Genomic DNA, 121,837 nt, shown 5'->3' on the forward strand with positions numbered 1-121,837 from the left:
ATGGTGGTGGGAAAGCTAGGTAACCACATGCAGAGAAATGAAATTGGACCCCTATCTTACACCACTCACAAAAATTAACTCAAAATGGATTAAAGGCTTAAATATAAGACCTGGTACTATAAAACTCCTAGAAAAAACCCCACATAGGCATTAAGCTCCTTTATATTAGCCTTAGCAATGATTTTTTAAATTTGATTCCAAAAGCAAAGGCAACAAAAGCAAAAATAAACCAGTGGGACTACATCAAATTTAAAAGGTGCACAGCAAAGGAAACCATTAAAAAAAAAGAAAGAAAAGGCAACCTATGGAATGGGAGAAAATATTAGCAAACCATACAATGGATAAGGGGTTAATATATAAAATACATAAAGAACTCATATAACAAAACCCCAAATAACCCAATTTAAAAATGGCATAGGATGCCCTGGCCAGGTAGCTCAGTTGGTTAGAGTGTTGTCATGATACACCAACATTGTGGGTTTGATCCCCAGTCAGGGCACATAATGAATTAACCAATAAATGCATAAATAAGTAGAACAACAAGTTGATGTTTCTGTCTCTCTTGCTCCTTTCCTCTCTCTAAAACCAATAAAAAAATGGCATAGGAACTGAATAGAAATATTTCCAAAGAAGATATCCAGATGCCCAATAGGTACACGAAAAGGTGCTCAGTATTATTAATCACCAGGGAAATGCAGATCAAAACCACAGTTAGAATGGCTATCATCAAAACGACAAGAGATAAATGTTGACAAGGATAAGAAAATCCTTGTACACTGTTGGTGCAGCCACTGTAAAAAACAGTATGGAAGTTCCTTGATGAACTACCATATGGTCCAGCAATTCCACCTCTGGGTATATGGACAAAGGAAATGAAAACAATATATCGAAGAGATATGCACTCCTATGTTTACTGTAGCATTATTCACAACAAACAAGACAGGGAAACAACCCATCAACAGGTAAGTGAATAAAGAAGTTGTGGTATATATGTACAAATGGACTATTATTCAACCATGAGAAAGAAGGAAACCGTGCCATTTGTGACAACATGGATGGACCTTGAGGGCATATATGCTAAGTGAGATAAGTCAGACAGAGAAAGACAAATACTGTATGGTATCATGTGGAACTCAAAAAAGCCAAACTCTTAAGTACATTAGTGTTTACCAGAGGCTGGGGTGTGTGTGTGTTGGGGATATGTCATTTAAGGGTACTAACTTGAATAAATAAATCCTAGAGGTCTAATGCACAGCATAGTGATTATAGACAATACTGTTGCTAATACACTACATCTTACTTCAAAGTTGCTAATATACTACATCTTAATTGTTTCTACCACAAAAAAGGAAATGATAAATACGTGACATGATAGAGGTACCTCTATCATGTTATACATATGTATATACTGCAATATATAAATGTATCAAATCAACAGGTTGTACAGTTTAAACTTACACAATGTTATATGGTCAGTTTTACCTCAACAAAATTTTAAAAAATTAACTTTAGGAGAAAAGGCCCAGCACTGCTTTTAGCTGCCACATTTTAGAGAGCCCCTTAAGTCAAGAATTCTATGCCTAGGCCCTCCTGTAGCTGTGCCCCTTTCCAAGAGGTACCGAGTCTATAGGACCAACAGGATATGCCCACCTGGAGCCCATTTTGTTCCGTCCTAGATCATAGTCAAGGTACCTGGACTCAAATTTCCAGCCTAAACAGCTCAGCTTCCAGGGCCTTCATAAGCCTCCTTCAACCAGATCCATCTTCCCCCAAACACATCCCTAAATCTAAAGGGAGGCCAAAAGGTGGTTATTTGCAGGGGCATAAAACCTAGGCATGTAGGCTCAAGAATCCATAATTGTTCCTTTGAGGCCTATCACAGAGCAGATGGAGGTGGTGGAACAGAAGGTGAGGAATGGGCTGTGAGCTGGTTCTCCCCTGCCTGCCACCTTCTGACATGGAATTCTGAGAAGTCTTAAAGTTCTCAAATCTAAGCTATACATACATGGATGTTGTAAACATAATGTAATAGCTTGTTAGTTTGATTTTTTTAACATTGAAATATTTTGACCTGTTGCCTCAAGGCCTAGGAGGGAGAAAGGTAGTGAATGCTAATTGGGTTTCAGGGAGAGTCCTTGCTAACAGAGATGCCACAAGGGAGCCCTGCTCAGTTGTAGGTCCTGTAATCCTACTCACTTAGAGCTACTGCCATCTTCTTCAGCCAGCAGTCTGAGTCAACCAGATAAATAGAAAGTTCTAGAATCACTTTGTAGGTTCCTAGAAGCCAGAAGACAAGTCCTAATTCCTCTTTCTTACATAATTGCTCTTTTAAGCACGTGACACTATGTAGGCTTATCTGAATAAAATCTGACTTGTAGGTAGACTAAGATCATAAAGGCAGTGTGTGTAGTGGTTAAGATCACAACTCTAAAATCACGCTGCCTGGGTTTAGTTCCTAAATTGTAAGTCATGTTGCTAAGCCCAGTGATATGCTGGACCCGGCTTGCACCAGCTCAATGAGAGCCAATTATATGTGGATCTCCCCAACTCCATGTTCAGTGACATCACAAGGCCAAGGTGGGAGCATTTACACCATGGAAATTGACTGCAAATCAGTCTCACAGAAAGCCTTTCAAATTAGTTTGTTTCTGTAAATTATATTTTCCATATTATAGGGATAAATGAGAATGTGTGTTTATGCATATGTATCACTTAGCAAATGCTCAATAAATGCTACCAGTTATTAATACTACATGATTAGAATGTACAAAACCCAGTTCTTTATAAGGAGAGGAAATGATAACATTGGAAACAAGAGACAAACATTTCCACTAAGTGTAAAGTGTTGGTGTAAGATCTTCAAATATATCTTCGAATATTTCTTTGAAACTTAGTTCACACTAGTTTTGTGGTCTCTCCAAATAAAGGAAGGAAAAAAAAAAAGAAGGTAAAATGAAAGGGAATCCTAACTGGCCAAGCCACAAAGCCTTGTGTGGTAAAACAGAAATCTCTGAATTTGTAAGAGCTTGTCTTCAACCTTTAACAGCTGAGAGACAGAGCCTATAAACTTGTAGGAGGCGCTGAAGAGAAGTTACTGAACCTGTTGCAGGTTTTTACTCCTCACCTCCCGTAACAGCAATGGCTCATATTTGTATAGTGCTTCATTTTTATATATGTTCTGGATTAACTCTGTAACAACCCTGTGAGGTGGTATATGAGAAATTAAGCTTACAGGGGTGAAGCCATTTGCTCAAAGGTATGGTTAAGCTTCAACACAAGTTGCCTCTAAGTCCAAGACTTTCTGAACTAGAAATACAATCTCAGGACCACCACATTTTGAAGGGGTTTATCTACCAACAAAACACAAGGCTTTAGTAGTCAACTGTTTCCTCTCAGTTGTTATAATTCCAACTAAAGTACAAAACCTTGATATTCAAACATTCAATTAGCCTTTTAGGGCTACTGATCTACGTGGATGTATTACTCCCGTTACTCCCCTGTAACACTGATATTACTGCAGCATTTATTTTACAAGAGAGAGGGTGAGGGTCTAGAAAGATGAAGGATTCACCAAAGATGGGGAGCAGAAACACCCAGAGGAAGGCTCCTATGAATTACATTGTACTCCTTACCTGATTTTCAACACAACATACAAAAGTCTTATTTCTCAATTGATACAAATCCTACTTAAGTAGCTCCTGAGTTTCAGGAAGGCCTCTGGAAGATGAAGCATCCTCCAAATCTATGTAACGGCCCTCACTGTACTGACAGATTCAGGACTGTTTCAAACATTATTGGAAATGAGGCCCATAGGGAGGGCCGAGTCATTTTACCAAGTTTCTTGCTCAATTGGTATTCATTAACAAGTCTGGACTTGTTTCTGGAAATCATATTTTAGATACAATGAGACAGCAGAGACCTGCCAATCCAAATGTGAGTCAGATAAAAGTTATTCCCGCAGGACTAAATTTAGGGCTTCCCCTAAGCCCGACAGCCACACACAGGTCCCTAAGGATCGAAGCTCCTCCTTCTAGTGATCATCTTCCTACAGTAAACATGTTATTTCCAAGGGGACTGGCCCCAAGGAAGGAGGAAGGGTATGAAGTTGTAGCAGTTGAATAGCTGCTGTTCCCCAGATTTTTGTAGAAGTGACTGATTCCAGTTGTGCTACTATGTAGCTGGGTTAGTCTGGAATCAAAATTGTTTTCTCATTGTTTTGAAAAAGGGGTTCCACCTTCTCTTTTCTAAGACTCCAGATATCACAACCCATGTTCTATATGTAACTAACACAAGAGCAGTTGCTTAATGTAGGCTGGAAATTCAGAGTGGGTCATTTTTTTTCTACTAGCATAATTTGTATTTAGACCACAGAATAAGAGAAAACATTCCTAGGAAAATATTCTGGGCTAAGGGCAATTAATATTTCCCCCTCAGTTTATTGCTACTCCTAAATATCTGAGGGTTCAAATTGTGATTTCTTAGAATTAAAAATTTTTTTTTTCCTTGAATACCAAGCCTTAGATGAGATCTTGTTACACTGTACATATGGCTACACAAAATAGTCTCCATTCTAGTATTTTAAAAATTATGAAGAAGTAAAAGCCCTTATTTATGTGGTACTTCATAATTTACAAACATCTTCACATACATAATATCCCATGTAATCTTCACAGAAAGTAAATATTTTCCTCACTTAACAGATGACAATACTAATCCGTGTCCTCGGTGACTTTACTGGTAATGAGGGTATCAGGAAAATACAACTTGGGTCTTTTGAGCCCAGTGTTCTTTTCCTCATATACCAGGCTGCCCTAAGTTATAAGGGATTCTGTTCCAAAGCACTTCCATTACTTTGTTCAGAAAAAAAGTTTTAAAAGAAAATCTAGTACAAAAGTTCACAAAAGATAAAATTACTTGCCATCAAAGCCTTACCGGTGGTATACTGATTTCCGGAGTCACAGAGCCAGGTCTCTGCATGTTCAGCAACACGTAGGCGTGTTCTACACCCCACACAATCACTGCCCCACAGCTTTCTGACCAAATCAAGTACATTAAAAGAGAAGCAGGATAATACATTGCCAGAGACCTGAATAAATGACCTCAAAGTGAAACAGACCTTTCTAAAAGCTCACCTGAGTGCAAGCTGTTCCATCCTCTGACTGGAGCTGGTAATGGAATATTAAGAAGCCGAAACTGAGGTTCCTGCTATGAAACTAACAACACAAAATACTGTAATTTTAGAAAAGTTTGTAAAAGATTGCTGATTGGCTCTGCTGAAACTATCAGTGTCTAAGAAGCTACATACTGAAAACTTAAATACCTGAAATTCATTTGAACTTTAGGAAGTTGGGGAATTGTGACTAGGAAATTGTGGCAGGCAGAAAGAATCTATAAACCTAAAGTCCAACAAAAGGCCTGAGAGCATTGGCCTATTGAGAAAAGCATTACAATTATATGACGGGTACCCAAAGTTTTCCCGTTGGCATTCTGGTTAAGATTGTTGTATCTTTTTTCTAAAATGTATTTCTTATATATGAAAAGGATTTAAAAAACATAATAAACTAAGTATGAACAAATAAAAAGAAAATACACTAGGTACAAGCAAATTATTACCTTTTGGGGGCAGTACCATTAAAGAAATTGGTTAAAAGAAATGTTCTTAATTGTAACCCTCTACTGCAAAAGAAATAATGAATGTGGGTGTTCTTTTCTTCTTGCCTTTGGGCAACTTCCTCTGGTAGTACTAGAAGCCCCCAGAATCTGTAAACCAGATCTGTAAGTAAATAATTTTCCAGCACTTTTTAGTAAGTCAAAAGTGATTTCCAGGTACTTCTTCCAAATCTGTAAGGTCCCTAGTTGCCTAGCAATCAGCAAGATGATAGCAGAAAAGCAAATTCTGTTCCTGCCTCTATGTAGCTTGGGGAAAAATCTCAACGGGAATCTCATCACTAACTCAAACAAGGCAAAGCCCATGGCTTTGCCCTAGACTGATGCCCAAGATTCAGGCATGGCTCCACCACTTCGGATGCCATGTCATGTTTTAAACAACTGAAGCTCCATTCTCTCTGATGGAGAGCTGTACCTAACTGTACAGCTTTTTTTTATTTAGAAAATTTCACAATGACAGTGTTGAAATACAGGGATTATGGAAAAGACATTTAAAAATGCACTGCCCAATAGAATGGAAATGAAAAATCATAGGTTTCACACCAGATTTTCATTAATTCAAGCCTTCCTTTCCATGCTTCAAGCGGTAGAGCTTACAGTCTATCAGAACTAGTACAAAACAGAATGAATAAACATTCTTACAATATTAAAAGAGTAGGGTCATCTCTAACACTACTTTCTTGTAGTTTCTCCTAAATTTTAAGCCACCCATTCTTTCAAGATGCAGTATTTCAGCATTATTCCAACAAGATTTTATATCTGGATTTTCTAAACTTTGTAAGGAACTGGATTTATAAAAAGGAAGGAAGCTTCTACCAATACATTTTTTTGTGTGTGTTTAAATAACAAAAAATGATTGTTTCTGAGATGTACTGCAAGTTTACTACTATCTGCAAAACTGAGTATTCTTCTTCAACACAAACAAGGGTAACCAATAATCTTTTTCTCATTCAAAAAGAGAAACAATAAAAACAAAAACAAAAATTAGCTAGAAAGCTATGGCTTGTTTCCCACTCAGAAAAAAAATAAAAAATAAGGTATATTCCCATAACTGAATATTCTTTAAAATTAAAAAGGTTTTCATTTTTTAAAGTGTAAAGGAGATGTGCTACACTTTTCTAGTCAGCTTAATGTGTCAGAAGATTTTATATCAATATTGACAGTCTCAGTGTTTTCTATTTTGCTATTATGTAGTCAACCTTAAAAAGCAATTCCTCACATTAAATTAATATGATCCTAAAAATGTAGACTTAAGTTAAATGGGTAAAGGTCCACAGTGGACTTTTGGGAGGGAAGAAGAACTTATCCTCAAAAGCAAAAACTCTTTGGTGGTAAGTATTTACCAATTTTACTCTTTGACAAATTGAACACATCAACTTGAGTCCAGTGTGCATCTGATTTGCTGTATCTCTTGATTTCCAACCTCAGTCATAATTGTTTTCCCCTTTTCTACTTACTTTATAAACCAAGGGCAAAAATACAGTAACTATTATAGTGATTATATGAATTTCCTTATACAAAGACTGTGTGACCCTGCTGAAATCAAACTTCTGACTCAGGCATTGCTGACCTGAGATGTTTGCCTGCAGATACAAAAAACTTATCTTTGGTATATAATAGGCAATTCAAGGTATAAACTGATAAAAACTAGATATAAAAAAATGGAGAATTGCCTGAAGTAATTATAATTAATAATTTTAGAGCTGGAAAGCAATTTAGAAAGCACCTAATCCAAACTTAATTCCCAGATAAAAATAATGAGACACAGACGGCTGGAAAGACTTGGCTAAAATCACACTTCTCATAAGTGCCAGAGCGAGAACCAGAGTCAGGTTTAATATTCCTGGTCAGTTATTTCCTTACATTATACAATATTCATAGTTTGAAAGTTTTATTATTTGGAAATTTATCTCCCAAAAGAGCTTTGTTAGAATTATTTTTTAAAAAAAATCAAACCATAGAAATATTCTATATCTTGGTGGCAGTGTATGCAACTGTATACATTGGTCAAAACTCATAGAACTATGCACCTAAAAAGTGTGAATATTACTGTTTGTAAATTATACCTCAACAAACCTGCCTTTAAAAAAGAATAAAATAGCAAATATCCTACTTGCTATACAGTTTATGAATAAAATATTCCTTTGCCTTTGGGGGAAAAAAAATCAAACCACAGAAATGTTCCAAGTCTGATGGCTGTCCCTCCTCTTTCATCTTGTTGAATAAATGAGTGTTAAGCTTTAGGAGAACAAGAGGTCAAGATCAAGGAAATGGGACATTTAACATGGACAAAGTCAAGATCTGATCGTAATCCTTTCTTCTAGTCCTGAAACAGGTTGATTTCAACACTAATTCTTAGGTATTTGTCACTTACCTTTCAGACCTGTAGACGGTTATGGTGACAGGCCTCAAGGTGTAAAGTTGATTCAATGACAAAGTTCACTTGAACATGTGTCCTCATGGCTACTGCAACCATGACATCAATTTCTCCCAAAGGAGGTTTTAGTCTTAGAGAGCTCAATACACAGCTCTCTCAGTCAGTGAAAGTAACAGGCAGCTTTCTGTTTATTCTTGGAACTAAACATATCTTAAATGGAAGAAAACAGTGAGTAAAGCAAACGCTGAGGTAAGGAGAAAGGTTTTTCACTGACATTATCTACATATCAGTTCCTAATGAACTGGGAGATCTATAGTATACTGTATGGTATATTTAAGGCAAAAAGCTTTATGACATTTGAAGTGGCTGCTTACAACAGGAATTTAAAGAAAGATGTGAAAAAAAACCTTTATAACAGAGAAGGAAAAATTAAAACTGTGAGAAGTAAATCAAAATGAAAATTTGAAAAGTTAAACCATATTTGTTTTTATTTATAGCTATCACATGAATTATAAAGAAGAAAAATACTAGAATGTAACTTGGGTAGATGTACGCATGCTATGGCTAAGACACACCAGTGCTTCTACATATTATGGTTAGTAGAACATTGTCAGTATAACAGGGAATTATGATTATTTAAAAATATGCAGAACTTATTTAATCTGTGCTTTAGAAATAACTGTATACAGTGTTTTAAGTTGAAAAGAACTCAAACAATAACTAATACCAAATATACACCTGTGTATAAGAATTAAAAAAGGCTGCATTCAGTAAAGTCAATCAGCTGTATTAAAAATGACACAAATCCAAAACAAGATGCATGTTATATAAAAAGGGACATTGTAAGATTTGCTTACTGCATTAATAATATCCATGGTTTAACCCACGAAATTTCCTTTTAATTATCATTCTGACAGAAGCATGCAAATAGTCTTAGGATCTACTTAGAGTCTTCTCCAAATCCACTAAGGCTACCTATCCTCTTTTCTGGAGCTAAGCAGGTATTCGGGTAGCGGCTTCCTCTTCTGCATCAGCCCGGTTTGCATTAATTTCTGCAAGTGTTCGCCCGAACCGTGCCCATTCATCATTTCGGGGGACAGCAACCTGCTGTTAAAAGAAAGACAATATTCATGTATAGTGGAAAAAAAGATCAATTTACTCACTATTATTCAGTTTGTTTTCAAATAATTTTTCCATTAAAAAGTAATAATTGACCTGAATGGCCTTTCCATAATTACAGGGACTATAACAATGATTTACAACATTTTGGAACAAAAGACAGTGTTTGTGAAGTGTGTTGTGACAGCCTCAGAAAGGATTTTGCTATTATCACCAACAGCATGAAAGAAAGTAAAAATGACTCTGGAACTGTAACTCCTATGCACTATCTCATGAATTTTGCTGGTGGGGAGGAAAATCTTAAAAAGTTTTACCTTTTGCACCATTCCTAGTATGAAAAAGTTTTTGAAGCATGGTTCAAAAGAGCTGGTTTCTTCATTCATCAGAAAGAATATATGTACCCTGATGTTCACAGCAGCACAGTTTACAATAGCTAAGATCTGGAAACAGCCCAAGTGCCCATCAGTAGATGAGTGGATAAAAAAGCTGTGGGACATTTTCACCATGGAATACTACGTAGCTGTAAAGAGGAAGGATCTCGTACCCTTTGGGACAGTATGGATGGACCTGGAGAATATTATGCTAAGGGAAATAAGCCAGGCAGCGAAAGACAAATATCACATGATCTCGTTTATACGTGGAAGCTAAAGAACTTAATAAACTGATGAACAGAATAGATTCAATGACTTGGAAGCATAGATGAGACTGTCAAATGTCAGGGGGACGGAGGAGGGTGGGTGGGTGGAGGGGGAGAGAGTAACCAAAGAATTTATATGCATATATGCACAACCCAAGGACACGGACAATGGTGGGGAGAGGGACTGGGGAGGGGGAAGGGATGGGGAGGAACAGGTCATTGGGGAGAAAAAGGGACATCTGTAATATTTTAAACAAAAATTTTTAAAAAACCCAAAAAAAAAAACCTAGTTTCTTATAAGTACTTATTTTTGTTTAGAGCATAAGATCACCTTTATTGACACCTTAATCTTCCCACTTTAGTGGTGTACCAAGAGCAAAACGGGAACAGAGGTTTGTGAATCTTCTTCCTCACCAGAGCAGTCCAATGACCACACATTTTTGATAATTGTTATTATAATATTGGAGGAATGTGATAACAATTAGGACACAAACCATTCATTGTGGCAAATGGATGTGCCTGCTTGTAAAACTAGATTAGGTTGGACAGTGAAATCCAATCCAGTATGGTAGTACCAGCCACTGACTACTACTAAGTAGCCATCTGACTACTTACGTTTAATTTACTTAAAATTAAATAAAATCTAAAATTCAGTTCAGTTGTACTAGCCACATATTAAGTGTTTGATAGCCATATGTGTCTAGTGGCTACCACACTGGACAGTGCAGAAACAGAGCAATTCCATCTGTGTAGATAGTTTAATTGACTGTTCTAAATGATTCAATTTACCTCTTTCCAATTGCTAGAGGCCTTGGGGTGTCCAGAGAGGATGGGAATCATAAGGCATAGTAAAAAAGAAGGGACTAAGGCACTTGCCAGGACTGAAAAAAAGGAAATCACTCCTGGGCATTGTATACAGCCAACCCAAGCTCTAACTATGAGAGAGCTGCAACTTATCCTGTTGGATTCAATAACAACATTGTTGCAATAAGCTCAAGAGCCAAGATTCACATTTCACAGTGTCATCAGATAACTCTCAAAAAATATTACTTCTGATTTCTACTGCCTGGTCTAAACAAATCTATGAATACAGAAAAATAAAATTCTGTAAAGTTCAAAAGTCCAACTATAACTCTAAATTTCTTACTTTGCATAAAGAATTTCTAGCTTCCAGCAATGCATGCTTCAAGAAGCAAGGTACTGCCTGGCCGGCGTGGCTCGGCGGTTGAGAGTCGACCTAGGGTCCAGGCGATCGGGGTTCGATACCTGGTCAGGGCACATGCCCGGGTTGTGGGCTCGATGCCCAGTCGGGGGCGTGCAGAAGGCAGCCAATTAATAACTCTCTCATCATTGATGTTTTTCTCTCTCTCCCTCTCCTTTCCTCTCTCTGAAATCAATAAAGATATATTTAAAAAAAAAAAAGCAAGGTACTTCTAACATATGATATTGCCCTCAAAATCTGTTGTATGGGGACACTGGACATCCAGTTTAGAAAGAAAATTAATCTCAAGCATCGTTCTTATGGTGGAAAGTAATTATTATCTTTACAACCATATAGTTTATATAATTCATGAACCTCCAAGACTAGTTTTAGCCACGAAGATAGCGTTCCTACTATGTTGTGAAAGCCAAATAGATGTGTCAAAATTATAGGCAGTGAGCCCCATACCTCTCCCACATCATATATAACAATCTGTCCTTCAGAATCACCCACGGCAATCTCTCTTCCAGAATGGGTCCATCTTACACGATTAAGAGCAGGATTACCCTCCACGGAAATACTGGCAGTTGGCACCTAAAGTCATTTAAAATACAGTGCAGTGTTAAAAGTTTCATCAAGATTTCTATAAATATGGAAAATAGTAATTCTTCTTTCTTCCAACCTGGCTACATTTTTAAAGACAAAGATGAAAACAGGTAAAGAATTTTCCAACTTTCTTCCTGTTCAGTGATACATTCTGAATGACATTATAGTCAATCCTTGAAAATGGTTTGGGAAAATAATGTAAATCTTTAGATAAGAAATTCTCACATGATGGATGCATCATTCTGAGGGATCTTCTCTTTAATAAAACATTCTTTGTTGTTTTAACTTCTTTAAGAAGTCAAGCTGTCTGACATCAGATGGCCAAAACCCCATTTTAAAGCAACATTTCAAAAGCCCTCATAAACAGATTATGGTTCAACTTTAGAGGAGAGGAATGACTTCTGTAGCTTGCATCTGTCAGCTGAAACTTGCGATTTGATCCACAGTCCCTGGGAACAGTTCATACTGAAGATATAGTATGAGTTCTTTGACAGCCCCCACTGCATGAGCTGTCGGGAGCAGGGAGACTGATGGACCAAAACAGTGGCACCAGACCCCCCAATCTGTCTCTCTCCTGTGCTGAAGAAAAGAGATTTACTTGTCACACACAGAACAACCATTCAATGTGGCTCAGGCCAGAGCACAATACAAATTTTTTAAAATTTGAAATCTGACTAAAAATAATCCTTCTAATTTACACCAGTTATCCCCAAATTATAAATTTAACCCCATAGCATTTTAAAACTGTTACAGAGAAAAATTATAATTAAGATGTATTATTTGAGTTTATGATTATAGCAGAGATCAAAATTTAATTGTAACCACGTATCTCTAATACCAAAACTGAAACTAAGAAAGTAAAATTGGTACCATTCTAGTAACCAGTGATATATAATCAAGTCCAATCACCTAGCTAGGGCTTAATATCTTTTCCTAGCAGTATCTGAATGTTCTTCCTCAAAGTACTAAACAAGTAGTTAGCATAGTGTTAAAATCTTTATATTTCCAATATATAACTTCTTTGTCCTGTATAACCAACTATTTTACTTCAAAGGATTTGGACAGATACCACTTGAAATATAAAGAGATGTGGGAATGAGTAGGATGTGGGGAAGCAACCAAGAGACTTTCTCCTCAACTGTCACTGAGAGGACTGCTAACATTACTTCTTACCACCATATAGCAATACAGAATTCTAAGAACATCTTTAAGCTTCTCTAAGCTGGTAAAAATACACATGGCTAAAAATAAACAATAGCTGCAGAGAAATGTCACTGCCAACAAGTGATTTTAGTACAGCAATTAGAAAATTTGATGGTTTCTATATTCATTTTATATCAACAGTAACAATATTTTCACTTTCATGGAACAAGTTATCAAAATACATTTTTCCTTCATTCAAATACGTCAGGCTAAGACTAATGTTTTATGGATGATATACAATTCTATGAAGGCTAAGAAAGAACTTAGAAAGTCAGAATTAAGATTTACATACTTTAAAGAGTCTGAAACTCTCTGCTTTCTAGCCTATAAATGAAAAATATTCCTGTTGCCTTATGAATGAGATTTTGGCAGGACACGAGAAACACCATAGTGCCTTTCAGAAGTAAAAGGAAATGCCCAGTGCTCCTCACAACATTACTTCTCGCTTCAGCTCTGCACAGCATGCTGTTTATTATTTAGGGTACAGAGCTTATTTGGTTTCTTTGTGATGATGCTACACTCACAGAGCCCTTTTACATTCCTTGGGATAAAAAGAATTTCATAAATTATTCAATAACTCTCCAATTTTCTATTTTTCAGTGAAATTTTTTTTATTTTTCCCACTTACCTCTGTGTCATTATTGAGATTCCACAAATCAAGCCTCCCCATGCCATCCACACAGGCAAACAGGGCTGGGTGAGTGGGTGACCACATAACATCATAAACATAGTCTGAATTATCTTCGAATGAGTATAAAGGCTTGTTATTCTGAAAGGGAAAAGTTGATTCTTAGCTCAGTCAAAATATGACATACATTCAACAGATATAACATTTTATGATATTTAACTTAGGCTAGAAAAGTTCTTATAATTTGTTCACTATAGAATTATCTGGAGTTGTGGAACTAAGAATCAACTACTGGATTACATTTTCTTTTTAACTTACAGATACCATACTGTTTTAAAAAAGGAATACAAGGTGCTTTATAAATATTTGTTAATGAGAGGATTTTAGGAAGATGATAGCAATGGCACTGTATTTTTTAAATCTCCCCATAAACCCAAATAAAGAATGGCAAAATCAAAGATTCACAGACAACATCTACAACAAAATCAGGAGACAAAGCTCCAAATGTAAGCAGGGGAGAACAAACCTCTGACAAGTACAGTCTATGAGGGAAGACATGTAGGAAGGCATGAGGGCTCTGACAGCCAGAGAACAGAACAGGAGAGCCTCATAGTCAGTGGCAGATGCTCAGTGGACAGCATGGGGGCCAGTCTGAGAAAAGCAGCAGAAACTGTGAGGGAGTTTGACATTCCGTTTATAAATAAATGCAAGCAGACTCCATATGATATAAGTAAGGTCTAATGGTGCAGTCTGAGCCCTATAAACTCTCAAAATTAACAAGCCAAAGTGTCCTTTCAAGATAAAGTCTCACCAAAGAGAAACTGCTGGGAGAAGTATCCAAGTTGAGGAATACAGCACAATAGGGACAAAGGAAAGAGAAAGTTCAGATACAAGTGGTGAAGAGGAACAGAAAAGGCATATGTCAGAGATGATAGATGATTGATAGATAGATGATAGATAGATAGATAGATAGATAGATAGATAGATAGATAGATAGATAGATAGATAGATAGATAGATAGATCTAGACAGATGATAGATGGATAGATGATAGATAAGATAGCCAGCCAGATAGATAGATAGATAGATGATAGACAGATAGATAAAGATATAGAGAAAAAACATATTTCAGATAAAGAGACAGGCAGAAAAAGATATATCAGCTTTGCAAAAAACACAGGAGAGCTTTCACCTAGACAATGCAACTAGAAAAGCTATCTTTTCCTATTCCCTCCCTCCTAAACGTAAAGAAAAACTCATTTCACTAGTAGAAAATAAGCAACAAAAAAGTACCTTAGTCAAATCCCATACAAAGTGATCCTGACAGACCTTCAATAAGGGTGTCACGACAATTAAATGGGAACAGTCTTTTCAACAGATGATGTTGGGACAAGTGAACATGCACATGCAGAAAAATGAAGTTGGGCACCTCCTTCCTCACACAGAAATTAACTTAAAATGTACCACAGATCTAAGTATAAGAGGTAAAACTATAAAACTCTTAAGAGAAAGCATAGGAGTAAATCATTGTGACCTTGGATTCTGCAATAGTTTCTCAGATAGGAAGCCAAAAGCACAAGCAACAAAAGTACTAAGTTCGGCTACATCAAAACTAAATACTATAGTGCTTCAAACAATACCCTCAAGAAAGTGAAAAGAGAATTTATACAATGGGAGAAAACATTTGACAATCATATACCTGATAATGACTTGTATCTAGAACTCTTACAATTCATTAACAAAGGCAAATAACCCAATTAAAAATTGGGCAAAGGATCTGAATACATTTCTCCAAAGAACTACAAATAGCAACTAAGCACTTGAAAAAATGCTCAACATCATTATCCATCAGGGGAATGCCAGTCAAAACCACAATGAGATCTCATTTCAGGATAGACAAAAACAAGTGTTGGTGATGAGGCTGTGAGAAACTGGAGCCCTCAGACACTGCTGGTGGGAATGTAAATTGGTGTAGCTGCTTTGAAAAACAGTTTGGGAGTTCCTCGAAATGCTACTTAGAGTTGACATATGACCCAACAATTTTCCTAGGTATATACCCAAGAGAAATGAAAACATATGTACACACAAAACCTTGTAAATGTTCATAACACCATTCTTCCTAAATGTGGGAACAACCCAAACGTTCATCAACTAATGAATAAACAAAGTGGTATATCCATTCAATGGGATACTATTCAGCCATAAAAGGAATAAAATATGGACACGTGCTCAACATGGATGAACCTTAAAAATATTATGCAAAATGAAAGAAGACAGTCACATATTGTATGATTCCATGAAATGTCCATGAACTGTCATAATAGGAAGTTCTAAAGAAACTGAAAGTACATTAGTAGTCTCAAGAGCTAGGGGAGGGGGAACAAGGAATGAGTGCCAATGGATACAGGGTTTCCTTCTGAAATTTGAAAATGTTCTAAAGTTACATAGTATATACACACCTCTGTGAATATATTAAGAACCACTGAATTTTACACTTTAGCAAGTTAAATTTTATGGCATATGAATTATATCTCAATAACACTGTTATTTTCAAAAGAACACACAAAAAGATAAAGAAATGACAAAGATTAATGAAGATATACCTATAATGCCAGCCACTGAAGAAGAAAGTCAAAGCAATACAATACATTACAAAAATTTATAATTCAAGAGAATTGCCCTAAAATAAAAGACAGTTTGAAATTACTTATCAAAGAGTATCCTATGTATCTAGGACAATCAACCCTTTAAAGAAAAAGAAAAAATCATTTGATCATCCAGGTTTTTTAAGAAGACCAAGTCACAAGGAAAGGAAAATCAGATTTTCATCAGACTTTTTGACAACAATGCTTTCGTCAGAAGCACTGAATACAGTAACATATTCAGGTAATAAAAAAAAAAAAATGTAAATCATAGATTTTATATACAGCCAAACTGAACTTCATAACCAGACAGACCATTGTGAATATAGGAAAAATGCATCATGAGCACCCCCTGAAAAATCTACCACAGAATAAGCTTCAGATGAACAAAGAGCGAAGAGACATCAACAGGAGTGGGAGACAGATACCAAGTGCTTCTTGTGGTTAAGCTTCTGTCTTTGGAAGTACAAATAATCTACAACTATACACAACAGCATGAACAATAACATAAGAATGCAAACTCCAGGCTGTGAGAAACTCTAATAGCACAACCAACCTGGTTTCTTCTTCAACAACAAAGCAAGAAGAGAAGAAAGGAAACCCTATTTTAAGAGAGGACCTCAAAAGATATGCCAATTGCAAATATATGAACCTTATTTGGATCCTGCTTCAAACAAATAATAGCAAGTTACACTATTCTCTCTGCTTTTCTATCTATTTGGGATTTTCCACAATAAAAAGTTTAAAAATATAAATTTAAAAATTTCAGATATCACAGTAAGTGTTAACAGCATGATTATCTTAATATCCAAAAATGTTTGTAATTAAGAAAACAAATTTTTAGCAAAATTTATAAGTAACTGTAAGCTAAAAACAGAAACTAAGAGTTTTCTCCCCTCTTAAAATCATTATTTTCCTATCATTCTCTTTGGCAACAATCCAGAGGAAGTCTCACTCTGAAGTAGTGGTTTTTAATTTAGGATGGGTATCACAATCATCTGCAGAGCTTTTTAAAAATTCAGATACAGCGCCTCACCCTCAATGCATTTCATCAATGTTATTACTTCACTAGTGATTCTGACGAACATCAGTGATTAAGAACCACCATGCTGCCCTGCCAGGTGTGGCTCAGCGGCTGAGCATTGACCTAGGATCCTGGAGATCGGGGTTCGATTCCCGGTCAGGGCACATGCCTGGGTTGCGGGCTAGGCAGCCGATCAATGACTCTCTCATCATTGATGTTTCTATCTCTCTCTCTCCCCCTCCTTTCCTCTCTCTGAAATCAATAAAGATACGTTTAAAAAAAAAAAAAAGAAAAAAGAACCACCATGCTAAAATCTATCACTCCTGAGGTGACTGTATCTTCAAAAATATCCCATTTTCAGGCAATTTTATGGTCTCGAGACATCAAAGACTTAAAACAGAAGTTATACACAATCATGTTCACATGCTCGATTGTAAAAATATGTACTGGTCTACATAATCTTCTAAAGAAGGGGTTATCAATAGAAAAATGGACAAAAGACTTGAACAGGCACTTCACAAAATGGCCAATAAACATATGCAAAGGTGCTTAACCTCATTAGTCTCAAGGTATTGCAAATTAAAACCACAACATAATGTAACCACATTCATGAGAATGACTAAAATGAAAGAAAGGCAGAGAATACTAAGTGTTAGCAATGATGCAGAGTAAAGGAAATTTTCATATGCTACTGGTAAATTATAAACTGGTAGAATCATTTTGGAAAATTGCTTGGCAGTATCTACTAAAGCAGAATTATACATATCTTATGGCAAAGAATTTCACTACTACATAGATGCTCAACAGAAACGAGTGCTTATGCCCATCAAAAGACATCTACAACTATGCTCCTAGCAGCACTACTTATAACAGCTCCCTGTAATCAACTCAAATACCATCAGCAGTAGAATGGACAAATTATGGTATATATACATATGGAATAGTATACAGCTGAGAGAATTAACACTCTACAACTACACTCAATAACATGAATCTCATAAACAATGTTGAGCAAAAAAGCCAGATACAAATTCATATGTATTGTATAATTCTTTTTTATAAAATATGAAAAAAATTATATACAAATTAGATTAAAACTTACTTATATTTATAATGAAAAAGGAGGTTGCTAAATATCCCAGGAAAGGATTAGATTAAAATGTTCATCTACTTAGTGGATTATGATGCAGCCAGAGAAAAAAGCAGGATATAACTGGGTGAAAAATTATATTAAAAATAAAAATACAATAAATGGTAACATGTTCCCAACTTTTAAAAACGTTATTGCAGATCTTTTATAATTTTTTTCAAGTTTAATTTTAAAAACATGGTCACCTAAGGATTAATAATTTCCCCCAAAGAGAAAGAAAGCACAAACTTGACACCAATTATTGTTTCATAATATATTAATTTTATATATGACACTGCAAATTAAAACCCCAAACAGATCATTTAAAGTCCTTTTTTTTTTTTAAAAAAAAAATATATCTTTATTGATTTCAGAGAGAGGAAAGGAAAGGGAGAGAGAGATAGAAACATCAGTCATTGATCAAGCCCGCAACCGGGCATGTGCCTTGACCGGGAATCGAACCCCGATCGCCTGGATCCTAGGTCAATGCTCAACCGCTGAGCCACGCCAGGCCGGGCTAAAGTCCTTTTTAATCGTAGTATTTTTTCCTAACTTGAAGAGAACTTCTACCTAAGTGGAAGAGTAGCAGCAGGGAAGAGTTGAAGAGGGGCACATAGACTCTTATCTCAGGGCTGCCAATACCCAGCTTTAAGGCTTTGGCAAGTCACTATCATTCTGGTTACCTATTTCCTAATTTATAAAACAAAGGTTTTATGTTGAAATTCCCTAATCCCTAGAAAGTTAAAAAATATGCTATTGCCTTAGTGTCCCCCTTACATACAGTATTCCGATTTTCTTAGCCTGGGGTTGCGAGGTAAGCACTGAAAGTTTTAAAATTGCCCGGGTGATTCTCATTCAATCCAAATTGAGAACCACTGAACTAGATAATGTCCCAAGGTCACTGCAGCTCTAAAATGCTTACAAAGAAAAGGTATGCAGACATATTTGTCAAAAGAATGAATCAAAACAAAGGGCTCCTTTGAATGATTGATAGTATTTGAATGCGAAAAGGTAGCTAATTCTGGTACAGTGGCGACAGTTAACACTATATGGTCAAGGGACAAACCGTATTTTTTTCTGAGTTCTTTACAGTTATGTATTGGGTTGAATAGTGTCCCCCGCCCAAATTCATATCCACCTGGAACCTATAAATGTGATGACATTTGGAATCAGGATCTTTGCAAACATAATCAAGTTAAGCTATGGTTATACTGCATTACGGCAGGCCCTAAATCTAGCATGACTGTTGATCTTAAAAGAAGAAAAGAATTTGGACAGAGACAAACAGGGAGGATACCAGGTGATGACAGAGGCAGAAACTGGGGTGATGCAGCTGCAAGCCAAGTAGCACTAAGACTGCTGGCAACCACCAGAAGCTAGGAAAAGAAGCGTGGAACAGAGGAACAGATTCTCCCTCAGAGCCTCCAAAAGTAACCAACCTTGCCAACACCTTGACTTTGGACTTCTGGCCTCTGGTACTGTGAGAGAATAAATTTCTGTTGTGTTAAAGACACCTAGTTTGTGGTTATTTGTTCCAGTATCCCTAGGGAACAAATATAGTAATTCTGCATTTTTCTGGGGTAACTGGATAGATCTAGATTAACAACCAGAGAGTCCCTATAGTAAATACATGGACATAATAGTGAGGTCCTCTCAAGAGAACTGGGAAATACATCTTCACTTGGATCAGAAGAGAAATAAACAGATCCTCTTTTAAAAGAAATGATTCCAAGGTCAGAAATACCTTCTTTATAACCTGACTGACAATACTACCTTTTTGAGAAGAAATGTGTCTATTAAAAACAGTGGAAATACAAAGAAGCAGAGTCTTACAACAAAAATACAGACAGTATCCAATGCAAGCACTGTCCAGGAGAGACAGAGTCTCAGTCAACCATCTCTGAGAATTACCACCCATGGCAAGACTATCTCTATGTGAAGTTGAATGAATCATGATATCTTTGCTTGATGCCATTAAACATTCAAATTAGAAAACGTCTTTTGTTCCAATTCCTTGCTCACTAAGCAATCCTCTGATTATAATTTGGCTTCCCATGTGGGTTGTCTACAGGGAAACAATGAGCTGGTCAGGCCAGCATGAGTATCTGGGCCTCTTGGCAGTTATTTCTCACTGTAAATTAATAAATTGACTTTCTCCAATGTATCAGTGTGTTAGAAGCCTGTTAGTTCCAGTCAGCACTTCCTAGCTAATCAACTCTAGTAGACTGAGAAAATTTTCTAAATAAGTGAAGGACAGACTGGACACTGGTCAGCAGCAAGTTACTATGGTAAATGCTGCCACTAAGTCCCAATGGTTAGTAAGCTTCCCCCCAAAACACCCCAACCTCATATGTCTAATATGTGCACAGTCGCTATTCCAAAAATTAGTAAAATCTCTTTGACCCTGCTTTAATGCTTGTATTTTTAGAGTTAAATAGGTAAGTTGTTAAAGTGAGGAAGGGTGTAAGAATCAGATATTGTAAAAATATTTTAGGGTGTGTACAGATTACAAAAGTCTGCAAACTACCAATTCTAAGAAATTACCATATTAATCTTAATTTTGTCACTTTATGGTAAATATGGTTCTGATAGGCATTGTTCTGAGACTAGAACTTTAAAGACTGTGTACTTTAAAAACATTTTGTTTTCCAAATAATTCATTCTTATATTTTAAGAGTAATCTGTAACATGTATAGTTAAATGTAATGGAACATTAAGCTAATTTACCAGGTCTACCTCTTAATTTACCAGGACTTACTGTACATCAGTTTTTATCTGTCTTTTCTCCATTTTGTATAAAGCTCTCCAAAGAGAAAATGTATGACTTTTGTGCTGGGCTGTATGACAACTATTGGAGGTGCTATATGAGATATTCAGGGGCTTTCCCTCCAACTCAGTTCAGGGTAGACAGTTCTGTGCTTGAAAAACCTGAAATGGTTGGAAGACTGGTCGTTGGTTGTATGTGGGGTTATCATACTTGTCAACACATTTTTTATGAAAACTTCAGCTTCTAGTAGCTCACTCACGTTACATCTAACTTATCAGATTTGATCTATCAGTTAATCATGCTATTAGAAAGCTTTTCACCTTTCCTATGTAGTATTAGAGCACCACCTTGTGTTAGGAACCTAAGCAAATGAGCAGACATCTGTTTTTAGATACCTTAGTTGTCCATAGTTTTACTGTCCAGTCAAATGATGAAGTGACAAAAAGATGTGAGAAGTCTACTGCTCCAACAGCTGCATGACAATGGATGCCAGTGATTGGTCCTTGATGTCCTTCGAACATCTCACTGATTCCAGCTTTGCTATTTCATAAAAGTGAAAATGAAAATGTTAGAGAAATCTCTGTAAGATGACCACTTACAAATACATTATTTTACAGTTTATATATCAGACTTTGACATAATTTCAACAAACTTAACTCTGTGCTCATAACATATCAGAATAACTGAAATTGAATGTTACTCTATTTGATAACAGTACTAAAGCAATAAGTACATTTTTGAACCATAAACATCATGCTGTTGAAGACAGAACTCAGAAGTTCAATATCTGAGGTGGTGGAATAGAGACAAAGGGATGCTACATGTAAGAGAAAATCTGGGCTACTTTTAAATCAAAAGCTTTGAAGTGAAGGCGATCTGTATTTGAGATGAAAACTGGGCATTCAATTTTTTTTTTAAAGGAAGCAATTGATAAGGTACAGCTAGACAATTTCAAAACAGACTGAACAGCAGGAGAAATACTAGTCAATTTAAAATGTATACGTGACATTACTGTACAATTATCAGGAGGATTGAACTAAAGCTTAAAGTCCAAATACAATGGGAAAACAACTGAAAAACTGAAAAATCTTGTTTACAATTCTAAAGGTCAGTATGTGGCATGTGAATACAGTATTTGCAATTGCTGACTGCTATTTCCCACCAACTTCCATGAGCACGTGTACACATACAAAACCACAACACATCACAACCCTCAAAATTCAGAATACATCCTGATCCAAAATAACCTTTTATTTTTTAAAAAGTATTTGTTTTAATTTTATATACCTGACCTCAAATAATTTGTCACAAATAATGAGTGGCTCTGGGATAGATTGCTACTTAAATAAGAGGCAATTTGTTTTAATGAGATTATTCAAAGAATAATTTTAAATAATTGCAAATTCCAGTTTACAGGTACCTGCCATGGCGGCATGCTGTGTACACAGAGCCTTCTTCACTCCCAACAACAAAGTTGTTGACATCTCCAACAGGGAAAGACATAGATGTCACAGCTACTGCCTTTGACTGTTTATGAACCAATTCCATGCTATCCTGCATATCAAAAATTAAGGAAATTACTTTATAAATTTGCAACTTTTAATTTTTTAAGAAAAATTTCTAGTTTTAATTGGTTTGTAAACCATTCTTTTATTATACTACTTATAAAAATTGTCTTTGATTAAATGAAGCAGGTTTGAAAATAAAGTATTTATACAACAAACTACATTTAACACATGTTTAGGTTTATAAACTGTTGCCGTAATACCACTATAAAACATTTATGAAAAACATAAGCTGGGGTTTAAACAGACTTGAAAAGTAACATTTGCCTCAAAATTTCAGCATTTTCCAAGATGAACCTACCTGTGGATGGGAAAGCATGTCCAGACTCCACGAACAAATCTTTCCATCAGTAGAGATGCTAATTAGATTGTGAGCATTTTGTGTTCCAACGACATTTACACAATATACAGGATGCTGAAGAAAGAGATATTAAGATTTTCTGGAATTATTTCACCAAAAAGTGAAATAATTTTTACTGCTAATCACAGATATTGTTTCATATCAAAACAGTCTCATATCTTCAGGGCATTTTTAATGTGAAGTTTGATGCTACTCTGTTAACAAAAGGTTGTCTCAGAAGAGAAATGGGTTTCTAATAAAACAAATTTTCAAAAATACAGGAAAAAAGGCCTTTGCTCTTGGTTACTAAATGATGAGGAATTCACACATCAAAGGAAACACATCCTGACACTACTCTGATGGACACTACTAAGTATTTAATGGTGAAGGAGCACACAAGTCTAATGGAAATAACCCCGTTACTTACTGTGTGTGCAGCAGCTGACAGTGGAGTTCTTTGCACTGGAGTTCTTTTATTGCTACGGTTATCCCATAGCACAATTTGGCCTGAATACGTACCACCAACAACCAGATTTGGATGAAATTTTGCAAATGTAGCAGACATCACAGCTGACTGCAAATAAGTAAGATTTTTATACTTAAGGTTCAAATGTCCGAAGCCTGACAAGTTATAAAAATAAATCTATATCCAAAGAATTTTTCCCTTTATTGTAAAGCATTAGAGGTTATAAAAACAAGTAAATAAATTCATTAAAAATTTTTGTTTGTTCTAGAATATAAAACTTTATCTTTAGAATAGTTTTTGCTTAAAAGTCAAATGCAATGATTATTTACATAAATGTTTAAGTAATTTATAAAGAAAGTAAAAAATTATTTCATTTGATTACAGTATTAAATCAAAAGATAACTGGCTCTGCATTAGCCTCTAACAATAATCTGACAACAGAGAACATGTTAGTTTTGATTCAATTAAGTGTTTTTTCAGAATTATATTATTATTAAAAGATTATAACTTATGCAACCAAAAAAGGCTTGTAAATTCTAACCTTCCAGTAAATCCACTTTAAAACTCTGCATCTGTTTCCTACTTCAAACATATGTTTCTACTTAAAACTATCTAGTTCCAACTCCTCAGGCCATGTATAAGTAATTCAGTGGGCCAACAGTCTAATTGTATGTTCAGCAAATAAGTTCCTAAGAAACTTCCTGTAGAAAAGACATTTTATAAAAGATTTCTTTTATAGAATCAATCACAATAATAGAAAATCACAACTGCAAAGAACTTTAGGTGTGATTAAACATTATAAGAGGTGTCAGAAACGCTACAAAAGGCAGATCATGTTGAACTGAGAAGTCTTCAGTTTTCTGTTAACATCTGTTTGCAAATATGGGGTGGTTTAGTAAATGCCAACCCAATGAAATCATTATGTTGACAAGAAAAGAAAGAGGCACTCGCCTAATTCATTAATGAATTCTTAAACTTGCGGAAGGCTGTTAAAAGACCATCTTACCTGGCAGTGAAATACATACTCTGGGGTAGTTTTTTTGTATTTCATATTCCATACAAGGGCCACACCATCAGGTTCATGAGGAGCATCTTCATTGTTATTATAGGAAGCCACGAGTAACTCTGGATACTGCTCACAAAAATCAAGTAGAAAAAATGCTATGACAATAAGAACTGTTTTTATATTCCTAGTTACTCAATTGTTTTTATGAAATTATTCTGAAAGTACAAATACCTAACACTTCATCAAAAAAGATATCTCGAGTTACGTTCACTGGGATATTAGTACAACCTTAGATTAGTACAGTTAGTTATTTAAAATGTTTTAATGTAGTTATATAAAATTTTTTAATTAAAATGTTTTCATTAACTTCATTCATATATGTGTTGCAATTTTATCCAAAGGATTTGGTGAGCAATTGAAATTAGTAATTAGTATTATCATAAATAAAACCTTGAGTTTTAAATATAAATAATGTTTCCAATCCTTTCTTCCACAGCATATAAAACAAAATGAGTAAGAAAACATTAGAGCCATAATCCATTATTATTTTAAATGATATATATTGATTTAACCACACAATGTTTCCACAATTAAAAGGTGAACAGATTAAACAAAAAACAAAACACCCCCCTCCCCAAAAAACCCCAACAACTCATACACACAGACAACACTATGGTGATTACCAGAGGGAAACGGGGGTGGGGAGAGGTAGAAAGGGTAAAGGGAAGATAAATGGTGATGGAAGGAGACTTGACTTTGGGTGGTGAACACATAATACAATATATACAGATGATGTGTTATAGAACTGTACATTTAAACCTATACAATTTTATTAACCAATGTCACCCCAATAAATTCAATAAAAGTAAAATAAAATAAAAGTAAAGGAAGAAAAAAGAAGAAAAAAAATGAGTTAACAGTAACCAGTTTTGTTATAATTTACCTGAGATGACCAATCCAAACAACTAACAACCCGGTGCTTCGACCAACGTTCGTCAAAAAATTGTCGATTTAGTGACAGTTTTGCACCTGCTTGAATCTCTCTACAGAAAAGACCAAAACCAAAAAAAAAACATGATGTTAGAACTTCTCACTCTTAATCTTAAAGTAATTTAATATTGCTGAAGCCACAATTTTAGCAATTAAACATTACCCTTCTTTGTCTTCCAAATCTCTTCCACTGTAGTCAAAGAAGATGTTAATCTGCTCAGAAAGAGCTCTTTCTACAATTCTTGTGGAATGGTCAAAGAAACTTAAAAATTCTTCTGTATGCAAGATTTGTTGCTTTTCTTCTTCAGTCAGCTCATGAGGGGGAGCTGGAAAACAAATGTTTCCTGTAGTCTGATTTATGTGAGCCAAATCAGGTCAGTTCACTATTACAGTTTGGATCAATGAATGGCACACATTCTTTTTCAACCAGATTCAGCTCTTAGATTTAGAGCATTTTATTCTACTTTCATACATAAACAATAAAGGAAATCTTAATAGGAATCAACAAAATTTTTTAAAGTTAAATTTTTTAAGATACCTTTACTATCATTTTCCTCATCTTTCTTTAAAGTTTTCTCTTCTTCGGGTTCAATAGGTGGTTTAGGAGTCACTACATCATCATCTTCTTCTTCATCTGAAAAACAGAACAAAAATTATTTTTATGAAAATCACTGATAATTTTTGAGGTAATGTGCAGAAGGTATCACAACTCTTTACATAAAAGCAAAATCAAACCACCAATAAGACAGAACGAGTACAAATAATACAAATTTTATCAACACAACTGTGAAGAAAGCATTAAGTAGAATCTCCTGGTTTTATACATACCTATGTGGTACCTTATCAACAGTCATACCGAATTCTGTAGCTACAGAAACTGAAATGAGATATGTAAGCAACTAGGATGAATTCCTCATGGAAATCTCTAAAAGCTTGCAAGCATTTATCATTCCAGACAGAACAACATGCAACTCCTGCATAGTTTTATGTAGCATGCTGACACATTAATGCTGCAGAATGAAGAAAATCAAATGTCTAAAATAGCCTACAGAGCTGGCTGCTTACTTGTGATCTGAAACCATCAGTGTCTAATGGGTCTTCATATGGCATAAAGACGGCTTACATTAACTCTCAGGTTGCTATTTCAGAGGCAGATTTTAAAGATAATAGCTATGAGACTACATTTTCTATTCTGTCATTTTAAATGCAAGTCTCATTATCTGCGGTTACAAAATGTGGCAATAAGCACTTAATGTTTTCTTGAATAAAAATATATATTGAGACTATATACAACATTTATAAGGCTTTTTTTTTTTTATTACCAAACATCCTCCTATATTCCCAAACCAGGAAATAATTTAAAATCACTTATTTTAAAATGTTATAGAACATACAACTCTGCCTATCTTCTCTTTCACTACCTACTGAGATGGATTTTTATGGAGAAAACATTTATTTTTTTTTGCCTAAACAGATGTGTCATTTGTCTATAAGGGGAGAGCAGCAGGCATCTACAGCAGAGTGCATCTCAAGTAATGAGAGCCTATTCAACAAGGGAACTTTACTTGTTAGTTATAGTCATTTCTCTGACCCATGTTCAAAATTATCTAAAACACACATACATACGACGTACACAAAAGAATAGTCAAGGATGGGAACCAGCTGCCAAGTCACGGTCCCAGCAGCCAGGCCAGCTGACTAGATAGCAACAACCAGATGGCACTGCTGGGATTGTGTCTTTCTGCTACAAGGTGGCAATGGGATGGCATAACATTCTTCCGCTCGACTGCTTCCAATCCTGTCTCTCCCCAATGGCAAGCCCGTGCAATTACCCGCACTCCAGGAGGCCTACAGATAAGCCTTTGCCCTGCAAACAAAATGCAGCTTGTAGGCCACACCAGCTGCCAAACCACACACATAGTGTTAGGTTTGGAGAGCTATGAAAATCTTTCTAACTCTATAGTATAAGCAATAAAAATATAACTGTAGCTGTAGGAAAGAAAGCTTTAAATGACACTGTATAATGCACACAATGATACAACCTCCAACTTAATCAAAATGATAATGACGTATGCCAATCCTACATTACTTGAAATAGAGCGATTTTTACGTTCTGACAAGTTTACAGAACTAGGATAAATGGCACGAGTGATTTCAATATATGCTCATACTTTTGAACCAAATGGTGAAGGTTAAAATTTTTCCTTTCAAGGGCCTCAATCAGCCACAAAGGAAAACAGTAATCACTGTCTTTTCAGCCAGCCCAACCGCATTTGTCAGCCCTTTCTCCGTCAATGCAGCCAGAGCAATCAACCTGCCAAACATTCAGAATGGAAAAACAATCTGAAAATACAGGGTATAATGCACCTGCCAGTGAAAATGGCCATTTCAAGAAAAGCTAGTGATCTCAGTGACCCCGCTGGGGAGGCAGTGGTGCAAAGGGGAAAGAACACGTAAAAGAATTCTTAGTGATCGCCACTCTCTTGCACATTGACACTTCCTTACAAAGCATGCCAATTACAGCTTTTGTGCTACTTAAAAAATGAAAGCTTTTTTGGAACAATATAATCACACAGAGAAACAGAAAGACAGTGCTCCTTTTTAGATGAATTCTCATATACTATAGATTATTAATCTGAAAACAGTATAACTGGTAATTCTATATGTTACTGCTCAAACATTAGAATGAAATTCTACTATAATGTCACCTGCAAGTGTAATGTAATAAAATAATTTAATTACATTTAACTTAAAAGTTAACTTTTAGAATAATGGGATATTTACTTCAATTAAAAATTAAGTCTGGGAATATAAATACCCATTTTCTGCTAATACTATCAATTATCCTAATCAATTTTGTTTACTAGTAGGGTTCACTGTATGTAATTCCTAAAGTCAGAGACAGGGATTTTGCATCACTCTGGACAGGTCATTCCTCAGCCCTATGCATTATAAATTATAGCCTCCTACCTACACCTCATATTCTCCTCCCTCAACTTTGTTGTATTATCCAACTTCTCAGTACCATTTCCAATGACAGGTGTCAAATTCCTGTCATAATGCATATGGTCAGTACTTTAGTGCTAAGTGACCTCATAATCTACATATTTATCAGAAAAGATCTTGTTTATAGACACTTTTCCTTTTAAAATTTAAAATGTAGATGAGGTATGTTAGACAGTGATCTGTATCTGCCTACCATATGGCATCTGCCATGCCTATTTGTCTATATAGATTATTTTAGTTATAGATGAATGATAAGTATTAACTATTTAAATACACGTTTTCAGGATTTCATTTTAGAATGAACACTCATACCTCCCTTTCCATATGGAATAAAAAGTGATTTAAAAATTATGATAGGTACTGAAACCCAAGCTTCATAAAATTGATTAAGCTAAATAAAATATCAAGGAACATAAAAACAAATGATCTGCTATTCTTATAAATTGCAAAATATAATATTTTCATTATAAAGCTGGTCTTAAACAATTACCTATATATACCAAATATTTGGCAAAAATGCCTAACATCAATAACATCAGATTAGAGAATGTTTCTCTGAAACAAATATACTTCTTTTATTTAAAAAAAAATACCATAGCTACTAAAGAACTACTAACAAAACCAAAATACTACAATTCTAAAGATCTAAGCTAGTCCCTATTACATGATAAACTACAATATATTTAAAACTGAAAAAGACTGCAACAGAACAAGAACACTGAAAAATGGGACTGCCATGTCACATCAATTTATTGATGAATATTCATTGCAATATGCTAAGTGGTTAACTCCATGCTTTCTCTGACAGGGAATCTAAGGTTATAAACTGAGCAGTAAAGAATGCATAAAAGTAGCAGTTACTTTTAAAATGACAAACCTCTTGTCAATGAATGCTAAGACTAGGTTTAATGAACCACTGAATTTTACTTTAAGTTAACATCAAAATTGTGATGTATTTTGGTGAGATGGGAAGAAAAGCTGTTCTGTAAATTAAGCTGCACCTAGAAATAACACCAAAGAATGAAATTTCAGTTGTCGGAATAATCTGTTACAATGGAATAGGTTAATCAAAGTTAAATCATCTGTGAAATGGGTGGCTTTTGTTAAACTGAAGGGAGTCTTCAGAGCAAGTTTTCTCATCTGTATGTCATATTACATTTAAGAGACATCTAAGAAAAGAACAAGCCACAAAGTACACTTTGAATTATTTTAAAATATTACAACTCACTTAACAGGTAATATGCAAGATCCTAGAAAATCCTCACTAAACACTGATACTTTTTAATCTGTCACTTATCAGGATTAGCTCAATATGAAGTGAAAACAAATCCTATCATTAGTACATTAATGTTGTTTAGGAAATAAATTTTTCGTTTTCATTATACTGATGTACCCTATTTTAAGATAGTTTAATAGCCAATGAAGAATGCCTAATTTAAAAAGCAGTCTGATTATTCATGGTACAAAGGAAGTTGCCACTGAGTTCTAAAAAATAAGAGAATTTGTTGCATATAAAAATATACTTTAATTTACAAACACTCAACATGAATAACTTTATGAACATCTTTCAGAAAATGAAAATAGTAGAGGTTTTTTAAATGCTGCAATCATTAATTTACAAATATAGGTTAGATATGATTTTCCTTTAATATTTTGAAAATAACCCTTTCTTTTATGGGTCAACATAATTTTGAATCAAGTCATTTCAATCCATTTGTCCATAATTTCATCTTCTTATACCTTATTCTTTAAAATCATTATTAAGAGAATTTATATTGGGACAAATCTTCATGACTGTATCAAGGGAATCCATTCCTTTTATTTTTTTGAACATTTAGAGTAAGATGCAAGGTCACTTGAATTTCCGTAATAATTTAGATGTTCAACAAAGAAAAATACATAGCAGACTTTTCAATCAGAAAATATTCTGAATACAGATCTAATGCTAATTTGGGGGGCATAAAAAAAGGAGTAATACTTTAACTATACTATTTACTTTAACAAAGAATTTGTCTCTCTAGACTCTTTTTTTTAAAATCTTCACCAGAGGATATGTTTTTACTGACTTTAGAGAGAGGAGAAGGGAGAGGGGGAGGGAGTAAGAGAGAGTGAGAGGGAGAGAGAGAAACACTGATGTGAGAGAGAAACATCCATTGGTTGCCTCCCATACACACTCTGACCAGGAATCAAACCTACAACCTAGGTATGTACCCTGACTAGGAGTCGAACCCGAAACCTTTTGGTGTACGGGATGATGCTCCAACCAACTAAGCCACCTAGCCAGGGTTCTACATGGTCTTTTTTATATAAAAAATTCAGAGTTTATTTAGGCAGTACTGGCATAATTTACATAGATTCTGTGATCTGTGCTCTCATAAATACTACATTTTTCTGAGGCTATAATTTCAGATATGCTGATTAAAGTCTTTCAATCAAGATTAAGAACAAATGCTTCAATTTTCAATTATATTTATATTCTCACAGATTTTCTGAGGGTTAAAGCTAATTCATGAAATGTGTTGTTTATTCCAGAATTTTTTAAAAATCCACTTTTGACAAGAGTAATATTAACCAGAGGCCCACAAATTTAGTCTACTTAGGAAGTGTGGATTCCAGACGTTAAGATCATGCAATAAAAATTTAAAAGTTAGCCCGGCCGGGCGTGGCTCAGCAGTTGAGCGTCGACCTAGGATCCAGGAGATCGGGGTTCGATTCCAGGTCAGGGCACATGCCCGGGTTGTGGGCTGCAGCCGATCAATGACTCTCTCATCATTGATGTTTCTATCTCTCTCTCCCCCTCTCCTTTCCTTTCTCTGAAATCAATAAAGATATATTTTAAAAAATAAATAAATAAAATAAATAAAAATTTTAAAGTTATTTACATATAATACTTTCCTACACATTATAAATGTTAATCATCATGTACCTGAATGAAATATCTGGCTCCTAAACCAATACCAAAAATAACAGCAAAATCCACACAGATAAGAAAGTGGAATGGTATAAGAAAAATAACACTTCATTGGAAATCAAAAGGTAGGTTCTGGTTATAGCCTTGATATTCTCTCACAATGAGACCACAGGTTCATCAATTAACTTCCCTAGGCCTCAGTTTCCTCAGATGTAAACAAGATGATTAGATTAGATAACCTTTAGGATTCCTTCCTCTTTAAAAATCTGTTTTGAAAATAACAACAAAAAACCCATATTGAGAAGTGGATAAGAAAAAGTACTGTCATTTTCAAGAGTTAAAAACTTTTAAAAGGTAAAGGAGAAAGTAACTTTTCCAGAAGTATATCTGTGGGCACCACGCTCCTGCCATGAGAAGCTTTTTACCTGCCGGGAACAAAATTGACTAAGGTTGCAGGTTCCTAGTCAATTTCATTCACAGTAGGTGCTGTGAGACAGCAAAGAACCTCAGTTCAGAAACAGTACTACCAACTTACAGGGCAAACCTGAAAGCAAGAGGATGGCCAGAATGGGAGAAAAGAAAAACAAGGAAGAATAAAAACTACTGCTTTTTAAAAGAATAGATTCAGCTATTTTAAAAATGGGAGAAAGATAAGAGTTAAATCTAAGACCAATTTTTATCTTCAATTTGGTAACTCACATTACTTCTGCACTGATTACACTGCCTACCCAAGTTTAATTTACTGTCTGTTACACTCAAATTGTGATTTCTGCAATTTTAGGTCTCATGGTGAGTTTTGGAATTTGTTACATAATTCTTCAATGGGAACCAGCTAGGCTAAGTTTGAGAACCACTGCATTAAAGCAATGGATAAGTACAAGTACAGTTAAGCATAAAGTGTTTTCATTATAAAACCTTAATTTCAGGGTTTTTTCTTTCCCCTCTTTCTAAAAACTTTCACAAATTGGGAAAAGAAACTTAATGTAAGAGCCCTTGACATGAAAAAAACTAATGATACAGAAAGAAAATGATCTCATTTTTATAAATAGTTCCAAAGGCTAAGGATAGCCTCATGTTATTTGGATACATTTCTCACTTTCCTTCATTTATATACCTCAACCTGAAACTTAAAAAAACAAAAACAAAGAATAATCTAGTGCCTTCATATACAGCATATACTCAATAAACCTGTAGAATCAATGAATAGTTAGTAGGTCGCAAATGATTAAATATGGACCTTTGTAAAATTAATATCTAAGTCTAGTCCTCACAGCAAAACTTTAAAGGTATGTCTGCATCAGTGGTGCTGATTAAAAAGTGGGCTCAGTTCACCCACCTTGTCACTTTCACCTTATATCAGTGAAGAAAAATTCTATTGAACACAATGGAAGATCAAAGCTGTTCATTCATTATTCTTAGGTAACCACTATAAAACAATATTATCCTGATGCATACACCAATAAATTAACTAAACCGTGTTATCCTTTAATGAAGTATTTTTCAAACTACAGGTCTAAATCAATAAATTTAGTACATAATGGTCAACATTTAAGACAATGAAATGTAGTAAGAGAAGGGAAGGTGCTAGTTCATAAAATCTTAGTTTCAGTTAATCATCTCTACCTATGTTTGTACTGGATTGTAATACTGAATGAATTTCTTACCATAGGTTAACTATCATAAAAGCATGAATGTGCTGCTACAGTGGCAGCATGAGAGAGAAAGCACATCTTGGAATCAGTCAGACTTGATTTAGAATCTTAGCTACTAGCTATGTGACCCTTGATAAATGATCTCTTTCAGCTTCAGCTTCTTCATAAGCAAGCAGAACCAATTCTTAACTCTAAGGGTTTTGGTGAGAAAATCAGAGGTAATGTAAAGTGCCTCACACTATACCTGATATGTAGTCGGCACTCTTGGCTGTTACAACTTTCAGTAATCAATTTAAACATGAAGTTTGAAGAACTGTTACAAACTAATAGCTAAAATAATATATTTGAAAGATGCTAATGGAGTCTATTTTGTTCAAGGCATTCAGAGGGATACAGAGAACATGAAGTAACAGCACATGTTTGTATCTACAGAGTATGTCATCATGAAATTCAAGAAGACTATAAAGGAAAATCTGTCATGGTTTCGTTTATGGATCTAAGAGCAAATAAGATTATAATACAAGATAGTCATTAAAACCGAAAACTGACACTAATCATAGTTTTTCACCCATTTTTATCAATGATTATATTGCAACATTACCACTTGAAAATAACCTATTTTCCCAGTAGTTACTTCCAGAGTAAACACATGAAAATAAACATCCGAAGTAAGCAAAATCACTCTCCTAAAAGTAATTAATTCCTTCACCAAATATTTATTGAGTACTTACTACAGGCCAGGCACTATTCAGACCAGGCATTACTGCACTGAAGAAGAAAGAGTCCCTGTTCTCATGGAAAATTTGGCAAAGAAGGTAAAGTATGATGATGCTAAAGCCTTTCCCCAAATAATTTCAAACTGAAAAGAATACAGTTTATCACATACTTCTCGTCATCTGCTTATCTAACAAATCATGATCACTCTATAATTTTTTAATTACATGCAAAATAAAAATGGAAAAAAAGTTTTTTGAAATATGTCAGACTTAAATATGCACTATACATCAAATTAGTTCAAAGGCAATGTTACATGTTTATATTTTAAAATTTATATGCATCTCAAAAGTAAGCAATTAAAAATGAAAATTTCAAGAAGGATATAAAACCATACATGTATGTATATACAGGGGTGGGCAAAAGTAGGTTTAAGTAGGAAAATAATACAATAATAAATAGTAATACAAGAATAAACTGTGTTTAATGTACTCACAACTGTAAACCTCATTTTACCTACCCCTGTATATGTGTGTGTACACACATATATAGAATTTCTGGAAAAACATATCATAGATAACTGACTGAAAACAAAATACAAACAATGGCTATTACACAGTGGTATCACAGACATTTACTTCCTCTTTATATCCTCTCTGTATTTTCTAAATTCTCTATCATATACTATTATCATGATTAGAAAAAATAATTTTAAAAAATGAAAGTCTTCACTTAAACTGAATTATAGATATATTACAACAGGCATTACCCAAAATAGTTTCAGAACACTTTACATTTCAAATAATCTAAAATGTATTTCGTAAGTATAGTGGTATAACTAAAAATAAATCTCCAAATTATCAGATGGAGGAAAAAAAGCCTGACTGGTTGAGTGACTGTTAATCCTCACCCAAGGGTATTTTTTTCCATTGACTTTTTTTTTAGGGACAGTGGAAGGGAGGGGGAGAGACACAAAGAGAGAAACATCAATGTGAGAGAGACACATCTATTGGTTGCCTCCCGCATGTGCCCCGACCAGGGCCAGGGTCAAGCCTGCAACTGAGGTGCATGCCTTTGACTGAAATTGAACCCTTGACCCTTCAGTCCAAGGGCTGATGCTCCAACCACTGAGACAAACCGGCTACGACCTGATTTATTTTTTAAATGTTATTGGTTCCTCATTTGGTGATTTTGCTCACTTTCTGAGTTAACATATCTAATAATGTGGCTCCAGAAGGACAGACATTATAATACTTGACTTAATATACTAGTTAATAAAATAACATTTCCTGGAAATTATGGAATCCTGCAGTATTAGTATTCTCCATACTGATAGTTCAACACTATCTTTTCTTTTTTAAGTTGCTTATATCTCAAACAAATTTACCATCAGTGTGTGTTTTCCTGATAAGATGAGGATTTTGCACCTTTTAAAGCTATCTTACCAACCAATGGAGCAGCAGTAATAAAAAAAAATGTATCCATAGAAATGAACATTTACATGATCAAGTAAAAGAAATACTTAAATAAAATGTTACCCTGATTTCCTCAAGTTTTTCAAAGTGTAATTGTATGTATGATAATGTCAACTCCTTTGGGAACAAGATGAAAGGGAAAAGAAAAATTTAAGGTATTAATTTCATTTCTCTCAGTGGGCAGAAAAAGGAGAATTGTTAAAAGTGTATGTGATGATCTACTACCAAATTATAAAATAGTTAGATTAACTTTTTGAGTTATATATATAAACATGACAGTTTAAAGACTTTCTTTGGTAATAGTTACGGATTTTAAGGATCCCTCCTCCCCCTAACTTTTGTTTACCTGTATTTTCTGGGATTTCTGTAATGAATATTACTTTTGTTTCTCCTTAAGGCAGAAACATAGTAATTTAACTGAAATTTAAAAAATAAATTACACTTTGATAGTTTTTATGTTTAATATTCTATAATTAAATAGGAATAAATTTTCCTGGCTAAGGAGAAAAAAATGTTCCTTATGCACAGACTGCTAAAAGGATATTTTATTAGGGGGTCCACAATTTCAAAGTATGAACAACTCTAAAATCCATATAACTTGTTTGGTGGTAAACCCAGACATGACCAGTGGTAAAGCTATTTATAATATTATTTATCTTACTTAATTTGAATGTTCATATATTCTGCTGCCCAAATATTAATGCCCAAGAAGTTGCTGCAGTGTTTATATATGGTATATACACATTACACTTTTCTGAAATCTGAAGAATTCTGATTTCAAATACATACACGACTCCAAAGTTCCAGATAAAAAACTATACATCTGTATCAGGGATCTTATGTAGACCTCCTATATGTACGACAAAAATTAGCCTCACTGGGAAAAACAAGAACTATCGTATTTATTAGCTTTATGCTTGAATCATCAGCTAGTTGATGGGATTAAAAAATTAGTCCCCAATGTGAAAATGGTAACTCCTTCAGGTTTAAGAATTAAAGGACTCCACATTCAATATAATGTGTGTATGTATTTCCCTCCATTACACTCAGATTAAAGGCTTCTATATAATCAACATAGTACAGCCCTTTGATCACAAAAGAGGAAGTTTAAGAATTAGATCTAGAATTGTTCATTAATATGGATAATAATTATAGCATTACAATGTATCAGAATACAGCAGGCTCTATGGAAAATAATTTACATGATTTCATTCACTGTGCGATGCATGCTCTTTTTGGGAAGAATTTTACGCTCAACAACAGAGAAATAAAACATTCCTAAGCAAATCTGCTTCTAAAACTGTACATATTAATGACAAAATGAAGACTGACTTAAACTTATGTCAACAAAATTAAAACATACATACAGCTTATACTTTAACTTTTTTTAAAAGAGAAAGTGTTAAAACTCTAAAAAACAAATACATAAATATAGAAACCCTAAAGCATTATGTTTTTCCCCCTAAATATGCATGCCAAAGAATAAAAACAAAAAAGCATGGGGGGAAAAGGGAAACAATCCACTTATTAAAAAATAAGGGGGAGCAGGAAGATTAATGACAATCATATTAAGGATATTCACCTTCTTTGGGTTGAGCCATAACTGGGGTCTGAGTTTCCTTTGTATATGTCACGATTTCTCGAGGAGGAAAGTCAACTTGTGTAATTTTAGCCATTCCAAGTTTAATAGGTCCTCGTCTAAATAAAGTGAACACAAATGTTTTAAAATACAACAAATGATACACTACATCAAACCATGTTATTTTGGAAAAGTGAGAATTAAACATTGTGTACCCAACATTGTAATTTAAATCCCCGTTTTACTCAAGAAATTTTAGATGAACAATGAATTGGTTTTATCTTAACAAAAGAGTTAGAAGGTAGAAAGAACAAAAGATATTTATGAATCATTCAAGGTATTTACTTTTCACTTTAAGAAAGCAAATAATTTAGTTTCTTAGAGCAAATGTGTGGGCAATAATAGAGTAAGAAGATAGGAATTTCAGAGCAGTCTGCTGAATATGGTTGGTTATGAGAATTTTTTTTTTCTAGCAGGGATATGATTCTGGACTGTTTTTAAGAGTCAGATAATATGGATCTCACTCAGATCACTTTCAGTTCCCTCCACATTAGGAGACTTCACTTGTAAGACAGAAAAGTAACTTTCTGTTGAAAACCTTTTTCTCCGCTTGTATTTTGTAGAAATTGAAAATCATACAGTCAACTTAGATTTTAAAATAAAAATTTAAACTTAAATTGCTAATATCTGCATGGTACATGTTGTCCTCAATTCATATATGGACAAACTATAGTGCAGATACTTTATACCTAAACTAAAGCAACAGATTTTTTTAATACTATAATACTACTAGTTACTTCTATTTTAAATAGCGGGAAAGCATTCCTTTTTGTTAAACAGAAGAAAGTTGTGGCTGAGTAAAAGGGACCTACTGAAAAATATCTTTTATTAGATATCTGGGGGATCTTTTCTTGGTTATTATTTTTAAATTCTAAACCAAATAAAGTATGCATCCAAACTCCCAAAGAAGTTCTCAGTTATGAGGCTGTCTTAAAAGGATATTTAATAAAGACATTGCTGTAACCTCTAGAATATCAAGCAGGATATCTGGAATATACATATAGATCACTGGTAATACAACAACTTTTTTCTTATATAAACATCCTTTTCAAAATACTGTACAAAAATGTATAATAAAACTAGTACATTTAAGAAGTTAATTTTCTCTAAGGTCCTAAATGTGGGCCATAAGAAATTTAGGAATATGTTAGCCTTAAAGAAAGAAAAAGAGCATAATTGAAGAGTTAAATGAGAAATTTTAAGTACATTTAAGTAATCTAGTATTCTAATAATAAAATTTAAAATAAGAAACATTATATTCTGATTTTTATGATGTGAATCATATCTGGGAAAAATGGTCAGGCTAACATTAGGACAAGTTACTAACTTGAGTACAAATAGGATCTAATAGATAAAAATCACAATATTAGAACAAACAAAATATTCTAAGATTTAAAGGTAGAAGGGTAGGGAGTAATACCTCACTTATCCAAAAGCCAATTTATTGAGAATAAGGAAGCAACTGGGGGTGGGAGAGCCTTGGGGCAGCCGATAGAGAGGCCATTCCAGCTAATGTACAAGAAGCTCATATACTTCTCTTATCTGCAATTCAAGGCTTATTTATTCTTACTTTAAACGTAATTCCAAAGGTATTGGTCCTATGTTTTAAAGCTGCAAATTATCAAGGGAAAAGAGCTATCTTAGTAGGGCACAGTGGCAGCAGCAAACATTTATATTTTGCATTGGGGGCTAGAATAAATAAATGAACTAATAAATGAATAAGCCAATAGTAATCTGGGGCCATAGTATAGAGACCAACAGCTCTGTTCCTCTCAAAACATTAGAAATCATTGCTGAATTTTAATATAGGAAAATAAATTAATATTCATAGTGAAAAACCCAGAAAAGGTTCAATTACATGTAGAATATGTGTTAAAAGTCTGGGAACTTTGTAATACATCTTTTAAAAACTTACACCAAAAATATAGAAATAATAAAAGGAATCTAGACACTTAAATGGGCAGATTTAGGATACCTAGAAAATCAGATACATAAAATATTTCTTTCACAAAATGATAGAGGATAAATGAGGTGTCACAGTAAAATATAACTCTTTTCCTAACTATATACTGCATATCACAAATTTAAGCAAAATGAAATTAGGACAGTTTCACAAAGAATCAATTTAATTATAAAAAAGGGAAGGTAATAAATCTATTCAATACCCCAAATCGGAATCTGAGTGAAGCTGAAGAACTGATGGATCTGTATCCCAATGCAGCGTCCTAAATGGTTGTAGGACAACCATGAAGCGTTAGCAGAAAAGGCCATAAGTTAGTCAAGCAAATACACTCTACGAATAGCTAAAGTACTGTTCATAATTAAAAACCACATATTCTGGTTAGTATGAAAAAAACACCAAGTATCACTCAACGCTCTAGTGCATGCAATAAGCATAATACAGTTAAAGATGCAAACATATAACCTGGAATAGCTAAAAGACAGTATTTTCAGATTAAGGGAAACTAATATTGCACAGTAATGGATAAGAACAGCCAAGCATTCAACAACACAAATAATATATTATTTTTGGATAACAAGGCAGGCTATAAAAATAGTTTAAAATTAAGTTTTCTAATTTAAAAAACACTAGTAAAAACATTTTAGCTAACATATTATAACCTTGCCCAAAGCATTAAATGTGTGCAGGAAACTGTCATATTGGTAAAGGAAATGAGTCAACACGTAAGCCTTTCGGTAAAAAAGCCAAAGACTATTCCACTGGGAAATAAAATAGCTAAAGTTTCCAAAATGTGACCCTTATGTAATTTATGGGTTAAGCACTGCCTTGGGCTTACATGTCATCTGCTTTAGAAAGCAGCTAAAGATTTCTGTCTCTAGGAAAAAATAGACTTTTCCCAGGAAAAATATTTTATGTTCAAAAGGCTTACTTAAACTAAATTTTGGAGAATATTGACCCTAAATAAACATTCAGTTGTTCTTTAGCCTTGCCTACTACTGAGATCTTTTCCACTTAAGTGAGATCTAGTCATTACTAAAGCAAAAGGTACTTTGTCACATTGGCATTCTTATAGGTTAGCGATATATAAAATAATTAATTACATACAGTACTGTATGATGCTCACAGTCCCTATTAAAAAGTTAAGCACAATATATTCAGTGCTATCATTTTGTCAAAATATTAGTTTCTCAATAAGTTATAATGTACAACTAAAACTTATAATATTTAAATACAACAAATTATTTCTGTACTTTACTTGCTTATACAATTTATCAATAAAAACAATCAGCTGACTTTAACTAGAGGAATTCTTCATTTTGGAAATATGAAGAAAGATCTTGAGATTTAAACAGTATTGTGTGTATGCAAAGAAAAAGGAGGCCACAGTGAAAATTTACTTTGTACAAAGCAACGAATAGCAGCAAACTAAGGCTTTGTTAAACCAGAAACGGTTCTATGAGATGCTCTCCAACAAATGTTCTGTCCACAGCCTTTACATTATATGAGAGCTCTAGCTGTTATCAGTGACATAGAACTCCTTGTTGAGGATGTCATTTTAGTCTAACATCAAGTAAAACTTTGCTGCAAAATACAGCCAGTTCAGAAAACATACTGAACAACATATGGGATTATATTTATTAAAGGCATGTGCAGACATATAAAGTAAAATTCCAATATAATCCAAACGCCTGAGAGAGAAACTAATCAAGAAAGGAAAAAGGAGTAAGAGGCATGGATTTCCCAACAGGATAACTGATTCCACCTAAATTTTAGAGTTAATTCTGTGACTGAGAAAGTGAACTAGAAACCTAATGAAATGTAATTTCCTAATCTGCAAAGTTAGAGAAATATCATTTTTCATGGCCTTTTATATTTATTCATAAATTACCACCAGGCCCAATAGAAATTTTTGGCATTTAGAAATAGTGATTTTGACATGTTTCGATATATTTGATAATGTCTAATACAGCTTTTCCCTCTCCTCGAGCATACTAATCTTACACTGTTTTGGCCATCTCACACATCTTCATGCATTTTCCTGTGGCATTTCTTCTTTTTCTCTTTATTCTTTCATTATTATCATGCCTGCTCAATTTGAGTTCATTCCCAGACCCTATTCTTTTTCAAAGCCATATATTTAGAAGTGCTATTATTTTATTGCCAATAGCACCAATTAATCAACAATATTAATTATCTTTCTACTATGGAATCTGGAGATAATTTAGTGGAAATCATAGTTTTCTACTCTTGTGTGTGTGTATATGTATGTATATTTATATTTATATATACATATATGAAATGAACATACTCAGCCCTCTTGAAAATTGTTTAAAATGAGTTTAAAGGAGACAATGTATGTACTAAAATTAAAAAGGTATGTCACCTCATTCAAAAAGAGGAAATTTTCCCTCCACTGTTAAACTTAGAAGAAACTAATTTTGTATTCACTCTCCAATAAGAACAAATACCCCTAAAGATATTTAAATACCTATTTTCTTGCTTTACAACTTATTATTAAAAATCTACACTTTAAACACAAGTTAGTATACTATCACTAGAACTTTTTAATACAGTGAATAACATCCTCAAAAGAAATAAAGCATAGTTGATATAATAGTATATGCGTTTCAGGTGTACAACAGTTTTTCAACATTTATATACCTTACGAAGTGATCACAGTGGTAAGTCTAGTAACAATCTGTCACAGTACAAAGCTGTTACAATACTACTAACACTATTCCCCAGCTGTGCATTACATTTCCAAGCCTTATTTCATAACTGGAAGTGTGTGTCTCTTATGCCCCTTCACCTTTTTGCCCACCCCATCCCCTTCCCTGTGGCCACCATCATTTGTCTCTGTGTTACGAGTCTGTTTCTGTTTTGCGTGCTCAGTTGTTTTGTTCTTCCGGTTCTGCATGCAAGTGAAACCATTTTGTCTTTTCTTTGCCTGACTTATTTTATTTAGCCTAAGACACTCTAAGTCCACCCATGTTGGCACAAGTGGTAAGACCTCATTCTTTATGTATGTATACCATGTCTCCTTTACCCATCTATCCATGAACAATTATGCTGATTCCATATCTTGGCTATTGTGAACAATGCTGCAATGATAATAAGGGTGCATATTCAAATTAATGTTTTCACTGTCTTCAGAGAGATACGTAGGAGTGAAGTTCCTGGATCACATAGTAATTCTATTTTTAGTTTTCTGAGGAACCTACATACTGTTTTCCATAGTGGCTGCAACAATTTGCAATCCTACCAACAGTGCACAAGCGCTCCCTTTTCTACACATCCTCACCAGTACTTATTATTTATTGTCTTTCTGTGAGGTGACACCTCACTGTGGTTTTGATTTGCATTTCCATGATGATTAGTGATGTTGATTGAGCATGTTTTCATGTGTCAGTTGGCCATCTGCATCTGTGTCTATTCAGGTCCTCTGCCCATTTTTTAGCTAGATTGTTTTTTGATGTTGAGTTTATGAGTTCTTTATATATTTTAGGTATTAAACCCTTATCAATATATCATTTGTGAATATCTTCTCCCATAAATTAATGATGTAATCACTAGAATGTAGGTTCCATGATGGAAAGAGTCAGGAACACTTTCTTTTCTGTGGTAATCTATAGTACTTAACATTAAATTGGCAATTCAGTGGTTATGTATTCTACAGAGTGCGGCAAAAGTAGGCTTACAGTTGTTCATATGGAAAAACAATAATAAATAAATAATACAAGAATAAATCCTTTGCATATTCACAACTGTAAACCTACTTTTGCCCCATCCTGTATATACAAATAAATATTTTTTTTAATAATATTTACTCCTTGTACCAATTTACAATATTCAAATAGGTCTCTAATAATCTCTAGGTTTCCCAATGAAACTGATGGGGATATGTTTTAATTCACATTAATTTTAAAAACCAAACAGATGTTACATACTACTTTTGAAAGCAAACTTGCTGATGTTGCATTAAAATAACCTTTCTACTCCTATTCAAAATCAAGAAAACTGAATTTGTAATGAATATATTATATTATATACATTAAAGTAATGTATAATATCAAATAAAGAAATTTAATAAATATAATTATTTTTTATTTTGGGAAATATTTTTACTATGGTAATGTTGCAAAAGGAAGAAAAAAAAAAAACCCTTCACCTGAAAATAGCACTTGCTTATTGGCCAAAAAAAAAATACTAACATATTTGTATAAAAACACAGAAGTATGAATATTAAAAAAATTAATTTAGCCTTAAAGCTAAACTTAGACTAAATAATCTATAATACATACTATTGTATAACGAAATAGTATTTCTAAAAAGAAAACTTTGATTTGTCTTAAATGATAAGAGTTATGTCATTTACCTCCAATGACAGTATTGCTTAGATTTGAAATTTTGGTTCTACATACAGAACTGTTTTGGAAAGCCATCTCAAATTCAAACTGAACCTTTTGTGCCTTCTAATTATTAATGATAACCTGATTATTCAGGAATAGTAAGTACTACACTTATGGATTATCTAGCTCTCTTCCTCACTCTTTTCTTGCCTGTTTTTAGATACTCATTACATCTCTGTAACTTCAATCAGAGGGGCTCAGGCACAAAGAAGAGAAAAACTTCTCAGTTTGTTTCTTATTTAAAAAAAAAAAAAAAAAAAAAAAAGGTGTATTAAGAGATTTTTCTGAGACGGACATTTAACTTACTGGCCCAAAAGAAGGATTCTAAATAAAGATTTTAACTACCTATGTTTAATCTCATTTCAGCTGTCACAGGAAGTCAAAAAGTGCAATGGAAGACTTGCTATTATTGTGTGTGTGTGTGTGTGTGTGTGTGTGTGTGAGAGAGAGAGAGAGAGAGAGAGAGGGAGAGAGAGAGAAAGAGAGAGAGAAGTAATAATACTTTTCTCAACACAATTTTTGGAAAGAAGCTGAAATCTTACTGAACTTTTGAAAAGCAAGACCCAACAAGTTGCAGGATCCTAAAACAAACAAATACAGTTTCACAGGAAGATGCAAATTCAGGAAAACTTGGAAGTAAACATTCTTTTCTTTTTTCATTGAGGTATAATTGACATATAACATTTTGTTAGTTTCAGGTATACAACATAATGATTCCATATTTGTATATATAGTGAAATGATCACCACAATACATCTAGTTAACATCATCACCATACATAGTTAAATTTATTTTTCTTGTGATAAGACCTTTAAAGGTCTATTCTCTTAGCAACTTTCAAATACACAATACAGCATTATTAACTATAGTCACCACACTGCACATCACATCCCCAGGACTTACTTTATTGGAAGTTTGTGCCTTTTGACTCCCCTTCACCCATTTTGCCCATCTCCTGCCCCCCATCTCTGGCAACCACCAATCTGTTCTATGAGCAAATTTATTTTTTAAGATTCCACATATAAGTGAGATTATACAATATTTGTCTTTCTTTGAATTATTTTACTTAGCATGATGCCCTCAAGGCAGTGAAAAACTTAATGTTTCCTTAGCAGTCACTCCTTATTCTTGGTATTTTATGCATTACTATTCTCTATCTTAATCAGAACTAGTGAATTAATAGAACAGAATTAGGCTTTTTAACTGTATTATTGAGATTTTCAATTACTAAATGGGGAATTAAGCACAACAGGGAGGTTTTACACTATTTATACCCCAAACAGTCACATATTAACCAATATCAAGTGTGCTTAAACAGAAAACATTCATATAAATTAACAACTCTATTTTAATATAAAATAATTAGCGTAAAATCAGTTAACTATTCAATACTAAATTAATCAAATGTGACAGTTAAAATTGTAAAGAAAAAAATTTCCCCAATTTGCAACAAACAATTTCTGTGCCATTTAGATTTCAAAATATTAAGACTAACTCAACGTAACTATTTAGAGACCCCCTAAAACACTGACAGTATCTGGGCACTAAATGCACCCTATCCTTAAAATATTAAAAGAAAATTACTGTACCTAGATCCCACTGCGCCATCTCCAGAGTCTTGGCTTCCAGCTTCACTCGGTGTGCTCACAGACTTGGAAGATGGAGACATAGGAGGAGGGACTAAATAGTGAAACAGACAGGTATCCGCTGTTACTACACGGAGAGGCTGCTCAGCTTATGACGTTTCAAAAGTAATTTAACATGAAGTAATTAACAAAAAAGAAAAAATAATGGCAAACCAAAAAACAAAAACACATGAATGAAAATGACAGCAGAAAGAAGAGGAGAAAGACAAAGTTAACGATGCATGCTGACGAGTCAGGCAGCTTCTCGGGCAAATGCATTTGGGCTTTATATTTAAAAAGAGCAAGGTTATAAAAGGATGCATCTTCGTCTCAGTCAACACCAAATGCAGGCACTAATTTTCAAAGGAGAGCATTCCTTCTCCCCTTTCTAATTTCTCACTTTTAAGATCACCAGGTAACAAATAATATTTATAATTTCTGTCAAAACCAAAACTCTAAAATATGCTTCAAAAGTCATGAGCTCTCTGGTTTTCTGAGATTTATTTTTAAATGTTAATTTTTGCCTAACATTTTTTTCTTTAAAAAATGTCTTAAATTTAATTTTCTTCCCATCAAAAAATAAAGGCCAATTTATAGAAATGATTAAAGGAACGGCTCCTTTAAAATGTCCATTAGTTTCCAGCAATTTGGGTGGAAAGTGCAAACAGGCCATAAAACAGCATGCCCTCTATACATGATGCATAACATAAAGTGATGCATGCAACTTAGACAAGGCAAGACTTATGGTAACTTCCTTACCCCAGTATTCAGAAAAAACTGAAGTGTACAGACAAAGATACAGACACCCAAAATATTCTTAATCCCTTCTTATAGAAAAATACACATTTTTCATAGTATATACAACAAACAGCAAATGCTTTCCCCTAAACTGTCACTTATAACACTATATACCAACAGTTGAGCGTGCACATTTCATGCTATTACATTTGTAAAACTTTTTGATTACCATTGCAGGGAGTATAGGAGGATCATCACTGCCATCTTCTGGTTAAATTTTACCATAATTGTCCCCAATCCCAAGTATCTTTTTAAAATAATTTTTCAATGCACAATATTAAGTGACTAATACATTTTATGTTGAGCTGCAAGTCCTTCTTTTACTAGTCTACTGAAAAGCAGGGAAGTTCCCAGTTATATAGGAACTAAAGAAATGTATTTAATTAAAAGCTTGTGTTTGGAATAGTCCCATTCACTGAACTCTTAAAAATATGTTTAAATGTTTATACATGCTGCAGTAGAAACAGTGTTGCTAACCTAACGAAAGGTACAAGTTTAGTACGATGAATTACATCTTAAACATAAGTGCACAACTGATCATCCTATTTCTTTAGTGGCAAATTCTATCAGTAAACCAGTAAGATTAGAAGAAGAAAAATCATAGCTAGAATTTTTTCTGAGATAGTGATTATTACTTAAATTCCAAAGGATTATGAAAACATAATAAAATGTTTCTAATTTTGTGATTAAATCTCTCAGAAACAATGATAAAACTAAATTGCCTTCATATACTGGGTGTCTCCAAAAAAATGTATGCATACTTTAACAGCTGATAGCTCCATTTTGAAAATGAAATGTATTTTAATAAATACTGCCTTTATAATTATTACAAGTGTATGTATACATTTTGGGGGGACACCCTATAGTTCACATGCAGATGGCACTGTGCTAGGTGTTGTATGTATAACTCAAAGTAGCCAAAAATAACTTGTATCTGAAATAAAACGTTAATATCCTTTAACTTCTCTTATGTTACATTTCCTCATCTTTTTGTCCACCTCTCACTATAAGGCTTCCTTTAGATTAAGATCCAAAGGGACAGGAATAAAGAGCAATATCTAACAGTGGTTTATCACTATAAGCACAAATACATGTTTATTAAATCATAATGGGGCAACAAAATGTTTTCATAGTAAAGGTTTTCAAAGGAGAAATTTTGTATTCTTTAAATTACATACTTAACTTCATGCTTAGAAAAATAATTTTTCTAAGTAACCTATTAGAAAGGTTGGAGAAAAATAGCAATATTCCTCTCCATTTAATTATTTGTGATGAACTATAAAATTTTTTTCCAGTGTAATATGATTTTTCCCCGTTTCTAGTGACTTCAAATATCAATGACTCCATTCAACAGTTCAACATTACCTTTCTTGGTTAAGACTATGTTAAAATACACACACACACACACACACACACACATATATAACCTCAAATTCTTTATGGAAATATATTAAATAGTAATTATACATACATACATAAATACACTAATAGCCAATTCTGAAATGAAAGTTTCAGAAATAAAAAATACATCATAGGGGTGATGCTACCAAATTATTAGTTTCTCAGCCAGAAGCAAAATAAATCACAACTTCAAATTTGTAATTAGATAAAAATCTCCACCCCAAAACTATATTCTTTCTGGGGGGGAAAAAAAAGTTTCCAAGCCGGATGATGAAAAGGACTTATTAAGGACTCAGAGTTATTTTCTGATCTACCAACTTCATCCTCAATAATAAATAATGTATACTACAAGAAGGAACAAACCTAAAAAAGGGAAGTTACTATTATTGAAAAAGGAAGATGGTTAATAGGTAAAAAAAGGGAACGGTAGCTTTATTTGATGACTACCATATTTTAACCCAATTAGTCTAGAAAAATCAAAGAATACAGTAATTGCAGAATAAGTCAATGCCACCACACTCCCAAACTCCAACAAATGATCCCTAAGAACAAACAAAAGCATGCCTTTATGGAGATTTAAAAAAACACCACACTGAACAATTAATTACCTGCCAAATCTCCGAAAAGACTCAATTCTAGAATTCATTTTTAAAGCTGGGTTAAGAGTCCAATCAGCTTTGAAAATAATGTTATTAATAATACATGATTTGCTTAATAACAACAGTGATTCAATCAGATCACCTTACTACACTGTTCTGTATATAAAACAGTGTAAATGAATTTAAACTTCTTAGAAGCTTAGAGCAAAGAGACCTATTTCCTTCTTTGAGAAACGATGGAGAAATATGAAGTAAACTGAAAAACAAATCTACACCATAGCATTCACTGATCATGTAATACTGAAAAGCTGTGACTCATTCTCTAGGACAAAAAGCCAATCAAGAAGGCCTTTCCCACCAGCTTAGATTTTGGCCTTCTAGGGATATAAAATTAACATTGCTGCCTTTTGGCCTGTGAAGTAACAACTAGAATATTCTTAAAGCACAAAGACCCGGGAATGTACCTAGATTCAGAATTAGAATGAAATTTGGGTCAACCACTGAGAACCACACAGAAGTCTCAGAGATAAAGGATGCTGCACAGCCCAATTATTTTTCAAGTGGAAGAAAGCTTCTGGCAAGAAGGGGCTTTTCCAGAAAGAAGGACCTAGAAAGGTGGACAGTCAAGGAAAATAAATGCAGGGAATGGAAGTGTTGGTAGAAGACAGTGATATGGAAGGAGTGAGCTTTTGAGATAACCTGAAATTGTGAGGTCTCTTCTAGGATACTTAGTATTCAAACACAGCCTTTGTTACAATTATGCCCCCTTGTGGACACAAATGATCCTAGCCTGGAATATTAATAACTAACTTCTTCATACCTTACTCTTTTTGTCTTGAAAGCTGTTGCTTTTAACCTTAAATCTCTGAAAACTATTAATTTCTCCCTTTTCTGTGGCCCCTTCTCCTGATAATAAAGTTTATCCTCCATTATTCTCCCCTAAATGTTTCCTTTCCTTCTTTCTCTTCTATATAATTCAGAGCATCAGATAAATTTTTAAAAAGAAATTAAAAATAAAATTTTATAGAATTAAAATTCTGTAAGAAACTATTAAAATTAGACTAAAATCACTTGAAAAAATGACTTGGCACATGGAAAGCATTCTATCTAAAAATCATATTTAAAATATTCAAAAATTACAAAAGGGGAAAAAATGAAGCAATACTTATCTTGACTAGCAAATTTCTTTTGTTTCTTCTTAAAGAAAATCTAGATAATAAACTATCACATTAATCAATTTACCCTATCCAATTGATACAGACTCAGGCTACAGAGTAATTCACAATGTTTTCATCTCTTTACAAGATGGTTAAAACAGTAGTTACGTACACAAAAAGGGATTCACTTTAATTTTTCGACCATCAATGTTTAAGAACTCCATATTTGATACAATATGTCTGGAATGCTGTGTCTAAAATTAACTTTCTTAAGACTTATCACTTAAATTTAGGTTTTTTAAAAAGAGCCATAGTGGAAATTTCCACTATGCATTTTCCTAAAATTTAAACAGTAAGATTTTGCTGTTGCTTTTAAAGCAGAATGGCTATTATTTGGCCTTACCAGTTATAAAGACATATGACCTAATAACAAATGAACAAGCATTTAAGTGTCTAGCCTGTGCTGGGCACCAGGCATAAAATGTTATCCTTACCCTCAAGGACCTCTGACAAAAAGCAGTCAAATGACCAAATAAATAATCTATCAATGAAGAGAAGCTAAGAGGTTTATTAGCTCTATCATTTTTTTAAAAAAAACAAAAACAAATTCTCTTTAGCAAAGTAAAAAAAAAAAGAAAAGTCCATTTTAAGAAAGTAATAGGTTTATATTTAAAATAAATCTTCTTGAGTATCCTAGCAGTGTTCTTATATTTTACAATAAAATATACTTAATAAATTTATTCTGTATTGAAAAGAAAAATAAGTATTCACCCTGGGTCATGACACAAAATGTATTTTTTATTGTGGGTTACTGTCAAAAAAGTTTGACAGCCACTGCCTACATCTGTATCCCGTAGTCTTCTGGCCTGATTTTAAGTAAATACTAGAAAGATTTTTAGGCATTCATCAGAGAACAAAAGGTGGAAAACCACACAACTCATTTAATGAGGCTAGTATAACCATTATAATAAAACCAGACAAGATATAGTAAAAGGAAAAAAAAAGTATGAGTCTTACGAGCATAGATGAAGAATTACTAAATAAAATACTAGCAAACAATCTAGCAATGTATAAGAAAAATAGTGTCTCATAACTAGGCTGGGTTTATTCCAGAATGTAAATATGCTTTTATATTAGAAAACATACTGATATAAATCATCATATTAATATATTTAAAGGAAAACAAAGCATATTTTCATCTCAAAATATGAAGAGACCTATGAGTTTATGTAAATATTTTGGTGGTTTTAAAGAATATCCACAAATTCTATGTGAATGTGGGCTAGACTTAGTGACTCTCTTCCAATGGGCAGAATGTGGAGGCAATGACGCTGTGGGACTTCCGAGGGTAAGTCAAAAAAAGGACAGCTTCCTCCTGGCTCTCTTTCTCTCTTAGATTGCTCAGTGTGGGAGAACCCAGCTGACATGATGCAAGGATACTCAAGTAGTTCTGTGGAGTGGCCCACATGGAGAGGAACTCAGCCCCCTGTCCCCCCCTCCCCGCAACAGCCAATACCAACCTGCCAGACATGGCAGTGAGCCATCATGGAAGCAAATCCTCTGGCCCCAGTCAAGACTTCAGATGACTACAACTCTGACTAACATCTTGAGTTCAACCCCATAAGAGACCCTGAGCCAGAATCACTCGGCTAAGCAACTATTAAATTCCTGACTGGCAGAAACTGTACAAGATAATAAACGTTTATTACTGTGTTTTTTAAAAAAACTGATACAAGAAGAAATAAAAAACTTAAATAGACTATAACCATAAAAAAACTTGAAACAGTAAAAAACAAAACAAAAAAACCTGTTGTCTATTACCCCTTGGGGAAAAAGTAATAATCCCAGGCAGCTTTGCAGTTCTATTTAATCAAGTTTTTAAGCAACAGATAATATCTCTCTTTTACAAGTTGTTCCACAAAACAGCAAAAGGGAAAGCTGTCCAATTTATTTTAAATGATAACCAGAATGGAGACTGAACATAGACAGTACAAGAATATTACAGGTCAATTTCACTTATGAGTATATACACAAAAATCCTAAATAAAATATTAGCTAATCTATTTTTAAAATACACACACACACACACACACACACACACACACACACACACACACACACCCACAACCCCCTTCTTTGCCACTCCTTGGAGGTGACTATTAGTAATTAAAGTGAAAATGCAGTCAGAGTAACCAAACAGACCTATTTATGAAGGAAAAGCTCCCCTTTATAAAAGAATGAGACATACAGTACAATGCCATGTATGTATATAAAACACATACACACATAAATATGTGAAAACTTGAAAAATGTAAACACATGTAGGACAGACAAAAGTATGTATGTTAAAAATGCAAAAGTACTTAATGCAAGACTGGGAAGAGGAATGAAACTAAAGATGGGGTATAGGGAGAAATACACACAAACACACATATGCACACAACTAAAGAATGATCTTTCAAGAATTGATGATGGAGGTGGGCCATAAATTAAGAAGTACGAGCAGGTGAATTCAGTGAAACTGATGTCTTAAAAAGAATAGAAAAGGAAAAAAAATCCTACAGGAGACAGAGAAAAGCCAAAGGCTCAGAAAAAATGATTATTCAAAAACTATACAACTAACAAGGAACTTGGTATTTTTTAAACAAGAAAACAGTGTTCTGATTCATTTATTTTTAAAACTGCAATATGCAACACAAGCTTATTAAATAAAGATATAAACACTGATGTATTTCAATCTTAATACTCTACCAATAAGGAAAAGGGAAATGAGCTGAAAGAAATAACAATGAAGCAGACCAGGAGAGGAACCAGCTTCTTCATCTTTAAACCTTTTAGAAATATCAGCTCTCAGGACAATTTTGTTGTAGTTTTGCAACATATACAGCAGTTACTATCTCTGGTATTCGTTCCCTGGACTAGATGAAATTAGTCCACAAGCTAACCCTGAAATTTTAGGTCCCTAAAGGACAACGGCCATGTCAAACTAAAATACTATGTAAAAGCACCCAGCTCAAAATTATTTTAATGCTTCCTGATATATAATTAGATTGTCCTCAGTACCTCTATTATTTCAGCTTTTTGGTCTAGCACTGCTAACAAAATGAGTAACAGAGAAAAAGAATGAGACTAAGTCAGATCACTGCCAAAATAATGTATTAATATTATTTCCCTTATTAGCACTGAGAGCAGAAGGCTATAAGCTTTTCTTTCCACTCTTATACTTTTGAATACTAATATACCTTTAGAAGTTTGATTGACCTACAGAAAGGTATATAGAGTTAAAATCAGGAATCACAGTCATCTTTAAGCTTTATACAGTATGGCACAGAAAATGTGTTCAACAAATGTTTGTTGAAATTAATTACTGATTTAACAAGAAAAGTAAATTGGTGGTTCATATATGTTAATAAACATAATTAACCTGAAGCTCTCTCGAACAAATAAAATAACTATGTATTAGCACATCTGAAAAAAGACAATTCCAAATAAATGATAAGATCAGTAATTTTTAAGATACATGAATAAAAAAAATATGCAAAACATATTGTCAACTCACTCATCTCAGATACATCTGAGCTGAATAGAATATATGTCTCTTATAAATGGATATATTCTTATCCTTACCAATGGGGGATTCTGGAGTTAGCCCCATGCTTTGAAGCAATGCTTCAGCTTCTCTCCTTTTTTTCTCAAGATCTGATTCTTCTTGCACAGGAGCAACTGCTTCCTTCTTCTGATCAGTCTAAATTTTTTAAGTTAAAAACTTAAGTTTACATATGGTACACAGCATTTCTCTTTTCAAAAAATGTATTTTGAATACACATTGTACTCATTAAATGAGAATTATTCTGAGTAGAGTTCTAGTAAGTAATCTCCAAATCATATGTACTAAATTGATTCATTTTTATATGCAATCAAAGAGCTCCCACAAAAGTTTTCCTAACAGATAAATTCTAAAAGTACAGTCAACTTCTAATTATCTACAGTATTACATTTCTATCCACAGTTAGGAATTGCGAAAATCTCCCCCAGTGGCACAAAAGCTTAGATATAAATATCACAACACTATGAAAAAAAAATACGATGAAGTTATTTAAAAGGAAACAAGCCCGCTGGGCATGGCTCAGTGGTGGTTCAGTGTCGACGTAGGATCCAGGAGATCATGATGGTTCAATTCCCGGTCAGGGCACCTGCCTGGGTTGCGGGCTCAATCCCCGGTTGGGGGAGTGAACGAGGCAGCCAACCCATGATGACTCTCATCATTGACGTTTCTATCTCTCCCTCTCCTTCCTCTCTCTGAAATCAATAAAGATATATTTTTAAAAAGTAAAAAAAATAAAACAAATTTTAACTAAATGGATAATTTGATTTTTTGAAAAAAGTATGAGTACCTCAAATTTCTGTTATGAAGCTTTCATTGTATTCATGCAACTTTATGTAAAGATGTTTGTAAAAACTGCATCTGGAGAAAGCTTTTTAAAATTTTTTTAAATTATATGTGTTAGCCCTGGCTAGTTTTGCTCAGTAGTTCGAGCGGCAGCCCACAGACTGAAGGGTCCCGGGTTCAATTTGGGCCAAGGGCACATACCTTAGTTGCAGGCTCAATCCCTGGCCCTGGTCATGGTGCATGTCGGAGGCAACCGATTGATGTGTCTCTCTCACATCAATGTTTCTCTCTCTCCCACTCTGAAAAGCAATGGAAAAAATATCCTCGGGTGAAGATTAAAAAAAAAAAAATTATAGGTGTTATTTTACGATAAAACATGTGGTTAGGTTTGGAAAAATTCACTTTTGCATAGTTCAAAACATTTCTTTAATTAAACTTTTGCCAACTTTTATTTTAGACATTTGTAGTTTTAATAAAATCTTTCAGTTAAACTAGATAAGCCTCAATACTCTCAGATCATCCAAAACATTTCAAGTGAAATTTAAGCCTTCAAGGGAAAAGTTCTATATATGCAGTTCTGTCCATTTATCCATGGTTTCACTTTCTGTGGTTTCAGTTACCTGCGGTTAACCTTGTTCTGAAAATATTAAGTGGAAAATTCTAGAAATGAATAATTCATAAGTTTTAAATTGCATGCCATTCTGATTAGCACGATAAAATATCACACTCCATCCAGCCTGGGATGTGAATCATCCCTTTGTCCTGTGTGCGTGCGTGTGTGTGTGTATACATGCTAATTGCCTATAAGTCAATTAGTTACCGTCTCAGTTATCAAATGGACTGTCATGGTGTTGAAGTGTTTGTGTTCAAGAAACCCTTTTTTTATTTAATAATGTCTCAAAGCACAAAAGTAGTGATGCTGGCAATTCGGATATGCCAAAGAATAGCCATAAAGTATATCCTTTAAGTGAAAGGGTGGAAGTTCTCAACTTAATAAAGAAAAACAATTGTATGCTGAGGTTGCTAAGATCTGTGGTAAGAACGAATATTCTATCCATAAAGAAGGAAAAAGAAATCTGTGCTAGTCTGCTGAGATAACACATTCACATAACTTTTATTGCAATATATTATTATAATTGTTCTATTTTATCATAGTCATGTGCTGCATGTTTCTGTCATCAATGAACCAGATACACAACATTGGTCCCACAAGATTATCATGGAGCTGAAAAATTCCTACCTCCTAGTGATGTTATACTGTAATGCATTAAGCATGTGTTTGTGGTGATGCTGATGTAAACAAAACTACTGTGTTATCAGTCATATAAAAGTACAGTGTATATAATTATGTATAGTACATAATACTTGATAATAATAAATGACTTACTGGTTTATATACTTTTTATCATTATTTTAGAGTGTACTATTTCTACTTATAAAAAACAAGTTTACTATAAAACAGCATGAATGTTACACTGGCAGCAGCCTTCATATATCTCTTGTTTACCACGTATTTATAAGTATGTACTGTGCTAATTTGATGTCGTTTTGTTTTGTACAGTAACATGCTCTATAGGCTTGTGGCCAGGAGCAATAGGCTATACCATATTGCTGAGGTGGGCAGTAGGCTATACCATCTAGGTTTGTGTAAGTATTATACCTATGATATTTACACAAGGATGAAATTGCCTAATGACAAATTTCTCAGAATATAGTAACATCAGTAAGTGGTGCCTGAGTGTATCAATTATTGTTGTTAATCTCGTCTATGCCTAATTTAGAAACTGAATTTTATCATAGGTATGTATGTATAGGAAAAAACATAGAATTTATAGGGTTTGGTACTGTCTGCGATTTCAGGCACACACTAGGAGTCTTGGACCCTATCCCTCGCAGATAAGAAAAGCCTACTGTATACCTCAAATGCCTATTTCGACTAGACAACTATTACTCATACAATAGTCTGCAGTGAATTTTGTTAGTCATAATAGTCTATGATACCATTTTAACTTAAAAAATTCATCAAAAATTTCATCAAAATAGCCAAACAGGCTGTATTATCAATTGACACTTTACTTATATAACACAATATATTAGTAGACTCATGGTTTAATACTATTATCTCTTGTAATGTTTTACAAACTTTAAATTATATACATAAATCATGTAATAGATATTCCTTAGAGGCCACTTATGACCATCCTTAGAAAAAAAACAAATTTGCTCCCAGGACTGAAGGGCTTAAAGCTATAGATACTACTTTGTAATGGCTTTGCCAGTATGACTCATGCTTCTACCACGTAGCTTTTAATGAAACAGCTAACAGAAAGCTCCGACCTTCTTATAATAATGTATCACAGAAAGGTTCAGAACACACTAGAAAATTCTTCAATTACAGGCCTTCACAGCATCATTGCAATGCCACAAAGAAACCATATCTTTTATTTTTCTACTTCTATTTTAATTTTTTCCCCTAAGAGGTTCCTGTAAGTTTTGGCTATTGTTTAGGCCAGGGGTGGGGAACCTTTTTTCTGCCATCAGGATATTCATAACATCATTCCCGGGCCATACAAAATTATCAACTTAAAAATTAGTCTGCTATATTTTGTCAAACATTTAATTAACTCTTCCCTAATGTGATGGTTGGAACTGCTTCTCTTTGGTGAGGGCCTGGCAGGGCCAGACCAAATGACCGAGGTCCGTATACGGCCCCAGCGATAGACATTCCCCACCCCTGGTTTAGGCTATCACATAGAAAACCTTGGTATGAATGTCACACTTAGGACAAATTTTCTTACACTGGCCATTTAAAACATATCTGTGGTGAAAGTATATAAATTTATCCAAAGAGCTCCCATAGACATAAATGTACATTTCAATACAGGAGCATGTAAAATATCTCCAGCTCAGGGTCAATGTATATTTGCCATACATGGTTAAACAGAGATGTCAAAAATCAGAAGACAAGTTCCTGGTCCACCTTTATCAAACCCATAACTCGGTAAAAATATTTCAATGACTAACTCATGATAAAGGAGATAAAAACAAATCCCCTGATCAATTAAGTACTCTGATTTCTCTTTGCCATTAATACTATCTTGACAAATTACTAGCAGTTTAGACTAATAAATTTTCAGATAAATTCAAAATCCAAACTAAGTTATGATATACTGTATATGCCATGTTTTATGAGCACATGCCCCTTACTTTATATAATAAACATATTCCTAGAAAACTAAATATGTAAGTTGAACTTTTATAAATCAAATACTAAAAATGCATCAATCTACATGAAATATTTTTATTTAGTAAAAAGAAAATCATATTTTAGCTGGTCAATTTTGTCATTTTTGGTACTATCTGTGGTTCCCGGCATCCACTGGGGGGTCTTGGACTCTATCCCTTGCAGATAAGAAGAGACTACTGTACACCTCAAATGCCTATATCAACTAGACAACTATTACTCATGCAATTGTATGCAGTGAATTTTGTTGGTCATACTTGGTTTCTTTAAAGTAATATTCACCTATAGTGCTATACTTTGCAGTCACAACTGCTGGATTTTTTTTTTTTTTTTTTAATGATTCTGAAGCTTTACATAAAGGTATAAGCACTTGAAATAAAATCCAATTATTTTATATTAAGTTTATTTTTTAAAATCATACATACTTCCTTTTTTTTCCTTTCTTCTTCTTTTCTCTTCTTTTCCTCTCTGATTTGGGCCAACCGCTGCTTCTTACGTTCCAACTCTGCCTTTAGTTCACTTTTGTCCGACATGTTTGTGACCTTAAGAAGCATATAATCATATACAATAATCGTTACATTGGTAAAAGCAGCATTCTTTTAAGAAATTTGTCTTCAAGGAGAGAAATGTCTCAAGAGGCAATGTAGTTCAATGCTATCTAAAAAGAACATATAACTCTAATTTTAAAATAATGGAAGCATATCAATTTCTTAGACTTGAAAAACATTATAAACTAATGTATATATGGAATATTATTCAGAGTTAAGCATAGTAACTAGCATATATCTCTTTAATGTTCACATGTCCAAATTTAACACAGTATCTCTGGCTTTTTAAAAAAATTTATCTTTATTGTTGAAAGTATTACAGATGTCCCCCTTCCCTCCCCAATGATCCCCTCCACCCCGCATCTGCCTGCCCCGCCCCCCCCAGGCCTTCCCCATACTATTGTCTGTGTCCCTGGGTTATATATATATATATATATATATATATATATATATGCCTATATATTCTTTGATTAATCTCTCCCCACCCACTCCCCAACCCCCTGCCTTCCCTCTGAGATTCCTCAGTCTTCCATGCTTCTATGTCTCTGGATCTATTTTGTTCATCAGTTTATTTTGCTCATTATAGTCCACATATGAGTGAGATCATGGGATACTTGTCTTTCTCTGACTGGCTTATTTCGTTTAGCATAATACTCTGCAGTTCCATCCATACTGCCGCAAGGGGTAAGAGGTCCTTCTTTTTTACAGCTGCGTAGTATTCCATGGTGTAAATGTACCACAGCTTTTTTATCCACTCATCTGCTGATGGGCACTTGGGCTGTTTCCAGATCTTAGCTACTGTAAACTGCACTGCGTGTGCATAAGTTCTTTCTGATCGGTGTTTCGGCTTTCTTAGAATGTATTCCTCGAACTGGGATCACTGGGTCAAAAGGCAGTTCCATGTTTAATTTTTTGAGGAAACTCCATACTGTTTTCCATAGTGGCTGCACCAGTCTGCATTTCCACCAGCAGTGCACTACTTTTCTCCACATCCTCGCCAATATCTCTGGCTCTTCAAACAGAGGACATGGCTTGACATTATGAAGCTTAACTTAGATTAAATGATACAGATCAAATGTATTACCAGAGTTTTGCATTCATTCCTAGAAATTTGATAAAAACAATGCGCAAACACAACATTCCTGTAAATTCTAAAAGGGCAATGTAATAGTAGTATTTTGGACAAGCAAAATGGAAAAATAACCATCACTTACTATCAAATATACTTAGCTACAGTAAATATATGTTTTCAGCCAAAGTCAAACCGGCTTAACTACATGCAGCTGACGGGCCAACTCACCGTCACAGAAGCCTGAGCCTCAGTGACTAAACACCGTCACTTTCTTAAAACTCGCAGGAGGCGAATGTCTCTGGAGTTCTGTGCTAGCCTCTACGTTTGGGTACTTTCCAACACACAAACGGTGAGGGAAACCGCTGTCAACTAAAGCAATAATGACTTTTACTTATAAAACGGAGCAAGGTGAAAAGGAGTCATTTCTCCCCTGGGGTCACGGCCAAGAGGGCGCGGTCCAGGACAGTGCCCCGGAGGAGGGGGCCAGTGGGCGCTGGACGAGCCTCGAGGCTCTTGGAGCCACGTCGGGAGGGTCAGAGTCTAAGGAAGTGGACTCGCCCGCCCAGCCGTCCTGAGTCACCGCAGCGGGCCCTCCCCGCCGCTCCGCCCCGGCGCCGGCCCAGGCGGCGATGTCTGCAGGAACCCCCAAGCCGCCCTTTGAGTGCCGGCGTGAGCACAGCAGACGTGAGGGCCTTGCGGGAAGGACAGTCAACCCACCTGTCAGGTGGCGGGATGGGGAAGAATCCGCCCGCCTGCAACTTCCCGAAAACGTCCCTCTGCTTCACCCACACCAATTGTCGCCGCCACTGGCTCCGCGACTACTCGAAGCACACAAAGAGGGATGGGCGGCGGCTGCTACGGCGAGGGCTTAGGGACAAATGGCTTCATCGGAACGAGTTCGCTCCCAGAAAGAGGCAGCGGAGACCTGCAGTGGGGAATGGTAGCCTCTCCACGATTTACCTGTGTAAAGCGGAAGCCAAGAGATGAGACCAAGAAGCCAGTCGGTCCAGAAGCCCAAAGTGTTTCCGCTTTGCCAAAAACTGGAAGATACGGCTAATAGCCTCGGACTGGACAGGCAACCACCGCCCTGGCCTTACAAGACAAGACCGCGGAAAACTACAAGCCCCAGCTCCAAAGGAAACTTGCCTGCGACGAGCAATGCATTGTGGGAGTTGTGGTCGATGGTAGTCGAAAAGTATGCTGGGACATGTAGTGTTTCCTACTCTTGCGGTTTCCGCACTTCGAGGCCTTCTTCCTTCAAAACTCCCATGAGGAGCTTCCAGCCCTTCTACTTAACGTATTCTGTCCGTTGATCGGTGCTCACAATATTATACATTATAGCTTAAGATCTTTGACTCAACATTGGGTGACTTTTAAGAAGGGTTTCCAGTGGTGAATCTATATATTGTACTGCACATTTTGGTGTAGAACACTTTTTAGGGTATATATACCAGTTTTAGGGGAAAAAAGTGCCTTATACAGGTTTCATGTGGAGTCTTAGGCAACATTTAAAGTACAAAATCTAAATTTTGAAAATGTACTGTAACCCCATTCTGTCAAAAACTGGGAGAACTGTCTTTAATTAGGAAGATACCTGAAGCGCAGCCAGTGTGGCTCAGTAGGTCGGGCATGGTCCCAGACCCCAGGAGGTCCCTGGTTCGATTCCCTGTCAGGGCGCGTGCCGCCGTTTCAGGCTCTACCCCAGCAGTGAGTGTGCAGAAGGCAGCCGACCACGCTTCTCTCGTATTGATGTTTCTCTCTCTCTTGTGGCCCGTATTCTCTCTGAAATCAATAAAATCATATTTTAAAAAACACTTTTAAATCTTACTCAGTTTTTACTAGTATTTATGGTATAAACTTGCTTAGTTTCAGTGTTACAGTTTTGAAAATTAACAATAAAAATTTCTAATTCCTCTATTTCCTCTTAAATTTCATCATACACACATGGACTGACTATTCATTTGGGGCTACAAATAAAATTATTACTATTGCAAAAAACAATAATTATAAAATAAGTAAGAATATATTAATCAGCATAGCATATAATTCTCCTTTACTTTGCTGCAGCATAATAGATAGCATTTTGGCTTTCTTTCAACAAATTTTTTAAAAGAAAGCATTTTATGCTATTGAAATCTAAACCAAGCAAAAATGGTTTCCATAGTTGGTAGGTTTTTTTAATATACAAAGGAAGCAAAAATTATTGGAATATGAATTTGCCAGAAATTTATGGGTTGATACACAGTACTTAAAATTTTATTTAAATAATTTACAGCATTATTTGGCAAGAATTAAAGCTAATATCAAAGCAATGTTTTTCTTATATTCTAGAAGGACAAGTCTGGGATTAACCTTTAGGATTCAAATTGTAAGTCCTTGGGCCTGGGTCTAATATATAAGATAAATATCTCAGAAATTAATTTGAGAAAGAAAAACTTTCAAATTTCAAGACTTTTCCCCATAACCTAAAATTTCAAAAAGCTATTTTATAACTACACAAGTATATCATAGAAATATTGCAGGTTCAGTTCCAGACCATCACAATACAGTGACTATCACAATAAAGCAAGTCCTAATCTTTTTTACTGGTGGAGAGTCTTGTCTTCAATTTATAAAAATTGCAACATCTGTGAAGTGCAATAAAAGAAAGTGCAATAAACAAGGTACCTTTCTGTTTTCTTCTTTCCTAACATTTAGTTTTCATTTATTACTTTGAAAAAATGATTGTTGATTATGTGCCAGGAATGGTGGTGCGTGCTATATGTAAGAGCCAAAATGTGTACCTCTGGATGGTTTATAAAAACATGGACTGGAAATTTGATTTAAAGTTGCCCCAGGCTTGTTTTATACTCAGGTGCCTAGGAGAAGCAGTATTTTTTGTAGGAACTCATCCTTATTCCAGGCTTTGAGGAATTTCACATAGATAAATTTCAAGAAATATTAGCTCAAAAATCACAAAACAGAGAGAGAAAGAAGGCACTGAAAGCAAGAGCCAACCAACCAGAACAACAGATCGCAGAATAAGATTCACAGAGACTTCAGATATTGGGATAATCAGACACAGAATATAAAATAAATATGGTTAACATATTTATTTTGTTAAAAAAAATTAAAAAGGAATAGAAAATATGACTAAAATGGTAGATTGTTAAAAGAATCAACTAGAACATCCACACATTAATAATATAGTACATAAAAAAAAAACAAAACTCAACGGATAGGTTTAACGTAGCTAAAGAGAACAGCATAATATTGCCCTTGGACCCAGCCTTAGGCCCTGTACGTTGGAGTCTGCTCTGGCCTTCATCCAGCCACAAGGAATCTGCATGGCTAAGAATATGACCAGTTGCATGGAGTCTCTATACCCCCTTCTAGATCATACTCCTGCCACCACAGACCCTGAAATTCCCAGCTCAAATGGTCCCAAGCCTGCTTCCAGCTCCTTAAGCAGACCTCTTCCCCAGGTCTCTCCTCCTGAGGGTAGACTGTGCCTTCAGGAGCGGCTCTCATGGGACTGATTATGGATGGAATTTGGATGTGTAGGTTGGCTGTCTAAACGTGCCTCGCGGTGTGATGGGGAGCCAAGGATAGAAAGAGAGGGGTTTGGGGCTTGCAGCTGGGAGTAAGCTCTCTCTGTGCCAATGTATTATGCGCCATAGCTCTAGATATCCAAGAATTTTAAATTCAAACCTGGTCTTCATCAAGATAGGAGGGTGGAATACATTTTATTTACTTCTTTGCTAGCTTGGTTTCTAACTTTTAAATATATCTATATATAGTATGCGGCCTTCCACTTGTGCTCTTTCCAGAGTCCTAGAAATATTAGGGGCAGGTTGAAAAGAGAAAATTTGTTTTTGTAGAAGGTAGTACTAAAGAAATTATTTAAAAGGAGGTACAGAGACAAAAATATAATATGTAAGAAAGATTTAGAAACATAGAAGATGGGAGGAGAAGGTCTAAAGAGCATCTAACCAAGTTCTAGAAGGGAAGGGGCGGGAGAATAGGGCGGAGGCAGTATCTGAAAAGACAGTTTTCCACAACGGGCGAAAATCGCCACTCCACAGATTCAAGAATTCCAGAGAGTTGCAAATGGGATAAATGAAATCCAGAACTTGACACGGCAGAATGAAACTAAAATTTAAAAACAATAAAACCACAATGACAAAGATAAACACCTTAAATAAGCCAAATGCCTACCAATTGGTGAATAAATAGATTGTAATGTACCCATACAATGGAATACTCAGCAACAGAGGGGCATGGACTCCTCAAACATATGACAGCATGACTGAATCTTGAAAACATCACACTAAGTGAAAGAAGCCAGACATAAATGACTACATATTGCACAATGGCACCTCTATGAAGTCCTAGACACGGCAGAACTACAAGGCCAAAAGGCAAACCAGTGGCTCCCTGGGGCTGGGATGGAGAGAGTGACCGCCACGGGGGCGTAAGTGAACGTTTTGGAGTGACGGAGTGTTAGGATTACCTTTGCTTTGCAGTAAGTTTTGAAATCAGAAAGTGTGAGACCTCTAACTTTGTTCTTCTTTTTCAAAATTGGTTTGTCTATTTGGAGTCCCTTGAAATTCCATATAAATTTTAGGATGGATATTTCTATTTCTGCAAAAAAAAGGCCATTGGAGTTTTTGTTGGGATTGTATTGAATCAGTAGATCACTCGAGGGAGTATTGCATCTTAACACTATTAAGTCTTTCGATCTATGATCATGGAATATCTTTCCATTTATTTAGTTCTTTAATTTCTTTCAGTAGAACTTCTTTCATATCGATATATATGAAAGAAGGAAACCAAATGTATATATCTCATTGGTTTTCAGTGTACAAGTCGTGCTCTCCTTGGCTCAATTTTACGTAATATTTTATTATTTTTGATGCTACTGTCAATGTGATTGGTTTCTCAATATCCTTTTAGGGTTGTTCTTTGCTAGTGCATAAAAAACCCAGAATTTTGTGTGCTCATCTTGTATCCTGAAACTTTGCTGGATTCATTTATTTGTTCTAACAGCTTTTAGGGGAGATTCTTTAGGATTTTCTGTATATAAGATAATGTCACCTGTGAATAGAGATAGTTTTACTTCTTTTTGTCTAATCGTAATGCCTGTTCTATTCTTTTCTTGCCTAAATTCTCTGGCTAGAATTTCCAGTACAATGCTTAACAAAAGTGAGGACAGAAAGCACCCTTGCCTTGTTCCTGATCTTAAGGAGGAAACGTCCATCTTGTACCTACTGCTTTTTAGAAAGGTTGGGATACCTCTTCCCTTCATTGGCAACTCCTCTCAGGTTATAGGCAACCCCTCTTCTATTATTTGACTCTGCTCACACAGGAACTATGTCAGCTCTGGGCTCCAGGGACTGGGGACTCATGCTTTCAGGCAAGGAGCTGAAAGGGGTGTGGGAAAGATATATTGTTTGGAATTTCCATCTGCTTAATAGGGAATAAAGTATATATGAGACCCTTTAACTAGTTTCTATCTCTTAGTATCCTAAAATTTCTCCTGTGGTTAAAGAATTGCTGGCTAAATAGGATGCATACCTATTTTTCAAATCCTAAAATCTGATTAAGTAAATAAAGTTACAGCCATCGGATGCAGTACTATAAAGCCATTAAAATCAGCATGGTAGTTCTCCATATGCTGATGGCAAATGACCTTCAATATAATTTAAAACTGAAAAAATTAAGGTACAGAATAATTTCCATAGAATGATTTCATTTGTGCAAAAAAAGGAGAAACATATACATGTGTATACTATTTTTTCAAGGATACCCAAGAAGTGAGTAATAATGAATGTCTCTAGAGAGGAGGGTTAGATGTCTTAGGATCTACGGTAAAAGGAAGACTTTCTCCTGTGGCTTGCCTGAATTTTTAAAAAATATATATAAATGTGTAACTAGAAAAAGCAGGCTTTTGTTTTGTTTCATTTTTAACATTAAAAAACACACATTATAAGCACTGATTAGAAAGACTAATGATTGAGGTAAGGTCAATGCTGCAGATAGTACTTAACTCAAACCACTATGTCAATCCTACTGCTTAAATTGGAAGGATTGAGGAGCTATAGTGAGCATTAGTGCTGAAGGTTTTTTTTGTTTTGTTTTATCTGGTATGGTTGGGGGAATTTGCATTTAAATCTTCTCAGAGTGGTTTGTAAGAGAGGATAGAAATAGATAAAATCTGCATTTGCTGAACAAACTTATATCTAGAATTACACTTGAACTGAAATATTTAAAATATTTGGAGTAATATATTAAACATATTGCAGGATTTTATTTATATGAAATCTTAAAGCAGGCAAATCTAATCTAATGATAAAAGACAGAAGAGTTGCTATTGAGGTACAAGGATATTGACTGGAAAGGGACATGGGAAAGTGTCTGGGGTGCTGGCAATGTTCCATATCTTGATCTGGGTCTGGTTTACGCAAGTTTAGATAGTCTGCAAAAATTTCATTGTACAACTGTACATGGTAAAATTGTGTAAATTTACAGATTTATATAATTTGTTTAAAATTCTACCCTTAAGAAAGGTCCCCTTTACTGTATATATGTTATATTCAATTAAGAAGTTAAGAAAAAGTAACATATTAAATTGTGGCACTTAAAAATAAGCAAACATACAAACCACCAGAAAGATCTATCACACACCCAAACAGGAAAAGGAAGGAATGTGAAAGGGTTAGAAATGTGTTGTTACCCAGTAATCCAGGCATCTCAAAATACTGAAGGGACTCCAGTAAGTCTTTCCGAAGGAGTCAACTCTAACACTTATAACAGTCTGTTGAAAACCTTGTGATATACTTCCTCACCCTACAAAGTTCATGGTGAAATTATGCTGTGAGAAAGAAAGTTGTAGGTGCGTTTGTGATGAAGTTTTCTGGTAACTATACTTTTAGTATTCTGCTGTAAATGTCACTCCTTTGATTATAACTTTGTAAATGAAATGTAATAAAATTTAAGATACATGTTCCTGTGAACTTTTTACCAGGGAAAGAATATATTTCCTAGCATCTTTTCTTAAATATTATAGCTCTATTATTTTTTCCCCCATGTTAATCAGAGGTCCTCTAAGATTTCACTTTGGTTGCCTAAGTTCATGAGGTTTCCACCACCTTGCCTCTGTGACCTTGAGATTGCTCATCTTTTGCACATTAACAACTCTTTCCAAGTCACTGGTATTTTTAATTTTTTCTAAATTCTTCGACTTCACCTTCAGGAAATGTGCTTGATCTTGTCTTTTAGAAACATTGGCACAACGAACTATTTTCTTCCAACTTTGGGAGCTATCCTTAACTTCCCCATTTCTTCTCATGCCTAAGGGGAGCTCTTTAAGAAACTACCTCACTCAGGAGAATGTTCATAGGCTGACCAGCAAATCTGTCCTCATAATTTAACAGCATTACTTTTCTATTATCCTTACTATTGTTCTAGTCTGTAGTTTTCCCTTTGGAGTGTTTGCTGCATTGTTAACTTAATATAGCTTTTTCTCCCATTATTTTCTCTACTTGTCTTGATGCACATATTTTCTCTCTTAGTGTCAAAATAAGACGATGGTAAATTATGAGTCTCATCTGAGCTAAGGATACTTTTGTAATCTGGTAACCTTTGGCAGGAAGCACATATCCTAGTGAATGATGGAGCACTTAAGAGTGATTCACCACTGAGCATTACAGAAAATAGGCTGAGGGTTCAAAAATTCAAGGCAAGTTCCTTCTCCTCAGCATGGTGTATACACTGTGCTCTCACTTTTCTATCCCCTATTATGTGGTTAAGAGAGAGGAGATAATGACGGCTTCTTAAAGTTACCTATAATGCACTCACAACTCTGTTAGGTGTAATGGTTTTAAAAGGTAGAATGAAAACACAGCTAGGAGATCAACACAAAAGGAATTCTTTTCTGATAGAGACAGTGAGGATTGTGCACCTCATGATACACATATGCAACTCCCATTAACTGTAATGAGAATTATGAGTGCCCCATTAAAGGAGTATGTACCCCCCCAAATGTGGTAGGGAGATAGTCGTCTTCCCCCAGAATTTCTTTATTGATTTAGTTTCTTGTGGTGGAATCAAATCTTGTGTCATTTTTCAAAAGTTATTCTTGGGTATTCAACATGTTGTTTTCCAAATGTAGGGGTAGAAAACAACAATTACTAGATACAATCACAAACCCTATGCAGGCCCCAATCTGACCCAGATTGATTCATTTTTCAGGTTAGAAGCATTGACCTGGAATATTCCCCTTTGAATAAATATTTATTCAACATTCGACCTTACTGACTTTAGGCAAATTTCAGGGTGGTTGAAACTTTCTACATTAACATGGAAATGAGCTTCTAATTATACAGAACTGTTGATTAACAACATATGCAGATTTGCTCACTGACTTGCTTTAAATAACTTAATCTAATTGAATAAATTGTGAGTCTTTCAGAATCCCTTTCTTTCCTTTTTGACCCCTGATCCTTTTACATACATTTCTTGATCTCCATCTTTCTCTGATTCCTTTTTTCTGTTTCCTTAGATTTTAGTAGTTTTTCTTTTCATGTCTGGAGCTGAGTAGAGGAAAAAAGATGGCATTGTAAATGCATAATGTTTCCCTTCAAATGACAAATGAGACAAAGTGGCCTCTAACTACTTTCTGCAAACCACAAGAACAAACTACCGGTGAGACACTAGACAAAGAATGTCTTGATTTACATTAGTGGGTTGTTCAATGCCATTAAAACAAACAAACAAAAAAACCCTACACTCCTTTTTCATTTTTAAATTAATTAATTAATTCTTTGACTTTAAATAATTTTTTATTTTTCAATTACAGTTAACATACAATATTATATTAGTTTCAGGTGTACAACCCAGTGATCAGACATTATATAACTTGCTAAGTGATCATTCCAAGAAATCTTATACCCATCTGATACCATATATAGTTATTACAGTATTATTGACTATATTGGCTATGTACTTTACATCCCCATGCCTATTCTGTAACTATCAATTTGTACTTCTTAAGTCCTTCACCTGTTTCACTCATTCTCCCAAACCCCCTCCTATCTGTCAGCCATCAAAATGTTCTCTATATTTATCAATCCATTTCTGTTCTGCTTGTTCATTTATTTGTTTTGGGGGAGGTTTTTTTTAGATTCAATTGATGATAGATATGTATTTATTGTCATATTATTATTCATATTTTTAATCTTTTTTTCTTCTTAAAGAAGACCTTATAACATTTCATATAATACTAGTTTGGTGGTGATGAACTCCTTTAGCTTTTTCTTGTCTGGGAAGTTCTTTATATGCTCTTCCATTCTAAATTATAGCTTCGCTGGGTGACCTTGGTTGAAAGTCCTTAGTTTCATAACTTTGAATATTTCTTGCCAATACCTTCTGGCATACAAAGTTTCCGTTGAGAAACAAGCTTACTGTCTTATGGGAGCTTCCTTGTAGGTAACTAACTGCGTTTCTCTTGTTGCTTTTAAAGATTCTCTCTTTGTCTTTAACCTTTGGCAATTTAATTATGATGTGTCTTGGAGTGGGCCTCTTCAGTTCATCTTGTTTGAGACTCTCCACACTTCCTGGATTTGTATGTCTATCTCTTTCACCAGGTTATGGAAGTTTTCCATCATTATTTTTTCAAAAAGGTTTTTAATTTCTTGCTCTCTCTCTAATCCTTCTGGCACCCCCATGATGCAAATGTTGGTACACCTGAAGTTGTCCCAGAGGCTTCTTACACTATCCTCATTTTTCTGGATTGTTTTTCTTTTTCTCTTCTGATTGGGTGTTTTCTGCTTGCTTATCTTCCAAACCTCTGATTTGATCCTCTGCTTCATCTACTCCACTGTTGATTTTTTATAATGTATTCTTCATTTCAGTTAATGTATTCTTCATTTCTGACTGGTTCTTTTTTATGTTATCTCATTCATTTTTTATGTTTCCTATCTCTTTGTTGAAGCTCTCACTAAGTTCATATACTATTCCTTAAAGTCCAATGAGCATCCTTATAACCAGTGTTTTGAACTCTGCATCTGGTAGGTTGCTTGTCTTCCTTATGTTTAGTTCTTTTTCTGGAGTTTTGTTCTGGTCTTTCATTTGGGACACATTTCTTTGTCTCCTTATTTTGGCAGCCTCCTTGTGTTTGTTTCTATGTATTAGGTAGAGCTGCTACATCTCCTGGCTTGGTAGAGTGGCCTTATATAGTAGGCGTCTTGTAGGGTCTAGTGGCACAACCTCTCCATTCACCTGAGTTGGGCACTCCAAGTGTGCCCCCCCCACCACCAACCACCACTGTGTGGGCTCTGTATACCCTCCTGTTGTAATTGAGCCTTGATTGCTGTTGGCACATCAGTAGGAGGGATTTACCCCTAGGCCGATTGGCTGCAAGACTGGCTGTGACCACCGTGGAGGGTCAGCTGTGCAGGACCCCACCCCACAGAGTAGGACTTACTTCAGTGGTGCTCTGGTGCCTGCTAGTCTACCCCTTTCAGTGTGTTGCTTGTGAAGGTGGTTGGGTGGTGCTTTGACTGGTCTGAAACTGTCCACCAGGTGCACTGGTTCTGGGACCTTCAGCCACTGCCTGTGTTCTGCCTAGGACCACTGGCATGAGCTACCAAGTGACTTGCAGATGGCTGCTACTTGTGCTGGACTTGGAGGTGCCCAGGAGAGGTTAAGCTGTGAACCAAAGCCAGCTAGCACTAGTGCTGCGCCTGGGATCACAAGCAAGAGATATGGGAAAACCAAGGCCAGATGTTAGTTGTTTGAGAAATTTTAGGCAAATCTGAAGCATGAGCCAAGACAGGCCATTTGTATGGAAAAGCCACTGGAAAAAGCTTGGATGGGCTGGCAAGTTGGGTGTAGCAGTGTCTCAGGGAATCACCAGGGTGGGTGAACAGTGATAGCCAGGTTGATGAAGACTCATATATGTTGCCCACCTGCAGGCTCTGGGTGGGGGATGGGGTCATCAAAGGAACAATGGCCTCTGCCAGCACTTCTGTCTGGGAGAAAGCTACCCCTCTCCCCCCCCCCCCCCAGCTCTCGCCCTGATGCTGGAAAATTCAGTTTCTTCCTGTATGTTCTCTGGTGCCTTTCAAGCTGTTGCCCCAGTGCTACAGCTCCAAGCAAGTGAGTCCAAATAAGTCCGTGTGTGGGGGCCCTTTAAGAAGAACTGCCTGGGACTCCAGGAGCATCCCCATCTCGCTCAGCCACAGTTCCCTTGGGTTTTTACTGACAGAAGTTATGAGGACTTCTTGTCCTGGCACTGGAACCCTGGGTTGAGGGGTCTGGTGTGGGGTTGGGGCCCTTTTCTCCTCACGGGGAACCTCTGCAGCCCAGATGTCCCTCCAGGTTTTTATCCTGCACACACAGGTGTGGGACCAGCCTGTTCTGCATCTCCACCTCTCCTATCGTCCTGATGTGGCTTCTTCTGTGTCATTAGTTGTAGGACTTGTTCAGCTAGATTTCAGGCAGTTCTGAATGATGGTTGTTCTTTAGTTTAGTTGCAGTTTTGATGTGGTTGTGGAAGGATGCAATTTTGCCTGGAAGCCCTACACTTCTCTTTTTAAAAGTTCCCATATTCTTGGCACTGTAGCAGTGCCGCTCAGCACTGGGAATACCTAACCCAGTCCTGGTTTTTGGAACTTCAAGTGAAAACATCACAACTTCCCACTGAGGGAAGGGAAGAAGCTTTTGTTGCTGCTAAGCACAAATGTGTCAAATAATTAGCAATTGAAGAATATTTAATTGCTAATTATTTGACACAAGGATAATCAGGCCCTTGTTGTCCTTTCTTGGCATGTTTGCCTTAGAATTCTAATCACTAATGACCATTCAGATTTTCAGAGAGAAGATTATTTGCCTGTGAAATACCACAGCCAAGACAACTGGAAATGCTTATTGCAAAGAAAAGCAAAAATACAGCCAGATCTATTTGTAGCCTGTCAAAGGAATGCGTAAATGAACATTGGAACGTTCTTTTTGTGTTGGTCCTGAGGTGTAATTGTTTTAGGAGGACTTGACCAAGTCAACTTTGAAAGCATCTTATCTTCAGTGAAGGGTTCATTTTACTCAATAGGGAGGAGTCAATGCTCAATTCTTCTTTCTGTTACAAGTTGTGTGGCCAGGTAAGTAACTGATTTCCATATCTCCAAGACCAAACTCTAGTTAACGAAAGGAAATGAAACCACTGACTTAACAGACAGACTAATTTAGGGGACTAGAACAGTTATTCTGTCCCTGTTTAACCATGGGTGTTAGATGGCATGCGCCAACGGCTCACAGAGAATGTGCCAGCCTCAACAGATTTCAACGAGTTTGTTCATACTTAAAACTCAACCAGGTTAGTGTGCACTGTGCCAGATTCTCTCAGCACACAAACTTCTTCTGAGCCCTTCAGTAGGCTGGCTAGCTCCACGCAGACTTGTGTACCTATGTGTTTAATGGTTAATGGGAATGAATGGAGTGAAATCATTTGCTTCCAGTCCAAAAGTTTGAGGTCCATGGCTTAAGAAAGAATGCCTAGACCGTACTTTTAGAAGTAATTTCTGTTTTCAATGAAACATTCTGCAAAACAATTGAAACACAGAATGTAACAACACAAATTGCATTTAAATTCATGCCTGATGAGTATGTAGGCCTCTTATGAAGAGGCAAACATCTTTCTCTATTTTTCATCTTCCCTATTCAGTTACCAAATCATTCAAATGAACCCAATGAGACGTCGAATTTGAGGCACCTAGTATATGCCTGGCATCTTGTGCATGTCCTCAGATGGTGCCTCTACCAAGTGATCAAGAACTGCACAAGGAGTGGCAGTGTATTTCAGGGAGAATTGCTAACATAGATGGAGAGAGTGTTGATAAAGAAGCAAGTTTGTTTACGTTTCAGTCAAACTGAACTATTCCTTCCCAGTGACCTAAGTGTGCCACGTTTCCTTTCCAGTTGGTTCTTTATATGCACTTATGAACTGACCATAACCAGTCTCACCACTACTGATATTACCTTGGATATCAGAAGTTGCCGAGCTGCCTAAGCTTGCATTATTAATCCTTTTGCCTTATTTGTAGGAGGTTTGGTGACGTTTTTAATAATTCTGAGAATGACATATCCAGAGGAGATAATTTAGTTCAGTTAAGCTTTGGCAAAACCTCTTCTCTCTTTCCTTCTATCTTATTATTTTCCTCTTCCTACCTTCCAGTCTAATTATAATGAGCACATGGTATGGTTAGGCAATGATTTCAAAGGCAGTGAGGCGAGATTTAAAAAATTAAAACTGTCCCAGGAATTCCAGTAAATATGGCTATCCCAGTTTCTCAATTGTGTAGATTTTTTTTTTAAATACCAAGGTTGTTGAGCAAAATTATAGATTTAGCCTGGCCAGGTGTGGCTCAGTGGTTGAGCATCGACCTAAGATCCAGGAGATCGCAGTTCGATTCCCGGTCAGGGCACATGCCCGGGTTGAGGGCTTGATCCCCAGTCAGGGGCGTGCAAGAGGCAGCCGATCAATGACTCTCCCATCACTGATGTTTCTCCCTCTCCCTTCGTCTCTCTGAAATCAATAAAGATATATTTTAAAAAAGGGATTATAGATTTATAGGTTAGCTTTCTTCTATTTGTTTTATGGCCCTAATCTTTATTACACATTTTTCCATTAAAGTGTGCAGTTTGATTAGTTGGTTCCAGGAAAAAGTGTTTGGAAGGAGGAGCTGAGACAACCAGCCCAAAAAAAAAAAGCCAGTCAAAGAATGACAGGATGTTCATACAAACTGAGGCACAGCAACAGTGTCTCTTCCTGACCAAACAATGACTATGGCTCTGTGCTATGTGTTATTCAACCAATATTTACTGAACACTCCAGTGCCTGGTACTGTTCTAGATGCTGGGATACAGTGTCATAATTCTGCCTGATTGTATCTTCTACAGATGCAGCCATGCAAATTAAGAAGAATACAGTTGAATTTTCCACCCCCTGATCCAAATCTGATCCAGAGTTCTTACCTGGATACATTTGACCAAAAGTTTCATAGAAAAAAGACTTTCCCACGAAATTTGCAGTGTTCCCAGCTTCTGATCCTTCAGGGAGAACAAGCCTATTTCTGCAGTAGTTTGTCTCAACGTGTTCTCCCACCCCAACACCTCTTGGATAAAGAACTAAATTCCATGAAAAGCCACAGCTACCCCATAGTAGAAATTAGTCCGAAATGATATTACACTTGCACAAATTGAAATAGGGTTAAAAGCTCAGATTGTGGATTCTTAGATGTTCTTGCTAAACTGGAAGCTTTTATGGGGTCACTTTAAATTGAGAGGCAGAGTTTAGACCCTTTTGTTACTTTAAGAGTCTGAGCAAATTAGCAAGTCCGAGGCAAATCTTTTTTGATTACTGAACTATTACAAACGCCTCCTGGCCAAAGAATAACCTCTTTCCAGAGGGAAATGTTCAGCAGGACCTTTTGCTTAAATTCATAAAATCTGTTAAAGCAAATCTCTCACATTTCCATTAAGTCGGCAAATTACTTCTAGGCAAAGAGAATAAAATGCCGGTGACAAAATGGCTGGACTATATTAATGACGGGAGGTGGGGCTGCAAAGGGGGAAGAATTGATGCTACATTTACGATGCAGAAAATTTCAGGCCTTTTCACGTGTGGGGCTAAATGCAAATGATGTCACCTTCTCCTCCAGTGAGATGCAAAGGCTTCTCTGAACGCTTTGTGAGGCTGACATTAAAATGATTACAAGGCTATTTCTTTCCATATCTGTCCCCTTGGAAATCATCCTCCCCCCCAAGACTTTATTGCAGATGGGGAAAATGCATAATGCTACGGGAAACAAAGCCCTAGGTACATTCTCGCTAATGGATTATTGCCATTCTATCTCAGTGCTGATTGAAATCCAAGACTTGGTATCGAAGCCTTAATGAGATCCTGGCAAATATCTTTCTGCCCCACTGGAAATGCAATCTTTCTATTGAACATTTTGTCCCAATGAATTTCATCTGCAACAGCATTTTGCATTTGAGTCAGAGAGGCCAGTGCTTGATAGCAGACCATGTGGTGCTGCTCTGCTCACTTTTGGGTGAAATTGATCCCCAAAGGTGTTGAAAGTACAGTAGTGAGTCATTTTACATAATTAATTCATTGTTTCATCCAGATGATTACCCACTTTGTTGTGTGTCTAAAATCAAATTTTCATATAAAGATGACCTGTCAGTTCCCATGTCCACAATGCTTCCCAAATATATGGAATTAGTATGTTGTCTCAATGAACCTTGTATACTCACATTACATTTACTTAGGGAAGCTAATTCATGTCAGAACCGTTTTCCCTAAAAGAGTCACATTTTCTACATTTTTCTCCTTTTTGTGTGAATGAAGTACTTGGTGTTGCACACTTAAGCTAAAACTTAAAGTTAAAATACTCTATCCTTTGTCTAACCATCAGCATTTTCTGAGACTTTGAACAGAGTTAATTATCAAGTGCTAAATTATAGCAGTCCCCCCTTATCTGCAGGGGGCACATTCTAAGACCCCAGTGGATGCCTGAAACCGTGGCTAATACCATACCCCACATACACTATGTTATTTCCTATACATACACAAATGCCTATGTTAAAGTTCAATTTATAAATTAGGCACAGTAAGAGATGAACAACAACTAATAATAAAATAGAACAATTGTAACAGTATACTGTAATAAAAGCTATGTGATTAATGTCTCCCTTTTTCAAAATGTCTCACTGTACTGTATTCATCCTTCTGATTGTGATGATGTGAGATGAAGTGAGGTGAATGACATAGGCGCTGTGACATACGCTCCGGCTACTGTTGACCTGCTGGTTTGTCAGAAGGAGGATCTCCTGCTTCAGGTGGTCCTGGATCATCAAGCCACGACAATGCGGGTGGTTGAATGTCAGGAGCAGATGATGTCGATGCTTGGGGAAATTTAATATTTTTGGGCCTTGATTGACTGCAAGGGACTGAAACCACAGAAAGTGAAACCATAGATAGTGGGGACTACTGTATACTCTTGCTTGTTAAGGTTGACACAGCAGAAAAGGGAGCAGCTAGCTAGTGGCTTTTTATTCAGATTAGAAACAATAACCAAATACATTTGCAAATACTTGGCTTAGTAGTTAAATAATTTATTCCATATCTGTAAGCTATAAATCATAGCATATTCCTAGAATACATGTATGTTTATATATACATACATGTGCATAGTTTAAAAATAAATGTATACCACCAAATAAAAACTGTTGCTTTTCATGCTGTGCTAATATCAAAAGACTGAGCATTTAACTGCTATGTAGATATGGCTTTTACAGGCTAATTTGCAAATAAAAAAGGCTTATCATATCCTACATGAAATTCACTTAATTTAAATAGTGACCGCTTACCATTTTATGCAAAATGATCAATTTGATAAAAAATGAATAGAGCTACTAGAGAGATTTGCCTATATTAATAGACCTAAAGACTGGCCTACAAACTCAATTATTGAGATTCCAAGTGTGGAAGGAATTCGAGAAAGTAAGCAGCTAGTAAATAAAAAAAATTTAATTTGGAATAAAAATAAGACCTATGACAATATCAGAATAGTAAATTTATTAGCATCATAATGGAATCTTGTTATGAATCTGTTAAGTATAGAGAAAGTAAGTGAAATTTTTGGCATGATGATTTAATAGGCCTATAGAATGTTCTCTAAGTAGAGAATGTAATTCATAAAAATATTTAAATACCCTACTGAATTTTGGCAATATATATTTTAAAACTTAACATTGTACAAATTCTTTGAACCAGAAATAACACTTTTTAGAAATTAGACTAAGGAAATTAAGAGTTTAATAAGGAAACTTAAAGGAATTTAGTTATGATTATAGTGCTATTAATTGTAACAACAAACCTCACTAAGGGTTTGGTTGTGCACATTATTTATTTATAGAACATATAGACTCTATATAATAGAATACTATGTAGCTATTAAAATTATGTTACTGAAATGTATTTATTGATGTGAAAATATATGTGCAATGTTATGCTGTGTAAAAAAACACACCTATTTATACAGTGCTATATAAATGTGATTCCACATATACGAATATATGTATGGGTGTGTGTGTTTGTTTTCAGGAAAAGCAGAAACCAAAATATTAAGAATGGTGATCTCTGAGTGATGGTGTGTGTGTGATTTTTATTTTCATGTTGTTTCTCTATCTTTGCATACTTTTAAAAATTACAAATGCAACAGGAATGAATTGTTCCATAGTGCAATATTATTCTAGCTAGAATTAAATCTGGCTTTGCCATTATTCTCTTAAAATTGAGAAACTCCAATCTCAGTAATTTTCTAAGCTCCTCTCTTTTCTCGAGATCAGAGAAGGGCCTTTGCACTTCAGCTCATGGTGGTGGGCACTCCTGACCCTCCTCACTAAGGTAACACCCTCCACCCAAAGGTGTGTGGCTCTGCTGGGAGCCATGCACTTTCCGCTCATTGTGGCACAGGGACCTTCACTGAGCTTTAACTCTCAGTTCCCGGGGAACCCACTCGGCCTTTTAACTCCTTGGTGGTGCTGGTGGGGGCTTGGAAAAAGACATGCTTTCTTTTATCCCCCTTAAATTAACAGTATTAAACAAAGAGCAATAAAAACAAAAAGGACTTTTTAAAAAAAATTAATTACCCTGTTATACCCTTTAGTTCAAAAAACATGTGCTTAATGGCTTTATTTTGAAGATATTGACATTTAAGCTTTATTTTAAAATTTATAAGAGCAATAGCTAACTACTCTTAATACTTTCAAGCAATGAATGGTACCAGTGAAGGCACAATCCTTGTCCTTAAGACGCATAATTAAATTAGCCTTTATTTACTGCTTCCCAGAGAGCGGTAAAAAGAGACTTGTTCGGGGTAGTCAGCCACCAGCCACATTTGCCCCTCAGCTCCCACCTCTTCCCAGGTCCGCCCTCCCCAAACCTTGGTGTTAATGCAGTGCTGATTGTTGTGATGGTCAGCCGGATCACACAGCATTAGACTGAGGTCGCCTCCAGCTCAATGGGCAGGACCTAATGCTCACAGAAAACTGGGCTGGCTGGAGATGGTCTAGTGACTGACCATGCACAGCCCCTTAAAAAAACAAAATAATATTGCCGTAGTTTCTTGGGAGCTGCCTCTAAAGGATTTGGTTCTGCAAAGCCTGAAGGAGGAAGGAGCCTTTATACCAAAGGTGGATGGCACCGGTAGTATCTACCAGGTTTGAAAAGAGCTCATCTGCAGAGACAAGAGACTAAAGCTAAGAAAGGCTGACACAATAAAGACCATCCTGGTGCCTTGTCACACAGTTGTGTCCTTCCGGTAACAGCACAAGGTAATTAGTTTATAATTTGGGTTCTAGACGTTTAGTTGAGATAAACAATGCGATCTCTAGCAACGACCTTCAGCACGTAATGAATTGCTTTACAAGCAAGAAGTGGTCAGTTGTCGTCCATCCTCACGAAAGGCTGAGAGTCTGAACGGCAGCCTGCGAAAGTCCGGTTGCCATTTCAAAGGCCGGTCCCTTGGGCACGGATTACCTGTTTCTCCTCAGTGTCAAAGCCTGGCCTTTATTCAGCACGTACAGGGCGTCAGGTTCTATGCTGACATTCCGCACGCTTTATCTCTCCCCTAAATGCACAGCTTTGTGTGGTAGGTCTGCAGGCCCCAGTATACAGCGGGAACACTGATGCTTAAAGATTGTAGTCCTTTTTCAAGTTTACGTAGAACACGTTAAATGGTAAAACCAGGTTAGTCTGAGTCAAAGCCTTACCCTTAACTGCTGATTTTAAGCCATTTATGATGCTATTTGCTGCAAGTAACAGAAAAATCCCAACTGAAGTGGCCTTAAGCAAAGAAAATGTCATAACTGACATAAGCAGAGGTCCAACTCCTGGGCAGTGTGTCGAGGTCCCTGTCCCCTTCACAGGGATGCCCTTGGCTTTGCCCCCGACCCCAGTCTCTTTTAGCTTCATTCTCAGGCTGACACTAAGACGGCTCATCAGTTGCAGGCATCATATTCAGACACAACAGCATCCACAGGAAGAAAGAGGATTATACATTTCTTTTCTCTCTTTTGAGAATAAGAATGGGGAGACCTTCCCTGGAAAACTACTGCACCCCTGGAAGACTAACTCCAGGTCTGTATGGCCAGAAATAAGCCACATCCACATTCTGAAACCACTTCCTAACAAGAGGACCGGGATTACCATGATTGGCTTAGATTAATCATCTGGGGGGAAACAGAGTCTGAGGACTTGGGACCTTGGACCAGTCTATTGCAACTGTTGTTAATTAATTGGAATGCTCAGAGCCAAATGTTAGGCCTACCACTAGCAATGTCATGGACTTTGGATATTAACATTACCTGGAGCTTTATCTTATTTTCTATCCTCAGTTTTCTCACATTCTTTTTTTAAAAAAATATGTTTTTATTGATTTCAGAGAGAAGAAGGGAGAGGGAGAGAGAGAGAGAGAAACATCAATGATGAGCCATTGATCAGCTGCCTCCTGCACGCCCCCTACTGGGGATGGAGCCCAAAACCTGGGCATGTGCCCTGAACTGGAATCAAACTGTGACGCTCAACCGCTGAGCTGTCACATTCCTATTTTTTAATATATTGAAATATGTGTTTTATTGCAAGTGATCTTAAATCCTTTTTAGAATGAGGTAATGTATAAATAATGATTAATAGCTATTTAAGCACTTACATTTAAAAGTAGATGGACCCAGTATTGCAGTACCTCTGGGAACTGTGCACCCCCTCGGGGACAAAAACAAAACAAACAACTAACTACCCACATGACTAAAGCAGTTTTGCTGGATGAGGTCTCCATCAGTCAATTATTTATTCACAACCCACATCTGAATTTTCTAGACACTGAGCAGGGTTGAAAAGTATGAGATCAGGTTCTTCCCAAAAGGAGTTTATAAACTAGATGGAGGGACAATTGCCCCTACATTAAAAAAAAAAAAAGTCACATACATTGCATGATTCAAGCAACCGTAAGGTGAACTCTCAGTTTTCCCATCTGTAGTAAGAGGAGGTTGGGCTGGCCACGTAATTTCTTGGTTCTGGCCGTGCTTTAACCTTCTGTAATCCCATGATGCTTCTAACGTTGTGTCTCTGTCATTATTTCCCCTTTCCTTATCTCCATACTGAGATGGGCCTGGAACAACACAGAGAGTCTAGAATCGAGGCCAACTCTAATAGAACAGGACACTCAACTGATGGATTTTTGTGGGTGACTTTATTAGGGGGAAAGTAAAAATCACAACCAAAAAAAAAAAAAAGCTTATGTCTTTTTTTTGGGACTTATTCAAAACAGAAGGGAGCTTCCACGACGAATTGTGAGGTTTTCTCCTAAGCCCTTGATATCTACAACTAACAAATGAGGCCCCTGGGCTCTGAGAGATCCTGATTTACCAAAGAAAGAGTCGAATATGTTCCCTGTGCCATACTTATATGAAAGATAGCACCTGGCACAAGGTAGGCGATCGATAAATATTTAATAACATAATTAAATGAATTGAGTGAACCAATAAATGAATGCATAATTTTCATCGACGTCTTTTAGGCTGGGTTCCTGTTAGGCAGCCTCAGGAGGCAGTGCAGTGCGGAGAAGCAGGAGGAGGCGGAGAGGAGGGGGTCAGGCAGAGAAGCTGGGCTCTCGCGCAGTCTGAATAAAGGCCTCCCCACCCACGGCTGAGGGATGCTGAAACTGCAGTGGCCCTGTGGTGGCCTTCCAAGTTGGGCCTAGGAGGGCTGGCCTTCGTATCCATTTGGATCAGTTTTGGACATGGGCTGCCCATAGAAGGAGGCCTTGGACAGGCAATTTCCCCAAAGAAGTGATCCCCAAGGAGAGCTGGCAGCAGACTGCCTTCTGGTAGCCCCACCAGCTGTTGGGGGAAAGAGCCTGCAGCAGATTGAATAGTGGCCCCCCAAAAAGATATGCTCACATTCTAACCCCCAGAACCTGCAAACATGACCTCATCTGCAAAAAAAAAATCATCTTTGTAAATGGAATTAAGTTAAAGATCTAAAGATGAGATCATCCTGGATTGCTTGGATGGCCCCTAAATCCATTGACAGTGTTCGTAGAAGAGACAGAAGAGAAGACACAGGGAAGATGCAGGCAGAGACTCGAGCTGTGCAACCATAAGCCAAGGAACGCCCGGGACCACCAGAAGCTGGGAGAAACAGGGAAGGATTCCACCCTAGAGCTTTTGGAGGGAGCGAAGTCCTGCCAGCAGCTTGGTTTTGACTTCTGGCCTCTGAAACTGGGAGGAAATAAGTGTCTGTTGCATTAAGCTACCCAGTTTGTGGAATTTTTTTTTTTTTTTTTAGCAGCATCCCTAGGAAACTAATAGGAAGTCCTTCTATCTGGGTAACTCATCACAGTGTCTCCAACACAAGGGGTTGAAAAAAATGGGGCTAATGGTTAAACCTATGAAAACTCAGAAACCTGTTTTGGAATGTCCCAGTTCAGTTCAGGTTTTTTGGGAGGAACTACTGACATGGAATGATACAAATGGACAATTAGTGTACATGACCGTAGAATTACTCCAGATTGCAAGGCTGGTGGGGTACATGTTCTCAGTATAAAATGTTTATGCTTGTCCTCAGGATTAAATAACCTAAGTTAACAGGTCTCGGTCAGAGGTGGGCTTAATTGCTATTCTTTCAGGGAGGCCTACTCTATTTACTTTACATTCTTACCTAGAAATGCTATTTTTGCTACAGTATATCTTACTTCCAAAAAGGAACTATAATATTTCTTGTTCAAATGTGGTAGTTCTGCATTTATAGGTTTTTACCAAAGAATTGAAATGATACATATTATATGACTATAAATTGCTTATAAGCTGTGTATGCTGTAATTTAATTATTTTTTGAATAAGAGATTTGCATTTTGTAAGAGCATTTGGTATTTAGACACTAAGTCACTAGAAGAAAAGAAATCAAATTGATATGGAGGGTTTTAAAATATTTACATTTCAACTAAAAGAAAAATAAAAAGTCCCAGGTTTTTCTTACAGATAATTAAAGTAATCTTTACTATTCAGAAATAATGCTCCATCAAGAAAATTGCATTTGTGCTATTTTGAAAAGAGAGGAGATGACATGTATCCATAAAATATAAAACATACAACTGAAGGTTTACATATTTTAAAAAGCCCCAGAAAATCATCATAGCTTATTTGTGAAAAGACTCTTGCCCCCATGAAATTTTGATGTGTTCTCTATGTAGCAGAATTGTTTTCCTTCATTGTTGAGTGTCGGAAAGCAGAGAGGTCTAGAATTACCACGTTATAAATGTGACTGATTGGTTTAAAAAATATTTCAAAATAGGTAGTTATCAGCAGAGTATTGAAATCCTCATTTAACAGTCAGTATTATTTTAAATGACTGCAAGGTGTTTTGTTTTGTTTTCTTCTTCACATCTAGTCAGTACTAATTGGTCACACTGAGCACAAAGAAATGTTTTATTTGGAAATGTTAAAAACATCAGTTAAAATATCGTGATCCTTGGGCTTCAGCCCAATTTCCTTGATGCTTTTAAATCAACAAAGCTCTTTAAGGAAAAGGGAAATTAATAGAACAGGAGGGAACACATAAAGAGAAGAAGGAAGAGACATTGCAAAGGAAGGTTGGGGAGGTGAGATGAGAGGAATCGTGAAAAAGCACAGAGAGAAATGGGACAAGCATTTCAGAAAGAAATTTTTAGTCTTAAACTCTTACAGAGAATGGAAAATCAGGGAACACTGCCTAACTCATTTTATGATGCTAGTATAGCCATGGTGTCAAAACCAGGCAAGGGCAGTGTAAGAAAGAAAATTTACAGGGCAATTTTCCTCATGAACATAGATGTACAAATGACAGATGAAATATTGGCAACCTGAATCCAGCAATGATGTATATAAAAAAAGATAATAAACCATGATGAGGTTAGGTCTATTTCAGGGAAGCAGAGCTACTTTAACATTAGAAAATGTATTTACCATTACCGTATCAAGAAGAAAAAGCACAGAAATATTTCAATCAATGTAGAAAAAGGGCTTGATACACAGCAAGAAGAATTCATGATTTTAAATAATGCTTAGCAAACAAGGAACCATAGGCACTTTCAACCCTGATAAATAGTATCTACCAATCACGTAGAGCAAACATTCAATGTAAAATGTTAAAATCCTTCTCTTTGATATAATGAAGAAGACGGGGTGCCCACTATTATAACACCATAATAAGTAGTATTATTACTGCTTTCAGTTTAATATTGTACTGGAGGTCCAATGTGGGAAGTGAGGGAAGAAAAGAAATAAAACTGTCAATATTTTTGGGGGGGTAGAAAATCTAAAAGAAAGTACAGATAAATTATTAGAAATCTGGACCCCTGAAGTCAACACATTTCTATAATCTAGGGACAAACAGGAAATATGATTCTAAAAATATTAACCATTTAAAATATTGGTTTAAAAAAGGTAGCTAGAAATAAAGCAAACAAAAAGTATGTAAGTATTGTATAGAGAAAATCATAAAAGTCCATTAAAAGGTACTAAAGATTATGTAAATAGATAGAGAAATACATTATGTGATAGGTAAGAAGATCCAAATTTGTAAAATGTTTGCAAAATTTCGATTAATAGATTAAAGGAGAAAAACCACATTATCATATTGATGGATGGAAAAATATTCAATAAAATTCAGCAGCCCTTAGTAAGTTAAATAAAAAAAACCCTTTAGCACACTAGAAATAGAAGGAAACTTCACTAATACATAGCAAACCCTATTTTCAATAATGAAATAACAGTGTTCCCCGTAAACTAAGAGCAAGTCAATGATGTCACCATTTCTGGTCTGCACTGTCTTGGAGGATCTAGGTTGTACAATAAGATAAGAAAAGGTAGTAAGTTATAGACATGTTATTAGCATGAATAAGAGAGTTATCAAGGTTTTATACAAGATAAATATAAAAATTGAATTTCTACTTCTATATACCTATATTATAGAGTAAGAAAATGTAGCTTAAAAAGAACAAAGAGAATAAACCTGAGAATGAACCTAACATAGCTCTTCTCCTTTGTTAGCTTCTAGGTTTTATAGTTTTACATTTTACATTTGAGTCTGTGACACATTCTGAGTTAATTTTTGCAAAGGGTGTAAGGTCTGTGTCCAAATGCTCTTTTTGCGTGACAATGTCCAGCTGTTCCATCACTCTTGTGTCTTGCTCCTTTGTCAAAGATCGGATGGCTGTATTTATGTGGGTCTATTTCTGGGCTCTCTATCCTGGTGCACTGACACATTTGTCCAGTCAGCCGCCAATGCCACGTTATCTTGATTACAGTAGCTTTATAGCAAGTCTTGAAGTGCGGTAATACTAGTGATATCGAGCCCAGGTTTGGCTGTGGGCCACTGGAAAGCCAATAATTGAGAGGCAAGAGTTGATGAAATGAAAGTAGGTTTAGTCAAGAGCTGGCAGCCCGAAACCCTGGCCAGGTAGCTGTTTGTTAGAGCATCATCCAGCTATGCCAAGGATTCGGGGTCCATCCACAGTCAGGGCTCTTCAAATATCAACCAATGAATGCATAAAATAAATGGAACAACAAATTGACCTCCTGCCCCCTCTCTCTCCCCCTCCTCCTCTCTCTTTCAAATCAATCAATAAAAAAAACTTTTTTAAAGAGCTGGGAGCCTGAGGTGATGGCAGACTAATGTTGCAAAAAACCCCTTAACAAATAGGCTCGGGAAGGGTTTTTATAAGGTGGGAGGAGGAAAGAAATAAAAAAAATTTTAAAAACCGAACAAAGGAATCCAAAGGAGGGGTTTGAGAGTTCTCCACTGAGGAGACTACATACAGGTCGGCACAGTGTGTTCAGATAACTGGTTGAAGCTCAGCAAATCTCCTGAAGCTGAAATGTCTGGAGATCAGAGTCTGCTTCTTCTTCTTCTTTTTTTTTTTTTTAATGTATCTTTATTGATTTCAGAGAGAGGAGAAGAGAGAGAGAGAGAGAAATATCAATGATGAGAGAGTCATTGATCTGCTGCCTCCTGCACGCCCTCGACTGGGAATCAAGTCCACAACTGGGGCATGTGCCCTGACCGGGAATCGAACCCCGATCGCTTGGATCCTAGGTCGATGCTCAACCACTGAGCCACCTGGCCAGGCCCGAGTCTGCTTCTTCTGAAGTTAGTTCCTACAATTCTTAAGTAAACAGGTGGTTTACCTGCAGTTACATATTAGTTAACAAGTCATCATTTACAGAAACAATGCTAAAAGAATGGTGACATGGGTGACATCAGTCCTCCAACTTTGTTCTCTTTCAATATTGTGTTGGCTGTTAGGTCCTTTGCTTCTCTATATAAACTTTAGAATCAATTTGTTGATATCTACAAAATAACTTCCTGAGATTTGGGAGGGGGGGGATTGCATTGAATCTATAGATCAAGTTGTGCAGAACTGGCATCTTGAATCAGTCAATATTGAATCTTTCTATCCATGAACATGGAATATCAGCCTATTTATTTAATTCTTTAATTTCATTAATTAGAATTTTGTAATTTTTGCCAGATCTTGTACATATTTAGTTAGCTTTATATCTAATATTTTATGTCCGGGGTGTTAACGTAAGTGGTATTGTGTTTTTAATTTCAAATTCCACTTATTCATTGCTGGTATATAAGAGAGTGATTGACTTTTGAATATTAATGTGTATCTTTTTAATTTGGCTATAAATGGCTTATTCATTTCAGGAGTTTTTATTGATTTTTTTGGATTTTCTACATAGATGATCAGGTCATCTGTGATTTGACAGGACATCTTGCCTTGTGCCTTATTTTAGTGGGAAAGCTTCAAGTTTCTCAGAATGATGTTAGCTATAGGTTCTTGGTAGATATTCTTTATCAGGTTGAAAGTTCCCCTCTATTCTTAGTTTACCGAGAATTTTCCCATGAGTAGGTATTAAATTTTGTCAAATGCTTTTTCTGCATTTATTGATGTAATCATGTGATTCTTCTTTTTTAGCCTGTTGATGTGATAGATTACATTAATTAATTTTCTAATATTGAGCCAACCTTGCATACCTGGACCACTGTCCCATTTTAACAGCGATTGGTTAATTACATTGGTTAGTTGAGGCCTTGGACCTGAAAAAGATGAAGTTAGTCAGCTAAACGTAGAAAATGATGTGGAAGGGAAGGAAAGGAGCCCAGGAGGGTGAGCACACAAACTCCAGGCTAAGAAGGAACAGGGAAGGTGGCAGACCAAGGTGAGGGTGACAGGAAATCTAGCCCTAAGGAAGGAAGGGGTGGTCTTGCCCAAGGTCAGACCTAGGCCTAAAAAAAGAAAGTGAAGAAAAACAGAGCATCATTATGTCACTGCCTGCTCTGTTGATATGTGTGTTCTTCCATTATGGATTTTATTATAAGATAGTGATAGAAAATGAAAGAAATCTAATGTCTGCCGACTATTGGATTATATGATACCCTTATGGGACGCTGAGAAGGGAATAATTTTGGAAGGATGGCCCCAAATTTTGGCTAAAAGTATCCCTATAATCCCCCTGCTAGATGTCTGAAATTCTTTTAGCAGAGGTCTCCACAACTTGTCTTCTTCCCTCTGTCACAGACAATGCTGGCGATGCTTTCCAGGAGCTCTTTTTCTTCCTGGGTGACCTGCTGAATTTAGCCTAGTAATGAAGCCAGACCTAAAATTTGAAGGGACAAGTCATAATGCCATCAAGCTTGGTGAGAGGAACACAGTGACAATTTTTTTTTTTTTACTCTCTCCTTGCCTGTTTTACTTTATTTTATTATTTTTATTTATTTATTTTTAAAAAATATATCTTTATGAATTTCAGGGAGAAGAAGGGAGAGAGAGAGAGAAACATCCATGATGAGAGAGTCATTGACTGGGTGCCTCCTGCACACCCCCTACTGGGAATCGAGCCAGCAACCAGGGCATGTGCCTTGACCGGGAATCAAACTGCGATCTCCTGGATCCTAGGTCGATGCTCAACCCCTGAGCCACACCTGGCCGGGCCACCGTGAAAATTTTTCAACATACAAACCCTCTCTTACGGGGAGAAGCCAACATAAATGGGACCAAACCCACAGGTGGAAACCAGCTAGTTCCTTGCCACCACTGCTGTCCCTGATATGTCCTGCCCCAGGTCCCCTGGCAGACAAAACCCACTAGGTATTTAGTTTGCTGAATTAAGACTTTGCCCTCTCCACTAAACATCTCTTTAGAGATATCTGCTGAAAGATTAACACTGTTAAGAGAAAATCTATTATTGACATCTTGGTGAGGATGAGTTGATTAGATTCTTTCTTAAAAACCAGCTAAGAGCAGAGCACAGAGAAAATAGGATTGTGGTTGGGGGGCATGGAAAAGAAAGGAGTCAATTTTGAAGTACAGGGTAAGGTCACAGAGTAAGGGCCCTTATGTGATGTCAGGATGCAGAGTTTTGGCATCAGGGAGGCAGATCATGTCAAAGAAAGCCTGGGAGAGGGCCACCCAAAGGACTTGTTGAGAGGATCTGAGGACAGATCCATATTTCAAAATGCATTACTACATTAGTCCCACGGACATAAGGCCTCCTACTCAATATTTGGTGTGCTCTCTTGAATCTTGCTAAATAACTTTAAAGATGTTTGTCATATATATATATATATATCAAAGAAATACAGAGAAATATACACAAAGGGTTAACATTTGTATACATTGATTATATCTGGGGGAATTTCAGGTTCTCCATTGTTTATTCTGTCATGGTTGAATTTCTACAGCGGGTATATTCATCACTTCTTAGGGAGCTTCTTGACTCTCCCAAATTCTTCCTTTTCTAAGAATAGCCCTAATATGTAGATAGAGATATGCCCCAAGGGATTTTGCCTGCACTGTGTGACCCTATCAGTTCTTCCTTCCTTCCTTCCTTCCTTCCTTCCTTCCTTCCTTCCTTCCTTCCTTCCTTCCTTCCTGCCTGCCTGCCTGCCTGCCTGCCTTCTTTTTAAATATATCTTTATTGATTTCAGAGAGAGGAAGGGAGGGGGAGAGAGAGATAGAAAAATCAATGATGAGAGAATCATCAATCAGCTGCCTCCTGCATGTCCCTGACTGGGGATCAAGCCCACAACCCAGACATATGCCCTGACCAGGAATCGAACCTCGATTGCCTGGATCCTAGGTCGATGCTCATCCACTGAGCCACGCCAGCCAGGCCCTATCAGTCCTTTCTACTGCTGATGGATGCAGGGGTAAAACTTAAGTCAAGCCAGGTTAATGAAATTCTGTCAGGATGCTGTGGACTAAAAATAACAGAAAACTCCAAGTCTGCTACTTTGAACACTACGGGTGATTATCTCACATAACAAAATATTCAGAGACAGGGTAGCCTCATAATGACATCAAGGAGGAACCAGGACCCAGGTTCCTTCCCAGTTTCAGTTTGGACACAGTTATGTTAACTTTTATCTTAGCTGCAAAATAGCCACTACAGCCCCAGGCATCACATGCAGACATGACAATACCCAGTCCAGTGGAATAAAACAAGTGATTATGTCTTCTGTTTCTTCTTTCCAAAGTAGATCTTCTCTCACATATCACTGGCCAGAATTGTGCCACATGGGCCCATTCGTAAAACAATCTAGTGAACGGGGCATGGGCAGGGCAGGGCAGGCATCCACTAGAGGTCTTGGAATGCATTCCTTGCAGACAAGGGGGGACTACTGTAATCTGCACTCAAACACTACAGTCTATCATCCAGGTGAACACAACACGAAGGTCCTACACACCCTGGTGAAAAGGCCACTATGGGCAATTACAATCCAACAAAACCACCAAGAGCCAGAGACCACTTGGGCCAGTGCTCTACTTTTTGTTTCCACCCTCATCAGTTTTTCCAGCACCAACTCAGACACCTCACAGAACTCAACTTTCAGATGAGAGGGAGGTTTCTTATTGGGACCTGCAGTTTCTTCTTGGTATGTCTAATAATATTACTCATTTTTGGTTCTAGGTCAACATTGTTTAAATTGACCTATAGATGCACTCTGTGATTTATACTGAGTTGCTGATCATTCAGAATCACTGCTATATGATTTGTACTATAAACAGTCATCATTTCTTCTCTCCCTTTTCCAAAGAATGTGGCTATCCTTAAGAGAGCAAATGTCATTAAAACAATATTATATATATATATAAATATAAAATAGACATATATATATAATATATACAATAAATATAAATATATATAGTCTTGGCTGAGGTTAGAAGTCAGAATTTATCAATGTCATCGATAAAGGCCCACCCCACTCATTCATTCTCCCTTCTGCCCAGCTTATACCACCATCCTCACAAAGGTTGTTATAGAAACACCTCTCAGATTGCTGGGGCTGGTTGCAGTGCCCTCATTTGTCTCTGCCTTGCAATGTCATTTTAAGCCTTTCAAAGGATGTACTGTATTATTTTCATTCAAGGTGTCATATAATTAAACATCAGCATTTTTACACAGTAGAAGCGAGTCTAAATTTTTCAAATTACACATACAAGGTTATATAAGCTTTGAAGAGCCAGACTGGTGACCCCTGGGATCATGTAGTTGAATTCTAAATTTAACAACAGAAAATCAACAAAGATTTGACACCAGGGGGAAAAATATATCTAAGGGGCAGCTGATGAAAAGATCGCCTTCCCCTTAAAAATCGATCTAAAACCACCTTAAGCCTTGAATTTTTAGGGTTTTGAAACCTGGTTGCCTTTATTTTCTCTGTTCTGATTTTGAAGAATTGTAATTGCACATTTTGTGAGAAAATGCATGTCTGACAGTAGCTAACTCTTCCATTCCCCAGCAGAAAGTAAGAACTATTTATTTCAGAAAGGTTAATTTGAAGTCAAGCTTCAATTTATATTTTAAAATAAGTCCTAAGAGAGAATGTTTAAGCATAGCCTCAATTTTAATTGGTTTAGCACCCTGGAAACTCATGTTAAAAATAAGGACGTTTGTAACAAAGAGAAACTGCCATGGCAGAGAAATTATTACATTCTCTGCTCCCTTTGGATTTTTAATTCGTTGTGCTACAAGCCCACCTCAACTTAATTGCTTTTAATTTTTTTTTCTTCTTTTCTCTCCCATAAGCTTATAGAGTAGTCTCAGCCCAGAACCTGCTGGAACTGGCAAATAGGTCACCCTAGTCAGTGACAGCAACCAAGAGTAGGTATCAAAAAGTGCAATTTCATAAGCATAGCTTTTAAAAGAACACACATCATGTTTTTCTTCTTGCTGAGAGAGCCAATAAGTGTTATAAACAACTTTTAAGTTGAAATTCTTTGCGGACATCATCTCCATTCTTTATCCCACAGTTTTTGGAAAAGAGAGTTAAGTCCCAGGTCATCTGAGCAGGATCAACCTTGGGGGGGGGGGTGGAAAAAGATTTATCTCAGACCTTCCTTTTTAAGTGACAAGTTCTGAATGACAATATTGCCTTTGTAAGAAATTGTCCTTCCGGTTCTTGGTTTAAGATTTTATTTCAATCCCCATGTCACTCCCCATAAGACATAGGGATGGACAAAGACCAACGTGCCAGATGACTAAGACCTGAGTCACTCAGTCTGGACAAAGATTTAACCTGTGATCCCAGGAGCAGGGACATGAAGAGGGGGCAAAGAGCAGCTTCAAAAGTTCGTGAAGAGACTTTAAAAGCTTAGCAAGAGGGTAATGAAAGCCACAGTCCAAGAAAAGACTGAAAGAACCCAGTCAGATATTCAGCAACAAAAGGCTTTTCCAACCCTCGTGGGAAGCTTACAAAAATCTACTGAATGGCATTGGACTTGTGAGAACTGCAGAAACGACTCCATCCAAAACCCAGCCCTGGGAGACTTGACCAAACTCTACCATGGCTTCTAGCAGCCTAACGCCTAAGGAGACAAAGTGGCACTTCAGAGCCCAAACATAGACAAACCATAAACCAAAACAAACAAATGAACCTACAGTGTTTACTTTAAATACCATAGGAACTCACACCTCATGGGTGCTGGGGATATCGTGATGAAAACAGATATGTTTCCTGCTCTCATGGGGCTCTCAAACTCTCTAGTGGGGAGAGTGGCAATAATTATATAACCACCAAGGTGAATGTATAATTGCTAGCTGAACAAAGTGTGTTGAAGGAAAAGAGAGCACATTACAAAGGACTAGGGGTCAGAAGAAGGTTCCCTAAGGAAGTGGTGCTTGAAATGAGAGCTGAAGGCTGAGCTGGAATTAACCGGCTGGGGAAAGAGTACTCAACACGGGCAACTAGCCAATACTTCTTGTCTATGTTGAGACTAATGACTGTAGAGTTGGATTGAAAGATTGGCTGGAATCTTCTTCAACAGAGTTGGAGACAAACATGAGTAGTGACACCCTTTCACCTCCTCAGTCATGCTGGCTCTTGTTACACACCCAGCCTTACCTTGTGACCCTAATAGGACACTTGCCATGAGCAGTACCACAGTTACTACAGGTGTGAACACTTTTTCAGATGTCAATATAAGATATATGGGTATTAGAAGATATAACTTATGATACCAGTTCTGAAAACACATTATTACTCCTATTTTATTTCAATTATCCAAGATTAAACCTCTGCTATAAACCACAAATAACACTTGGAATTGCTTTCCAGGTCAGGAGTCCTGGATCCTGGTATTAATTCTGCTTCAGCTACCCAGTTGAATGTGGGCATGGCATTCAACCTCCTTGTGCCCCAATTTTCTCATCTATGCATTAGGATTCACATTGTAAATTCAGCCGACATCATTGGATTTTTGTAAAGATTAAAATAACATGGAACCTTATATTTTAAATGCAAGTTTTATTGTTTCTATATTATTAGTCATACCAAAATAGTTACTATTCGTGTTTTGGGTGCAAAATAACTTCTATTCAATATTCAACAAAATATTCCCCCTGAAGTTATATTAGGTATGTTGAAACTTGGATACATATAAATGTGACATGAATAAATGCCTTTACAGGTTTTTCATCTGTTTAATGAGAAGTATGGTATAGTATTCGCTAGTATTCCACCAATGTGGGGTTGAGAAAGTTAATGTGAGTAGAGCTTCTTGAGAATAGGTTGCTACCTAAATACAACTATAAATCCCAGTTATTATTACTATCATTACAGCTGATGTTTCTTTTTTACCACATTAACGTCCCTCCACTGAGCAAACTGCTGAATTGTTGGAAGGACTCATGTCGTCATTGCTCTCTTCTCAATGTGTCTTGCTGCTCTTGAGCTAAACAATTCTTTAGCTCCCAGGGTGCTTATTTAATAAATGATGCTGTAAACTTCCCAAAGAAAGGCTTTCAATTTTCTTCTTGTATGATGGCAGTGATCAAGCTTCAACACCCTGTGGTCTGGTTCAAAGAGAATGTATACTTGAAAGTCATTCACTAGCTTGTTTGTTGTATTTAATCTGTTAAATTTTATAAACTGTAGGAGTATCTGGTACTTTTCTTCTTCTCTTGACAATTTTCTTCTCTACTTTTTTTCCAGACTTGGAAAAAAAGGTTAATTGTTACACATTTTTGAGCTAATTTTCTCTGACTTTTATAAAATTCTGTGAAGTAAGAAGGTTATCAGGATTTTATATAGCTCTGAAAACACACACACACACACACACACACACACACACACACACTACAAACTGGCTAGAAGTTGAGTAGAAATAATAGCTGATGAACTGAAATTGTAGAATCGTGGAGTTACTAGAGAATTTTCAGATCAAGTCCAATTTCTTCATTTCACAAATGAAGAAACTGAGGCTCAGAGAGTTACACAATATAGCGAGGATCACACCACCAAGGCAGCACTAAAACTTGGACTTCCTGAGGGCCAAAGGTAAGATAGGGTATTTGGTGAAATGACTGTAACCAATAAAGGCTACAAGGACTATCAAGGAGATAGTAGGGCCAAACCCCAAAGGATTTATGGCTTAGAACAAGCGGAAGACCAGCTCAATCCACCATGGTGACTAATTTTACCTTTCGGTAACCCCTAGCCTCATTATACATTAATTGTAATACATTAGCATACTAAATGACACACCCCACACCACCATGGTAAAGTCTTTGGGGAGTACTTGAGCCTAAATCAGCCATGAGAGAGGTTGCACATTTCCTAGAAATGAGCCTGCCTTAGTAGCTATGCCTTATTTGGTCATTGACTGGAGCCAGATTTGGGCATTGTGGTCTCAGTGCAACAGCTGTGATGAACAAAAAAGAGAAAGACAACCCACAGGATGGGAGAAAATATTTGCAAATCATATGTCTGACAAGGGACTTGTACCCAGAATATATAAAGAACATAATTCAATAATAAAAGATGAGTAGCCCAATTTAAAAATAGCAAAGGCTCTGAATAGAAATTTCTCCAGTGGTGCTTTACAAATAGTCAATAAGCATGAAAAGATGCTCAGTATTACTAGTCATTAGGAAAGTGCAAATCAAACCACAAGGAGATATACTTCACACCCACTAGGACGTCTGTAACAAAAGAAGTGAACAATAGTGAGCAAATGAGGAGAATTTGGAATCTTTATACATTGATGGTAGGAATGTAAAATGGTGAGACCCTTTTGGAAAATTAGTCCGGCAGTTTCTCAAAAAAGTTAAACTTCAACCTAGCAACTCTACCCCTAAGTATATAACAAAGGGAATTGAAAAGTGTCCACTTAAAAACTTCTACACAGATGTTCACAGCAGCGTTACTCATATTAGCCAAAAAGTGTTCCTCAACTGAAGAATGGATAAACAAAATGTGGTATATTCATACAATGGAATATTATTTGGTCATGAAGGAATGAAATACACACCGCACACGAGTGTGCACACACACACGCACACGGGAACATCACTCAGCCTTATGAGGAACCTGGAAGACATTATGCGAGGTAAATGCCAGTCACAAAAAGAAAACTGATGTATGATCCCACTTACATGAGGTACCTACACGTAGTCAAAGTCAGAGAAACGGAGAGTAGAATGGCGGCTGCCAGGAGCCAGGAGGAGAGGGGACGGGAGTTGCTGTTTAATGGGTGCAGAGTTTCAGTTTTGCAAGATGGAAAGAGTTCTGGAGACGGGTTGCGCAACAACATGAATGTGCTTAACATAACTGAACTGGACATTTGAAAATGGTTGAAATGGTATATTTTATTTGCCAAAGTTTAAAAAAAGTAAAAGGGGAATGAAGTACTTATATATGTCATGACATAGATAAACCATGAAAACATTATGGGAAGCAAAAGAAATCAGACACAAAAGGCCACATGTTGTGTGATCCCCTTTATAAGAAATGTAAAGAATTAGGCAAATCCATGGAGACGGAAAATAGATTAGTGGTGCCGTAGCTGGAGGGAGTGGGGAATGAGGAGCGTCTGCTGACGGGTCCAGAGCTTTCTTTTGGAGTGATTAAAATGATAAGAAAGTAGATAATGGTGCGTCCTGGTGCTGGTTGCACAACTTCGCGTAGAGACTGAAAAAACCACTGAATTGTATACTTTTAAAGGGCTTTATGGTATATGAATTATATCAACAAAGATGTTAGTTTTAAAAATGCAGCAGTGGGTGTGAGAGCACATCAGTTGCTGGGGCCCCAGTCAACTCCACTCCTTGTAGCTGCAGGTCTGTGAGGTGCATTCTCTTTGCTACCACACACGATGCTCTATTACAAGTATATTTTTGGTGTTGACCATCATAATAGCTACCTAAAATACATTAAGCACAGACCTGAACAAGGTAATGGATTAAATTATTTCCCCCGTGATTTCTTTTTCCAAGCTCCAGTAAATGCATGGCCCTGAATTTCTCACCGAGATAGATGAGTTTCTATGCTGCTCTTTCGCTACTGCATCCATTTCGATTCTAAGAGAGCAAAGGATATATCAGCAGAAAATATGAAATGGTTTCAGATCTACTTTGTGACCCTAACAAACACAAAAAGTACTATGAAACAACTTGTATCTTCAACTGCTGACCAGAACCACACTTATGCAAACTGCCACTGGGGTAGTTACTGTCATCATCCTCACTCTGGGCAAATCAAATGGTAGGAAGGAAGGATGGGACATGCCCTGCTGAAATAAGATGGGAATGCTTGTGGCTCAAGGTACATGCTAATTTTTTAAAGTTCCAGATTTACTAGTCTTAGTGGAAGATAAACAATAATTTTTTAAAAATTTCCCAGAGAGGTGGAAGAGACAAAAGGAGGAAATAGTGATAAAAGTTAGGCATTTCTGAAATTACTTAGACATTTGACTTTGGAATCATGTAAATGTTTTAGATGATTATAAAATAACTACAAAATAAGAAATGAAACTAAGGAACCCCATTGTGTATGGAGTGTGTATCTTAATCACACAGATAACTATTTCGAGGTACTTTAAAATATAATAATTTGACTGTTATGTATCCCATAAAAAAAAAAATCCTGCAAAAATGAACAAACAAACTTAAAAACTTTTCCAGTAGTCATATTGTTAGTTATAATATTGGTATAAGTATTTTAAACTATTGTGTCTGTAATAAGAAAATACAAAGTAATTATGTTATAATTCATTAGGAGCCAAGATTTTCAACATAAAAAGATTACAAATATAAAATCAGGGAAACTAAGTAAAATCCACATAATCCTAAATTTGAATTGGAAATATAAATGAATAATGCATTTTCTATTAAAAATTATTCTCTAATTCTCTCTACCAGAAAGGCCTAGGAACCATGGTGAACCTGATCTCGTTGAACTACCCTAACACCCAGACTATTGTCTCTAGATATAACTTCCCACCGAAAAAAATTAGGGGAACTTTCAGGCAAGTCGGCCGAGTAAGTAAATGCAGTACTAGCATTCTCCCACACCCACATCAAAATTACAACTAAACTACAGGACATTCATCATGCAGACACATCTGAAATCTAGCTAAACAGAAGCCTTACAACTAAGGATTTAAGGACGAAACCACATGGAGACTGGCAGGAGGGTAAAGACCTGGAACGAGCTGGTCCCACACCCACGTGTGGCAGGTAAAAATGGGAAGGGATACCTTGGCTGTGGAAGTTCCCCTTCAGGAGCAAGGAATCCTAGCCCCACTCCGTGCTCCCCAGGTCAGGGAGTGCCAGGAAGAGAAGTTCTCATAATTTCTGTCTATAAAAACCAGTGGGGATTGTGGATAAGTGAGAAAAAGGGCTGCTGGAGTCCCAGGGGTTCCTCTTAAAGGGCCCACACATGGACTTACTCCCTCTAGGCTCAGGTGCTGAGGCAGCAGCTTGAAAGGCACCAGGGACATACTGGGAGGAGCTGAATTACCTGCACTGAGGTGAGAACTAAAGGGGCAGCTTTCTCCTAGACAGAAGTGCTGGCAGAGGCCACTCTTCCTTTGCTGAATCCTGTCCCCAAAGAACGGGCAGATGGGTGATATATCTGAGTCTCCATTAACCTGGATCACACAGTTTGCCCCACCTTGGTGATTTCCTGAGGCTCTGCCCTACCCAACTTGTGGCCCCACCCAAGCTGTTTCCAGTGGCTTTTCCATACAAATCTCATATCTTGGCTCAGGCTTCAGACTTTTCTAAAATCTCTCAAACAAACAGCATCTGGCCTCAGTGTGCCCTGTTCCTCTTGCTAAGTGGTCCCAGCCCTGGCACTAGTGGTGGCCCACCTTGGTTTAAGACTTGGCCTCTCCTGGGCTCCTCCAAACCCAGCACAAGTAGCAACCATCTGCAGATTGCACTGTAGCTCATGCCAGGTAGTCCTGAGCAGAGTATTAGTGGTGACTGACCTTGGCCTGCACCTTATGGTAGGCCCCAGAGCCAGTACAGCAGGTGAATAGCTTCAGACCACATCAAGGCACCCCCCAACCACCTCCACAAGCAACACACTCAAGTGGTAGACTAAGCAGGCACCAGAGCCCCCCTGAAGTAAGTCCTGCTCTGTGAGGTGGGGCCCTGCACAGCTGATCCTCCATGGTGGTCACAGCCAGTCCTTGCAGCCAATAGGCCAGGGAGTAAATCTCTCCCATTGATGTGCAACAGCAACCAAGACTCAGCTACAACAGGAGGGTGTACACAGCCCACATGGGAGTGGGGTGGGCACACCTGGAGTGCCCAGGTTGGGTGATTGGGAAGGCTGTTCCACTGGTTCCTACAGGACACCTACTACATAAGGTCATTCTACCAAGCCCAGGAGATGTAGCAGCTCTACCTAATACATAGAAACAAACACAAGGAGGCTGCCAAAATGAGGAGACAAAGAAGCTCCACCCAAATGAAAGACTAGAACAAAACTCCAGAAAAAGAGCTAAACAAAATGGAGACAAGCAATCTACCAGATGCAGAGTTCAAAGCACTGGTTATAAGGATGCTCACTGGGCTTAAGGGAAGAGTATATGAACTTAGTAAAAACTTCAACAAAGAGATATGAAACATTAAAATGGAACTAGAAAACATAAAAAAGAACCAGTCAGAAATGAAGAATACATTATAGGGAATCAACAGGGGAGTAGATGAAACAAAGAATCAAGTCGGAGCTTTGGAAGATAAGGAAGCAGAAAACACATAATCAGAACAGCAAAAAGAAAAAAGAATCCAAAAAGGTGAGGACAGTGTAAAGAGCCTCTGGGACAGATGACTTCAGGCTTACCAACATTCACATCATTGGGGTGCCAGAAGGATTAGAGAGAGAGCAAGAGATTGAAAACCTATGTGAAAAAATGACAGAAAACTTCTATAACCTGGTGAAGGAAATAGACATACAAATCCAGAAAGCACAGAGAGTCCCAAACAAGATAGAACCAAAGAGGCCCACACCAAGGCATATCATAATTAAAGTACCAAAGGTTAAAGACAAAGAGAGAATCTTAAGTGCAGCAAGAGAAAAACAGTTAGTTAGCTACAAGGAGCTCCCATAAGACTATCAAATGATTTCTCAACAGAAACTTTGCAGGCCAAAGAGGAGTAGCAAGAAATATTCAAAGTGATGAAAAGCTAGGACATACAACCAATGATTCTACCCAGCAAAGCTATCATTTAGAATCAAAGGACAGATAAAGAGCTTCCCAGACAAGAAAAAGCTAAAGGAGTTCATCACCACCAAACCAGTATTAAATGAAATGCCAAAGGGTCTGCATTAAGAAGAAGAAAAAAAAGATAAAAATATGAATAATAAAATGGCAACAAATACAAATGTATCAACAATTGAATCTCAAAAACAAAGTGAACGAACAAGCAGAACAGAAACAGACTCATAGATACAGAGAACGTTTTCACAGTTGCCAGATAGGAGGGCATTTCGGGGATGGGTGAAACAAGTGAAGAGAATAAGAATTACAAATTGGTAGTTATAGAATAGTCACAAGGATGCAAAGTCCAGCATAGGGAACACGGTCACTAATATTGTAATAACTATGTATGGTGTCAGATGGGTATGAGATTTATCAGATGATCATTTAGCAAGTTATATAATGTCTAATCCCTGGGTCATACACCTGAAACTAACATAATATTGTGTGTCAATATTTTATTTTTCAATTGTAATTGAAAACAAAATAATATTTAAAGTAAAAAAAAAAAGAGAGAACTAGGGCTTCTTGGGGAAATAGTTAATTAACTAGGGAAGACTTGATTATGGCAAATCTAGACTATCTTGCCATATTAGTGATTCAAGCATCGAGATGAATAATAACTGCAAAGGAATGAAATACATCTAAACCAATGAATTTATAATGATGCCAAACAAACAAAAGTTATCGATCATCTTTGGAGAACGTTAGGGAATCAAGACATTTTTCTGAAAACTGAAAAGAATCAAGCATTTCTTCTGCCTTTCCTGCATAAACTCTACCTCAGGACAATCAAATTGTTGATGAAAGGAAGTTTCTTGATAAATATAAGGTAATAAATGAAGAAGGAGTGATAGAAATAGAATATGATCATTTTGCAACCCTCTAGTGAATTTAATGGGTACACACAATGACCATCAGTGGGCTGCTAACATTGCAGAGACAACCAGATGTTTTGTGCCCCTTAGTGGAAGTTCCCCATTTATAAAGTACAAGTATTCTTGATAAACAAGTAAACCTGACTTCAATATGGTAGCCATAGCAACGCGTGTCTATTTCAATTTCAATTTCAATTAACCACTATGTGCTTTCCAGTATGGTAGGCACTAGCCATTTGTGGCTATGTAAATTTAAATTAATTAAAACAAAAGAATTCAGTTCCTCAGTTACAATAGTGCAACATCCCCATCATCACAGAAAGTCTTACTGGACATGGCTGAAAATCCAATTACTGGTTTACAGGAAGTACCAGAAACTAAAGAACATGATTTACACAATATGAGGACTCAATCACCAAACCCAGGATGTGGGAAACTCTGTAGGACAAATGACCCAGTTCATTCAGCCAATAAATTACAAGGGGGAAAAACAGAGACTTAAATAGTTAAAAGAGACTTAAGAAAAACACCAACCAAATGTAAAGTATGGACCTCATTTTGACCCTGATGACAAAACTCTAAAAAAACATTAATGAGGCAGTTGAGGAAATTTGAATACTGACTGGATATTTGATGATACAAAAAGAAAGTATCATTATTTTTAGTGATACTGATATTATGGTTATGTCTAATAGGAGATCCCTTATCTTTTAGAGATATATCCTGAAGTTTTTACAGAAGAAATGTAAACAAATGTCTAGATTCAACTTTAAAGTAATCCAGTAGGGAGAGAAAGTGGATAAGAGCATAAATGGCATAAGATTTGCCAAATGCTGATAACTCTTGAAGCTGGAGATGCCATTAAACTAGTCTCTACTTTCTGTATATGTCTGAAGTTTTCCATAAGAAAAGGTTTTTTAATGACTAGCTCATCTTTTAGATTCATATATAGGTCTGAAACCATTTGATATTTTCTTCTGATATATCTTTTTTATTCTGCAGGTCAGAATGTTTGGAGTATAGAAATGGTGGCATCACATTGTGGTGCTTTGTTCTTTGAGTAGCTCTCTCACCCTTTGACAAGTTACCTAAACTTTCTTTCCCATCACATTAGCTGTGAGATCACTTAGGTAGGTATCCAATAGCCACTTGACATTCAATGCACACTATGAAGAGATCTTGGCAGCCACGAAAGATGGTTGTACACAGATGAATAAATTACAGTTCTTAACTTCAGGGAGCTTACGCTCTCTTGGGGAGATGATCATAGAATTTGTAATAAATACATTATTATAATAATGTAGGAACAAAGGTTAGAGAGGCCTGAAGAAAGGATTGGTACATTGTATCTTGTGATGCAATTGAAGAAAGCCTTCACGAAGAAGGTGGACTTCGCATTTTGAAAGAATGAAAAAGTGCTTTCCAAGTTGACAACTCAAGGGAAGGCAGACAGGCCTGGTCTCACTGCTCTAGAGGTGCTTGTTAGTAAAATTCCTGTGTATTTCAAATAATTACTGTCTTACTAATGGGGAATTTCCATTCATTACAATAAACTTTCAGTTCCATTAAATGAATACCTAGCAAAGCAAATACATACCTGAAAACATTCTATCATTTAAGCACTTTCTCTCCTTTTAATACTCTGCCAGAGTCTGTGGAGGGTCCAAAGGATTTTCTGGCCTTGTTAGACAGGCAGGATTTACATGTGTGGAATAATTACAGAGAATGATTAGAGAATTCCTGAGGAAGGAAGATGAGTTTCAAAGAGACTTAGGGGAGAAAAATAGACCAGGGTTTTGTTCTAAGCTTATTTTGTTGGTAATGACAGCTAAAATCGAGGGCTCCGGTACATGTCAGGCCACGTGTGATGCACTTACACATACTACCTCATTTCAGTGCATATTTGTAAGCAGAACATTCTAGATCCCAGGACTTATACAATGAATATTTTTCCTTCCACATTTTAACTATAGATACTTCGAACATCATTCCCTAAGTTTGCCTCCCTCGACCTTAGTTGGTCTTTGGGTTTACATGTATTCCTGCATGGGGGGGGGGGGGGGGTGTGTGTGTGCATGGGGAGACTGGAAGGGTCTATCAGGGGGTGAGACTGACCCAAGAAGTCTTTGACCTGCCTAATTATGGTAAGTCTTGGTGTGAACAGATGAGCTGAGCCAATGTGATTCCTTCACTAGGCAAACGGATATGCAAACACAGAAAGAATTTGCTGGTTGGAGGAGAAGGGGGCGAATACATGAAGAGCGAGAAGCTGAATCACATTAATGGCTGAACACCTGTGAGCAGCCCCCATGGCCCAACCCAACTACCCATTCTGCTTTTATTAAGGTCTAATTATTTGTATTTTTCCATGATCTCTTTGCACATTTCTACCTTTATAGCTGGTATAAATTTTAGCGTCTTGGGATGCAGACGTGCAAAGATGTTTTTCTAGCTTAACTGTTACCTTTGGTTTCAACTCTGTATCTTCTGAGTACACGCATCAAATATGGAATTCTCCCCTCTCTCTTCTCCTTGCTTTCTCCCTGAAGGGATATAAATCCTCACGTGGAGAGAAGTGGGCATAGGCATGGAGTCTTGGCATCAAGAGGGAGCCCTGGTGTGTGCAGTGGTCACCCTCCCCCAGGGGTCCAGGTGGGCCTGGTGATCTCCTTTCTCTCTACTTAGTCCCTGGATGGTGGCTCTAACCCCAACAGCTCTGAGACTGGCCTGGCACTATACCTTTTCTTCCATCAGTGGCCCAAGTAGTCATCTCCACTTTCTCTCAGAGGGTCAGAGACTCTTGGTTGTGTTCCACAAACCCTGTAGGGATTCACTGGATGTGAGAGAATGCCCTAATCTAGTCACACAAAATCTAGAATCTGCCTGGATGCCTCCGCAGCCATCAGAGTCTGCTCAGGAACAGCATTGGATGCAACACTTCTCTATGAGACTTGTACCATGGGGTCAGGCACAGCCCTTCTGTCCGTGGAGCCCCCCAAATATCAGCTTTCACTTAACAATCTGCACTCTTCCACACATGATTTAGTCAGTGCTGAATGAAACCCAAGTCCTGGATGAGTTCTCCTAGAATCTTCTTTCCCAATGCCTGCTCAAAATTCACTTTCGAGAGACAGGTAGCCTGCTCTGGTGTGTTCATGCTGGTGCTTCCCCTCGCTGGGGGTGACTGCATCATGCTCTCAGGTAATGAGCCCTTCCAGGGAACACGGCCAGACTGTCGCTCTCAACCAGTCCGACTCCTGCATTGAACAATTTCCTTCCAAGACAATTTTTGTTTCTCTTCTTAGTTTTAAGAATCTAAATTGCAATGCAAATTAGATTTCTTTGTTCTTGCCTTCAGACACTCTCAAAGACAGTGAGCGTGGAAAGTTACCTGCTGTCCACAAGCAAGAGGGAGTGTAATGGTTGCAAGAAAGCTTGAGGAAAAAAACTAATAGAGATTGCAAAGCGTTATCTGCTATATTACAATACTTGAATATCTTGATGAAGTTTCTTGCAACCTGTGCAACACAGCACAGAAATCCTCTATAAAATGCTGATAGTTGGCTCCAGGATAATTTAGGGTATAGATTTCCTGAGTTACACTCAGAAACTTGCATGACATCATTCTGTCCACAGGAAACAATCTGGCCCACAATACCAGTCTTGAATTAGCTCATTAGTAGATTTTTCTACATAATCAATTTTTTCCATTTTACTTGTAAGATAAGCGAAATTCACTGATAACCTACTCACCTCATGTTTTCCAGTATCTTTGACACCTATCTTAACATACCCTTTTTATGGGCATGAGAAATTACATCTAGTAAAATAATTAAAACACTAGTTTGGAATTTTTCCTTCATTGCCAGTCCTTGAGGAAAATACTAAGGAAGGAGGGCACAGGAAAAAAGCGAGAACATGATAAAATGTTAGGGTTGTTTCTTTTTTAGTATCTTTTTACTGATTTCAGAGAGAGGGAGAGGAAGAGAGAAACATCAATGAGAGTCATTGATCGGCTGCCTCCTGCACACCCCCTGCTGGGGATCGAGCCCACAACCTGGGCATGTGCTCTGACTGGGAATCGAATAGTTATCTCCTGGATCCTAGGTTGATGCGCAACTGCTGAGCCATGTCAGCCGGGCTGTTAGGGATTTTTTTTTTTTTAATCCAATCTATGCTGAGATTACAACTATGTAAAATAAATGCATGTAAATTCAGGGCAGAAAGGAAGCCTGGAAAATAGAAACCAGTCGACTTTCTAGTGGGGTGGAATTGTGATTTTTTAACTTTTAAAAAATGTTAGCAAATTATATTATTGTGTTAATAAGCAGAAGAAACATTCTAAAGAATACAATAATTTAGATTTATAACAGAAAGATTGTTTTTAAAGATCGAGAGGAAACAGGGGAGAGAGTAGAAGTATTATTAGGTCTGAATAATCTTTAAATTTTGGCGAATCCTAACTAATCAATTCTAGACTGGGAAGACATGACAAGAAATCAATGATATTTAGAAATCACATTAAAACAAAGCTATGACATCTCTCAAGTGTCAGCTTTGAGTCATTCATTTTGTTAAGTAGGTGTGCAGAAAGGAGACAGTTTCCCTCCAACTGGACAATTTAGATGTCAAATTTGAGGCCAGATGCCTTTTGGCAGAAGCCCTTTTTTTTTGGCCTGGTGACCGCAGCAAAGGCCCCCTCCTGCTTGTCCTCTCTGAGAAATGAAAGGACCGCATGGTTTGTGAACCAGGACTTGTTATTCTTTGCCTGCGTATCATGTTAGCTTTTCTGTAAGAAAAATCACAAGAGTATATAAAAGTTGTTGATGAATAGAACCCTTTATTTTTAGGAGCAAATGGATGGAACAATTTGGGGCTTTGGGGCCGCCTGTTGCTCTGGTGCGAGCACCTCCCACCGCCCTGACTTTTTATTCGGGCTCCTCGGTGCCAAGGTTTGCATGGCCGCCCTGGGGAACAGCTGGGTTTAGCATAAGTAAGAATTACTGCTCTCCCCCGGGGACAGACAAAAAGGGTAAGTGCCCGAGGGACGGAGACAATGTCATCGGGAGCTGCGTCCCTGTTGGGCTCTTTTATTTTCCCTGAATGCCGGATTGGGCTGCAAATAATAAAGCAGGGAGCCGGTTGGCTTGCAGCCAAGGTCTGGGATTAGCAGAAGAAACTTTTATTTTGGGCTAAAAATATGTTTGTCAGTGATGGTTCTCTATACATTACAAATATGGCCATTTGGGTTAAAAATTGTGAGGGTTTTTTTTTTGTTTTTTTTTTTTGTAATTTGTGCCAGAAGAGCACAAACTAGTAAGTGGAATTAGGCAGAGAAAGACGAGTTTCCATCGGAGCACCTGGGAGCCCAGAAGGTGTTGTGTGCACACCTGTCACTGCTTGTCACACTCTCCCAGTTCACACCGGGTCTCTGAGTTTGGGCTGGGTTTTTATTATTCCCTTCATAAACTGCGTCTTTTTCTCTTCCTTGGTTCAAATTGTGGGGTACTCTTTATTGCAACACCCCGGAACCAGGTGATGCCTGTCATATTTGCCTTTGACTCATCTCAAATACCCACTCCTCTTCTTTGGCCCCTTTGAAACACATGGAATTGGTTGCAAGACAAGCACAGGATGCAAACAGCTTCCCCGCAGGCTACCTGGCCTTGCGAGTCTCGGGAAGCTCCCTAACTTTCCTTCACTTCGCTTTCCCAGTTGCAGGAGGGTGAGAGACAGTAGTGGGGAGCATTTGGCATTGCTCCCACGAAACAGGGGTCTGCACAGTCATGGCAAGTACTCAACAAGGGTTCATCTTGGTCATTATTGGGCGGCAAAGTGCTATTCAGAGGGAAATTTATAGCTTAAAATAATAAAAAAAAATAAAAAAGCCTTAGAAGTGAAATAAGCATTCAACTTAAAAAGTTAGAAAAATACAAAGAAAATGTTTATGTTATAAATATGATGACTTCCATTTCTAGTGATGAGGAAGACACAGAGAATGTCTTCCAGAATGGAACTAAAAATTATGGATGAAACACACTGGAAAAAAAAAATCTTTTAAAGTAGTTGGCTAACCTCTTGGGAACAGGAGGAATACCTTTGCAATAGGTAATAAGAAAGTAAAAATTTAGAGAGGCAAACCCATCTGATGCTGGTGTTTGCCATGGAGCTTGCGGCTCTCTTAGGAGGCCAGCTGCTGAGGAGATGGACAAAAACGTGAGATTTGTAAAAGCTGAGAAGATGGACTGGAAAGTGTTCACATGAAGCCAGAATTCCTTAAAAGGTTGTATTAGGTTCATTCAGAGGGTTGAACTGGGGTGTGGTGGTGAGGGTGAGGTCACCTCAGAGAGAGAAAGATGGTGGGGGAAATTCACCTATCACCATTAGATCTAAATAAAAAGTAAAAATGAGGAAAATACTTGGAGAATATATAACTTCATGTGTTTGGGGCCAGAACTGATACCATCTGTTACCCACCCCCCAATAAATCTAAGCCAAATACTTGGTTAATATGAACAGAACATCAGAATAAATCTAAAGAAGGTAGAAGAATGGAAATAATAAGAGAAAGAATCAATGAAATAGAAAATGAAGGAACAATAAAGTACATCTTTCAAAAAGACTAATAGTACTGACAAACCTTCAGAGAGCTTGACCAAGAGGGAAAAGAAAATACAAGCATTCGCAAGGAAAAGAGAACATGACTTAGATGCTAAAAGGATCTAAGACAACAGTCGGAACCCCGTTGTCAATAAATCTGAAAACAGGTTAATTGCACGAATTCCTAGAACAGTTTCTCAAACTTGAGTGTGAACCTGGATCACCTGGAAGGCTTTCACACATGGCTGGGGCTTGCCCCTGGAGTGCCTGGTTTAGCAGATCTGAGATGGGGTCTGAAAATTTGCATTTTTAACAAGTTTCCAGTGGATGAAACATTGAAAACCCAGTCCTAGAAAATATAAATTACCAAACACATTCCGGGCTCTTTCCTGCCCTTTTCACGTCATGGTACACAAAAGACACCCCGATAGTATTTTGTAGGGCACAGTGGGGTAGACAGACGAGGCTGCTCTCAAGACGTATGCGGGTGCTGCTGCTGTCACCTGGGGAAGAGTCTGCTTCCAAGGTCACCCGCTTGGTTGTTGACAGGGGTCAGCTCCTCCTAGGCTACTGGCTGCAGCCCTCAGTTCCTGGCCACATGGGTCTCTCTATAGCTACAACTTGCTTCTTGCAAGTAAGTAAGAAGAGACAGAAAATGGGAGCTTGAAACTCCATCTCAGAGGTGGCAGCCGATCACTTGCTGTGTTCTCTTGGCTAAAAGCAAGCCGCTGGATACAGCCCACCCCTAAGAGGAGGGGACTGCACGTAGGCATGAAAACTAGGAGGTGAGGAGCACTGGGGGCCTGCTTACCACACTGGAAGGTAGATCGCTGGGCGGCAGGGTTAATGCACATACTCAGCTTTACCGGATAGCTCCAGATTACTCTCCAACAGCGCACGACAGTGACCGACCGTTACTACAAATTCTCACCAACGCTTGCTGTTGTCAGACTTTTTAATCTTTGTCAGTCTGGTGGGTATAAAACAGAAACTTGTATTTCTCTGGTAATTAATGACGTTGAGAATATTTTGGTATATTTATTTACCATCTAGATGTGTTCTGGGCAAGGCTGCTCATACTTTTGTACATTTTATATCACACTTCTACCCTTTTCTTACTGATTTAAAGATACTCACGTGGCTGGATACTAACCCTGAGCCCACCAGATGTGTAGTGAGTATCTTCCTCCAGTTTTTGGCTTCAGTTTTCACCCTCCCGATTTCTTTTGGGGAACAGCAGTTTTATTATTTTAACATAGTTGGGTTTATGCTTCCAGTTTTGTGCTAAGAAATCCTTTGTTACCTCCAAGCTAGAAAAATAAGTTCTACCTACTCTTTCAAAGTTTTAGAGTTTTGTCTGTGAGTCCTTTATCATCTAAAATTGATTTTTGTGTACAATGTGAATTCATTCCATTTCCCCCTCATGTGGCTAATCAATTAATATTTTTTAAATAGTCTGTCCCTCTCCTCCTAATCTGCAGTGCCATACTTGGCTTCTTTATATATCCATCAATTCATGGCCCTTATTCTGGACTCTTGTTTTGGTTCACTGATCTATCTCTGAACTTAATTATTAATAACTTTATTAAACATCTTAATATCATTGCTTTGACTTGTCTCCTCTTGGCTCTTTGTTCTCTTATATTTTAGGATCAGCTTGTCAAATTCCATGAATAGAATACCATTAAATGTATAGGCTGTTTTAGGAAAATATTGTTTATATCTTCCTAATGTTCTTTCCTGAAGTTTTATGATTTTTTTTCCATAGACAGCTTGCGCAACTTCTGTTAGATCTGTTCCAAGGTGCCTTATATTTTTTGCTGCCATTTTAATTAGCATCTTTCTTTTAATTAGGCCTTCTATATATTTGTTGAAGTATAGATTTGCAATCATATTTTGTCTATTAATCCTACATTGGCCTGAAAGTTTATTTTCCTAGTTCTAATCTAGTTTTAATATCAAGGTTGCACCAGCATCAGATGATGAGTTGGGCACCATGCCCTCTTTTTCTATTTTGCAAGATTTCATGTATGATTGGAATAATCTCTTGAATGTTTGTCTGTGCCTGCCTTTAGAAAGAGCTAGGCCCCGTGTTTTCTTTGTAGGAAGACATAACTACTAATTAAATTTTCTTAATAGTAATAACAGGGTTTTCTCTCTGGTGTGCCATGTAAGCAAACTGATATATTCTGAATGGGCTTCAGAGATTCTAAGCCCCCAGCCCTCCAAGGCAGATCGCTGAGAAGGGGCTTGGGGCTGCAGGAGCCCTGGCCAAGTGGTCTGTGGTCATACGCATTCTCATCTCTTTATCCCACTGTGCCTTTGATGTTTATTACTAAAGTTGTGGAGTTTTTTTACTTCTTCATAAAGCTCTTGTGCATGTTTTATTGGAATTATTCCAAGGGGCCTTATAACTTGGTGACATTGTAATTGGCATCTTTTTTTTCATTGCCTTTTCTAAATATTTGTTGCTAAAGTCTAGATTTGCAATTGCAGTTTTTCTATTGATCTTATTTGCGGCAATCTTAGTACACTCTCATATTAGTTCTAATACTGTCTCTCTACAACAGCCATTGTGTGTGTTCCATGATGGGAAGGAAGTTGGGAAGCTTGCCTTGGGGAAAGCCTAGCCTGCGTTTCCTCATCTGTAACATGGGATTAAAAAGGCATCTGCTTCAAAGGATTGTTATGAAGATTAAATGAGTTAATCCAGATTAGGCAACAGAACAGCACCTGGGACACAGCAAGTGTTTTTCTTTACTTAAGACCTTATGTTTCCTTCCTTCAGGCTCAACCTGATGCCCTAGGCCATCAGCAGTGGTTTGTTTGTTTTTTTACCTTTGTGGGGTCTTATATCCACTTTTAGATCCTAAGAGAAGCTTTGGGTCCTTACCTCAGGACAATGCAAAACACAAAGTTTTCATATAATTTGAGGAAGGTCAAGATCCCCTAATCTATGTGCAAGAATCTCTCCCTGCCTCCAAAAGATTTATGGGACCAGGTTAAGAACCCTGCTGTAGAACCATCTCCCGGTTTCCCAGAGGGCCTGCAGCTGTTCTAGCGGGATGCCCTGGGGATTTGGGATTGATTTACTTCGCTCCTAGTCTGGCTATGACACTGCGCTGTACTTCTGATAAACGGAATTCAGCTCTGCTCCTCCGACCTGCTTCCCAGCCCAGCTTTGGGCATCAGGTCTTCCTTGCTTGTTCGAGAGCCTGTGCCTTGGCAGACTGCTCAGGACCCCGGACATCCCTGAGAAAGAGGCCCTGCCCTGTTTATGTAAACCTCTAGGGCAGGTTTTCTCAACACTGGCACTATTGATATTTTGTACTAGACAATTTTTTATTGTGTGTCCGTGGGTATGGCTCCTCTATGCATTATAAAATGTTTAACAGCATTCCCCAGCCTCTACTCATTAGATGCCATTGGCATCCTCCAATTATTACAACTGAACATCCCTCCAGACATTGCCACGTGTCCCTGGGAAGGACAAGATCCCCTCCAGTGGAGAATCACTACTCCAGGGCCTGAAGTCCTGTCCTTAAACTCCTGTTTGATGCTGGAGTCCTACTGTCTGCTGACAGGCTTCCTTAAAGCCAACTATAAGCCCCATTCTCCAAGTAAAGCTTGCTCCTGGGTTTCCCAATGCCAGGCCTGCCTTCCTAGGAAGAGGTCACCGTAATTCTTGCAGCATCTTTCTGGTGCCAACAGCTTGCCTGGACTACCAGTTGCTGTGTTTCAGAATACTATGTTCTCTGGCTTGAGCGAATGACTCTCCCCTACCTGCCCCCCCCCCCCCCGACACACATCCTGCAGGGGTGAGATGGGGCTGAATTCAGTCTTTGGATCCAGTTGGGATCCAATGAGCTCTTCCCCGAGTGGCTGCGTCATGAGACAGGACAGTGAGGATTTGTTTGTTTTCCTTGGGAGCGTAATTTCCGCGGTGGTTTTAGTGAGGGAGCCTGTCCTTTGCCCTCGGACGTGGAGGGAGAGTTTTCTGAAGGCAGTAGCTGCCCCGCTCGACCGTGCGGCTAGTCGGTCGGGAGTGGGCAGCAGAAGCACAGAACTGCGGCCTAGTAGACGCCGGCGGAACAAAGGCGCTGAGCCTGAGGACAGAGCCTGGGAGCGAGAGGCCGAGGGGCTGAAAGCCAAGAGCGGAGGGCAGAGTGGGGGAAAGAGCCCCGCGCGGTGCTTTCCACAGGGAGCACGTCCGAGAGCCACGGGGGAGAGCGAGGGAGCGAGCAAGTGCAGAACAGACTGTCCCGCGCGCGTCCTGAGCCTGGCCCAGCTACTGGGGGGCGGGGGCAGAGCCTGAAGCAACTCCAGGGGCTGGCACAGACGCCCACGGGGGGACACCCGCTCGAGCAAGTCAGGAGTGGCCTTAACAAGTTGGGAGAGGATTTCTCTCTCCTTTGTAAACAGCCCGGGGCTCAGCTTCCCCCCCTCGCTGTTCTGTCATCTCCTGAGTGTCGTCTTCATCTTCAGCACCAGGCAGGTTCCTTCCCACCCAATTCCTGACGCAGAAAGGGAAGGAAGGGAAGACAGGCCCCTTCCTCTTAGAGGCCTAACCCAGATGCCCGCATGAGCTTAGGTCCGATCCCACCGGCCAGAGCCGAGTCACAGAGTGGTGACTGGCTTCGAAGGGAGCTAGAGACTTGGAAGGCCGCCCGCCGGGGGAAGATCCGGGATTCTGGCCGGGAAAGTTCCCTGTCGGGACCAGCCTGGCTGCTTCTTGGCCTCAGTCTTTCCTCCAAGTTCAGTTTCCCAAGCGCCCCCAAGAACCTGTCTGGCAGATCTGTCCTTGGAAGACAGAAGATAGGAAGGGAAATAGTGAGCGACGGTGGGGTCCTCTTTAACAAAAGCAAATGGCTCATCACTTACATCTTGTTAGTTATAAAAGGAAGGCAACTCTGAGTATAATGCCATCGGCAGGCCTGGTGACAGGATCTTGCTCTGGGGCCCCATTTCTACAGGAAGAGTTGCCAGCTAATGGTTGCTGTGAAATTCCAGAGAAGACCGAGGCCATGGGCTCTTGGACTGTGAGGGGGCACACGCTTGTTGAATGGGGACCTGAAGTTCACCCAGTGTTCTAAGGCAGCAATTTTCAACCTTTTTCATCTCATGGCACACACAAACTAATTACTAAAATTCCTCGGCACACCGAAAATATATTTTTTGCCGATCTGACCAAAAAAAAGGTATAATTTTGATTCATTCACACTGGGTGGCTATTGTTGTGTTGGCTGTTGTCACTTTTAAATTTGACAATCTCAGGGGAAAGGGATCAGTGCCCCTGACTAAGTAGTCAGGTATGGCATGTTTTAAACATTTTTGAGGCATACCGGTTGAAAATTGCTGTTCTAAGGCAATCATCCCCAGGAATGCTTCTCTTCTAGAGGGGAAAATTTAATTTATGGATGCCAGCACCTGCCTGGGGCTAAAACCTAGAGGGGAAATGCATCTTTGGCCACACTGGAAAAAATACTTCATTATACTGGAAGACTTTGAATGATACAGGATGTGGCCTCCTGGCTGGAAGGCCTCAGCATTCTGGTCTTGCCTATCAGGAGGCCCGGAGGTGTGTGGTTGTGGGACATCATGGGTTATAAAGCAGTAAAGACAGAAATGGGAATTTTGAAAGACCCGTTTATATAAAAGGTATTTTGACTCAATGTATGTAATTTTGTAAAATTTCCTTTTGTACATTTAAGTAAATGTTTTTAGAACAGTTTTAGATTTACAGAAAAACTAAAAAGATAGCACAGAGTTCCATATATATCTTTTTTATTTTATTTTCTTTTCAGAAATAAATGAGTTTAGTTCAAGAAGCACGAACGTCTGCATATCTGTATCTCATATTTTTAAATGAAGGGTTTCTTTTTTATTCTGAACATTTTAATAAGAAAATGAAGAACAGAAATTGGTCAGTCATAGAAAATACAAAAGGTACCGTTGCCTGGCCGGAGTGGCTCAGTCGGTTGGACGCTGTCCGATGCACCGAAAGGTTGCCGGTTTGATTGCTGGTCAGGGCCCGCGCCCGGCTGCAGGTTCAGTCCCCAGTCGGAGGGCACACGGAAGGCAACCAATCAATCTTTGTTTCTCTCTCACATCCATGTTTCTCTCTCCCTCCCTTCCTCTCTCTAAGCATGGTCTAGGGTGAGGATTTTTTAAAAAGACACCATTTTCCCTGTTCTGCCACTCCATGAAAGTGAAATTTTCCAGCATATCACTTAACATCTTTGAACCTCAGTTTTGTCATTTGCAAAAAAGACAAAACTAATGTTTCACGGAGTTGCTATGGTAACAGCATAATCAAGTACATTTGAAATGTCTGTACCCGGACCTATCCTACGGCCTGAAGCACCGGCCGAGTGGAGGGCCCGGTGACCGCTGTGCGGTGCCCTCGGGCATTTTAACGGCTGGAGCGCAGCCTGCGAGCCGGCCTGCGGGGCTGATGTGTTTGATTCGCTCGTCCAGAGCCGCTGCCAGCTTACTAAGGAAGGGCTGCTGGAGCGATGCTGGCGAAAAACCAGAAATCATTAAACAGTCAGATTTCCACTTGTGAAAACAAGTGGGGTGATTTCACTGAAAATAAATATCATAAAATTTTAGATGATTTAATAATAATTTTCCCCAAATAAAACATACTTGATATGACTGATGCAGGCTGTGAGGGAGAAATAGTTCTTAAGAACGCCTCAGATTTACTCTGCCTGCTTCTTAGGACAAGGGACATAAAAATTGGGAGATTTCTGTCTGGAAGTAGATTTATGAACCAGAGAGGAAACGAGGATTTTCCTAACTTACTAAGGTGCTTGAGGATGCTTGTTATAGATTATTAACAACAGTTATCTCTGGATGAAGGGATTTAGGGATAATTTTTTTGATACTTTTAACTTGCCCAAATTTTCTGCAATGAACATGCATTGGTCTTTCGTAATAAAGATGTTTAAATGCTATGTATTGTCAATATTTCAAACTAGATGGTAGGTTACCTTGTTAAAACAAAAACTGCGATGTATTTGTTTACTTAGCTTTTTCTGGTAAAAATAATAATAATAGTAATGTCATGTTTCCTGGAAAGCCCCACCAATTACTAAGCATGTTCTTTACACCTCAGATTTACAAGAAAGTGGAAAGATTCCCATAGTGAGTACATGAAAGAGTATCTGCTTTATTCACTTTTGGGATTCGGGATATATCATCAGCCTCAGCTATAAAACCTTGAATTTTCTCTTTCATATAATTACAAATTTTGAAGCATAAGCTGCTATGGTCACCTGGAAATAAGGAGAAACTTTTTTTTCTTTCTTTCAAAAGCAAGGTCCAAATGAACTGGCTTGAATAAATACATTATTGAAAGTACATATTCATTTCAACCCTGCCCCTTTATTTGTGGAAGTCCCTGTGCTTGGGGAAGCCCGAAGACGGACACAGGTACACCCAGTCCAAGGGGATGTGGTCTTGGTCCTCGCTTTTAAGTGTGGTCCACCGGCCAGCAGCATCAGCATCACCGGTTAGACATGTCCAACCTCAGGCCCCGCTCCAGATCTGCATTTTGACAAGCTCTGCATTTGACAGGTGATTTCTTTGAGAACCACCGATCCAGTGAATATTAGGCTAATTTTGAGCTTCCTTACCTAATAGCATTGGCTAAGAGATCCAACTGTTCTGGAGGCCCTCTGGCATGCATTGGTGTCAGCACTTTGAGAAGCCCATCTTTCTGTGTGTTGAGTCATTTAAAACTCTGCCCAGACTGATCAGGAGTAAATATGAAAGATTTAAGTCCATTATTCAAAGAAATTCTCAGAATTTTTTGGACAAAAAAAAAAGTATTTCAAGAATTCAGCTTAATATTTTTATAATAAATTATACAATCTAATGTTAAACAATAGGGGATGAAAGAAATTGTGGTGCATCTAATAGCTGCAAAGTAGCCTTTAAAAACCACATCACAGAAGTTCATTGTCACGGGAAGGTGTCCACATTGTTTTCCTGAGTGAACAAAGCTGCTCCCAAACGTGGCCTGCTTCCATTTTCAAAACATACATATATACACGGGGTGGGGGGGGGGATCTGCCCAATGTGTTAACAGTGGCTATGGATTTAGAGTGCTTTTGTTTGTTTGTTTTATTTTCATGGTGACTTTCACATTTTGCCTATCAAGCAATATTTCTTTCGTACACAGAGAAGAAAAGGGGCAAGTGTCATAACAAAGAAGAGTGATTGAGGTACACCCAGGATTTCTGGCCATAAATAGTAGAATTTTTGTCAACTAGAAACTCATTTCTACTCTGATTCATTTATAGACAATATTCATTAATGACACTAACTTACTTTTGCGCTACAACAGTGGTTCTCAATCCTGGCAGTTATTATCTCCCAGAGAGCTTAAAGCAACCAACCAGCAACACAAAAACTAGGGCTGGTTTCCACCTCCAACACTCTGGGAAGCGGGAATTTTTAAAAGCTTCTCAGAGTTCAGAACCACTGCCCAGTATGTATGGAAGGATATTCATAGTTAGTTCATTTCTGAAAATCATGACCACATCATCTGTTTTGGTTATGGAGCCCTACACTTACATATTTGGGGTTGTTGACTACAGCCCTCTCACCATCATTTTATTTAACAATATTCAGCAAACCTTTATTGAGCATCCAGATGATTTGTCCCATTTGAGTGTCACAGTGACCCAGGTCAGGAGCAGAGGTATTATTAAGTCCATTTCACAGAGGAGAAACCCCAGGTCCCACAGGTCCTTAGGAAAGGGCTCACGTCTGTGTTCTCAGTGCCGAAGCCAGCGTCCTTTCTAGTACTCCACATTTATGTTCAGCTTAGAGAAGGCATTTTTCTAACTCATGGTCCTTTTTCTTTATACATCTCAAACATGCTGAGGTCTACATCCTAAGGATGTGAGACAGTTTCCCTATACATTGAAAATTAGGTGGTGTCAGCTCAGAAACTTCTGAGGACCACTGTGCAAGCATCCTGTAGGGGGCTTAGGTGCTCAACGGTTCATAGCTTCCAGACCTGGGCCCTGGAAGACAGAATAAGCAAAAGAGAGACTTGATGTGACACCCCAGTGGAATCTGGATTTTAGCAATCATGCCCACAAGAAGAGGTCATCGGACCAGCTGCGATTCATCTGCTGTCAAATGATTCTTCCTGTTATAAAATGCAAATTGTTGGAAAATGTTTCTCTGAATATTGTAGATGTTGACTTCCACTGTACCTTCACAATATAAATGCATGTCTTATTATTTAAAGTCATTCACATGCCTATTGCACTTTGGGAAATAGGCATGGTTTAAAATAAAACTATTTCACCAACTGTACTGGAAAAAGGGAAAAAAGGGAACAAAAGAATGAGGCTGCTTATACCAGATATCCTATTATTGTTTATGTTAGTTGTGATTAAATCCAAATAATATTTCACTGAAAATGGGCACAATGTTTCCACCAGCTGGTGTGTCTCAGTGGTCGAGCGCCGCCCCATGAGCCAAGAGCTGGCTGGTTCGATCCCGGTCGGGGCGCAGGCCCAGGTGGCGGCTCCGTCCCCAGCAGGGGGCGTGCAGGAGGCCGCTGATGGATGATGTTTCTCCTCAATGTTTCTATTCCCTCTCCCTTCCTCTCTCTGTAAAAATCAGCAGAAACATATCTTTTTAAAAGGGGCACCGTGTTTTCTAAATCCCGGCACCAAAAGAAACAAGCAAATGCGGTTCGAAACCACAGCCGCCCTGTCTGCGGGTAACGAGGGAGCCAAAGGCCCCCGCGGCCCTCGGAGGCCGCTGGTCGGTAGCCATGGGGTTGCTGCCACCTCGTGGACATTCCGGGGAGCGCAGCCAGGGAGGCCTCCGCCCCCGGAGCGTGTGCCCGCGGCCGGCCCGCCAGTCACCCTCAGCGACGCTTCAGCGGAGCTGGCTCCTTGCCTTGGAAGACCAAGGGCCCGGGCGGGGTGTCGCGGGTTTGCGATGTTTATTAATCCACAGCAGTATTGTTTTTGATGGACAACCTAAGATTAAGGCTAATACAGGACTCTGGGAAGGTGGGCTGAATAATTTCGTTGGCTTGAGAACAAAGAAGAAAGTCGGTAAATAGTACCTGGATCCTCCAGTAATTACTCCGTCTTATAAATTACTGTTTTCTCTTATTCCAGCCCACAGTCTGTCAGTCTAGAAAGTACGATATATTAATTTTTAGCTAAGCAATGTCCGCGGGGAGTAATCGGAGTCAGCACTGCACAGGTGTTTTTCCAGTGAAAAAGGTTACTATTGGAATTATTTATCACCAGCATCAGAACACTGAATATTAACAAAGCGACTCTCGCCTGCTCATTAGGGATCAGGAGATACGTATGCACCAGATCATGTTGTGTTGGCTGACATCTGAAAGGTCATGCCTACCCAAGGAAGCCGCTCCCCTCTTCAAAATCCTATCAGCGTTCCTTCCTGTCCGTTTCCTTTTTCTTTTAAATGTTATTGTAAATTTAATTATTGTGAAACAGGTCATACACAATGGTAGAAAAATGATATTGATCATGCCTGACCCTATCACTCAGCTCTAAGAAATACAGTGTTATCAACACAGGGGAAGCCCTCGGGGTGCCCCATTGTGTTCCCTCCCTTCCCGTTACTTCATGGTTCCCATTCCCCTAAATCTGGTGTTTATCATACCCATTTATTTCTTTATACTTTTAATAAATATGGATTCATATAACCGATAAAACAATATAAAATATCAGTTTTTGTATTTTTAAACTTCATTCCAATGGCGTGTGCTTCTGTAAGTTGCGTTTTTTCAGTGAGCGTTATGGTTGCGAGACTCGTCCGTTGCGTTAGCCTCCTGGGGCTGCCACGACAAACTGCCGCACACCCGGTGGCTTAAACAGCAGAAGCGCATTGCCTCCCAGTTCCCAGGTCTGGAACCTGAAATGAAGGCGTCCTCAGGGCAGTCCTCCCCCTGGGGCCCTCGGGGAGGAGCTGTTCCTCCCCTCTTCCAGCTTCTGGTAGCCCCAGACATCCTCGGTTTGTGCCTCTGTAACTCCAATCTCCGTCTCTGTCTTCACTTAGCCTTCTGCTCTCTGTTTGTGTCTTCTTCTCTTGTAAGGACACTTGTCATTGGATTTAGGGCCCACCCACGTAATCCAGGATGGTCCCCTCTCAAGATCCTTACTCACATCTGCAAAGGCCCCAGATAATGTGTTTCCAACCCACGCCTTCTGACCGACTCCCCTGGCCATTGCATTACATGACCCCTGAGCTCAGACAGCTGGGCTTCTGGTTATTTCGTGGGCCTGTAATGTGACATTGTTTTTCATGCTTAGCCCGTACAGGAGGAAGCAAACTGGTGTCGAGAGGCTACCGTGTGAGGGAACCGTATGCTGGCTGGGGAGGCAGGGCATCTGAGCTCTGGGGTCAATCCTCAGCTGACCCCCGGCTCCAAGCCAGGGTGCTGCTTTGTCTCTGTTCCTCTTCCAAGCCACTCCCTGGTCTAACCACAGGGAGGTCAGCGATTTTTTAATAGGATTTTTAAACACTTTTATTTACTTATTACTAAAGTAAATAATCTTACAGAAATTTGGAAAATGGAAGAAAAAATTACTTTTAACTCATGAATCTAATCCATCTATCCTTATCTTTGAATTTTCACACCTGTAATCATTGGAATCTAGTTTTCTAACCTTCCCTGTGTCATCATTTCCTTGTTGCTGTACGATCTTCATAAATGATTTATATTAAAGATAAGCATTTTCATCTCTATCTTACAGCTGCAGAAACTGAAGCTCAGGGGACTGACTTTGCTGAAGGTCCCAGAGTTAGTAAGTGATAAAGCTGGGGCCATAAAGTAATTGTAATTTATAATGTATAAAATGTTGTAACTATTACAAGGTTTTATTTAGATATGTGGATATTTCTAGTATTCATTTGCATATCAGCATCCAGTTATCTATGGCTGCAAAACAAACCACTTTAAAATGTAGTATATTGAAACAATAGCCACATAGCCCTGGCCAGCATGGCTCTCGAGAGTTTGATTCCCAGCCAAGTTTATATACCTGGGCTGCGGGTTCGATCCCCACCCCAGTCAGGCCACATGCAGGAGGCAACCAATCGATGTGTCTCTCTCACACCGATGTTTCAGTCTCTCTCACTCTCCCCCTCCCTCCTTTCCACTCTTCCTAAAAATCAATGGAAAAAATTAAAAAAAAAAAATCAATGGGGATTAACACACAAAAAAACCACCAAAAAATGTAATGGCTTAAAACACTAACAACATCTATTGGCTCATCAATCTACAGTTTTGGAAGAACTTGAAGAAGGCATTTTCTCTCCACTCAGCGTCAGCTGACATGGCTCAAAGGTTTGGGGCTATAATGATCTGAAAACTCACTTCACATGGCTGGTGGCTGATGGCCGTCGGCTGGAGCTCATCTGGAACTGTTGTTGGAAGACCTTACACGTGGCCTTACCACGGGCGGCTTGGCTTTTTCACCAAATGGCCAAGTGGCTGGGTTCCAAGAGGAAGTGTCCCCAGAGGGAGAGCCAGGGGAGCCAGTGTCTGAGGTCATATGGCATTATTTCTGCCACATTCCATTCTTTGGACATGAGCCACTAAGCCTGGCCCCTGCTCAAGGGGAGGGGAACTGGAGTTCATATTTCGATGGGAGGAGTGCCAAAGAATTGAGGTCCTGTTCTAAAATCACCATAGAAAGGTACCCTTAGCTCCACTTTATGGATGTAGAAGCTGTAATTCAGAGACAGACTTGCTGAGGGTCTTACAGTTAGTAAGTGATAAGGCTTGGGACCCTAAGGTATACTTTCCCTATTTAACTACATAATGTGCGACGTGAATCTGTCAAGCATTAGAGTGATACCACATTCCACACAGGAAAGCAGAGATACAGGTGTGTGAAGCACAGAGAGGCAGGGGCACACATTTTCCAGAAGGCTTCATGCATACGAAACACTCCAATAATGTGAGAAAATATACAGAACACTTGTCCATGTATGTACTGCCTACAAAAACCCTCAAATGGCACATTTCTGGATTCCAACAAGTAAACATTAATGTGACCTCAGCTGAGCTTTCCTCACTTCTTAATGGAAAAGTAAGAGAACTCATTAGCCGCATGGGTAAGGAATCAAGAAACTTTATTATTTTTGTGTGTGTGATGAAACGATTTTATTTTGCTGTTAGTGTTTATTTAACGAATCAAACTGCCCTAATGGCCAGAAACATCTCAGTCCTGACTTCAGAGCATTTAACTAGGTACTTTATTCCTGTCAACCACCCTCTAGGTTGAGGTACAATGCGCCTGTACATTCCTAGCCCCATATTTGGTTAAGATAACTGAGCCCAGAGCAACTCTAAAATAGCATGACATTGGTCCCCTTGAATTCTCATCAAGAGGCAACATGCCTACCAACTTTTAATCAAAGGCATTCTTGATCTCAAAGTAAAATTTCTGATTAATGGTCAGTTTTCCGCATTGCCCATCTCATATTTCTTTTTCTTCTATGGCATTTATTCGTGTCCGTGTGTGTTTGCATTTGCATGGGCGTGCATGTCCTTATGTGAGCATGTTCAATTGTGTGTTTTTTTAATCCCCACTCAAAGATATTTTTTCCATTGCTTTTCAGAGAGAGTGGAAGAGAGAGAAACATCAATGTGAGAGAGACACATCGATCGGTTGCCTCCCGCACGCAACCTGGCCGGGGCTGGGGATCCAGCCTGCAACCGAGGTACATGCCCTTGGGTGGAATCGAACCCGGGACCCTTCAGTCAGCAAGCTGATGCTGTAACCGCTGAGCAAGACCATCCAGGGCCAAGTGTTTCTTACCATAGCCCTATGAATTTTCTTGGTAAGTGCATTGTTGTACAAAGAGGAAAAATAATAAAATTATGATATATAAAAATCGAAACAAAATGCTGTCCCAAGCAATGTATCTAAATACCTTCTGAGAAGTATAAGGATAACTTTTCCTGACGCTATGTCCTGTGTGGTCATGGTTAGTCCATGCAGTTTTTCTGGAACAAAACACCGGTCTCCATTAATTTTGGTTCATGTTCCCCATGTTTATCAAAACCTATGATCTTAACCTTTAGGTACAGTATTAAATCTTCAAGGACAAAAGTTCAGCTTAATCTCTCCCTCTCTTACAGTAAAAGCAAACACACCAGCATTGTTCCATCCAGACTGTTGTTGCCTCAAAAGAATAACGAATCCTACATGGGCAAGAATAAGGCATTTGGCCCCTCACGCTTGGGGATTTACCAGCGTGGCCTTTATTTTCCTCTCTGCGTTGGCTCAGGGTTTCTCGCCTCTGCCCCCTTCCTCCAAGCTGTTCTGAGCCAGACTGAATCATTTTGGCCCATCTATAACTCTTCACTTGGTTTATCCCTTACCCCAGTCTTGTTTCTTTGGTCACCTTTACAAAGCCCACTAATGTTCTCTCATTTCTGGAGCCCTCAATACCTGGATTTCAAAAGGTTTACTCCACTTAAAGCCTGGAGAATTCTGGATAATTCTCTGCTGAAGGATGGAAATGGTGGTGTAAATTAAATTGGGTGAAAGTCCGTAAAATAACACAGACTCAGCATTCTAGCAAGTGCCCAGGGCAGTGCCCGTGTACACAGGAGAGCCTGGGGAAATAACCGGTGAGTGAATAAAAAGCGGCCTGTTTTTGTAGAGGTTGGAGAGAGCAAGCGACTTGTCCAAGGTCACACTCCTGGACCACGACAGAGCTCTTATAAGAATCTGGATCTTCTTGTTTTATCCAGTTCTCACGATTTTTCAGGGCCCAGCTTTCAGGAATTTGCATTCCTTCCAAAGACTTGTGACTGTTTATGCCTCTGGGGACTGGGGATCTCCAGTGCTGCAGAGCATGTGGCTCCTCCAGCCAGTCTGATGTATGATCGAGTTGGGCTCTTGGCAAATGCTTTGATTCCTCTTTCCTGGTGTTGAAAAGGCACTTATTTTGGTTTTAAAAATATTGTCTTTAATTTTTGTAAAATTAGACTAAACAAAGATTTGGATGATATCAACCAGGCAGATGGATTTCTGATAATACATATTTAAGTACTTGCAGTGTTTTTCTTAGTACAAAAGTAATACATGTTAATTATAGAAAATATGAAACAACAAAAAGAGGGAAATTTAAAATGCCTATTATCCTACTCTGCCCCAAAGAGAATCGTTATTAAACTAATTAACTATATGGTATATTATGCTATCTCATATATATATGTGCAGTTTTGTATACTGTTTATTTTACTTAATATTTTATGAACATCTTTCCATATTGTTCAATACTCACCTACACCATAATTTTTGATGACATAATTCTCTTAGAGTATAACATTGTTTTTATTTATTCTCTTTCTATTAGACATTGTTCCCAAAGACAAGAAATGGTTAAAGATGATTTGCCACACAGATGGTCCCTGTAGTGATTCCCAGTCCCCGTGGCACCTCACAAGCCAGTGCTCTGGGAATACGGGGGAGAGTGGGGCACTCGGCTGTCTCTGGGAGCAGGCGCCCACCACAGTCCCGGAGGAAATGGAGCTCGACCACCCTCCCTAAAGGGGAAACAAAGACTTTCACAACTTGCAGATCTCATGGGTTTCCTTCTCCAAATCAGTCACGCATTTGTACTTAGGAAGGTCAGGAACCCTGGGAAACGAACAGGGCCAGGGAGGGATGAGACCAACTTTATAGGTTAATCCAGTTTAGAAAGGCGGAAACAGAATTTTTAAAAAGTCTTTAATGAAGCAAAGAGACATATATCCAGCTTTGTATGCTGATTTAAATTGCATTTTAAAGGAAGGGACGTGTGTGTGTGTGTGTGTGTGTGTGTGTGTGGAGGGGATGGGATGGGAGTGGAAGGCCAGATAAGGAAGGGATGACTTTCCCTCGAGGCCACTCCACACTCTTGCACATGCTTGAGTTATATTTGTACTTTTGCTGCCTCTGGGATGAAAAAGGTCACACTTAAAAGTTGTCATTACTCCCCTTGTCTCAGCCCTTTTTTACTTTCCTTCCTCTGCCTGAGTGTTCCAGGTGAGGTCACTGGGCCCAGAATCTTCCAAAGTCTGTTTGAAGACCCCTCAGCTAGAGCCTGAGGGGAACGTGAACTCCGACAGAGGAAGGGCAAGGATGCTTCCAGCCCCCTCGGCCTTCACCCCGCTGGGCGCGGTGGCCCCGCCTGCCTGTGCGTGTGCCAGTCCAACCTCGGGGTCCCTCCAGCCCCGGAGCCCCAGAATAGAGGAGATTGCCTCAGAATCCTAACTTCAGAGGAATCTCAGACATTATCCAGTGCAACATTCATCTGGTGTGTATATTTCTCCTTTCACCTTCATTCTACAAGAAGGAAATTGGTGACAAGCCTCAGTTCGGCCTCGATGTGATAGATTCATATAAATAAATATAACTACATACAAAACATTTATTTGGACCAACTTCAGGCCAAATTTCTACCCTGACATTAACCAAATGGAGGAATTGCTTATGCAAGACCCTGACCCTGAGGCTGAAGACCAGATAGTCTCTCAGCTGAAACAGCAAAACTCATATGACCCCACTGAGTCTGGAAAGCTCCCAGTTTACGCACCAGTGGCTGTTGAGCCAATCAAAGACGGCCAGATGTACTTGAAAGTCAATCAGAAAGCCTTCTGCCCACTCACTAACCAAATACTGTCATAAGACTTCCTCTGTTTACTGAGCCTCACTGTCCTTTCAAAACATCTTCGAGTCCCTGCCAGAAGGAAAGTTGTGGTAGCTGACTCCCTTATTACAGTAAGATCTGAATACACAGGCTTTAGGTAGCTTTATAGGTGTTTGTCTTTTTGACAAAACACAAATATACTCTTGTCCAGATCTGCAGTATAAATGTGCACAGTGGGCTACCTCCAACACGAGCAGAGGCTGCCAGACTGTGGGATCCAATACACCTCACTCCCAGCAGCCTCTCCACCCAACTGTGCCCATCCTTAAAACAGGTGGTCTCATGGGTTGTGCTTCTGGGGTGAGTGAGGGGAGCCCTTTTCAGCTTGTGATCTCTTCTCCTTTTTTTCTGACTGCCTAAAGCTTAACATTCTATAGTTAAAGATTTATTATCTGGGCTCCAAGGGTGTTCTTCATGCAACTGATTGTCATGGAAGGAGGTCCATGGAGAGAAGTCATCTTAGATCTTGTCTAAGAGGGCTACCTAAAAAGGTGAAAGAGCCTCTTAAAGGAGAAATGCCAGATTTCTGGGTTCTGCCTGAGGACAGAGTGAGCGCCCAGTGGACCGACAGGAAGGACACTTTTTGCCCACCAGCCCTTGGAGCTGCAGGCCTAGCCCAGAGCAGCAGCGACCTCTCCAATGCTCTTGTCCTTTGAGTAGTTAGCTAGCCTGTCTCTCCACCATTTATTTCCTATTTTCAGGCAGAGGCAGACATGAGTCCACTGTGTTCCCCAAATACCAAGGGCACACATCAAGCTCTCCAACTGGTCTCAAGAAACTTCCTTTGGATTGAAGGGCCCTGCCCAGTCCCCATCTTGTCATGCTCATGAATGTGAATAGCTTTTGATGAGAGAAAGATAGTAGAGTTAGGGAACTGAGAAACTAGGAAGGGAAGAGACTAAGAAAAACTGCCAATAGGCCAAAGAGGGACATTTAATTCGGCCTGGGGCCGAATCCCACAATCCCTGCTCTCCAGCCACAGAGGAGCAGCAGCCCTCAGCAGTTCCCCTGCCCCCACTAGTTTCTCTCTTGTTGTTTTAGTCTGTTTATCTTGTTGATTAACCTTTCATAAACACTCAACAAAATCTTTCTGGCCTACCAAAAGCCCGGGTGTGCAAATCCCAACTCCCTAATACAGAAATCGTGGAGGGAGAGCCAGTGAGCAGAGCCTGCAGTTGGTAAGATGGGCGAGTGCAGGAACCTGGTTCTTTCAATGCGCTGAGGAGACAGGCTCCACCCAGCCCAAGAGGTGGGGGGAGGGGGGCGAAGGAGAAGCAGGAGCCAGAGAGGGTTTTTCCCAGGTGACGCCTGACCTGAGTTTTAGAGGAGATTCTGAGTTTTCCAGGGCAGAGAAGACGGGGTGATGTTTGGATATGTTTACCAGATCCTGACCATCTTGGAAGCTATTTCAGGGGGAGGTTGGTTGTAGGCTTTGCAGCTAATTTGCTATAGCAATATAGTAGACTATATTAGTATAATATAACATAGTATGGAATTGTATATCGTGCAATTGTACATTAGGTA

General features: G+C 37.7%; 1 protein-coding gene across 3 annotated transcripts; it reads right to left on the reverse strand.

Moving 5' to 3' along the window:
• Positions 1 to 8,815: 8,815 nt before the first annotated feature.
• On the reverse strand, positions 8,816 to 58,780 carry DYNC1I2 (dynein cytoplasmic 1 intermediate chain 2). Of its 3 annotated transcripts, XM_016203966.2 has the most exons (17): positions 58,687 to 58,780; positions 56,775 to 56,891; positions 52,343 to 52,460; positions 44,725 to 44,815; positions 38,929 to 38,988; positions 36,707 to 36,822; positions 25,905 to 26,000; positions 25,530 to 25,692; positions 25,320 to 25,419; positions 24,377 to 24,502; positions 23,332 to 23,478; positions 22,866 to 22,979; positions 22,420 to 22,553; positions 21,395 to 21,539; positions 13,439 to 13,579; positions 11,470 to 11,595; positions 8,816 to 9,151 (listed from the first exon to the last, which is right to left on the reverse strand). In XM_016203966.2, exons 2-17 carry the CDS (start codon positions 56,880 to 56,882, stop codon positions 9,038 to 9,040), a joined length of 1,899 nt encoding a protein of 632 aa, XP_016059452.1. In that variant the 5' UTR covers positions 56,883 to 56,891; positions 58,687 to 58,780; the 3' UTR covers positions 8,816 to 9,037. The 3 variants fall into 3 exon arrangements, with proteins under 3 accessions (XP_016059452.1, XP_016059614.1, XP_087675902.1); XM_016204128.2 differs by lacking the exon at positions 38,929 to 38,988 and having other exon boundaries at positions 58,687 to 58,779; XM_087819776.1 differs by lacking the exon at positions 58,687 to 58,780 and having other exon boundaries at positions 56,775 to 56,903.
• Positions 58,781 to 121,837: the final 63,057 nt, after the last annotated feature.

Source organism: Miniopterus natalensis, chromosome 8 (assembly GCF_054644295.1).
Source record: "Miniopterus natalensis isolate mMinNat1 chromosome 8, mMinNat1.hap1, whole genome shotgun sequence".
In the NCBI taxonomy this organism is placed as follows: domain Eukaryota; kingdom Metazoa; phylum Chordata; class Mammalia; order Chiroptera; family Miniopteridae; genus Miniopterus; species Miniopterus natalensis.

Bases quoted from the DNA above. Each gene is read 5' to 3' on its own strand.
- DYNC1I2 (XM_087819776.1), bottom strand. From the start codon at position 56,903: ATGCTTCTTAAGGTCACAAACATGTCGGACAAAAGTGAACTAAAGGCA. The intron at 44,816-52,342 runs GTAAGGATAAGA...TTCACTATTTAG, and splicing joins AACTCCAGAATCCCCCATTG to TCCCTCCTCCTATGTCTCCA. The intron at 9,152-11,469 runs GTATGGGGCTCA...TTCTTTTAACAG, and splicing joins TTATATATGATGTGGGAGAG to CAGGTTGCTGTCCCCCGAAA.